At 52.0% G+C, this 141,965-nt stretch overlaps 1 protein-coding gene across 2 annotated transcripts; it reads left to right on the top strand.

Annotated features, from left to right (window-relative positions):
• The first annotated feature begins 23,769 nt into the window (after nt 1-23,769).
• Nucleotides 23,770-138,385, top strand: PHF21B (PHD finger protein 21B). Of its 2 annotated transcripts, XM_012449481.3 has the most exons (13): nt 23,770-24,271; nt 25,158-25,223; nt 101,322-101,414; nt 105,674-106,024; nt 108,937-109,077; nt 124,578-124,629; nt 127,358-127,434; nt 128,532-128,586; nt 129,979-130,001; nt 131,563-131,721; nt 133,418-133,493; nt 133,829-133,932; nt 136,242-138,385. In XM_012449481.3, exons 1-13 carry the CDS (start codon nt 24,218-24,220, stop codon nt 136,458-136,460), a joined length of 1,470 nt encoding a protein of 489 aa, XP_012304904.1. In that variant the 5' UTR covers nt 23,770-24,217; the 3' UTR covers nt 136,461-138,385. The 2 variants fall into 2 exon arrangements, with proteins under 2 accessions (XP_012304904.1, XP_012304903.1); XM_012449480.3 differs by lacking the exon at nt 136,242-138,385 and having other exon boundaries at nt 24,194-24,271; nt 133,418-133,916.
• Nucleotides 138,386-141,965: the final 3,580 nt, after the last annotated feature.

Genomic DNA, 141,965 nt, shown 5'->3' with positions numbered 1-141,965 from the left:
GGCGTGGTGACTCACGCCTGTAATCTCAGCACTTTGGGAGGCCAAGGTGAGCGGATCACCTGAGGTTAGGAGTTCAAAACCAGCCTGGCCAACATGGCAAAACCCCATCTCTACTAAAAATTCAAAAAATTGGCCAGGCGCGGTGATGGGTGTTGGTAATCCCAGCTGCTCGGGAGGCTGAGGCTTGAGAACTGCTTGAACCTGAATAAATAATTGAATAAATAAATCCCCATCCTTGCTGCATATCTTTAGCCGAGCAGACTTTAGGCATTTTTATTAGAATTTGAGAGGCGAGGGCTGGTGGTGAGCATCCTTTTGGCGCTCTCTTCAACAGGACAGGTTCCTGGGTTGCTTCTGGGTTTAGCTGGGGTAAATGGTCTGCAAGTCAGTAAGTAAAAGCTTAAGCAAAGTAGTGGTGAGGACAGACCTATGATAACACAGCTGTCCCCTCCCCTCCCCTCCCCTCCCCTCTTTTGAGACAGTCTCACTCTGTTGCCCAGGCTGGAGTGCAGTGGCACGATCTCGGCTCACTGTAAGCAATTCTCCTGTCTCAGCCCCCTGAGTAGCTGGTATTACAGGCACATGCCACCATGCCTGGCTAATTTTTTGTATTTTTTTTTTTTTTTTTTTTTTTTTTTTTTTTTTTGAGACGGAGTTTCGCTCTTGTTACCCAGGCTGGAGTGCAATGGCGCGATCTCGGCTCACCGCAACCTCCGCCTCCTGGGTTCAAGCAATTCTCCTGCTTCAGCCTCCTGAGTAGCTGGGATTACAGGCATGCACCACCATGCCCAGCTAATTTTTTGTATCTTTAGTAGAGACGGGGTTTCACCATGTTGACCAGGATGGTCTCGATCTCTTGACCTCGTGATCCACCCGCCTCGGCCTCCCAAAGTGCTGGGATTACAGGCGTGAGCCACCGCGCCCGGCCTAATTTTTTGTATTTTTACTAGAGACGGGGTTTCACCATGTTGACCAGGCTGATCTTGAACTCCTGACCTCAGGTGATCCGCCTGCCTTGGCCTCCCAAAGTGTTGGGATTACAGGTGTGAGCCACCGTGCCCAGCCTCTTTTCTTTTCTTTTGAGACTGGGTCTTGCTCTGTTGCCCAAGCTAGAGTGCAGTGGTGCAATCAAGGCTCACTGCAACCTGTGCCTCCCAGGCTCAAGCGATCATCCTGCGTCAGCCCCCCAGTAGCTGGGACTATAGGCTTGCGCCACCACATCTGGATAATTTTTACATTTTTTTGGTAGAGACGGGGTTTTGCCATGTTGCCCGGGATAGTGTCAAACTCAGAGGCTCGATTGGCCCGCCCACCTCAGCCTCCTGAAGTGCTGGGATTACAGGTGTGAGCCATCACACCTGGCATGTATTAAAATCTTTAACTGAAAAAAGAACTAGAATGTAATGGAATTGAATCTTTTTTTAAGTGGGTAAATAGTGAGCCTGGAATAACTATGACATATACAGGTTAAACTTTTAAAAATCTACAAATAAATTGTCTCATCCAAAACTTCTGTTCTTTGGCCAAGTGTGGTGGCTCTCAGCACTTTGGGAGGCCAAATGGGTTGATCACCTGAGGTCAAGAGTTCAAGACCAGCCTGGCCAACATGGTAAAACCCTGTCTCTACTAAAAATACAAAAATTAGCCAGGCATGGTGGCGTGTGCCTGTAGTCCCAGCTACTTTGGAGGCTAAGGCACAAGAATCGCTTGAACCCAGGAGGCAGAGGTTACAGTGAACCAAGATTGTGCCACTGCACTCCAGCCTCAGTGACAGAGCAAGACTCTGTCTTAAAAAAAAAAAAGAAAAAGAAAAAAACATGGCCAGGAGTGGTGGCTCACACCTGTAATCCCAGCACTTTGGGAGACCAAGGTGGGAGGATCACAAAGTTAGGAGTTCAAGAGCAGCCTGGCCAACATGGTGAAACCCCATCTCTACTAAAAATACAAAAATTAGCCAGGCATGGTGGCACGCGCCTGTAGTCCCAGCTACTCTGGAGGCTGAGGCAGAATTGCTTGAACCTGGGAGGCAGAGGTTGCAGTGAACTGAGATCATGCCACTGCACCCCAGCCTGGGCGACAGAGCGAGATTCCGTCTCAAACAAGCAAACTTCTGTTTATTTAAGAAAGAAGCTTTTTGTTTGAAATGGTGTAGAATCAAGGAGCAAAGGAAAGGGCAATAGACAATTCTCCAGGTCAATAAATTAATGAGAAAGGGCTCTTCCTTAACTCTTTAGATTTGAATAAATTACCTGGAAAAGGAGGCACTCTGAAATATCTGAGTTTCTAACTGTCGCTTCCTCCTCTGGAAATGATTGCCAAACTGAGAGAGCGTCTCCAGGCAGGTCTCCTGAGAATGGTGTGTGGGAAGCACATGTCGGATGAACTCTGTGTCTGAAGCAGCAGTTAATGCCGTCAGGGGAAAATAACTCAGTTGTGCCAATAAAATGACGGCTCTGAGCTATCAGTTATGATTCAATAAAGAGTCAGGAATAACACATCTAGAATTAGGGAATTCTGGGACTGGAAGAACCATGATGATGGTTGGATTTGATCCCTTATTTATTTTTTGTTTTGTTGTGGTTTTGAGACAGGGTCTTGTTCTGCTGCCCAGGCTGGAGGGCAGTGGTGCAATCTTGACTCACTGCAACCTCTACCTCCCAGGTTCAAGAGATTTTCCTGCCTCAGCCCTGCCAATGCCTCAAAACCAGCCTAGGCAACATGGCAAAACCATGTCTCTACCAAAAATACAAAAATTAGCCATGTGTGGTGGCATGAACCTGAGTCCTAGCTACTTGAGAGGCTGAGGTGGGAGGATCACTTGAGCCTGGGAGGCAGAGGCTACAGTGAGCTGAGATCATGCCACTGCACTCCAGCCTGGGTGACAGAGTGAGATCCTGTCTCAAAATAGAATTATCTTTTATTTTATTTTATTTTATTTGAGATGGAGTTTTGCTCTTGTTGCCCAGGCTGGAGTACCACAGTGCAATCTTGGCTCACTGCAACCTCTGCCTCCTGGGTTCAAGCGATTCTCCTGCCTCAGCCTCCCGAGTAGCCAGGATTACAGACATGTGCCACCACACCCAGCTAATAATTGTACTTTTAGTAGAGACGGTGTTTCACCATGTCGTCCAGGCGAGTCTCAAACTCCTGACCTCAGGTGATCCACCTGCCTCAGCCTCCCTAAGTGCTGGGATAACAGGCATGAGCCACCACGCCCAGACCCAAAATAAAATTTAAAATCTCAAGGATCTTAATGTGGGGAGATTGTCCCAGCACTTTGTGAGGCTGAGACAGGTGGATGGCTTGAGCCCAGGAGTTCAAGACCAGCCTGGGCAACACAGCAAAACCCTGTCTCCACAAAAAATACAAAAATTAGCTGGGCGTGGTCATAGAGGAGCCTGTTCCATGGTCAATGGAGATCCCTCTGCCTCGTGATTGATTGAGTGGAGTTAGAGGACAAGAACACAAGAGCCCAAACCAGGAAATGTTTTCCACACTTGCAACCCAGCAGGCAGCTCCTCAAGACCCTCAGGAAAGGCCCTGGAGGGTGTCTGGAACCCTCCTGGGGGAAGGGAAGCTTCGGAATTGAAGGGGCTTTTTAGTTTGCAAAGACAAAGGCTGGTAGTGAAGGTGTGAGGGGCCGCCTGAGTGAACCCTGGGAACCAGGCGGAGCCTGCACAGCCTGGGTCCAGCCCTGACTCAGAACTTGGGGTCCTCTTGTGTATTCGTTCTCTATGGCAGCTGTAAAAAGTTACCTCTAATGCAGTGGATTAGAACAGTAGACCTCTATTCACTTACAGCTCTGGAGGTCAGAAGTCTGAAATCAGTTTCTCTGGATCAAGTCAAGGTGTCAGAATGCTGTCACTCTCTCATGGAACACTTTCATCCACCAATGGAGCAGTGTTGCCCATCAATGGAATGCTGTCACAGTGGAACTCGTACACAAAGGAAAGAGACTGTTTTTGGATGTGCCGTTCTTTAGGTCCCTCTGGACATCCCAGCAGAGACAAAAAGGTGGCCTGTGATTGCAGGTAGCTGGTGCAAGACTGACCCTTAAAGCCTTGGCTGAGCTGTGATACCCTAGAGAGAGGGTGTAGGGTAAAAGGTCCCAGGCCCAAGTATTCAGGGCCCTGAGAAGGAGCAACAGAATGTGGGAGGGAGAGTGCTGTCCCTGGGTCCCCACTGAGAGCTCAGGGTAGGCAGGCCTGACATGTGAATGGAGACCACTGGTGACTCCTCAAGAGGAAGTGGGGGAGCGCTAGGGGGTGGCGGACACTATAACCAGGAGTGCCTGCCCCACAGTGCCCCAGAGTGCCGCCTGTGAGTCATGTCTCTGCCTACAGTGCCTGACTTCGATCTGGTAGAAACGCGCTTCCTCTCTCCTCATATTACAGTCTCAGAGAAGGAAGGGAGCAGGTCCAAGGTCATCCAGCAAGGTGGGTGCAGAGACAGAAGAGTGCCCGGCTTGGGGGGTCAGTCCCGCTGCCTTAATGGGCCTTGAATTGGTAGACTCGGGGTGGTTCCAAGCTGCACCTCGTACCTGCCAGGACCTGTGGCACATTCTTTTCACCTCCTTGAGCCTGGTGTACTTACTCGAAAAGCAAGGACCACAGGACCCTCCGCTCTGTCTCCTTCATCAGGTCCATGTGAGGCTCAAACCCAGTGAGGCACCTGGGCTGTCTCTATGAACTAAAACCCATGCAGAGCACACCCTGGGGGCCAGCTTTGGACACTGGCCTGCCTGGTCAGGGCACAGGGGCCAGCCACTTCCTCTGCTAGAAGTGACGGCATGAAAGAGAAGGGGGTGCAGGGTGGCTGTGCACACCTGTTCCCAAGGGAAACGGGTCTCCCTGCGGATTGGAGCCTTCACTTCTTTCCAAACCGCACCAGGTCACGGAGACCAAGGAGGCACTGCCAGGCAACTCGCTGGTGTGACGAGCATCTGCGGCCAGAGAGGAAAAAAGCATCTCGGTGTTGCCCAAGATCAAGGCTACTCACGGGTGGGCCTTGGATGGCGGCCAGCGTGCACCCACTGGGAACCATTCTTCTAAGCAGCCTCAGATTCCACAAAAGCTGCAGGGTGCGGCTGGAGGGGACTGCGTGTGATTGCAGTGTTCTGACTTCCATTTGGGAGGTTTGCAGAATGTGGACAGGAGACTGACTTTCTAGAACAAATGCCTTTTCTTCTTTGGGCTGAGCCTGAAAGAGTGCTGGGCTTGGTGCCCGACGAAGGGGGTTTCTTCCCTCGTTGCTGTGTAGCTCTGAGCAGGTGTGGGCCTTGGCTACTGTTGGAAATAGATGCTCGGTGCCACAAAGAAAAATCAGCACTGAGACAAAGGATGTTTCAGCAACACAGTTTTTACTTCCTGGACTGCAGGAAGGGTACTCCCAGTAGCCCTTGTGCCACGAGAGTACAATGAACAAAGGGAAACACACAAATTTATCCCTTACGCATTTGGGGTCGTCCTTACTGCTGTGTCTGATCTCAGTTGGCTGGAGCCAGACCTCACAATCTAAACTAAAACCCAATTGGCTAACAACTTAAAACTTTTCTAAACAGGTAAAAGCAATGGAGAGCTGGGACATGCCTGTGAGCACGTCCAGCACAGATATCTTGGTTAAAGTACAAGGACATAGAATGTACTACATGCCTGTAAGCATGGCATGTCTAACAGATACATGGGATAGGGCTTAACAAGGTTATTAGCACACTTCTTCTTTAACAAGAAAGGAAACTTTAAAAAGGAACTTTTCTACTTCCCACAGCTACCCAAGTGCCAAGTGAGAAGCAATGTGAGGTCCCATGGGGCTGATCAGGATACAGTCCTTCCGTATGCCCGTGAACACAGAGCCTTTCTTAGGGCACTGTGGCCTTAAGCTGACCAGGTTCCAGCTCTTGGCTCTGTTTCCTTCCCCTTCCAGAGCATCCAGGAGGGGATTCCCGGTCTGCTTGAGATTTCTGGCTGCGATGGGCTTCAGTGGTCCTTTCCCAAAAAGGGAAATGGAGCTAGCGTTTGAAGGAGTCCTGTGGGTACCGTGGCTTGTTCAGTTCAGTTTTGCAGACATGGACTTTGGGGCTGGGAGGGTGAAGTCACTGGCCCAGTTTGCCCACCTCATTGCGGTAGGAGCCAGTGGGTGGGCCCAGGTCTGGACCTCAGGCCCTGTCCCACCATCAGCCCACAGTGAAGATGTCTCGACGTCATGGGGCCTCTGTGCCCTCGCCTGAAGAAGGAAATGAAGATTCCAGCCTCCCTGCCTCATAGCAGTACTGGGGGCTTCAGCTAAAAATGAGGTCGCTGCTGTCTAAGGACTTCTTGGTGTCCAAAGTTCTGTCTGACTTCAGTACTCGGTGTCATCTGTGGGTGGGAAGGGGCAGGCATTATCACCCACCCCACTTCAGAGGCAAGGGTGGTCAGGAAGAAGCCAGCCAGCCAATCAGCTAGCCAGTGTGGAGACCAGTCCCGGTAGGGGCCGGTTATGGGGTCCACATGACCCTCCAGGCACATTGCTCCCAGGCCCCTGCTCCTGGCAGGGCTTTGCCTCTGAGGGCAGTGCCTCGTCTCCACCCCACGCCACCCCCAAGGAGTACAGACCCTGGCACCACAGCATGCTGCTGTGTGACCTTGGCCAAAGACATCTTTGAGCCTCTGTTTCATTATTTACAAAGTAAGGATAAGACTGCCGACCTGAGGGCGGGGGCTGTAAGGAGAGAATGAAGCAAAACCCAGGCCCAGTGCCTTGGTTGGACCAGCCTGGACCACATGGCAAAACCCCCATCTCTGTTGGCAAAGGCAATGCCCCATGTGCATGCTGCAGGCCAGCAGCATCCCGACTACTTGAAGGCTGTCTGTGACCTCGTACACACCCTGCCTCCCTCCTTTCTCACTTCGTCCCTGTTTCTGCCTCTCTCCTTCCTCCCTCCCTTTCTTCCTGCTTTCATGCATGTATTTGGAATTATACCTTGCCAAGTTGTAAAAGTCAAGGTGGCCTTTAGTAAAACAAACATAACATAACCACTAACGTCGGGGGAAGGGCTGGGTGCGTCACTCACACCTGTAATCCCAGCACTTTGGAGGCTGAGTCGGGAGGATCACTTGAGCCCAGGAGTTTAAGACCAGCCTGGGCAACATGATGAAACCCCAACTCTGTAAAAAAAATTTAAAAACTAGCCAGACATGGTGTTGTGCACCTGTAGTCCCAGCTACTCAGGAGGCTGAGGTGGGAGGATCACTTGAGCCAAAGAGGTTGAGGCTGCAGTGAACCATGATGGTGCCATCACACTCCAACCTGGGCGATAGATTGAGATCCCCATCTCAAACAAAACAAAAAAAATAAAGGGAAGGAAAACAGTCAGAGATCAAGGGAGAGGGTCAGTGAGTGAGTGATATTGTCTTCACTTAGTAGTATTATTTTGAGATGAAGTCTCACTCAGCCACCCAGGCTGGAATGCAATGGCACATTCTTGGCTCACCACAACCTCTGCCTCTTAGGTTCAAGAGATTCTCCAGCCTCCGAGTAGCTGGGATTACAGGTGCATACCACAATGTCCAGCTAATTTTTTTTGTATTTTTAGTAGAGACGGGGTTTCACCATATCGGCCAGGCTGGTCTCAAACTTCTGACCTCAGGTGATCTGCCCATCTCGACCTCCCAAAGTGCTGGGATTACAGGCATGAGCCACCACGCCTGGCCCATCTTCACTTATGAAGGACCACATGAGGCATTAGAGCACACGCCCTTTCCATGTAAAGTCTTTGAATGCAGTGCCTGGTTGCCCATGTCTTCCACTGGTGGAGCCAAGGTTTTCAGAAGATCTGCTCAGTCTGGAGTTCTAGAGCTGGGAAGACTTTTCAGGATCCTTAAGATCATCCCATCGTCCCTTTTATTTACAGATGGGGAAACTGAGTCTTAAAGTCAAGTCATGGCATAGCAGGAATAAAAACGAAAGCTTTGAGTCATCTGATCTGTGAGATGTGTAAGGCATATCTGCCTCAGTGAGGCTGGGAGAGACGTCGTGATAGGTTAAGAAAAGTTTATTTCTGTGTGATGTTTTGTCTGCAGGGAATCTGTTTTGGTGAGATTTAACGTTTGAACGTCTAGAGAACATGAGGCAGCGGTGTTCAGCTGACCGCTAGTGAGGGATTTGCTGCTTTTGAGCACTCTTGGGACTGGAATTCATGCCTAACCCACATGCTACCTCCTACCATCACCCATTTAGAATAAGACTTTGGGTAAATCACACTTAATTTGAATCTCAGTGGGTTTTTTTTTTTTTCCAGTAAAATATCAATAATAACACTTCCCATCTCCTCATAGGACGTTTTTGTGAGCTAACAAGAAAGAAGTTAAAGTACTTCTTTTTTTAAATGCAGTTTTTAAAATTATAAGAGATGGGGTCTCACTATGTGGGCCAGGATGGTCTCAAACTCCTGGGCTCAAGCAGTCCACCTGCCTTGGCCTCCCAAATTGCTGGGATTACACGCTTAAGCCACCTCACCCAGTCTTAAAGTATTCATACTTCTTAAAGCATAAAAGTGCCACCCAAGGGTGAGGTGTGACCAGGCTCAGTCACCTGGTACCAGAAGCTGCCTGTGGATCTGAGGGCTCCTTCTCTGTGATCCATGAGGGGTGAGAACACCTTCAGGTCTGGCTTCCCCTGGCAGCCCTTCATCCTTGAGGTTGGTCTCATGATTCTTCCATCCCAGGTTTCCTCTTAGACATCTTCATGATGTGCCTCTCCTGGGAAGCCCGTCAACACCTCATCTGGCTTATTAACTCCTCAACACCAGCTGCTCCTCAAGGTTAAGGGGAAAGTATCCTGATTTCCACATTGTGATTTCTCTCCTCTCTGACTGTGTATCGCATATCCTAATACCATACAGGGAACATTAAGCTGAAGCTAGGGCTTTAAATAAGAACTGCCAAACATCTTTGCTCTCATTTCTTTTAATAAGCAAAAGTTATTTCCTCTCTACTGAATATAGCGCAGAGAATATATCCCTTCCTGTTCATCTTGAGTAAGGAAAAAAAAAAAAACAAAAACCCAACAACCCTGTAATATGATTCTTCTTTTAAAATGTTCTGTTGGCCGGGCACAATGATTCCTATAATCCCAGCACTTTGGGAAATCAAGGTGGGAGGATTGGTTGAACCCAGGTTCAAGACCAGCCTGGACCACGTGGCAAAACTCCATCTCTGCAAAAAATAATAATAATAAATTGGCCAGGTGTGGTGACACATGCCTGTAGTCCCAGCTACCTGGTGGGAGGATCTCTTGAGCCAGGGAGATGGAGGCTGCTGTGAGCCAAGATCACGTCACTGCACTCCAGCCTGAGCTACAGAGTGAGACCCTGTCTCAAGAAAAAAAAAAAATAGGTTCTATTTTGTGCTTCAGGGTTACTCCTCAAATATTGAGCATGAGTCTCAGAGTTTGTTGCTAATGTCAGCTTTAGCACTCGTTGCCCACATGGTGGGAACCTAGGGTTATAAACCCCCATCCTCCCGAAAGAGACCTGCCCCACCTGCAGCCTGTCAGAAAGACCTGGAGAGGAAGTGGGTGGGTGGGACGTTCGGGCTTCCAGTCCTGGCTGTGCAGCACTAGCTTTTGGCCTTCGGCAAGTTAACACTTGTGTACTGTCAGGGTAACAGTTGTACCTGCTGGGCCTTGTTGGTGTCATCATCAGAGATATCTTTAGTGTTAATCCTTAATACAGCACCTGGCCCATGACAGGAGTACAATAAATGAGATTCCCATTATGATACCTGAATTGTATTAGAATACCTGAAGTCTGTTAGACCACCTGAATCCATTAGAATACCTGAATTGTATTGAAATACCTGAATTCTATTAGAATACCTGAATCCATTAGAATACCTGAATTCTATTAGAATAACTGAATCCATTAGAATAACTGAATTCTATTGAAATAACTAAATTCTATTTGACTACCTGAATCCATTAGAATACCTGAAGTCTATTAGAATACCCAAATTCTAGAATACCTGAATTCCATTAGAATGCTTGAATTCCATGACAATACCTGAATCCATGAAAATACCTGAATCTATTAGAATACCTGAATTCCATTAAAGTGCCTGAACTCCATTAGAATACCCGAATTCTATTGAAGTACCTGAATTCTATTAGAATATATGAATTCCATGAGAATGTGTGAATTCCTTTAGAATACTTGAATTCCTTTAGAATATCAGAATTTCTTTAGAATATCTGAATCCAGTAGAATACCTGAATTCCATGACAATACTTGAAGCCATTAGAATACCTAAACCATTAGAATTCCTGAATTCCACTAGAATGCCTGAATCCATTAGAATACCTGAATTCCATTAGAATGACTGAATTCCATCAGAATGCCTGAATCTATTAGAATACCTGAATCCATTAGAATTCCTGAATTCCATTAGAATGCCTGAATTCCACTAGAATACCAGAATTCCATGACAATGCCTGAATCCATTGGAATACCTGAATTCCACTAGAATGCCTGAATCTATTAGAATACCTGAATCCGTTAGAACACCTGAATTCCACTAGAATGCCTGAATCTATTAGAATACTTGAATCCGTTAGAACACCTGAATTCCATGACTATCTGAACTTCTGCTTTGTGTGTGTACTAGTTTCCTGGGGCTGCCAGACTTGGTGGCTAACACAGCAGAAACATATTCTTGCACAGTTCCATAGGCCAGAAGTCTGGCCCATTCAACCTAATGCAGGTGCCACATCCCAATCTCCTTCTGTCGACTGTGTCTTATCAGGTGCTCACCTCCCCTCCTTAGGCCTCAGTCTCCCAGGTATAAAATAAGGGAAGTCTCCAAGAGCTTCAAGTCTCTGACACTCTGACTTCAAGTAGTCCCAGCTTAGCCCTTGGATCCCTAACCTAAGATCATTGACCAATCGTTGTTCCTCAGTGCCTCAGTTTACCCATTGTGAAATTAAGAAGCTAGATGAGGCCAGGCATGGTGGCTCACATCTGTAATCCCAGCATTTTGGGAGGCCAGGGCGGGTGGATTATCTGAGGTCAGGAGTTCAAGACCAGCCTGGCCAACATGGTGAAACTCCATCTCTACTAAAAATATAAAAATTAGCCAGGTGTGGTGGTACACACCTGTAATCCCAGCTACATGGGAGGCTGAGGCAGGAGAATTGCTTGGAGGCAGAGTTGCAGTGAGCCAAGATTACACCTTTGTACTCCAGCCTGGGCAACAGAGCAAAACTCCATCTCAAAAAACAAACAAAAAAGAAGCTGGATGAGATAAGTGATTCTCAATTACAAGTTGAAGGTGAGAATTACTTGGGATGGTTTCTAAGTCTAAATGGCCATGCCCTGCCCTGGGTCTCATGAATAATATCTTATGGGGAGTGTTGAGTCCCTGCACCAGCTGGCACTTCGGGTCTACCCAGTATTAATGCTCCCTGGGCTTTACTGACTTTGTTTACCTACTGCGGAGGCACCACAGCAGTCAGCTACTCCCCGGTTACACTGGTTACTTCTGCACCATCCCTTGTTTTATCAGGGAAGGAAATGGGAGAGTTTTATGGAAAGAGAAGTCCAGGAATATAAAACACCAGAGATGTGAGCGACCATTGAGAGCTAGCTGTGGTTTTTCACACCACCGATTTCACATGGGTTGAAAAAATTGATTTCATGTGTGGGGTGTGAAATCAGTTTGGTGGTTGAGATCAGTGTATAAAAGATAGAATAGAAACTATCACAATGCATAGCTATTTTTTCCATGAAATTCACTGGAATTTCATACAGGTGTGGGTCTTGGGCTTCTACGTACAATTTGTTTCTTACTGTGGGTCCAGGTCAAACAGTGTGAGAGCCACTGCTCTCTAAAAACAAAACACCTTCAAAGAGAGGAGATGGAGTCCCAGAACTGTCCCCTTGCTTATGGCAGAGGACCCTCCAGGTGGTTTATCTCCCAAGTCTCCAACGTTGTGCTGAACCCAAGGGCTCTCTGGCTATGACTGGCATTGCAGACACTCAGTACCCAAGGGGCAGTACGTGCTCGGGGGACAGCTAGGAAGGTGCGGGGGGAGGTGGTCCAATCCAAGTTGATCAGTTGGTAGTGGCTGCCTGGAAAGCTGTGTTGATAAGGATTTGTGGACGACATCCAGGCTCAGCCAGGAGGACAGCCATGATTGATTATTCATGTCTGCCTTGGGAGCGGGAGAAGCAGCGTGTTGGGTGCTGTCTCTGTCTTGGGAAAGGAGAGGGAGGTTGAAGTTAAAATCCCCCTCCTGCCTCTGACTTGAGATGTAATTGAAGTTCTCTGAATCAACCTTTCTTCATCTATAAACTGAGGGAATGAGCAAGATGACTTTGGCTATCGCTTCTACCTTTGGGAGTTTAATTGGATGACATTGGAGGGTCTGTCTCCACTCGAGTCAGGGTGTGTGTGTGGAGAGAGAGCGATCGAGCAGGGGGCAGGACACAGAGAGGAGTCCCTGCTGCTGCTCTGGACACACTGGATGGCTTTCTTTGGCTTAAACGTGGGAAGCTTTGTCAGAGCCAAGGACTCAGAGAACCGGGTGGGGGTGATGAAGGCCAGTGACATGCACCTGAGGTGGGCTCCAGTCTCCCTCGTCTCTATGTATCCCAATAGAGTTCTGCACTAAGTCAACCATGGACCAGCACATATTGAATGCCTACTGTATACCGAGGACACCTCTTAGTACACACCCACAAAGTAATTTACAAACCAGCCCTGGAAGATCCATTAAGCAGAGGTCCAGAGGGGGTGTAGGGTGTGGCTGGGGGCCTGGAGCATAGGGCAGGTGGTTCCACTTAAATTTGGCTCATGCTTCTGGGTGGCTGAGTGCCATAGCCCAGTTTGGTCATCCTTGGTCACCTTGACAAGGGAAGATAAACTGTTTGTATTTTATCTGCCTCATGTTCTTCTCAGAGGTATTTTTATCCCTCAGCCTCTATTTATAAAAGCCAGATGCTAGTTCCACACTCAGCACTGCAAGTGTGCCCACACCTAGGACTCCTCCCCGGCCTCCACTTCACTCAGGCCAGTCCTACGGGGTTCAGAGGGTGGCCCACAGCAGGGTCTGGGGCTTAACTCTATGGGACACAGATGTGGATAGGATGCTGTCCTTAACCCCAGGGAGCTTTCCTGGGTGAAAGACAGACAACAGACCCAGATGACGGTGGCACAAGGTAGAGGGAGCAAAACCAGCTGTGCTAGACCTAGAGGAGGGCAGAGCTCACTACTCAGGGAAATGATTAGTCCAGCAAGCATCGATCGAATATGGTGTCAAGACAGTTACAGAGAGACCACAGTGGGTGGCTCCAGGTGGCAGGGGAGACAGAACCATAACCAACACCTAGAGCCAGGACCGGGAACACAGTTCCAAGGGGCAGAAGGGTGGGGTGGCCTGCGGAGAACCATGAAGGCCTGAGATCTTTTCACTTAGCTGTTTTCTCTTATTCTCCAGTGATATGAGCAGGCAGGAGCCTTGGAGCCAGCTGCCTGGAGCTGAAGCCTGGTTCCACAGGCTACTGAGTGCCCATGGATGAGTTACCCACCAGCTCTGTGCCTCAGTTTCCTCATCTGAAAATGAGATGTATTTGTCTGCGAGAGCTGCCGTAACAAAATCCTACAGGCTTTGCAGCTTGAACAGAAGTTCATTTTCTCACAGTTCTGGAAGGTGGAAGTCCAAGGTCAAGGTGTCATCAGGATTGGTCTGTGGTGAGGCCGTCTTTCTGGCTTGCAGACAGTTCCCTGTCTCACTGTGTCCTCACATGGCCTTTCCTCTGTGAGTGCCAAGAGTGAGCGAGCATGAGTGAGCACGTGAATAAATTACAAGAGAGAAAAGAGAAAGAGAGAGGCTGGGTTTCTCTTTCTCTCTTTTTTTTTTAAATTTATTGAGACGGAGTCTTGCTCTGTTGCCCAGGCTGGAGTGCAGTGGTGTGATCTCAGCTCACTGCAAGCTCCGCCTCTCAGGTTCAAGTGATTCTCCTGCCTCAGCCTCCCAAGTAGCTGGGATTACAGGTGGGCGCCACCATGTCCAGCTAATTTTGTATTTTTAGTAGAAATAGATTTCACCATATTGGCCAGGCTGGTCTCCGAATGCTGACCTCAAGTGATCCACCCGCTTCAGCCTCTCAAAGTGCTGGGACTACAGGCATGAGCCACCTCGCCCAGGCTCTTCTCTTCTTACAAGGACATCAGCCATATTGGATTAAGGCCCTACTCCTGCAACCTCATTTAACCTGAATTCCCTCCTTAAAGGCTCTGCCTCCAAAAACAGTCACACTGGGGGTTAGGACTTCAACATAGAGATTTTGGAAGGATGCAATACAGTCTATAACATGCCATCCTCTGGCCCATCAAAACGCACACTCCTAACACATAAAAAATACCTTTACTTCATCAGCGGGCATGCTTGTGTCCCAGCTACTTGGGAGACTGAGGTAGGAAGATCACATGAAGCCAGGAGTTTGAGACCAGCCTGCAGCATAGCAAGATCCCTGTCTCTACAAAAATAATAATTTAAAAATTACCATGTGTGGTGGGCGTGTGCCTGTAATCCCAGCTAGAAGGGAGGCTGAGGTGGGAGGATTGCTTGAGCTCAGCAGTTCAAGGCCACAGTGAGCTAGGATCATGCTGAACTCCAGACTGGGCAACAGAGTCAGACCTTGTGTCCAAAAACACACACACACAACAAAACGAAAACCCTTCACCCCATCCCAACAGCCCCGAGAGTCTTAACTCAGCATCAACTCTGAAGCCCAAGGTCTCATCTAAATATCATTAAATCAGGTAAGGGTGAGACTCAAGGTATAATTGATTCTGGGGAAAATTCCTCTCTAGCTGTAAACCCATGAAACCAGACATATGTGCTTCCAAACACAATGTGGGGACAGGCACAGGACACGTTCTCATTCTAAGAGAGAAAACCAGGAAGAAAGGGGTGATGGGTCCCAAGCAAGGACAAAATCTAGCAAGGCAAAATCCTACTGAGAATCAGCTTGGCCATAGAGACCCCCACCCAGGCAGCGCTGAAGGAACTGACAGGCACACATTCAGATAGAACAGCAAAGTGGGTCTATCAGGGGGCCGACAGCCTTCCGAGTTGAGAGCCTCAGGGGCCGACAGCATTCCAGGCTGAAGGCCCCAAGCAGAAGCTGATCCACATAGTCATTCTCTCTCAACAGGTGAGTATTATTAGCAAACAGGTGTTCGGTGTTTTCTCAAAACACAAAAATATACCAAGTAGGCAGCTGGTGCCTGCTTACCACTGATTACAGACAAGCTAAAAGGTATTCTCCATGAGGGAGCCACGGGGGCAAGGTCAGATTGCTTAATTGTTTTAACTGGTACGTGAGATTTACACATTGTCCTGCTACTTTGGAATGCCCCAAGTAGTCTTCTACTTGGCGGTGGGGATGGCCAGGTTTTCCTTGCCGTCGTTCTTCCTAGCAAACAATATATTCTGTCATACACTTAGCATTTCTCAATATTCATAAACATTTCTCAATAAAATCCTTTGGATTTTAGGCTCAAAAATAATTCCTTGGCTGGACACTTTGGGCCTTCTGGACTTGCAGGGGCAGCTGTCCCCTCCCTACCCCATGGCCCTGGGTAGTGACCCTGCCCAGGTGTCTCTCTGTGGCAGCCCCACTCTGGGGGCTGTGTGCTGGCTGTGCCCCTCTGCCACTAGGCAGGTGCTGTCTGGGCTACTGGAACCCAGGGGTGGAAGCTGCATCTTCCGGGAATGAAGAGGAAACAGCCTTGCTCCCTGGGTCTATGGTGGGAGTGGTAGTCCCCTGTTCTGGGCACTGGGCTAGCAGCAGCAGCAGCAGCAGGGAGGGACGAGGCCCTCTGGTCTGTCCTGGGGTTTGGTTGTGTTGGAAGCTTGCTGTCTAAATTGCTACCTTTTTTGCCTGGATAGATTGATCCTAGGGTCAGGCTGTCTTGGGTTGTTTTTGTGGGGTTGGCTTTCAGGGGCTCTGAGATTTCAGCAGCTGTCCCAGGAAGGGCATGCTTGGGGAAGCAATTGTTTTCAAATTCTTCTCTGACTGCTCTCAGACATTCTCAATCTTCAACTGCACACATTTTCTCATGTACTTGTCTAACACATTCCTTCCTAATGTGCAAACCTTAAACCATTTTCTAACTCCCTAATAAATTAGTAATTATTGCAATTAGCACCTCTTCATGGCACCTTTCATAATTATAACAATGAGCTTCATTTGAAAAATGATAAATGTTATTAATAACTCATAACTCGCCAATGACTGCCACATGGCAGTTGAAAGATTTTTTTTACTTATGGTCCTCCCTAGAGGGTGATAAAAGCAGAGCTACAAGCCCAGCCTCCATTCTCCTCATGTGTGATGTCCACAGGCCACAGCAGGCAGCCCCTTGGTCCGTGTTTGTTAGGCGTCTTTGGCGAGCCCAGCACCACTTCCGTGTAAAAGGTAGCACAGCAGGCGTGGTCCTGAGTTAGACTCAGGGTCAGAAACAACTGCTTACCAGCTGTGCTCTCTCTCTTTTTTTTTTTTTTTTTTTTTGAGACGGAGTTTTGCTCTTGTTACCCAGGCTGGAGTGCAATGGCGCGATCTCGGCTCACCGCAACCTCCGCCTCCTGGATTCAGGCAATTCTCCTGCCTCAGCCTCCTGAGTAGCTGGGATTACAGGCACGCGCCACCATGCCCAGCTAATTTTTTGTATTAGTAGAGACGGGGTTTCACCATGTTGCCAGGATGGTCTCGATCTCTTGACCTCGTGATCCACCCGCCTCGGCCTCCCAAAGTGCTAGGATTACAGGCTTGAGCCACCGCGCCCGGCCCTGTGCTCTCTTAGATAAGTCACCCGGTGTATGTTGGCCTCAGTTTCCTCATCTATACAGTGGGGTTCATAAGACCTACCTTCTAGGGTTTTGTGTAGGATTAAGATGAGAGAACATGAAAAGCCCTCAGCGCAATGCCTGTAGTTGAATTCTACAAACATCAGCCTGGCCCTGCCGCTGCTGCTGACGGTGATAACTTCAAATGACCACCGTGGTGTCTGACGCCTGGTGGATACCTAATGCTCTTTCATCTGGAAGCTGCATGCCCAGACGAAGCAGGGAGGTGGGGGCAGGTGAAATCGGAACCAGACACCCTTCTGCCGCTTCGGCATCCTGGCCAACCAAAACGAGAATAAAGGGATTTTTTTCCAAAGTCCTTGCAAGGTTTCAATGAACTCTTAGGAAAAAGTAGGTGCCAATTATGTAAATAAATAATTAAACTTGACTGTGCTTGCAAACACAGGCCACAGAAGGAAAACTAACAGGATCTGAGAACAAGGAGCCCCAAGGTTGAAGACTGCATCTCCCATCATCAGGACCAAAGGGAGACATTCGACCCAAGCTGCCGGAGCGGAGGGTGAGCACTCATGATGGCCTGGGTCTGTGGCCTGCTGGCAGTGGAAGGGAAAGGGTAATGCTAATTAAACAGAAGAGTCTGGTGCCACCCGCATTGTCCCTCAAGTAAAGAGACTCAAGACTTTGATCACCGTGGTTTGGAAAAGGAGATGGAGTCCACAAATAAGATGAGGCTTGGCCGGGCGAGGTGGCTCACACCTATAATCCCGGCACTTGGGGAGGCCAAGGCAGGTAGATTACCTGAGGTCAGGAGTTCAAGACCAGCCTGACCAACATGGTAAAACCCTGTCTCTACTAAAAATACAAAATTAGCCTGGCATAGTGGTGGTCGCCTGTAATCCCAGCTACTTGGGAGGCTAAGGCAGGAGAATTTCTTGAACCCAGGAGGCAGAGATAGCAGCAAGCTGAAATCACGCCATTGCACTCCAGCCTGGGTGACAAGAGTGAAACTCTATCTCAAAAACAAAAAAGATGAGGTTTGGCTGAGGAAGAAGAAGAAAAGGAGCCTATTAGTTTCCCAGGGCCGCCGTAACAAAGTACCATAAATTCGGCAACTTTAAACAACAGAAATGTATTCCCTCGCAGCTCTGGAGGCTGGAAGTCAGAAATGAAGCTGTCATTCTGACTGACATGAGATGGTATCTCACTGTAGTTTCAATTTGCATTTTTCTTTTTTTTTTTTTTGAGACGGAGTTTCATTCTTGTTACCCAGGCTGGAGTGCAATGGCGCGATCTCGGCTCACCGCAACCTCCGCCTGCTGGGTTCAGGCAATTCTCCTGCCTCAGCCTCCCGAGTAGCTGGGATTACAGGCATGCGCCACCATGCCCAGCTAATTTTTGTATTTTTAGTAGAAATGGGGTTTCACCATGTTGACCAGGATAGTCTCGATCTCTTGATCTCATGATCTACCCGCCTCGGCCTCCCAAAGTGCTGGGATTACAGGCTTGAGCCACCGCACCCGGCCTCAATTTGCATTTTTCTAATGATTAGTGATGTTGAGCTTTTTATCATATGTTTCTTGGCCGCATGAATGTCTTCAAGTCAAGAAATGACACATGTGGCCAGGCACAGTGACCCACGCCTGTAATCTCAGCACTTTGGGAAGCCGAGGTGGGCGGATCACCTGAGGTCAGGAGTTCAAGACCAGCCTGACCAACATGGTGAAACCCCATCTCTACTAAAAATACAAAACTAGCTGGGCATGGTGGCACATGCCTGTAATCCCAGCTACTTGGGAGGTGGAGGCAGGAGAATTGCTTGAACCCAGGAGGCGGAGGTTGCAGTGAGCCGAGATCACACCATTGCACTCTAGCCTGGGCAGTAAGAGCGAAACTCTGTCTCAAAACAAACAAACAAACAAATAGATGCTGGTGCGGTTGTGGAGAAATGGGAATGCTTTTACACCATTGGTGGGAACGTAAATTAGTTCAACTGTTGTGGAAGATGGCATGGAGGTTCCTCAAAGATCTAGAACCAGAAATACCATTTGACCCAGCAATCCCATTACTGGGTACATACCCAAAGGAATATAAATCATTCTGTTATAGGAGAAAAGTCGCAGACGTTGTACTCAGGCTCGCTCTAGTTCACAGTCAGGATTGAAGCAGGAGCCTATATGAGTACAAAGACCTGGGACAAATTATTATCTTCTCTGGGCCTTTTGTTGATTTTTACTTTATTGAGGCAGGGTTGTCTCACTCTGTCTCCTAGGCTGGAGTGCAGTGGTGCAATCACAGCTCACTGCAGCCTTGAACTCCTGGGCTTAAGCGATCCTCCTGCTTCAGCTTCCTAAGTAGCAGGGACTACAGGTGTGTACCTCTCTGGCTTTAAAAAAGCCCTTTAGCAGTGGCTCATGCTTGTAATCCCAGCACTCTGCGAAGCCAAGGCAGGTGGATCACCTGAGGTCAGGAGTTTGAGACCAGCCTGGCCAACATGGTGAAACCTCTTCTCCACTAAAAATGCAAAAACGTCCTTTAGCTAAAGAGAGTACCATGGGTCCTCCATATCTGCAGCTTCTGCATCCACAGATTCGACCAAGCCGGGATCGAAAATCTCTGAGAGAAAAAAAGAATAAAAACCATCAAAAATAATACAAATAAAAATACAGTCATAAAGCAATTCGATAGCATTAACATTGTGTCAGGGATTACAAGTAATCTAGAGGTGATTTGAAGTACATGGGAGGATGTGAATAGGTTCTATGCACATACTACGTCATTTTATAGCAGGGACTTGAGCATACATGAGCTCGGCTACTGTCACAGACCAAGGGCACAGTGCCCGTGTAAGGCAGAGTGGAGAATTGGGAAGAGAGGAGGCTCTGTACTCAGGCAGAGTGGAAGGGGAATTCTGCCTCCATTCCCTGCGCCAGGCTGACCATAGACTTCATCCAAGCTGGGACCCCTTTGAGAGTGAAAGAAGGGCTGGGTGTGGTGGTTCACACCTTTAATCCCAGCACTTTGGGAAGCCGAGGTGAGAGGATCACCTGAGGTCAGGAGTTCGAGACCAGCCTGGTCAACATGATGAAACCCCGTCTCTACTAAAAATATAAAAATTAGCCAGATGCCATGGTGGGTGCCTGTAATTCCAGCTACTCAGGAGACTGAGGCAGGAGAATCACTTGAACCTGGGAAGTGGAGGTTGCAGTGAGCCAAGACCACGCCATTGCACTCCAGCCTGGGCAACAAAATCCATGAGACCATAGGAGTGGACCTGGGTGCTGGAGCCAATGCAAACCCCCAACTGAAGGCATGCTGCAGAGACTGGGCTGAAGGCTGGCCCTCGCCTTCAGACAGGCCAAGCCACCGATGGACGGTGATCGAAGCTCTCCACTGAGCAGGTGGTCAAGGTCCGGGGCAGGAGGAGCCGAGTGGATCTGGGAGTAATTATAGTTATTTTGATACATTCCCACCCTGACATCCAAGAAAGGAAGGCTAGGAGAGCTTGAGTAACCTGCCCTAGGTCATGAGGCTGTTAAGGGTGGACTCAAGTCTTAAACCCAGACCTTCAGGATCTATCCCCTCCACCCTATCCACTTAACCACCAGGTAGGTGAGGATAAATGTGGATGTTGAGATTAATGCAGACACTGCTCATTTCTGTGCTTATTACCAACAGCCCACCTTCCCCCAAATGGAAGAGATCTCTCCGTATTCACTCATTCATGCATTCATTCATTCACTGCCTCACTCACGTATGTATGTATTCATTCATTCATTCATTCATTCACTGCCTTACTCACTTATTCATCCAGTAAGAACCTACTCAGCTCCAGGCACTCCAGGGCTTCCTTTAGCATGGAAACACTGTGCTGTGTCCACAGGAGTTGGCTCTGGCTCCACAGGGGAAGAAAATAGTTGCCTTCATTAGGGGACAGAATGCCCCTTATGTTAAGGGAGTTCTTCATTTTCACTCACCGTCATTGCTGTAGGCCTCCTGGAGGAGGGATAAAGAACTTATGCATAGTAAACAGGGGAATTTTCCCAGAAAAGGCACTTGGAGTGACTCTTGGAGGATGCAACAGATTTTTAAAAGGTGGGTTATGAGAAAGGGCATCCAAGACAGAGGGCACAGCACGGGCGAAGGGAGATCTGGTGTGCAAGATGCATTCAGGAAAATGCATGCCTGCAGCGGGAGTATAGGACTCCTGGGCTGGTTCACAGAACTTCCTCTTTGGCTGTGCATGGTGGCTCACGCCTGTAATCCCAGCACTTTGGGAGGCCAAGGCAGGAGGATTGGTTGAGCCCAGGAGTTTGAGAGCAACCTGGACAACATGGTGAGACCTCATTTCTTAAAAAAAAAAATGGCCGTGTGCAGTGGTTCACGCATGTAATCCCAGCACTTTGGGAGGCTGAGGCAGTTGGATCATGAGGTCAGGAGTTCAAGACCAGCCTGATCAAAATGGTTAAACCCTACCTCTACTAAATATAGAAAAAAATTAGCTGGGCATGGTGGTGAGCACCTGTAATCCCAGCTACTCGGGAGGCTGAGGCAGGAGGATCACTTGAACCTAGGAGGCGGAGGTTACAGTGAACCAAGATCATGCCATTGCACTCCAGCCTAGGCAAGACTGTCTCAAAAAAAAAAAAAAAAAAAAAAAAAAAAATTAGCTGGGCCTGGTGGTGTGCCTGTGGTCCCAGCTACTCAGGAGGCTGAAGTGGGAGGATTGCTTGAGCATGGGAGGTAGAGGCTGTGGTGAGCTATGATTGAGCCACTGCGAAACAGTCTGTGCAACAAAGACTCACTCAGGAAGTGAGTAACTGTGCAGAAAACAGAGGGGTATGTAGATGATCCTTACTGTCACTCAAATTAGTTAACAGAAACTTGCAAACAGTGCTTTAAGACTCCACAGTCGGAGCCACTATCCTCCGGCCAGCATCAGCCTGAGTCTGTGTAGGCCGAAGACCACCTGAATATCCTCTGTTGATTTAATTACCCTACGTGGCTGATAAAATCACTCTGAATTTTTACCAAGAAGCCAGTGGGGTTTACAGAGATCACAGTAGGAATCCTCTTTCTGCACGCTTTCTCTCTGGCTCTCCAAGCACCAGTCTCCAGGGCAGTCCACTTTCCTGGGCTGATGTTCGGCCCAGCAAAAGCACTAAGGAGGGAGGCCACCACCCTGACCTGGGCTAAACCCACAGGTGGGAGGAGTGGATACCTCTTGGGTTATCCTAAGTCAGCCTCTTTGTTTTGCATTTGAGGAACCCTGCTTCTCCCTGCTTGGGGCAAAACCAAAGGGATCACAACCACTTCAAACACGGGCCAGTTCTGCATCCACATTAACTGGTGATGTCTTATGGTGTGCCTGTGGTCCCAGCTAGTCGGGAGGATTGCTTGAATATGGGAGGTGGAGGCTGTGGTGAGCTATGACTGAGCCACTACACACCAGCCTCTCAGGTCCAAGCAATTCTCCTGCCCCAGCCTCCTAAGTGGCTGGGGTTACAGGCTCGTGCCACCACGCCTGTTTTTTTTGTATTTTTAGTAGAGACGGGGTTTTACTATGTTGGCCAGGTAGGTCTCTAACTCCTGACCTCATGATCCACCCACCTCGGCCTCCCGAAATGCTGGGATTACAGGCATGAGCCACCGTGCCAGGTCGGCCTCCTGTGGAGTCTTAAAGCAAGTGCTGTTTGCAAGTTTCTGTTAAGTAATTTGGGTTCTGGTAAGGATCATCTACATGTCCCTCTGTTTCTTGCGTTCTGAGTGAGACTCATTCTGTCGTGCTCTTGAGGCGAGGTGCTGGGTTATGGGATGAGGGGCCATTTGTGTTTAGTGGTCTCAAGCAAGTAACTCATTTATGGCAAATGCCCTAACAGAGAGCAGAACAACACTGGGGGCCTCACTTGAAAAAGAAAAAAAGAAAAGGGTGAATTCCAGTAACTTCTGCCAACAAAAGATATGTGTGACCTGTTGGCGTTAAGTTGAAAGGGACATTTGTGGATGATGGTTGCTTGGGTATCTTTTGTGCCACCGGAGAGGAATCTAAAGTTATAACGACTTAAGAGTTTAAACGTTTACTTTGACATATGATGGCACCCTTTCTCCCCAGGGTGTTTCAAACGTGCCAGTTTGCAGCCAACAGGGCACACAGCACTCCGACCTGAATGGATGAAGATGGCAGCCCCGCGGTGGTGACTGTGACTCCGGGACATTGACCTCCTGGTTGTGGGGCTGGGGGTTCTGAAACGTGATCTCCACAGCTATAGTTATAATTGTTTTAGTTCGCATTGACCGGGTCCGTTTACGATTTTTAACAAGTCTTAAAAAGTCCAGTGACATCTGTTGAGAGTTTAATTGTGAATGTAAAAAAAAAAAAAAAAAATCATTAAATGAAGAACCAAGAGATCAAATTTCTTGCTGTTTAAACAACACGGAGGCCTTCAGGTGGCGGGGGAATGTGGCGACGCGACTAATTTAAATCTCCCAAGTCGCGACGCTGGTGTAGACAGGAGGGGACGGAAAAATTTAAATAAAATAGCAGAGGGAGGGCGGAGGAGGGGGAAGGAGGGAGCCCGGAGCCCAGAGCCCAGAGCCCAGAGCCCAGGAGAGGAGACCTGGAAACACGGGCTCGCACCCTCCCAGCGGAAAGTGTCCCGAACCCGGCGTTACACGGCGCCGGGTTCCCCGGGCCGGGCCTGGGGGAGGAGAGGAGGACCCCGTGGTCGCCCCTCTCTCCGAGGGCCCGGTCCGAGCTGTACCCGGGCCGGCAAGCGGGCACTCCCGCGCGCCGCCACTTTTGTTCTCCGCTCCAGGCGCCGGGCCGCGGCGGGGCGGCAGTGCGCAGGCGCGGGCGGGGCGGGGGCGGGGCGGGCGGAGGGTCCCGGCCCCGCCCCCCGTCGACCCGGCCCGCTCCATCCGGGCACTGCCGAATTAGCATCGAGCCGAGGCACAACTTTGCCGAGGCCCAGCGAGATCCAGGCGCGCGCGCTGGAGGAAATATAGTCCCTGCCGGCGGGCGGCTCGCGCGGGAGGCGGCGGCGGCGGGGCAGGCGCGCGCGGGGCAGCGCGGGGCTCCCGGCGCCGGGGGGCCATGCGCCGGGCCGCGCCGGCAGCCCGGGGACCCCGCGCAACTTGCCGGGCAGCCTGAGGAGAGTTGGGGCGGCCGCGGGCTCGGCACCGCGGGTCCCGGAAGCCTTTCTTCCCCCCTCGCCAGCCCCCTTCCCTTTCGGCCGTGGGGGAGGGGGCTCGTGTCCCCCCACCCCGTCCCGGAGGCCGGGTCCGCCCGCGCCCGCTTTGGCCCCCGCGGTGCCGCGCAACTTCCCGGGAGCCCGGGCCAAAGTAAGCGCAAAGTGCTGTCCAAGTTGCCGGGATGGAGCTGCAGAGCCGGCCCGAGGCGCTCGCCGTGGAACTCGCGCGTCACCAGGTAGGTGTCCGGGGGCCGGGCCCGGGGCGGGGGGAGCGTATTGCGGGTGGGGGTCTGGGGACCCGATTCCAGCGCCCTCTCTTCTCGTTCTCGGGGTCTTCCTGGCTGGAGTCTGCCCCGGGGCGGGGGGCGAGCGAGTGAGCACAGGCGCGAAACCCCCTTGGGGCTCCCCTCCGCGCGCCCCCGGCGCTGTCCTGCACAGTTTGGGGGAATCGAGGGCGCACGGGACCCGAGCCTGGCGTCTCCTCTTAAGCGATGTAGGGTCTGCATGACTGGGGGTGCCTGGAGGGGGGCCCCCTTCGTGAGCCGGCCCCGGGGAGGGGAGTGCGAACCGGCCCCCTTGCGGCCTTCCCTCGGGCCCCCCGCACCCCAGGCGCACCTGCCTGGTGGGCAGAAGTAGTTTTGGCGATCGCTGCTGGCGAGCGGCGGCGTGGCGGCCGGAGCCCGAGCGGGGCTCGGCGTGCGCGTGTGTGTGTTGGGGAGATTAGGACGCGACTTGAATATTTATGAGCTTTGCTCGACACGGACTCGCCGTGTTTACTTGGCTCTTTGTTCCTCCCCCCTCCCCCGGCACACACTCACACTCTCACTCATTCGCACACGCACCCCGGCCTGCAAACTTGCACGGCTCGGGGCGCGCCGCCGGGTGGCCTAGGCCCCCGCCCCGCCCCGCGAGCTGCCCCGATGAGGCGGCAGCCACAGGTAAGCGGCCCCGCGCGGCACTGCCCGGCCGCCGTGCGTGCGGGACGCGGCCCGGGAAACTTGGGGCGCGCTGCGGCCCACCCTGCCCTCGGGGCTCCGGGTTGGGGGCTGCCGCGGCCCGCCGGACTGGGGCGCGCCTGACCCCGAGCGGCCTGCCTGAGCCTGCTCCTCCCTGTTTCCGCAGAACGGCGACCTCAAGAAGCAGCTCCACGAAAGGCAGCCGCGGATCGCCACGCTCAGCGACAAACAAGTAAGCGAGGGGATCGCGCCCCCACCCGGGATGGGGCCGGAGGGTGGCCGGGCACTTTGGCGGCGCCCTAAAAAGTGCCAGCCTGGGCACCGCGCGCTCAGATTCCCAGAGGGGTCCGTCTGCAGTTCTCAAAGTTCCCCACCCCTCCCCTTTCCTGGAAAGAAAGAGCCGGGTTCTTGGAGGTGGCGGGGAGAGCCGGGCCCGGCGGGGGCCGAAGAGAGGAGCTCACTTAAAAGGCGGCGCGCGGCCCGGCGTCCATTTTGAGGTGGAGGATATGTTTTTGGAACCTGGCGATTTCTCCCGGCTCGGAGTCCCCCTCTTCGCGCTGAGGTGGCCGTTGGGGCGGAGGGAGGCGGCCGTGGGGGCCTGGACACCAAACTCCTTGGAAGCGATTTCTGGGTTCCGTGGCAAACCTCGTTTTGAAATCGTTCCTCGAGGCCCCCCCTTCCACTTCCCCAGCTTCACTTTTTATTCTTGGAACCTGACGCCAGCTCCCGGGGAACAAAAGAAAGGCGCCCCCCGGACTCCCCAGTTCTGCCCCAACTTTGGGCTCCGGGCGTTAGGTGTAGTTGGGGACACCCGAGAAGCTCCCCGCGATGGGGGCGCGGCCGCCCACCCCCTCCCGGTCCCCTCGGGGGAGGAAAAGTTGTCCATTGTGACTTAGTTGCGCTGAGCTCAGCGCTAGGGGTTTCAGCACCACGAACAGATGCCGCCGCCGGAGCCCGGCCGGCCGCGCGCCCCCGCCCCCTGGCTCCCGCCCCTCCCCCGTCCCTCCCCCGCCGCGCCCCCTCTCCGCACTCGCGCGCCCGCCCCTTCCCCGCGCCGCCCGGAGCCGAGAACTTTGAGTGGCGCAGCCAATGGTGCGCTGGGGCCTCCGCGCTGGCGGGGACGGGGGCGGCAGCGCCTCTCCCTCCCTCCGCTGCCCCCTCCCTCCATCTCTCCTTCCTTCCCTCTGCGCGCCCCGCCCCCGCCCGCACCGCACCCCCGGCCCTAGATCGCGCTTCCTTTGGAATGCAGGCAGCCGCCGCCAGCGCCAAACTTGGATAGCTCCGGGCCCGCCCCCGCGCGCCCCTGCCCGGGCCGGCCCCCGCGCCCCCACCCCAGCCCGGGCCTCCAGATCGGACGCCCCCTCCCCCCGAGGGATTTTCTGGTGTAGGGGAGAGATGTGAACGAGGTTGGAGTGGCTGCCGGCGACCCTGTCGAGGGAGAATTCGGAGATCGGGCGTTCTTGTCGAGTCTTTAAAGTTAAAAAGTGATGGGAGGGGGCGTGCGAGAGCGGGGTTGGGGGGGTGGGGAACCCGGGCTTGCTGAAAGGAAGATGGCAGTGGCGCAGGCCCGCGTCTGGTCGGGGCCGCCGGGCTGGACAGGAGGCTTGGGACGAATGCACTAACCCCTTTCTGTCAGTGCCGCGGCCCCCCGGCCCCGGGCCGCGCGCCCCCGTCGGGGAATGGAAGCTTCCATTCCCGCCGGAGGGGGGCCCCGGCGCGCGGCCCCGGCGAAGTCGGGGAGTTGGCGAGGGGGAGGGGACCCAGGCCGGGCATTACCATTTTGATTGCTTTGATGCCATTTTTGGAGGGGGAGGGGTCGGAAGACCCTTTTCCGCAGAGCACAAAGCTGTTTAATCACTGTGTAGAATCAAATCAGATACTTTCTTTAAAAAAAAAAAAAAAAAATCCGCCACCAGATCTGGTCCAGTGAGATAGCTGAGGGTTACTAAGCCCTTATTTCACTGGGTGAAACGGCAAGTTGTTGACTCTTACGCTGCGTGTAGAAGATTAAAAAGAGAGTAGTGTGTGTTGGGGGGGGAGGGGGATCCAGTAACCCAAGGAGCTTTTATTGGAACAATGTCTCTTTATGTTTGTGCGTGGCAGTAGTTTTACTATTTGGAGTGACTCTTCCGAGCTTGGGTTTGATCATTTCTTCTGTATTGTAGCAACTATTTCAAGGCTGTTTAAATTTTTATGATGATAGTAAATGAGTCGCTATTTATTATCTGTCATGCCGGAATTTAGATAAGCCGAAAGAAACATTTGAAAATCCCGTTTGAAGGTTGCAGCAGCTTCGGGAAGGAGCTCTACGACTCCGGGCTGCCTTTGCCTTTAAATTTGAACTGGGGGAAGGAGGCTTGCTTGCGAATGAACGGACCTCCATCTTTTTGTGTGTGTGAGTGTGTGTTTAAAAAGAAAGAAAACAAGAAAAACTTTAGTTCTCCGGCCTTTTAGAAACGTTTCCCTGTTAAATGACTAAAAATAACATCTGGTAAGCAGCCAGGGTTTGGCCTGGCTATTGGAACTTGTGTTCGGAACTGCCAGGGTGTTGTTTTTCCATTTCCCTTTGTGGCATTTTATATAACAAGGGCTCATAAAAGAGGGAGGGGAGGGGGCTGCGGCCGTGGTTCAGCATGCTAATAAAGCCGCCTTGTCTTTCCCAGGCTCTGCGTTGAAATCTTTCAGAGGTCACCCATGAAATGAGTTGGGTAGACTGAACATTTACTCTCCTCTCCCTCTCCTTGGGAGAGTTTGGTGATGATTGGCAGCTGAGCTGGGGAAAGGTTGATGAAAAGCGCTTTGGAGGTGACTCTGGGCTGAACTAGGGTTTTGAAGAGGCTCTGCTTGGTCACCCCAGAACCTTCCCAGAAAGAGCTGAAATGGGGGAGTGGGGATGAAAAGGCAAGTGTGTCACAGTTTGTTTTTAACTCAGCAGAGAGTCAAACGTAGAATTCTTTTGGAGTTGCTTAGGGAAAAGCTCCTACCATCTCCACATTTAGAGATGTTTTCTGTGCTGGAATATCAAATATAAAGGTTAAGTTTCAATTAAAAGTGCACATGTGGATGATGAACTAGATAGTAAAATGAACAGACCCCATTATCCGGGTCTGTTAGTACACCAGCAGCTGAATCGCGTCTTTCAGGGCGCAACCATCCATTTCCCATGAATGCCCTTAGCACTGCGTTTTTCTCAGTTACTTTAAGAAACATGGACAAGCGTGTAAAGGTGTTTAAAGGACTCCTAGTGGTAGATAGCTTATTGGTCAGAGTAGATAAACATTTTCTGTGTAACTGTCCAGTTTTTGTCCTACCATTGGGGGACTAGGGAATAAACAGGAAGCAAGTTTACATAGGACCTTGCTATTTGAAAATGAAGTTCATATGTTCCACTAAAAAAAAAAAATGAGGCATAGGATGGTTGGTCAGAGCTGAGTGGTGGCCCTGCCCAGGCAAGCTAAGCGGCCTTCCCAGGTGTGGCCGCACCTCGCTGCTGGGCTGTGATTCCAGTAGAGGAGGGCCCTCTTCTTTAACAAGATACGATGTGTGAAGACTCCATTAGCTGCTCCAGTGGTTTACACCATGAGTTTGCAGCACATGCAGAGAGGCAGTAACATTTCTATCTAAACTGTCAAGCAACAAGCACTTCTGTGTAAATAACAGACCCAGCATAAATACTGGGTAGGTGGGGGTCCCCTCTTTGGAGTTCCCAGCACAGCATTTAGATGCCATGTGTGAGCTGGCATCTCCAGACTTCATGAAAGTTCAGCTTTACAGTCGGGTTGGGAAGAGCCTTCTGTTTGAACCTCAGTCCATGCTGCTGTGGTCCCAAGAGAAAGACCCTGGAGGTGAGCTTCGGACCTTGTGCACTGCCCCAAGAGTCCATGGAGTTGATGAACTCTGGGTTCTGAGGGGCTGTCCCCAAGTGCAGTGGTAAAAATATGTTGTCTTGATAGGTGTTGTGTGTGCGCCCGGCGCTGAGTCCTGTCTTCACCATGACTCACCAGCTGTGTCCAGCACTGGGGGAGTCCACTTGGAAGCAGCCACCAATGAAGCTGTGGGGGGGGGGGTGGTAATCCACAACCCCGCCCCCCACTGTTTGGAGTCCTTGGGTACAAGGACTTTCTGTTTTCCAAGCTCTTCTCCCAAGCCTACTCTCCTCCAGAAAGGTACATTTTAATCTTACAGATTTAAAGTGCTAGTTCTCATTATTGAAACAGTATCATTATACATTACAGAAAAAGTCAGTGCAAATACAGAAGCTCCACACTTAATGCTGCTTAGGGAAGATGGTGGGAATGGGACACCTGGGCCCAGACTGGTTAGCTTGGCTGCCACCTGTGTGGCCTTCATCCCCCACCCTTCACCCCCCCACCCCAGCCAACACAGCTGGAGTTTCCTGAACCCCTCCATCCCTTCACTCTGGGCCCACCCACCACCATCTCTTACCTGGAAGATTGTGATAGCCCCTTCACTGCATCCACTTAACAACAACAAAACAACTTTATTGAGATATAATTTACATACACTATTCACCCATTTAAAGCATTCCATTCAGTGGTTTTAGTATTTTCACAGATCTGTACGGCTTTCACTACCATCTATTTTAGAACACTTTTATCACTTATAAAAGAAACCCTGGCTGAGCGCGGTGGCTCATGCCTGTAATCTCTGCACTTTGGGAGGCTGAGGTGGGCAGATGACCTGAGGTCAGAAGTTCAACACCAGCCTGACTAGCATGGTGAAACCCCTTCTCTACTAAAAATACAAAAATTAGCTGGGTGTAGTGGTGGGTGCCTGTAATCTCAGCTACTTGGGAGGCTGAAACAGGAGAATTACTTGAACCTGGGAGGCAGAGGTTGCAGTGAGCCGAGATTGTACCATTGCACTCCAGCCTGGGTGACAGAGCAAGACTCCCATCTCAAAGAAAAAAAAAAAGAAAGAAACCTTTTGTCTGTCACTTGCCCTCTCCCCTTTCCTCCTTCTCCAGCTTTAAGCAGCCACTAATGTACTCTCTGTCTCTAGAGTTGCCTATTCTGGGCTTTTGTATGAATGGAATCATACTATATATGTGTATATACATGTATGTATGTGTGTGTGTATAAGATGACCATATAGTATGATGATGCTGTGTATATAGTATGATTCCGTTTATATGAAATACATATATTTCTATGCTTTTGTGACTGGCCTGTTGTGCTTAATAATTCAGGCTTCATGCAAGTCGTAGCACATATCAGCTTCACTTGCTTTTATGTCAGGATGTCTTGCTGTGTAGAGAGAACTCATTCTGTCCAACCATTCATCAATGAGTGGACGTTTGGCTTGTTTCTGCCTTTTGCCTGTCATAAGTGGCATGCTGCATCTACTCTGGCCCCTTCTAGTACGTTCTTCCCCAGAGTCAGTGTCTTAGAATGTGAATGAAGTCATGGTGCTCCCTGGCTCACAACCTTCCAATGGCTTCCCCTTGCTCTTGGAGTGAAACCCCGGGACCTGCAGAGCCACAGGGATGGCCCTGCCCACCTGCTTTCCCTCTGCCCCAGGAACTCCACCTTGCCCCAGCGTGGCAGCTGTGGACACCTGGAGTGGTGTCCTGCCTCTGGGACCATGAACTAGGAGGGGAGAGAGGGCAGAGAAGGCCAACTGGGGCCAGAGTAAGGAAGGTGTCACATGCTGAGATGGCTGGCCTGGAGTTGTTACTGTGGGCTCTTGCGTGCCCAAGGGCTACTAGAGCATGAGGCAGGAAGCATATGCAGGGGTGCTCAGGGCAGGTCAGAAGGGAGGAATGTGAAGGAGGCCTGGGCTCCTCAAGCATGCAGGAGCTACTTAGGTGTTTGTCAGCTTCGTGGGGAGCCTCTTGACAGACCCCATCGTGTGGGGAGTGCAAGGCTGGGAAGCTGCTGAACCCAGAACCCTAGGTGACCCATACATAAACCAGGCTGTGAGGGTGGGGGTTCCCGGTGACCATCCCCCAGCTTTCACCAGAGGTTCTTAGAGCCAAAGAATTAGTGGGGGACACCTCTGGAAGCCCCAGAAGGCAACTGAGTGGGTAACTCTGCTCAGTTGAAGAAGAAAAGTTTGTGTGGTGTGTGTGTATGTACATACATGCAATTTATAGTTACATGTTTAGTAGTTACATTTTTATTTCTATTGATTTAATTTTCTTGGCCACATGTAATATATAGAATGACAAATATTTATATTTTGATATGTCACTACAACAGGATACATGTAAAGCCCATGTAATGTGAACAAGATAGTTACTATTTTGTCTGTTACTAAAATGAGAGGAAGGATTTATTTTAGAAGTGCTTGTGTAGATCTTCCTAGATCAGCTCCTCTACTAGACTGTAAGCTCCCTGAGGGGTGCCTGCTGGGCTCCCCTCTGCCTATTCCCAGGGCAGTGATGGTGTGAAGATTAGCAATGATTCATTAACTGTCCTAGGGGAGTCCCTAGTGTTTTTGAAGTCAGGAAAATGATTACCATTCTGTGGAAGTAAATTTTACTAAGGAAGGTTGTGATGAGCATTCTATCAGAATAACTCTACTTTTTAAAGGCTTTTGTTAGAAAAGCAACATGTGCTCCTCGGGAAAATGGCAGTACAAGTTTGACTGTCGTAACATGCAGGTCTGGCTTCTTCCTGCCCCACTGTATCCTTGGGTGACCTTGAGGTGTGCTTAGCAGAGGTGTCTGCAGATGCGTCTATGATATTGGGCAGACACCTTCTCACGCAAGTCCATGCACCCGACATTACTGTTCCCAGACCTGCTTTTCACACTTGCATGGTGTTGTGGACATCTCTTGGGAACAACTCAGGTTAATTCCACGAATACTAAAGGAGTTCCCGCCAGAAATTACTGGGGATATGGAAGTGGCCGGGGAGCCATATGCCGTGAGTAACAGTGACATCTCGCTTTCTGAGGCTTTATACTTGCGGAGGGCTTCACCTGGTCTCTGCTCACAGCCATTTTCACATGCCATTCGGGCAGCAGGTGTATCCACAGTCACCTATCTGTTGAGACCCAGTGAGGGACCTGTGTGGGATGTCTGGCTGCCAGGCTCACCCAGGCAGCAGATGGGACGATATGATGTGCTGGGGGGTATGGGGACAGCTCCAGGGAGGTGACATTTGCACCAGTACAGAAAGTAGAGGCAGATCGCACTCACTGCCGTCTGCAGTACTCTCTTCAATGTGCTTCCTCCGTCCTCCTTGATAGGCGTCTTTTTATTTGATCGTCAGGATAACCCTGGTACTTGGGTCTGACTGGGCTGGTGAATCTTCAGGACGGATCAGAGGACGGCAGCTTCCCAAGGTTGAGCAGCTTGGAAACCACCACGAATGGAATTGCCAACCCTGCCCCCTGGCCCGGGGTGCCTCTGTGTTAGCTCCTCTCCAGTTGGTCTCCCATGGCATAGGGTCCAAGGTGATGTAGCCAGAAGAGCAAGGGCCCCAAAGTCAACACACTGGGGTTCACGGCCCAGCTTCCTGCGTCTCTGCTGAACAACCTTGGGCAAGCCATTCTGCCTGTCTGAGCGAGCTTCGTTTCCTGCCTCTGAAGTAGAGATGGGAATAAGACCCACTCACCCGGTGATTGAGATGAAATCAGCAGATACAAAAGTGCATCTAGACTGTAACGTGAAGGTGTTGAATGTGGGTCTGTTACTACGAGATGAGGGTTGATTTGAACCACAGGAACCGCCCCCCCGCCCTCCCGGGGCTCTGACCTGGGCACCTTTGCCTTGTTGCTTGTCCCCGTTACCATCTTTCCGTGCGAGGGTGTCATGTTGCTTGTTGCCCCCGTAAAGGTTGATGACCACTATGGTGGCTATGTCGCCTGCGTCAGCCACTCCAAAGAGGTCGCTTTGATATCTTAGAATCTTAAAACACCTGCTGTCGGAACTGTACGTTTGATTTCAATTAACTTTGAATTTTTTCAATGAGATGACTCTGATAATAACTTTGGTAATCCCATGATGCCTCATTAGAGCTGCTGGCTATGCTGATTAGCCTTGTGATTTAGCAAGTTTTTCCTCCAACGCCTTTATCTCTTTAGAAACTGAATCATGGGCTGTGTCTTTTATCACTTCTGTGAGCAGTGAAGCAGTGAACACATGAGGCTGCTGCCCGCCCTGTCTGCGGACACACCGCTGGTCCTGAGGGCGCCACGCTCCTCCTTCAGCAGTCCCTCTTGATGTAGGGCGGTGTCTCCAGGATGCTCTGCTCACCTCAAGGGGGTTAAGGAGCTTTAAGGGTGTTCGGTAGCCAGCCTTGGAGGCCCTGGCCCCGGATGTCCCTCTCAAGTGCTATTTAGAAGGCTTTTAACTTTGTCTCCAAGAGGCACGTGACAAAGCGCTTTACAGTGCAGGCTTTAAAACTGGATAGACTGGAGTTCCAAGCCTGGCTCCATTCTTTGCCGGCTCTTCTGCCTGGGGCCGGCTTTGCCGCTTTGGAGGCTCTGGTTCCATAGTTATAAAAGGTTAGTAATAGTGCATGGCCAGCCAGGTAGCAGAGTGCCTGGCACTCTGTGAGCACTCAAGAAACAATGTTCAAGAGGCCACAGGATTAGTGAGTGAAGTTCTGGGCCCACAGGAAGCTCTCACCCAGTGGGACCGACCACGTGTTCTGATGCATCCTGTTGTTCCCATGGGGCGCTGGCTCTGAGCAGGTGCCTTCTGGTTTCTCTCTGTGGACTGGCTCAGCCCAGAGAGGTTGAGTGTCTGTCTTGTTGAGTTCACACAGCAGGTGAGTAGAGGAGCTGTGGTCCAGTTCTGTACCATCGGGTGCCCAGCTTCGTGACCTTAACCCCAACACTGGCACATGTAAGGGGAGAAGTGACAGCATTTAACAGCACCAGTATGAAAAGTGAGGTGTGGACTGTTACTCCAGGGCACACGGTCAGAAAAAAATAAGTGGAGTTACAATGTTGGAGACGATCCCCAGCAAGTCAGTTAACCATCCTGGTGACCTTGAGTGGGACTTCCGCTCTGAAGTAGAAGTCATGGAAGTTTCCTGGGGTCTGGGTCTGGTCTCTGCATCTCCTGGGATCGTGGCTGTCAGCTTAGCACGTGGAAGCGTGTGGCCGGCCGGGGACTGGGGGTTGCGGAGAGGAGTCTGCACCGCGGAAGCCGAGAGCCCTCCAGAGCTGGGGGTTTCCTCCCCATCCCTCTCGCAGCCCTGCTTGCTGCTCTCCTTTTAATTATTGTTACTCATGCTGCTATTTTATACTTGAAGGTGAAGATGTCTCTATTCTCTGAAGGAATAAATGTGCTTCCTGAAGATGGTTCTGTGTTGTTTTTGGTGGGGACTTCCTGTTGGGTAGCAGCAGCCCCAGTGTGGGGAGAAATTGCTGACACAGCTTCGCTCTGGTTACAGTCCCTGACTGCCAAGAGCGGGCATCCCTTCGAGGCTCCGACAGGCCATACTATATGGTTTTTTACTTTGGCTTGGCACTTGTGCTGATCGTCTTAAAATACGTCAGTAAGGGAGCCGGGCGCGGTGGCTCACGCTTGTAATCCCAACGTTTTGGGAGGCCGAGGTGGGTGGATCACGAGGTCAGGAGTTTGAGACCAGTCTGGCCAACATAGTGAAACCGTGTCTCTACTAAAAATACAAAAAATTAGCCGGTGTGGTTGTGGGCGCCTGTAATCCCAGCTACTTGGGAGGCTGAGGCAAGAGAATCGAGTGAACCTGGGAGGTGGAGGTTGCAGTGAGCCAGGATCACACCACTGCACTCCAGCCTGGGTAACAGTGTGAGACTCTGTCTCAAAAAAAAAAAAAAAAAAAAAAAAGGAATGTATCCATGAGGTATTTTGATTTTTTTTGCCCGGGGTTGAGTCAAACCCTCATCCTGAAGAGGGATGGGAGGGGTGGTCCTGGCTGGATCTTGGTCTCAAAGTCGGGGTGGCACAGCCCCTCTGGCAGTGATGTCTGGGGAGGAATAGGGGCGAGCATTGTATGCACCGGGAGTGATTCTGGAGGTGCAGCCAGCAGCTGATTAGAGAGAGCTGTTGTCAGTACTATTTTATTAACAATAATACAAGAAACAGAAAGCCAGCAGGACCCCAAAGACATTATTGCTGTAGAAAAGCAGGAGGCATCTTTGGCTTTTTGTTGATACGGAAACCTCTGAGTTGCTTTTGGTCTCTGGACAGGTGTGCCCAGAGCTGGGATTCGGCCCCTGACTTGGGAGTCTGTGGAAATTGAGGGGACATCCCCCCACCACCGCCTCGGCCTGATGGCTTATGGCTGAAGCTAAAAGCATAGGATGTGAAAACCAAGGGGAGCACCTTGGCCAACCCCTCATCTTACCTGAGGGAAACTGACGACCCGGTGGGGGTTGGAGATTGCACCAAGAACCTGATGGAACCTCTGTGACTCCAGGTCTTCAGGTCTTCTGATCACCGCGCTTCGCCCATGCGAGAAGCCTGTTCAGTGTTTGTTTCCACAATTAGATTAACTTCACCAGAGTTTTCTTTCTGAAGCTGCTGACCCCAGAGGGCAGCCTGCGCATGAGAGTCGCTAGGTCCTGCACGGGATGACCTCGTGTGTGGACAACAGGACTGCCAAGAAAGGATCCTCGGGACACCCGGGTGTTTTGAGGACAGTTGCTAGACTCCCCAAGTAGCTGACTTCTGAATTGCACAAGTAAGAGACAGGCAGCTTTGGCAGGACACAGCGTGTTCCAGAATGGTCCATGTGATGAAACTTACTAAATCAGATTGGCTGCAGATCTCCAGGTGTGGGTAAGTTTCTCCTGATTCCTGGAGAATCAGGAGAACCTGCAGCCATCACCTAGCCCAAGTGCGCACATTTCTGTTTTCAGAGTCTACACTTGAGGGTAGGGGCCAGCTGGGGGCTTGTTAGGGAAGAGTTATCCCCCCAAAACAGGAAAGGAGCTGAGAGACGGTGATTTGGAAGTGGAGTCAGCAGTTATGCGAAGCCAAGCGGCAGCAAGAGGGGTCTTTTGGTATATCCTTGGGGTGACATCCACAGGCTGCCCCTGGGTAAAGCTGCAGTCAATTTGGGGAGAGGCTTTTTACCCCAGGAAAAAGAAAAGGGCTGCAATGAGGCAGGAGAGGAGGGGAAGGGAGAGAAAGAGAGGGAGAAGTGTTTCTCTTTGATGTCATTCAGGTGGAAAGCCAATCTGCATATGTAAATGATCTTGAAAATGTGATTAAAAATATATACATATTAGAGACTATGATCCAGAATTGAATGTGAGATGCAGCTCACAAAGTGACAGGTAGCATTTCCCACAATCAGCAATACCGACTCTGTCTGATTAATGCGTCTCAGTGGTAATAAATGCACCACAGATAAATGCCGGAATTATTTGTTAAACTCCAGGTTGACAGCCCCACTGAATGTAAAGCTCTGTTTGCCCACATTGCCCATGTCCACCTCCGTGCTGCCATTGCAAGAAGGTCCCCCCAAGAGCTTGGAAGGAGAAGTGACAGAACAGTTAACTGGGGCCATTGTGGACTGAGGCCAGAGCCCTCGAGGTCATTCCAGTCATGGGTGCAGGGAAGTGGCGGAAGTGGGCGTGTCACAGGGAAGTTGCCAGGAACGACCTGTGGCTGCTGTCACCAAGCAGGAGCTGGGACTCAGTGGCCCAGGACCTTCAGCGTAAGGGACTGGAGGCTATGAGGGTCGTGGAGCTCTCTCTGTTTGAAGCCCTTTCGCATATTCTCCAGCGTGTGACCAGACCAGGATGCTCAGCAGGGAGGGCCCCGCACCAGGCTCATGAGTAGTGAGCAGAATAGGCCCTTGTGCTCACAGACTCAGGTGGGAGACAGGTGATTGATGAGAAGCATAATGCATGACGTGGAGTGGGTCGGAAGGTGGCAAGTGCTCTGATGAAAAGTAGAGCAGGGGAAGGTGTGTGTGCTTGTGTGTGCACGCACATGCATGTGTATATATGTGCACGTGTGTGTATGCATGTGTGCATGTGTGTGAGCATGTGTGCATGTGTGTGAGCTTGTGCATGTCCGTTTGCATGTGTGTGCACATGTGTATATATGCTTGTGTGCCTGCATGTATACGTGTGTATGTGTGAGTGTGTGTGCATGCGCATGTATCCATGTGTGCATGTGGGTGTCTGCATGTGTGTGCATGATTGTGTGTATGCATGTGTGCATGTGTAGGACAGGCAGAAGCTTTAGAGGGAGGTCTAGAGGGGATCAGAGAGTCAAATGGTGTAGGGGCCCTTTCTCTCAGTGTGACTGACCCCAGCCTTTAAAGCACCACCTGGCCTGAGTGTTTGAGAGGGAGCAGCCCTTTCTTGGGGCAGAACGTTGACCACAGGTTGGAAGTTAGGTGATTTCAGCCCCCAGTCTGGAGGAATTCCCTGATAGTGAGAGCTGTTTGGGCTAGAACTGGTTGTTTAAGGCCTTCATCTGCTAAACCACCTCTCAGTCAGTGAAGGAGAAGCAGCCCCAACCAGCAGTTGGATGGGGAAGCCTGGCTGGTGCTCCCTGATGCTGAGATTCTGTTATTCAGAAATCTCGAGACTCATCAGGGACTCTGGCTGTGTAATCACAACCTGAAGCTCCCAACCTCAGCAGGGATGGCAGACTCCAAAGCTGTGGGCCAGCGAGTGGTCCTGCCGAGGGCTGAGCGCTGGAGAGACGGAGCCCCTCAGCTGGGGTCAGCATGGCCCTGTGCCCCCCTGTTGTCATGTCACATGGGCCCTGTGCCACCTCCTCCTTGGATTTTTCAAGAGAAGCCAGTAACGAAGTCTGATGTTTGGATGTGGGCAGTGAATTACAGCCTTTCCACACATCCCTGGCCAGAAGGGACGCTCCTGCAGGTCGAGGTGACTGTCCTCTCAGTGACCATCTTTGAGCCCCTTGCCACATCCTCTCTGCTGTGCCCTCAACACTGGCTCCTTCCTCTGCATCGTCCAGGGCCCAGCGGAGGTGGGCAGTCCCCCTGACCTCAGGGACAGAGTCTGTCTTTTCCCTGGATAACTCCATCACGTGTTGGAGGTGGGTCATCTAGTAATTTCCTCCCTCCCTCTTCTCTGTCTCCACTCAACATCGAGGTGCCGACATACCGAGTGCTAAATGCAATGACTGAGTCAGACTTGCCGCAATAAGATTCTAGAATCTTAGCATCCTAAGATGGGAAGAGTCTGTGATGGCGAGTCCTGAGATTCAGGACCTTGGTTCTACAATGATCCAAGCCTCCAGGGTTTAGCGATTCTGCGGTCCCAGAGTGAGACCCAAACTCCTGGAAAGGGAGGAGCCGATCTTACCACCAGAGTGCCTCGGGACTCTTCAAGGGTGTTTATTTCTCATTTAGATAAGTAAGTGGAACACAAATGTATTTCTGTAAATAGAATCGGCCCCCAGCCCCCGACATGCTCCAGCCCCAGCCACTGCATCGTTGGAGTTATTTTATTAATGTGTTCTGCTGAGTGGACTTGAATGGGGAACGCAGCCTCTCATATTGTGGATCTAATTATAAGCACAAGGGACGGTACCAAAGAAGTGGCTTTGAAGGGAGAAGAGTCTGGCAGCTTGGCTGAAAGTGTCCTTTAATGAACTTCTGTGGCACCTGTATCTTAGCAACACATTTTATTGCATCCTGGTGCAGCTGGACTTGCTGTACAGTAATTCATCCCCCCCAGCCCACCCCCCACCTTGGTGACTGGAGGGAAGACTGTACCTACCCACTTCCCCAAGGCAGTGTTTGCACCTCTTCTGCTTTGTTTAGTTGATGAAAAAGGCAAACACAGCTGAGAGCCGGAATACTCGGGATACTCACTGGGCTGGAGGGGTGGGTGGCCTCTCGGCCTGAGCTGCTTCGAGTTCAGATGCTGCCACTGCCAGCTGCCTTGAAGGTCTGCTGATTCTTGCCCTGGCACTACCCACATTTGGGTATTTTTATCTGGACTTCTTTCCCATAATGACACTAATTTGGATACTGCGGAAGTGGGGACATTGGCACATCTTTCATCGTAATCAGCAGCCTGTGTGTAAGTGGGGGTGGGGAAGTGTTGCTGAGATGAAGTAGGCGCCAGGGAAGGAAAGTGGGCCCAGGCTGCCCAGTCCAGCTGGGCTCAGCTGTGCGTGAGCCTAGGGGTTGTGGCCTGTTACTTTTCTCTATGAACCTTAGCTTTCTTCTCTGCTGCGTGAGTGTCTGGTCAGGTATGCCCAGAGCTGGGATTCGGCCATTACTGATCTCCACGAACTGGGCAGCGTGAAACAACAGAATCCATTCTCTCATGGTTCCGCGGGCCAGAGGTCTGAAATGAAGGCGTTGGCAGGGCCGTGCTCCCTCCAGAGGCTCGAGGGGAGGCCCTCTCTTGCTTCTGCAGCTCCTGGTGGCTCCCGGCAGTGCTTGGCTTGAAGACGCAGCCCTGCAGTCTCTGCCTCCGTCTACACCTGGCCATCTTACGTCGGGGCCTGTCTAGGAGACTTTTCTCCTCTTCTTAAAAGCTCACCAGTCATGGGATTCAGGGTTCACCCTAAGCCACAATGACCTCAGCTAACTAATCACATCTGTAATCACCCTCTTTCCAAATAAGGTCATGTTCCAAGGTTCCGGAAGGATATTAATTTTGGTGGGACTCTGCAACCCAGTACCTCTGCCAGCTGAAGCTAGTCCTGCCTACCTTGGATTCCGGTTGTGGGGATGCCCCGGGCTGACCCAGCATCAGGTGCCTTTGGGTCTGCTCCCTGCCCCTCTCTCACAGCCAGGAGCCTAGATGGACAAACTGAGAACCCGTGCTCCGTCCTGAGCAGTGCGATGGTGGGATCTTCTGAAACTGACCTGGCAGGTGGTTTGAATATCTGAAATCAGGACCATCTCAGAAAAGCTGGGCTACCTCATCTACTATAGTTTGTGGCTCTTCATAGGCAGAGAGTTTGACATTAGGTAGTGTATGTAGTTTTGAAAACCTGCCAGCTGAGAGTTTCACCCTGATTTGTTCTCATCCAGCGGGGAGGAAAGGATGCTTTAGAAGCACCATGGTCCTGAATGGGAATGTGCATTCTCCTGGGTGCTCACACAGCTTCCTTGTTGCTGTTTGGCCTGCAAATGTAGCCCAGTTGTGGTGGCTTGTATAGACTTTATATTATTATAGTGACTTGTTTTCTTTTTTCTCTCTATGATTAGTCAGCAAGGGACCGATTCTTTTGTTTCTCATTCATTTACAACAACTAACATTTGTGTAGCAGCATCTTGGGGTACTGGGCATTGCCACTTACGTTAGCTCATTGGATTCATGTTTCATGGGTTTAAAAAGCGAGGTTTGAGGGCTGGTGGGCCTTTTCCAGGGCGCCCACACATCAAACCCAGCATTTTCTTAGGAGGAGGCCAAGCCGAGATTGGAGGCAGCTTCCTAGAGCCCTTCTCACCACTCGCACACCACTGCCACTTCCAACTTGTTCCTTGAGTCCGGGGTTTAAGGGACGTTTGTGTTGAGAGTTCCCTGAGGTCTCCCAACCAGGCTTCTTTATCTATGACCCTTCAGATCACAGTCCTGTGATCTGTCAGCCGGCCCTGGGCCACAGAGAGGTATGTAGTCACGGTCTGAACACTGTGTCTTCCCCAAAGTGCATTCCTTAAAACCTCAGCCCCAAGGCGATGGTATTAGGAGGTGGGGCCTTGGGAGGTGATTAGGTTCCAAAGGTTGCACCCTCATAGATGAGATTAGTGCCCTTATAGAAGGGGCTGAAGGTATCTGTCTGCCTTCATGAGGGCACAGCAGCAAGGCACTCTCCCAGTTATGAAGTAGAGAGCAGCCCTCACCGGACACTGCGTCTGCTGGTGCCCTCCTTATGGGTTTCCCGGCCTCCAGACCTGTGAGCAGTAGATTCCTGTTGTTTGTAAATTATGCAGTCTAATCTTTTGGTATAACAGCCCCAAATTGACTACAGCATATGCCATTGCTAAACTTCCACAATACTCTTTTCTCGATTTGCAGGAAAAAAGACACACTCCGTAGACCTTTCTCAATTAAACTTTTTTTCCCTGGCATGAATAATTCCTAAACCTTTGGTTCTCGGGTAACCTCCGCCTCCCGGGTTCAAGCGATTCTCCTGCTTCAGCCTCTCAAGTAGGTGGGATTACAGGTGCCCACCACCATGCCCAGCTAATTTTGTATTTTTAGTGAAAATGAAGTTTCACCATGTTGGCCAGGCTGTTCTCAGACTCCTGACCTCAAGTGATCCTTCTGCCTCGGCCTCTCAAAGTGCTGGGATTACAGGCATGAGCCACCATGCCCAGCCCTTTGCATACATCTTGATCCAAATCAGAGTCTGTCTCGGGGAATGTCATTTCATAATCCTGCTGGCTTTGAACTTGTCACAGTTGAGATATCTTCCCTCTTCTGGCTCCTCCTAATAGCCCCAGGTGCCTCCTTCCTGACAGAGCCTACTGCTCCCATAATACACACTCACCCATAATGAGCTACTTAAAAGTAATCAATGATTTCCAGATAAAAATCACCATTAATTTTAAATTCCCTCTGTAAACCTTGTTACAAATAATTGCCAGAAACACACAAAGTCCAAAATTAATTAAAATTGACAGCCTCATTTGACGTGGGTTGAGCTTCTGGTTTCTTGGTTATGTGTGTGTCTTGCTAGGGGAGAAGCAGTGGCCGCGGGCGGTTTGCTGAGGACCTGCTGAGTACCTGGGCCTGTGGAGGAGCTGGGAGGACCCGGGCTTGGAGTCCTGCAGACCTGCCTGGCTGCCCTGTGCCCTCTTAGAGTAATTGAATGACCTTCCGAGCCCCAGGTTTTTAATCTGTGGAAGGATTTGGTAGTGCCAGCCGCTGCCCAGGGTTGCACGCAGGTGATGGCGAGGGTGCGTCTATCCCAAGTTGATGCTCAGCCATGATTCTTGTCTTCTTTCTTCTTCTCTCTTCCTGTCCCAGGTCAGCCTTGGCAAGGTAGTCATGCTGGGTCACTCACTCACTCACTCACTCCTGCAGTGAGATAAACAGAAAGCTGACAGGAAGCAGGGACGGCAGGGACACTGGGTTCTTCTCATCTGAAAAAACACTGAGGCTGAGAATGGAGAAGTGAGTTAGTCTAGGCCAGTCCTGGCAGAACCAGGAGAGACCCTGCGTGCCATGACCCCCAGCCCAGCGCTGTTTCCACCGCCACACCCCTGTTCCCTCGGGGCTGATGGGAGTTGGGGAACCTGCATCTGCCAAGGCAATGGGAGCCAACCAAGAGCTGGGGCTGGGAAGTCCTGCGACCCCTGGCCCCTAGGGTGGCACGATCCCCTTTCTCAGCAGTGGAGTACATGTGCAGGGACCAGCCAGTTCTTCACCGGGGTTGCCATAGTAACTGGATGCACCTCTGTTACCTTCCATTCATGGTCAACCTTTTGTCAGTTTCCATTTCAGAACTCTCAGAATCACCGCAGTGCGTCCTTGAGCAGAACACCTGCGTGCTGCTGTGGCTTGTTACATTTCTTTGTCGGTCCCCGTGCAGCTATTGTTAAGGGGCACAGAGAAGCCAATGCCCCCTCCCTCCCCTCCTTTCTGAGAGATCACAGGTGCAGGGCTTGTCCAGCCAGGAACTCATTTTCAGGTCTACTCTTCACTGATGCACAGATGCTAGGCAATCACTTAGCATCTCTGAGTCTTGGTTTCCTCATCTGCAGAATCAGGAAAATCACATTTCCCTGATCATTAGCCTGTTCAGTGAGTCAGGGCTTCCTGAGCACCTGCTGCCTGCAGACCTTGGGTGAGGTGCTGGGTTCATGACAGCACAGGGTCCCTGCTTTCAACAAGTCCATAGCCATGTCTGGAAATAGATCAGTGCACCCCAACTTGGTGAGTGAAGTGGGGAGTGCAGAGGTCTGAGGGGGTTGTGAGAAGGAGCTACCAGCCCAGCCAGGGGCTGCTGGAGACGGTATCTGAGGAGGGTGGAGGTGACACAGAGAAAGTGTTGAACAGATCTAGGCCAGTTTCTTGCCTCCTCCTCCCTCTCCCTCCCAGTCTCAAGCTTTCTTCTCCCCTCCCCTCCATCTCCCTCTTTCTCCAACCTAATAGGAAACTTTGGATAAAAAAGGCCTTTTCCTCGTCAGACTTCTATGCCTTTGGAGACAGACGACAACCCCCACGCCCTACCCCAAGTCTCTGCAGACAGCAACTCCAGAGACGAGAACAAAGCTTTGGGACTTATTTATTTCTTGTTTTGTAGAAATGTTTATTTGAAAGCAACACAGAAAGGTGGAATGGTTTGATTTGATTAGCAAGTCTAAATGTATTAGCAGCAAGACAGAACGATATTACAATTAGCAGTAATTAGCTGTGTGATGACTCTGGGTGGCAGTGCCGGGTGACAGATGCTGCTTCCTGGTCCCGGGTTAGATTGAGAGGCCATGTTACCCTTGTGAAGGGGCTCGGTTCCCTGGAGTGGGCGGAGGACCCTGGCCTCGTTGTTGTCCAGGCTGAGTGACAGCTAATTGTCCTTGAAAGAGACACAGGTGTCAGCACCCACTTGTGTGGAAAGTGACTTTGCAGTGTTGGGGGAGGCAGTGGCCCGGAGATTCGGCAGGCGTTGTATAAGAGGAAAAAAGCGTGGTCAGTTAACATGTAGGAGGATGTTTTACCAGAATCAGAGAAATGCCAATAAAAGCCACAGGGAGGGGCCGGGCGCAGTGGCTCACACCTGTAATCCCAGCACTTTGGGAGGCTGAGGCAGGCGGATCACCTGAGGTCAGGAGTTCAAGACCAGCCTGGCCAACGTGGTGAAACTCTGTCTTTAAAAAAAAACAAAAAACAAAAAACAGGGAGACCAGGCATGGTGGCTCACGCCTGTAATCCCAGCACTTTGGGAGATTGAGACAAGTGGATCACTTGAGGTCAGGAGTTCGAGACCAGCCTGACCAACATGGAGAAACCTGTCTCTACAAAAACTAGCCAGGTGTGGTGGCGCACGCCTATAGTCCCAGCTACTCGGGAGGTTGAAGCAGGAGAATCACTTGAACCCAGGAAGCAGAGGTTGCAGTGAGCCGAGATCACACCACTGCACTCCAGCCTGGGCATCACAGGGAGACTCCATCTCAAAAGAAGAAGAAGAAAAGAAAAACACAGGATGAGTTCATTTTATTCCTCCAGATGAACACTGAAGGAGAATGATGACTGTGTCTGGGGCTCCTGGGTGTGAGGAGTGCTGATGGGTGGGAAGTTGAGGAATTTGGAAAACAATTCAGAATCATCTAGTAAAGGTGAAGGGAGATGTGCAGTTCCTGCAAATCAGAGATCCCACTACCCAGGTATTTCCCTTAGAGAAATTACTACACCAGCATCCTGGGAGATCTGAATGTTCCTAGCAGCCAAGATGAAATAAAACAGAATGTGGCTGCCACTGATGGGTAATGGATAAATACGCACATGTATGTGCTGTGTCTACGGCAAGGAAAAGGAACGAGCGAGCCCACGTGCAATAACAGTGACTCCTGAGAGCTGATAGTTGAAGTTTTCTTCAAAAAGATGCAGAAGAAAACGTCATATGATTTCATTTAAGTAAAGTTCAAAACATGCAGGCCAGGTGCAGTGGCTCACACTTGTAATCCCAGCACTTTGGGAGGCCATGGTAGGAGGATTGCTTGAGGCCAGGAGTTCGAGATCAGCATGGGCAACATGGTGAACCCACGTCTCTACAAAAAAACAAAAGCCAATACGCTTTTTGATATACATATGTGGTAAACTATTAAAAAAAGTCAGGGGATGATAAATACAAAATAGTAGTAATTACCCGTAGTGAGTGAGGGATTTCAAAGTTAGTATTCATTTTATTTTTTCCTTCCTTTTTTTTTTTCTTTTTGAGACAGAGTGCCATTCTGTCATCCAGGCTGGAGTGCAGTGACATAATCACAGCGCACTGTAGCCTTACCCTCTCAGGCTCAGGTGATCCTCCCACCTCAGCCTCCACAGTATTAATAGCTGGGACTACAGATGTGTGCCACTTTTTTTGTATTTTTTGTAGGCACAAGGTTTTACCATGTTGCCCAGGCTGGTCTTGAACTCCTGGGCTCTAGTGATCCTCCCACCTGGGCCTCCTGAAGTTCTGGGACTGCAGGCATGAGCCACCGCCTGGCCCTGGCCATTTTCTTAAGCTGAGTGCTATGTACATAGGTGCTGCTGATGGTGTTATTCTTCAAATGTTACACGTTTTAGAACATTTAATCTCTCTTCAGTACTTTATAAACCACCTGTATGTTTTTAAGTGGGCCTGTGGGTGTGGGCTTCCTGCCTCAAATGTGAGATTCTGTGCTTCAGGGCAGGCAGATGGGTCTGGGCTGTCCTTGGCCACATAACCTCCAGGGACAGGACACCTCCAGCTCCTCAGAGGCTGAAACTTGTATAACTTTCAGAAACAGAACGGTCAAAAGTGCATGAAACCAGCTGTGTAAATTGTGAAATGTGAGTTGTAATTTTGCTTTTTTCCTTCTAAAATGGCATGAAGTCCACATTTTAAAAGTTTGGATAGGGAGACATCGGTCAGTTGATGTGAAGTTACAGTTAGGAGGGAGGAAGAGTTCTGGTGTTGGATTGCACAGCAGGGTCACCATGGCACTAATTATGTATCTTAAAACAGCGTGAAGAGAGGATTGGTATGCTAAATACCTTGATTTGATTATTACACAATACATATATGCATCAAAATATCCTACTGTACCCCATGTATATGTACAGTTATGTGTCAATTAAAAACAATTTTTCTTGCCCAGGCTAGAGTGCAGTGGTGCAATCACAACTTGCTGCAGCCTCAGCCTCCTAGACTCAGGTGATCGTCCCACCCCAGCCTCCTGAGTAGCTGGGACTACAGGTGTGTACCACCATGCCCGGCCAATTTTTTTTGTATTTTTTTTTTATAGAGATGGAGTTTCGCCATGTTGCCCAGGCTGGTCTCGAATGCTTGGCCTCAAGCAGTCCTTCCGCCTCAGCCTCCCGAAATGCTGGGATCACAGGCGTGAGCCACTGTGCCCGACCAAAATTTTAAAAGTAGGTTTTCTTTTTAACCAAGATAAATTCTGAAAACGAAGCAGAACTGACCAGCGCCCTCTCCTGGGTGAGGCGGAAGTGGAGCCTGGGTGGAAGGACCCGCTGGCCCCAAGAGCCCCGCTGGTTCAGCACCACGGACAGCACTCAGAGCAGCCTCTTTCCCACTTTGCCACCTGACTTCCTCACTGAGTTGGCCCTCGGCCGCAGCTTTGGGGAAGAAGGTGGCAGGAGCCTGGGTTCCCTCCTGCCTTTTTCATAGGGTGAGATGAGCTGGAGGAAGCTCACGCCACAGTGCCCAGCATAGATTGGTGTTCTGTAAATGCTTAGAAAATCCTCTCTGCTGTCAGGGCAGGAGGGTGCTCAGTGATGAGTCCAGCTTGCAACTCATGAGGGGACCCCATGAGCAGTGACCAATGTCACCACGCCAGAAGGGACAGGGGCCTCTGTGACTCTGTGAGGCACCCACCCAAAGGCATTTCCTGCTCCAGACCAGTGTCACGGTGGCCAGAGGGGGAGTCTGAGGCCACGCAGGTGCTGGTCACACCTTGGGCTCATCCCAGGGGTGGGGCTGGCGGAGGGAGGTGAAGTGTCTCAACCAGGAGCTTAGACCCTTGATTCTGCTTCCCTGGAGAAAAGGTGGGTTTGATACAGAAGGGGTGAGAGGAGGATAGTGATGGGGGCTTCAGGAAGATTCTGTGCTCTCTTCCCTCAGCCAAGGGTGCAGACTGGGGAGCAGGTGGAGGGAGATAAGGTGGGAGTCAGTGTTTAGGACAGGCCGTGGCTCTGTGCTGGAGGTGAGACAGAGGCTGACAGGAGGATCTCCAAGGATTGTCTCGCCTTTAAATTCTAGGATGTTTGTTTCTCATCACAACACCCGTATGTTAATTCACATTTCATTTTGATTTGCTTGTTCAATGATTGGGTACTGAGCAGTATTATATGATTGGAATTTTCAGTAACAGAGAGAACATTACACTATTCATTGAAACAAATTGGTTGGCATCTATATCTCCGTATACCACCCTGGTCTTATTAAATCGAAATCATATTCATGCTCAGCAGCCCTGATTTGAACTGTAAAGCCAGCATGGGAGGCAGGATACCTGCCGTCTGAAGAGCTCTCTCTCTCCCCTCCAATTTCTGGTCTGATTGGACACACACCGTACAGCACTAGGCTGCATTTATGAGCAGGTCAGTGGTGACTAGGGCCCCCAAGTGACCCTCTGTGGTCACAGTGCATTTGCCTAGTGTGAAAACCCAATGTAAGCTGCACAGATGTAGGACTTTGTGCAGCGTGGTACCAACACGTGGGCATGTAGGCTGCTGGGGTGAAAATGTGAGCATGTGTCACGTCAGGGTGTGTTTGTGCTGACCTCTGTGTCCTTAGGCATATATATATATTTTTTTGAGACAGAGTCTTGCTCTGTCACCCAGGCTGGAGTGCAGTGATGCGATCTCAGCTTGTTGCAACCTCCGCCTCCAGGTTCGAGCGATTCTCCTGTGTCAGCCTCCTCAGTAGCTGGGATTACAGGTGTGTACTACCACACCTGGCTAATTTTTGTATTATTAGTAGAGATGGGGTTTCACGGTGTTGGCCAGGCTGTTCTCGAACTCCTGACTTCAGACGATCCACCTGCCTCGGCTTCCCAAAGTGCTGGGATTACAGGCCTGAGCCACCGTGGGTTTTTTTGTTTTTTGTTTTTGAGACAGAGTCTCGCTTTGTTGCCCAGGCTGAAGTGCAGTGGTACAATCATGGCTCACTGCAGTCTCAACCTCCTGGCCTCAAGTGACTCTCCTGCCTCAGCCTCCTGACTAGCTGGGATTACAGGCACCTGCCACCACATCTGGCTAATTTTTGTATTTTTAGTAGAGACAGAGTTTCGCCATGTTGGCCAGGTTTGTCTCGAACTCCTGACCTCAAGCAATCCACCCGCTTCGGCCTCCCAAAGTGCTGGGATTACAGGCGTGAGCCACCACACCTGGCTGCATATCCATGTTTACAGAATCACACTCAAACACTCCAGGCAGAGAATGGGACTGATAGTCACACCTGTCTGCTGTAGCCTCAGCCCAAAGCTTTTAGTGCTTCTGAGCAAAGAGTGTCAGCCTGGCCAGGGTGTCTCACTGGTGTCCAAAAACTATGCGCCCAGTCTTGTTTCTGCTAATTCTGCCTACATTGTCCTTACCTGCCTCCTCTCCTGGCTTATTCCTGCTAATATATTAAGAACTGACTTGGCACCACCTCCTCCAAGAAGTCTTCCCTGACTTCACCATGCTGGGCTAGGTCTTGTTCAACTGGTTGCATAGCTTCTGGGGGCAAGAGCCACACTTTCCTCTCCCATGAAAACCTCACCCTTACACTACCTGGAGAAAGCTGGGAACACAGTGGACACTCTGTATATGTTAGTTGAGTTTCAGAATGGTTCCCTTTCCCCTCACCCCGGGCAAGCACCATGGGATTTTTCTCCAGTATTCACTTTGAGACCCTGGTGGGGTTTCTGAAGGTAAACCCCACAAAAGTATGCGCCCCCCACCCCATGCTGGGCCCCTAGGTTTTAATTTTCAAGGTAGCCCACACTCAGCTCCATCCAGCAGTTTACTGAAGTTGCCTTTTGTTCCTCTCAGTTCCTGGCTCCAGCAGCCTCTCCTCATGGTGAGCTGTGGTTCTCTGTCTCCGCCTGTCTCTCTCTTTTTTTTTTTTTTTTTTGAGATGGAGTCTCGCTCTGTTGCCAGGCTGGAGTTCACTGCAATCTCTGCCTCCTGGGTTCAAGCCATTCTCCTGCCTCCTAAGTACCTGGGATTATAGGCACATACCACCACACTCAGCTAATTTTTAAATTTTTAGTAGAGATGGGGTTTCACCGTTTTGGCCAGGATGGTCTCAATCTCCTGACCCGTGGTCCACCCGCCTCAGCCTCCCAAAGTGCTGGGATTACAGGCATGAGTCACCACATCAGGCCAGCCTGTCTCTTTAGTTTTGGGGTTGGCTGTATGTCCTGTAACCTCTATTCTCTGAGGATTCTAAGAAAAGTCACTGATTTTCAGTTTGCTGGGATTACAGGCATACCCCTGGTTTCAGAGGTGGGAGCTGACACCTACCAGTCTGGAAGTTGATGTGCGTAGGTTGAGTGCACTTGAGTGCTCTTTGGAGGGCCCAGGGACAGGGAGGGGACAGGATGGAGACCAGAAGACCCCGTTTTTTTCTGGCTGAGGCCTGAGGACCTGAAGGGGGTGCAGCCCCTTGGGGACTTCCGTATTAAATACAGACACACAGACTCTACCGGCCTGTGATGACTGGGGTGGGGAGTCAGCCATAGTGTTTGCACTTGATTCTGAAACAAAGCTGAGGGTCATTAGAGCCCAGAGTGGGAGTTTGTTAAAGTGACAGTCACTCGGTGTCATTCTCACAGCTGAGGACCGCCTGCATAGCAGGGATGGTGTGCCTCCTGCTATTCTCAGAGTGCCCTGCCTGCCAATTCCCCTTCTGCTGCCCCTATCTCCCTTGACCCACTGGGCGCCAGGTCTGTGCCAGGGCTCAAGTTGTCTGGCAGCAAAGACACGGTCCCTGCCTGTAGGGGGATGGACACACAGCTCCTGTGCACACAGCTTTGGGGGAAGGACAGGGGCAGAATCCTGTTTGTCCAAGCAGAAACTCAGCTCCCCTAGGGAAGGTTGTGTAGGAGGTACTCAGTGTTTGCTGGCTGAGTGAGGGCTTTCGAGCGCCCACATGATGCTTGCTTCTGTCCAGAGCGCTAGCCACATACGTGAGGAGTCTGCACTCACAGCATGGGCCTGGAGAGCCAGCAGCAGCTTCCTCCTTCCACTGAGCAGCTGTGTCCGCTAAGATTCGGTTTCAGGCGTCTTTGGTTTTTCGGGTTTTTTCCCCTCTTAACAAGATGATGAAAATGTACAACAGGCCAAAATGCCCAAATCCATAACTTACACATTTTACCAAAGTGAAAAGAAAAAAAAGTCCTCCTTCATCACCTTTCATATTTGCATTAGCAACATCAAAGCGATTAGGTCTGGAAAAGCCCATCTGAGTCATCGTCTCTGGTAATAAGTTGATGAAGAATGCAAAGGAATTTGAATATCAAGCCAAAGCCTTTATCTCTCATTAATGTTTTCTGCTGTGAGGGCTCCCCCAAAACCCAGCCGTGAAAAAAAAAAAAAAAAAAAAACCAAAAACCCAGCCATGTCATTCATTAGGGGAGGGCCCGTAGGTCTGAACAGACAGTGTTGCCCATCCTATAGCATTCATTGCAGCTGGTTTGAGTGACCCTGTCCTGAGCCCAACAGAGCCCTGAACTCTCCCCACCAACTGTAACCTGGAGATAGGAGTTGCTTAACTTCCCTGAGCCTGTTTTTTTATGTGTTTGTTAGCAGCTGTGGGGTACCCACTTCATGCCTTTGTGCTGGACCAGGTGGGGTGCAAGGAAAGACAGGCACGTTGGTAAAGAGCTTGATGCTGAGCTTGGGAGACAGACCCAGCAAGTTTGGGAGGGGTCAGCGCAAAGCCACGTTGGGGCATGCAGTGACTCAGAGGAGAGATTGACTCTACTGGGCCCACCCAGCAGGGCTACCTGGAGGTGGAGGCATGGTGTGTCTTGATGGATTGTGGGAGGGCTGAGTTTTCTGGGGAAGGGAGAGACAGAGCCATCCAAGGACCAGGCCCTGTTGTCTCACCTGCCCCGAGGCACTAGAAGCCTTGGAGTGGATGGTAGCTGCGTGTTGGGGAATTCAGACTTCTGCGGGTACCTGGGAGTGCAAAGGGTGGACACAGTGTAAACTGGCCCCAAGTCACCCAAAGTCCAAGAGTGGAAAGTTCAGTCCCCTTCTCAGCATCTGCCCTCTGCATGGTACGGGTGGTCTCTGCATGGTACAAGTGGTCTCGGGTACACCCCTTCTGCCAGCCCCGAATGGCCCTGGGTAGGGCTGTTTACCAGGCACCAATGCTTTATCATCTGAAAAACAAATGGCAGAAAGAATTCAGGGGAGGACAGAGAAAACCCGAGGATGCCTCGTCAGGTGAGAGAAGGGCTTCAGAGCCACCCACGCCAAACAGGCTTCATAGCGACACCGGGGCTGGTGATGGTGACTTACAGGGTCCAGCTGCAAGTGAGGAGCCTTGTGGCTGAAAGACACAGGGTGGGTGGATTAGAACTCCTTCCAAAACACAGGTTATTGAGCCTTTCCTCTCAGGGTTTTGGATTTAACCGCTCTCGGGTGGGCCTGAGAATTTGCATTTTGAGATGAGTCCCCATGCTCTGCTGGTGCTGCTGGTCTGACCACCACACCTTGGGCACGGCTGGGTTGGAGGAGGAGTGCTGACTCTGTGAGTGCTTGCTAGGCTGATTCTCATCCTTGCCAGACCTTCGGTGGTGAGTGCATGCTAAACTGATGTCATCCTTGCCAGACCGTAGGAGGTGAGTGGTTTCATTTTAAAGGTGGAGAAATGGAGGCAAAATAGATAAAAGAGCCACGCCCCACTTTCTGCTAGTCAGAAGGTGATCAGCATGCTGATCAAAGGAAGTCTTGTGTTTATATCTCTCACCACTTATCCCCCCAATCTTTCTTGGCTGTATAGTCTCCAAAGAGCTTAGAGTTAAATTTGGGGCCAAGAGGGAACCCTGGGAGGTGAGGCTGGAGGAGGCAGAACCATGGCTGTCTGTGGCTGGACTGGACGAAGTGCTAGAGCAGTTCGGGGAGCTTTGATCACACAGACCCACCTTGACCCTGAGCCCAGGTTTCTAGGCAGGGCCGAGAAATGGCCTGGGAATCGCTGCTGTTGAAGGCAGGCACATGTGGGTAGGGTCATGCTGGTCTTGGTGCTACTGCTGAGGTGGTTAAGGGGAGACTGCGGGGAGCCACTGATGGCTCTGTAGCAGCGACCTAGAGGGGTGGGCATGGGGCTGCTGCCTGGCACACCCAACCCTGCCAGGCCCCACCCTCCCCTGACACAGGCCCTGCCTTTGGTGCAGCTCTGCTTGGCCAGCAGAAGGAACTAGGAATTCCTGGAGTCTCGAGCCTGAAAAAATAGTGTGCAGAAAAGATTCCCCCTCTGCCTTTCTGCACAGAGCAGGTTACCTGGCATGGCCAGCCCGGCTTCAAGGGATAGGGAAATATCCCTCCCTTCAGGACCCTTTTAATCTTTCTTCCTAGTGGAAAGTGTCCTCTCCTGGGATGGAGGCAGGAATGTCATGTATCTCTCCAATAAGCCAGCTCTGTGGCCTTGGGCTGGCAGCACAGCCTCCCTGGGCTGTGGCTTCCCCGAGTATCACCAAGGACACCCAAAGCCAGCCTAACCAATACAGTGAAAGCTGGCGGACAGACCCACACTTGCTGGGTCTGTCTGCTAAGCTCAGCCTCAAGCTCCGTACAGACGTGTCTGTCTTTCCTTGCACCCCACCTGGCCCAGCACAAAGTCAGTAGGGTGGAGCCGTGGTCTTGGTTGGCCACCTGTGGTTTCATGAGTTGGCTGCACTGCTGGAGGATGTGATGATACAGTCATGAGCTTGAAGTTTGTCCAGAGCACATGGAAAAACAAGACAGTGTTCAAATCTCAGCCCTTAGTAGCTGGATGTCCTTGGGCCAGTTACTTAACCTCTCTGTTCCTCCATTTCCTCATCTGCAAAATGGGATAATATAGGCCCTTATAGAATTGTGGCAAGGATCAGGTGAGGAGCAGAAAGTTACCACTCAGCCATGCCTATTATATGCTGAGCCAGCTGGGCCCCCAGGCTTTCACACATCTGATGTGCAATCCTCAAATGGCTCCATTTTTCTTTTTCTTTCTTTCTTTCTTTTTTTGAGGCTGAGCCTTGTTCTGTCACTCAGGCTGGAGTGCAGTGATGTGATCTTGGCTCACTGCAACCTCTGCCTCCCGGGTTCAAGCGATTCTCGTGCCTCAGCCTCCCAAGTAGATGCCTGACAGTTGCCCCTCAGTCAGGTGACCAAGGTCAGCACCAGCAATGACAAGCTAGGTTGACAGGATGCACCCTTGATACGTGATGGAAATGGCGCCACACACCTTTTTACAGTCTTCCTCCTCAAAGCCCTAACCCCAGCCCAATCATGAGAGAAACAGACACATCTCGCTAAGAGGACATCCTGCAAAATTCCTGACCCATCGTCCTCAGACCGTCCAGGTCATCAATAACAAGGAAAGTCAGAAATTCTCCCAGCCCAGGGCAGCCTGGGGAGAGTGACGACGAATTGTCACTTGGGATCCTCGTTGGGATTCTGGGATAGAAAAGGACATTGGGAAAAACGAAGGAAACCTGAATACAGTGTGGACCTGAGTTAGCGATATGTATGTGACGCTGGTTCCCTGGTGGCGCAGACGCATCAGGCCAGTGTCAGGTGTTAACAGTCGGGGAAACAGCACGGACTACATGGGAATGCTCTGTGCTATATCTTTATAACTTTTCTCTAACCAAAAACTATTCTAGAATTACAAGTTTATTTTTTATTGTTTTTTTAGATGGAATCTTTCCGTGTCGTCTAGACTGCAGTGCAGTGGTGCCATCTCGGCTCACTGCAACCTCCGCTTTCCGAATTCAAGTGATTCTTCTGCTTCAGCCTCCCGAGTAGCTGGGATTATAGGCACACACCCCCATGCCTGGCTTATTTTTGTATTTTAGTAGAGATGGAGTTTCACCATATTGGCCAGGCTGGTCTTGAACTGCTGACCTCGTGATCTGCCCACCTCAGCTTCCCAAAGTGTTGGGATTACAGGTGTGAGCCACCGCGCCCGACCTAAAAAGTTTATTTTAAAAAAGTAAAAGAACTCTTCTGTCGTGGGCTGGGCACAGTGGCTCACACCTGTAATCCCAGCACTTTGGGAGGCTGAGGTGGGAGGATCATGAAATCAAGAGATTGAGACCATCCTGGCCAACATGGTAAAACCCCATCTCTACTAAAAACACAAAAACTAGCTGGGCATGGTGGCGCATACCTTTAATCCCAGCTACTCAGGAGGCTGAGGCAGGAGAATCTCTTGAACCCGAGAAGTGGAGTTTGCAGTGAGCCAAGATTGCACCACTGGACTCCAGCCTGGTCGACAGAGGGAGATTCCATCTCAAAAAAAAAAAAAAAATAGAAAGTAAAAAGAACTCTTCTGTCATGGCAGCCCCTGTCCCCCTGGTCTCTGTGCAGGGTGCATTGGTGCCCCCCACCCCACCCCGAGCGAGAGGACCTCCAACTCCCACCTCAGGGCACTCAGTGGTTGGAGAAAGTTCCTGATTCAGCTCCAGTGGCTCTCCATGGGGAAGCAGAAAGAGAGTTGTGTTTTCTTGCAATGGTATTGAGTTGTGGTCACCTTTATCTGTGTTTTTTTCTCAACCTGCACACAGGGGACCTGGCCAGTGGGCTCTCGGGGAGATTGCAAGTTGAATGGAGAGGCTGGGCAGGTGGGAGAGAAAGATAACTTAAGCCTTCCAAAGTCTGTCGAGAAAGTCTATTTATCTGTATAACGCACCAGCTCGAGCGTGGGCGCTGTTCTGGGAGCCTCTGCAGCGATGCCACCTTCCCATCTTGGACTGACCTCCGGTTTCAAAGCCATCACCCATCATGATTTTTCTAGGTCTTGATGGCTTTGCTGGAGGTTACTGCGGGGGCCACCGCTGCCCCGTGCTGGGGCCTTGGTGCGTATGGCAGCTGGCAGGGTTGGCCTGGCCCCCACCTGTGACGGATGGATGGAGGATCCAGGGTCAGAGGGGAGGACTCCTCCTGGTTTCTTTCACCGCACCTGCCTGGCCTTGACCTGTGGTCTCCCTGCCTGCCCAGGGACTCCCTGGGGACAGTGGCTAGGTCTCTCATCTCCAGTGCTGGAGTCTGTCCTCAAAGGGATGCTGCAGTGTCCCCAGAGCTCCCAGTGGACACTGGCCTGCCCAAGAGTTGTGTGGCAAGAGCTGGGCTTGGGGCCCCAGCTTTTCTGCTTGTCTTCCCTTGACCTTCACGCAGATTGTGTGACCTTGGGCAAGTGCCTGCACGCAACAAGGCTCAGGCCTCGCTCTAAAAGGGGCTGGAGACTCCGGGTTTTCTGAGGCTCAGTGAGCAGCAGGGCTTCCCTTGTGGTTTGGGCCGTCCCTGGCTCTGCCTCTCCCTTTATGCTGGAAAACTGGAGCGGGGCCCTGGGGCCCGTCTAGGAGGCCCAGGCAGCACAGAAGTGAGGGACTAGAGGGATGCAGGGAGTGCCCAGGATGTGAGAGGGCATCTGGCAGGCTCTGGAGGGACGGCTAGAGAAATACCTGTCTCCAGAGCAAGACACGGCCCTACCTTGGGTGCCCGGTGGGTGAGCAGGCTTGTGGGAACTGGGCCTTTGGAAGTGGGATTTCTGGACGGGGCTCACCTCCTTTGGGGAGTAAGTGGTAGAGCAGGGGGTGTGCAGGTTTGGGCTGGTGGTTGGGGTAGGGGGTGTCCTGACCCCCTATGCCTAGGAGTCCCTGCTCAGGGCCCCTGTGGATATGTGGCTGGCACTCACCCTAGGCTGCTGGGATGGCCCTGCCCACCCCATTGCCTGGCATCTGGTGGTGGCTCCAGTCTGGCCGTCTGACTTCCCAGCTAGTGGGCAGTGTGACCCTGCTCCGCTCTTCCCAGGTCAGGCACCAGCCTCTCAGCTCTGGTCTGGAGGCTGAAGGAGACAGACAGTCGAGACAGCCAGGACAGCTGCGGGGCCAAGGGGACCATCTCAGCCCAGGGCACTGGGAAAGAAGTCAGGGAGGAGAGGCTGCATCTGGGATAACAGAGGGAATCCCCTCAGCCAAACACTGGGAAAATGGTGAGAACCTAGACCGAGCAGGAGGACCAGGGCCATGCAGGACAGAAAAGGTTGGAAGTGGCATGTGGGGAGGGTGAGGCAGGGTGGCTGAATTCTGGCTGGACAGATGGTGAGCTCTGCTGGATGCAGGTGGCTAGTGTGGTGATGGGACAGGGGGGATAGGTACAGACCCCAAAGGACCCACATCTGGGGGCTGTGCAGAGGGGAAGAGGCTGGGAGGGGTTTCAAGGAGGACGTGCATGGCCATCCACATACAAGCAGCTGTGCAGCCGAGTTTGACCAAAGGCTGCTATGCTTAGAGGTCAGGAAGCCTGGCCTGGCAGCTGTCCCGGACAGGTGTCCCGGGGGGAACATCCAGCAAAGCCAGTCTTCGGGCTGCTGTTTAAGCCAGGTGGAGTCCCAGGCTGGGACTTAGAGTAGCTGCAGTGTTCATGCCACATTGCAGGTGCCCTGCTGGGAGCCCCGCCACACCACAGGGGAGGGAAATGACAGGACCTCCTGAGTTGCTCCTGCCCTGGGCACTGTATGTGCATGGTTTTTCCAGACACCTCTTCTCCAGTGTATGGACAGAAGCTGAGGATCAGGGATTAGTGCTGCCCAGCCTCACCCTGCAGAAGGCAAACAGAGCAGGTTTGGGCCACACCTGCTGTGCTGAGGGCTGGCCTGAAAGGCTGCTTCAGGCCCAGGTTACTGTGAGCCTCCAGGTGGCCAGGAGACTTGGGCCTGAGACTGGGGAGAAAACGAGGCATTTAAAATCCCTCGTAGAAAATAAGTGAATGAATGAACAGAATAGACCCCTGCTTGTCTAAGTCACAAGAGAATTTGTGCTGCAGGCAGAAAAACTTTTCCCCAAAGACCTCACCCTGGGAGGCAGCTCCCTTTAAAATGTAGTTATTAATCACTGCAGCTGGAATTAGCATAATCGGGTCATTTAAATGCTGAGCCGCAGTGAGTAAAATCTTCGCCCACCGAGTTGGGGGCTGTTGTTTCACTGCTGAAGATCGGAGGTTTGGGAGTGGTGCTCTGCACCTCTGGGGTTGCCAAATGGCCAGGCCTGAGCTGCTCAGTGGGGAACCCCAGGTTCAGGGGTGAGAGAGTTAGTGCAGGGGTGCCGGGGTGCACCATGGAAGTCCCATCCTCTCTCGGGCTGAGGCTGTTGGCAGGAAGAGTGGCCTAACTGTTGAGTGTGTCTCTGGGTGGGTCTGTGTTGAGGGAAGATAATGGTTAACAGGAAAGACAGAAGGTTGAGGCCTCAGTGAATATTAGTATTAATGAGTATGTTGAACCGTCTGTGTTTGTCACTGTCTAGTGGCTGCACATACGTACAGATATTTGTGTGTTTCATCTTCCCTGCAGCCCCAGGAAACACATGCTCTTGCTCGTGTTGGGTCCGCTCCAGTGAGGAGGAAGCCGAGGCTTCCAGAAGCCCTCCCGACATACAGCTGCACAGGGTGGGACACAGCCAGCTGGCCCTGGAGCCAATGCCCTTCCAAAGGTGACCCTTAGTGCCCTCTGTGTACCAGGCTTTGATCCATTACCAGGAAGTCAATGATGGGAGTCAAAGGCAGGTGACACGTGTGTCCACAAACAGGAAATATCTTGTGTGGCTGGCCCTTGGGGTCCCCCACATGGAGAGAGAAGCTTTGAGCAGAGGCTCAGGGTGGGCCTGCTTCTCCCAACTCTGGTGGTGTTTGTCCTTGCAGATGTCACCTGACTGCTGTGGACCAGGTTCAGGGTGCTGGACCTGGCGTGGGCCTCAGCTCTACATTGCCCCAGGGAGTGTATAGCCAGGGAAGGCCTCGGGTTCTCCTAAAGTCTTCGGTAAGCGCCTGGACGCTGCCTTGCTGTTTACAAAGCACCTTCGTGTCTGTTCTCCTCTGTCATCCTTGAGCCCCACTTCTTGCTGGGTATGGTGATGACGACGATGACCATGAAGAGAGTTGCCGAGAAAGGCTTTGAGAAACCATGGGTCGCGCCATCTTGGGGCTCTCAGACCCTGCTTCATAGAAGTGAGGGCTCCATAGAAGTCACTTTCTTTCTAGGTTAAACAAAAATCCTTTGGCACTAGAACAGCGAGGGCCGATCCACCCTCAGTACCCTCGAAACACAGTTGAGCGTGGTGGGTCGCCCTCCCTCACCAGCGTGCTGTCTTGCTCTCTGGGCCACTGCTGTGGTGTGAGCGTGGCTTCCAGGCCAGGCCTCCCATGAGAGGTTTCCCCTCTGTTCCCAGAAGAAGGGAGAGCAGGGAGTCCATGTCACAGCTGCAGAGTGTCCTTGTGGAGAAGCTGAGACCTCGATTCTGTTATGAGAAGGGATCTGAGGGGAGCCCCTGAGCCCCCAGAGAACTCAGCCTCCTCATTTCCAGATGGCAGTGTCTGCCCAGGGTTGTTGAAAGAACCGGACGAGTGGGGGTGAGCCAGTACCTTGCAAACCACGGAAGAATGCACAGGTGGAAGGAGCCGTGATCTGTTTTGCCATCATGATGCTTGGAAGAGAAATCTATTCCGTGCGGCTCTCTGCCTGGTGCTATGAGGTGTTCTTGTAGGGCCTCTAAAGACATCGGGGGTGAGTTCTCTGGCCACATCACAAGTAGAGTACGCCCCCAGCCCGCCCCAGCCTCCGCACTGTTCCAGAGGCACCTCCAGGCATGCGCCCATCCAGCACCCAGCATTCCCTCTGAGCAAGGCACTGGGTTACATGAGACCCAGTAAGCTGTTACATGACAGCTTGTATTTGTCAGAGTTCCCTGGAGAAACATGGCCAGTAGGTTGTATGGTGTATAGATGGTCTCTGACAGATGATGGTTTCACTTTTGTGACGCTTTTGTGACTCTGTGATGGTGCAAAAGCAATACATGTTCAGTAGAAACCATACTTTTAATTTTGATCTTTTCCCAGGCTAGCGACACTCCGTGTGATACTCCCTTGCAATGGGGGGCAGTGAATGTGAGCCGCAGCTCCCATCAGCCACACTAATGTGAGGTGTTTGAGCACATTGAGGTAGGCTGGGCTAGGCTGCGATGTTCAGTAAGCCAGGGTTATCAAATGTGTTTTCAACTTACAGTGACTTTATCGGGATGTAACTTCATTGTAAGTTGAGGCACATCTACAGATCATTAAAAAGTTATGTGAGGCTGCAGAGAAAAGGGAATGCTTATACACTGTTGGTGGGAATGTAAATGAGTTCAGTCACTGTGGAAGGCAGTTTGGAGATTTCTCAAAGAACTTGAAACAGAGCTACCATTCAACCCAGCAATCCCATTACCGGATGTATATCCAAAAGAAAATACATTCTTCTATCCAAAAGACACATGCACTTGTGGGTACATCTCAGCACTACTCACAATAGCAAAGACATGTAATCAACCTAAGTACTCGTCAATAGAATTGAATAAAGAAAATGTGGTACATAATACATCATGGAATACTATGCAGCCATAAAAAAGAATAAAATAATGACCTTTGCCACAACACAAATGTAGCTGGAGGCCATTATCATCTTTTTTTTTTTTTTTGAAATGGAGTCTCACTCTGTTGCCGAGGCTGTAGTACAGTGGCACAATCTCAGCTCTGCAACCTCTGCCTCCTGGGTTCAAGCGATTATCCTGCCTTAGCCTCCCGAGTAGCTGGGATTACAGGCATGCACCACCACACTTGGCTTATTTTTGTATTTTTAATAGAGACAGGTTTCACCATGTTGGCCAGGCTGGTCTTAAAGTCCTGAGCTCGGGTGATCCGCCTGCCTTGGCTTCCCAAAGTTCTGGTATTACAGGTGTGAGCCATTGCACCCGGCCTGGAAGCTATTACCCTAAGCAAATTAGTGCAGGAACAGAAAACCAAGTACTACCTGTTTTCACTTGGAATTAAGAGCTGAACATTGGATTCACAGGGACCTAAAGATGGCGTCAGTAGACACTAGGGACTCCTAGAGCAGAGAGAGAAGGAGGGAAGCAAGGATTGAAAACCTCTTGGGTCCTCTGCTCACTACCTGAGGGACAGGATCAGTTGTACCCCAAATCAGGGCATCATGAAGTATACCCATGTAATACTCCTGCACCTGTACCCCCCGGCTCTAAAATAAAAGTTGAAATTGTATGAAACATCATCTCGTGTGATTATGAAGGGACAGATCCTCAGGTCTGGTGGGCAAGCTGGAGACCCCGGAGAGTCGATGATGTGAATTCCAGTCCACAAGGAGGCTGGAGACCTGAGAAAGGCTGACTCTTCAGTTTGCATCTGAAGGGAAGAAAATCCTCGTGTCCAAGCTCAGTGCAGGCAGACAGCAGGAATTCTCTTACTCAGACCGTGTGCTCTGTTCAGGCCTCCAGCTGGTTGGATGAGACCCTCAGGCACTGGTGAGGGCTACCTGCTTTACTCAGGCCACCAGTTCCGATGTGAATCTCGTCCAGAAACATCCTCGCAGACACACCAGAGACACGCTTGCCCAGATGTCTGTGCACCCCGTGGTCCAGTCCAGTTGACACTGTCAGCACCATCACACAGCTCTTGGGGACAACAGACATGGGAAAAGCCAGCAGCCCAGGTTGCCCATGGCCCATTAATACAGGTGCAGTGAGCAGTGACTTCCAGCCAGTGGAGAATTGGGGGAAGATTTGGGAAGCAGGTGACTGTGGTCGTTGAGGGGCAAGAATGGGGGGCTTTGCCTGGTGCTACCAGACTGCAGTGTCAAGCCCAAATTTTCCCTTTTATTTTTTATTTATATTTTGAGATGGAGTCTTGCTCTGTCACCCAGACTGGAGTGCAATGGCATGATCTTGGCTCACTGCAGCCTCTACCTCCTGGTTCAAGTGGTTCTCCTGATTCAGCCTTCCAAGCAGCTGGGACTACAGGCGTGTGCCACCAGGCCCGGCTAATTTTTATATTTTCAGTAGAGACAAGATTTCACCATAGTGGCCAGGCTGGTCTCAAACTCCTGACCTTGTGATCTGCCTGCCTCAGCCTGCCAAAGAGCTGGGATTACAGGCATGAACCACCATGCCCAGACTGAATTTTCTCATTTTTAAGGCAGTGAAGGAAAAAAGGGATAGTTGTCTGGATGTCATCTCTTAAAGCTGGCATCTGGCACTGAACTCAGGTAGCTATGGAGGGAAGAGGGTGTCTCTGCAGGGCCAGGACAACCGGAGATGGGCAGGAAATGGAAAAGTGGATCCAGCAGTGGGTCCCATGGATTGTGGAGGACCTGACGTCCAGGGGTTTCGTGGGAAGGTTGTCTTTTCAGGTGGATGTTTACTTAGCATCTCTTGTGTGCCAGGCCTTGTGTGAGCATTGGGTGTGCAGTGAGGAATGCTCAGGTTTCAGCGACTAGAGAGGGTTACAGGACCAGAGACACGTCCGGTGCCAAGGGCACACAGCGGAGGGCCCGTTCTCTGGGGTGCAGACCAGCCTTGCCCACAGCCATTCCTGGAGGCGCTGCCCCAACTTCCCCTGAGCTGCGGAGCTCACTTCGGCTGCCTCTCATTTGGCTTAGCCCCTGCTCTTGCTGTCGCTCCGGCCGGGCCCTGTGTTTGCATCTCCTCAACTCCTGGGCTGCTTTCATACCTCTGGTCCCAACGGAAGCCATTTCATCTCCTGGGATATCTTCCCTCCTGTTTACCTGTTGGTCATCTCTTTACTTTTCATTTATTAGCTCCTCCATAAGACTGCTTCCTTGTGTAGCACTGGCTCACTGTCATAGATGCTTCTGCTCAGACATCCCCTGCAGCACCTGGGCCGCCTGGCACCCTCTTGAATGACCTGCCCATCTTCCCCATCACTGGCTTCCTCTCCATGTAGGAGCAGAGACGGACTGGTCTCCAGGTCAGAGCCAGAGGCAGCAGGTGTGAGTGAAACCTGCTGAGCACATGAACACCTTTCCTGGGGTCTTGGGAGAGCACCTGCTGGGACTGGTGTCTACCATTCACCTGGACCAGTTAGAGAGGAGCAGGAAGGACCAGGCAGGGCACAGTCAGCAGGAGTAAAGGCCCACACAAGAGCAAGGCACAAAGGGGCCCAGAAATGGGAGAAGTCCAGCAGTTAAGACGTGAAGCACAAAGTGGAGAGCGTGAGAAGATGGGTCGGGGCAGAATGTCATCGTTCTCTAGAAGATGTTTGTTACTCAGCGTCACCAGTACACCGGGCCCTCCAGAAGGCCTGAGAGCCTCATCCTGAGACAGGAGCAGATCGTCAGTGGTCTCAGGACATGCTAGGGGAGCTTCCAACAAGGAAGAGACCAACACAGATAGAAACCGACCTGAGAGGGAGGGGAGGCCATTTAGGAAGCAGAAGGCTTCCAAAACTCTCTCATCCTCCGAGAAATCGGGCAGTAGACTTCATCTGGGAACCAGAACAGGCACTCCAGTGGGCACCAGCCCTGGAACCAGCAGGAGACATTAGAAGTAAAATGTAGATCACACAGTGAAATAATCAAAGGAGGGGCTGGGCGTGGTGGCTCACCCCTGTCATCCCAGCACTTCAGGAGGCTGAGGTGGGCAGATCACCTGAGGTCAGGAGTTCGAGACCAGCCTGGCCAACATGGCGAAGCCCTGTCTCTACTAAAAATACAAAAATTAGCCAAGTGTGGTGGTGGGCACCTGTAATCCCAGCTACTCAGGAGACGGAGGCAGGAGAATCGCTTGAATGCCGGAGGTGGAAGTTGCGGTGAGCCAAAATCGCGCCTCTGTACTCCAGTCTGGGCGACAGAGTAAGACTCTGTCTCAAAAAACAAACAAACAAACAAAAAAATCAAAGGAGGGCTGGAAGATGAAGCTGAGGAGATCTCTCAAAAAGTCGAATAGGCAGGAGGCTGAGGTAGGAGAATTGCCTGAACCCAGGAGGCGGAGGTTGCGGTGAGCCGAGATCACGCCATTGCACTCCAGCCTGGGTAACAAGAGCAAAACTCCTTCTCAAAAAAAAAAAAAAAAAAAAAAAAAAAAAAAATTCGAATAGGTTGCTAATGGAAGGCGACTAGGTGAGAGAAGTCGAGAAAATTGGAAAATCCCTATCTAACTAAGGAGTTTCAGATAAAACAGGGGCATTGGTACAAAGAACCAGACCACTGGAATGTGTACGTTCCTGACTGAAGGACACAGGCCTCTGGGTTGAGAAAGCTCTCGGAGTTCTTAGCACGACTAACAGGAAAAGGTCCACACTACAGTGCACCATGAAATTCCACAGCACGGCATTTGAGCAAACCCTCACCGTGTGGGGAAAGGGGCAGTCCGGCACCATGAAATTCCACAGCACGGGATTTGAGCAAAGCCTCACCGTGTGGGGAGATGGGCAGTCCGGCCAGTCACAGAGGAGTCAGGGAGGCAGCAGACCTAGAGGCCAGAAGCCGGCAGAGCTGTGCCCTCAGAATGCCCAGGGGTGAGCAGGTCCAGCCTAGAGTCCTGTTTTCAGACTTGCAAGGCCTGAACGGGTTTAGAACATTGTCTCACGCGTCACCTTTCTCAGAAAGCTACCGGGTGAGGCATTCTGCTGAAATAAAGGAATTAAGCCCAGAAAACCAGCGGATCTAAATTCAGGAGAGGGGGCCCCAGCAGCCTGGAGAGAAACCCATTTAGGTTAGCGACGGGGAACTGGTGCCTGGTGTGTTTGCACAGGAAAGGGTTTTGTGATTCTATCAGGGAACTTAGGAAAAATTAGCAGGAGGAACACAGAACACCAAACAAATGGGAACTCAAGGCAGGGGGAAAAAGCAGTGACAGAAGAAAGACAGGGCTGACTATTGATTCCATGCGTACATTATTTAAATACAAATAAAATGAATTTGAAAACTCCCTCTGGAGGCAGCATGAGGCCCGGCCGTGGTGAGGCCCAGATGAAGGCTGTGAGTGCCTGCACACCGGCCCTGCGTGTCACCCCGGGTCTCTCTCACTCCTTCTACAGTGAGTTTGGGAACGTGCTTTTGCACTTTCAGAGGGTTTTTCGTGCAAAGGATCAGAGAAAAACCCAAACAACTTTTTCCAGAAATGCTGATTGTTGTAAAGTGCACCGTCCGGGTGCCTGACCCTCCAAGGCTGGGTAAGCACTGTGCAGGCGTGTACTCGGCGTGGCCTTCAGATACTGCGGTCCCCTGTGGAGGCTGTGGGCCCACAGCAGTGGCCGAGGAGTGGACACGCGGGGCCAGGGAGGCCACAGGCACAGAAGGATACGCAGGATGAGGCAGCTGTGAGCTCAGAGGGAGGAGGGAGGGGGCCATGCTGAGGAGGGGGTGGCCGTCAGACCGCCGTGTGGGAAGTGGCCTCTGGGTACAGCTCCCACCACCAGCAGGAGAGCTGGGATGAGGACGGAGCCCAGGACTGAGGTGTGACGGCTGCCTCTTTCCCTGTGGTTGGTGAGTGTGTGGAACCGGGGGTGGACATGGCCATCGTCTCTTCACTCGATCGGCTCCTGAGTGGTGCAGGGCCAGCCATGATCATCTGGGATGCAGCTCCCAGGAGAAGGGAAGGAGGTGGGAGGAGGAGGAGAGCCCACTGCTTGGAGGGGACTTCTGTCCTTTAGCCCTAAGTTTCCTATGTCCAAAGTGGATTTCAGAAATGGAAAGCACTGCCTTGGGTGGACCCAGTGAGATGCCCCCGGGTCTGTCTGGTGGTCCGGCCTCATGGTCCAGCTGGCCTTGGGCTTCGGACCTCCTAGGGCAGCTTGTGGAGGGTCCCTCGAGGTCTCCCTGTGCAGCGGCTGCCTCGTGAAGGAAGCTCGGCAGCTCTGCTGTCCCATAACGTGTGATAAATCCCAGTTTTCCTGCCATTAAACGATACTGTCACAAGGGCTAAATTGCCACCTGCAATGAGCAAATTAAATATTGACAATTTCATTGACTGTTAGATTTAATTTGGAGCCATCTTGCTGGGGCGGTAATGGGCCTGCAGATGACTTACTGTTTAATCCCGGCTGTCACCCCTTTAAGTGTTGAGTAATGAGGAAAAGATACACTCTTCAGGGTAAGAAGGTACTGACTCTTGGGCCCCTGGGTCTGGCCTCCGCCTCATAGATTGGGTGCCCTAGGGTGGGAGCTGCTCTCCAAACAGCCTTCCTCTTCATGCCCAGCTTCTTCTCCCCCCAGCAGGACCCCCTCCCCGAGAGCCTTCTCCCTTGGTTCCCCTGTATCTCCGACCCATCGAGGCCAGCCTGCTGGAATGTTGCTTGTGCGCAACAGAACGCACAGAGCATCTCCCCTGGGCTCCCACTGCTGTGTCAACAAGCTGGAGTGCTCAGCCCCCTTCCTCTCAGGCTGATGCCTGGACGCCGTGAGGTGGGAGGGGACGGAGCTGTGCCTAGGACGATGCCTCCCTGTCACGCGCCAGGGTTCATATAGAGTCACTAAGGAAGTGTGTGCACTCAGCCACCCCACGCATCTCTCTTCACATCTGTAATGTGAAGGAAGCAACTCAGCGCCGACCATGGCCTGGCTCAATTCTAAGCACCCGTGTCATTAGGGCTCGCCGGAGAGCAGAACCAATGGGATACAGGTGGAGGCATATGGCGATTGATCAGGGGAACTGGCCCCTGCAGTTGTGGAGGCCAAGTAGTCCGGTGATCCGCCACCTGGAAGCTGGAGACTCCAGAACGCTGGTGCTGTCATTCAGTCTGAATCTGAGGCCTGAGGGCCTGGGGAGTAAGGTAAGTCCCAGAGTCTGAAGGCCTGGGGACCAGGAGCTCTGAGGCCTGAGAACAGGAGAAGGAGAAGGAGGATGTCCCAGCTCAGGAAGAGAGAAGCCACCCTCCCCCGCCTTTTTGTTCTGTCTGGACCCTCAGTGGATTGGAATTGGTGGCACAGATTCTCTTTCCTGGATCTCCCTACTCACATGCTGATCTCTTTCAGAAATGTCCTCACAGAGACACCCGGAAAGCATATTTACCAGCTGTCTGGCACCCCTTAGTTGGGTCAGGCAGCCATGTGAAATTAAAAGTCACAGGACTGTGAGTTTATCCTCTCACTCTGAGGTCCCAGCACCCCTGTGAGCACAGGTGGTATTTACCCAGATGAGGAGGCTAAAGCCTGCTGAGGCTCAGGGAGCTTCCCGAGGTCACACAGCTGCGGAGTGGCGCTGTTGCTCCTCCAGGGTGCTGTGCTGGCTCTTGTCTGCAGGTGGGGCTGGTGGTGTTGCTCTGGAGCCTCCTGTGAGCTGGGACTTCGGACGTCTGGGAGACACTCAGGGCATGGCCTCTGACTTCTTTATTGGACATTCCCACCCTCTGCCCACTCAGGCTGGATGCAGCTGCACCGCTGGACAGCGGTCCCTAGTGTGGTCACTCTGGGCTTTGCTTGATCATGGCTGCTGGGCTGGAAGCTCCACCCCATCTGCCACCCGAACGTGCTGTTGTCCCCGCTTGCTCCCAACATCACCTGGCCTGCCTTCTCTCTCCCATTCCTTCTCCCCGGAGGACTGCCCCCCATGCCACCTGGCAAGATCTGCCCCTCCATCAAAGCCCGACTCCAGAGCTCTGCCCAGAGCCTGTCTTCCAGTGGGGCTGGACTGCTCCTTGGTTAATGACCTGGGAGCGTGGGGCGGGAGGGACTCAGGTGCATCAAGCCTGATCTGGGCAAACACGGTACACTTGGTGCCTGGAGATGGGCGTGGGTGCCTTTGGTTAAAGGATGGTTTTGTGATGTGAGTCATTACTCTTGGTGAATCTCTAGATCTGAATTGCTCAAGAGAGGCCAGATGATTTTGTAGAGAAACAGGTAAAATGGGACAGACAGTGGCAAAATGGAAGCAGGGCTTCATGCAGAAACACCGTGTGTGGCTCACACTGACTCGGTCGGTGCGGGTGGCTCCACGCCACAGAAACCTGCCAGGTGGGGCAGCTGGACCGTCAGTGCCAGCCGTTTCTTCATTCACTGTAGCTGGTTATTGGATGACTTCCTCGGATGTGGAATTGGGCACCAGGGAGGGAGAGAGGAGTCTGGCAAGACCCAAGATAAGCGTGAGAGGGCCTGCAGGAAGGGCGCCCTGTGTGTGCTGAGCTGCATCCCGAAGAGGGAGGGAGTGATGTGTCCCAATGACCACAGATTCTTTCAGAAGGCTAGAAAGTACTGGATAAGCACTGGGTGCTTGCAAAAGTATTTTCCAAGGGGATTTTTTTTTTTAAACAACAAGAAAGAAACTAAACGTACAATGCTTTAATGAGAAAAGGACCTTGGCAGTGCCATTTCCTATAGCTGTGTCAGCTGGTGACTTTCCTTCCCTGTAAACCTGGATCCTCGGCCGGGCGCAGTGGTGCACACCTGTAATCCCAGCACTTTGGGAGGCCGAGGCGGGTGGATCATGAGGTCAGGAGTTTGAGACCAGCCTGACCAACATTGTGAAACCCCATTTCTATTAAAAATACAAAAAAAAAAAAAAAAATTAGCTGGGTATGGTGGCACGCACCTGTAATCTCAGCTACTGAGGAGGTTGAGGCAGGAGAATTGCTTGAACCTGGGAGGTGGAGGTTGCAGTGAGCCAAGATTGCACACTGCATTCCAGCCTGGGTTACAAAGTGAAACTCCATCACACACACACAAAAAAACGTGGATCCTCTCAGGGCCGGAGGAGTCATGGTGGGCCACACCCCACTGGAATTCTGCTCTGAGCCCAGAGAGGCTCCTTAAGAAGAGCTGGGCGGGGTGACAGTTCAGGCCAAGGGCACTGAGCTGCCTTCCAGGGCCAAGCCTGGCTCCACCTCTCCTGGCGGGGTGGGCTTGGGCAGCAGGCTTCACTGTTCTGTGCCTCAGTTGGCACAACTGTTGGATGGGCGTGATCATGATCATACCTTTCCATAGAGTTGTTCTGAGGATTAATTAATGCTTAAAATAGTATTTAGTGCCTAAAAATCTATGCGATGTTAGGTATTATTAGCCATGCTTGCTTGTAATACTAATAGGTGCACTTGGGTCTAACAAAGTCCAATGCATTCCTCAAAATTCTGCTCACTCACACACCTGGAAGCTGCAGGTCTCAGGAAGGAAGGCTGGGGCCTCCCCTGGGGAGTCTCCGTTTTAGCAGGAAACCCCCGCTCTACTCCCCCACTGAGACACACTAGCAGAGAAAACATTCAGAGGTGTTCACAGTATTGAAAGTTCCACTCTGGCTGAGCAGGTGTTGCATGCAGAGAGGCTAATTAGTAAATTAAAGCAAGAAAAATAAAGTAAAAGGGAATGTGGAAAATTAGAGGTGATCACACCACAAAAGCCCAAGGAAGCTGTGACCGGTTGGTGTGCATGAGACTTGCAGGGTGGTTAGGGAGGGACACTTATGGGAGCTTCAAAGACAGGAATTGCTGCGAGTTCTAATTTCCAGCATGATGCATCAAATTGGTTGAGTTTCTGCTTAAAACAAGCTGGGAAATTGTACCCCAACTAGCTAGTGCCCCCTGCCCAGGGCTTGGGAATCAGACCTGTGAGAGCCATTTATGCCCCAGCTGGAGGCCTCAGTGTCTGAGAGAAACGTCTTGTAGGTACCTTCTCTTTCTGGCTCTGTGCACATGGGCACCCTGGGCCTCAGAGGGAGGAAGGGGCTGCTCAGGGCTGAAGCCAGCCTAGCAGTTAGGCTCCTTTTGCCTGACCCACTCCAGCCCACTTCCTACCTCCTCCCACCCCCAGGCTGCTATAGAAGAGACCCAAGGGTCTGCGGAATGGGGAGGAGCTGGGTCAGCAGGCCCCAGCACACAGGGCTCAGCGTTCCTAATGCCAGCTGAACGGCTGGAAGGTGCTCAGTGCAGGGGCTGAGCCCTGCCTTTTGCTCTGAGAGCTCCTTGTGTCACTGAGAATCTGCGCCCAGCACCCCATTCACGTCACTGAGGACTGCCAAGGTCTCTGAACCTCTGGGGTTATTCAGAGGAGGCTCATACTTATAATTTCTTTAAAAATCATAGAATCTTGGAATCAGACTCTTATACTTTTCCTTTTTTTCAACTATAAACATGTCATAGGAGATATGGAAAGTACAGAAAAGGAGAAAGAAATAGAAAAACAAATTTACAGTTTCATCCATGAGAGGCAGTCACTATTAGTGATTAGATGTAATTCCCATAAGTTAAAAGCCCAAAAACTCTAGGCATTGTTGAGTCCACTGGGAACTTGGCTTTTTTCTCAGTTCTATTTCCCTGTGCTACCTCCACCCCCAGGGTAGACAAGAACCTTTTCCTCTGTCAAAACTGTTTTCAGTGACCATACGCCGTTTTGTTGTGGAAGCACGCCACAGTGCAATGAACAGTTTCTCTAATGTTGCATACATGTTGTTTCTATTTTCTTTTCTTTTTTGAGATGAAGTTTCACTCTTATTTACCCAGGCTGGAGTGCAATGGCATGATCTCAGCTCACTGCAACCTCCACCTTTTGGGTTCAAGCGATTCTCCTGCCTCAGCCTCCCAAGTAGCTGGGATTATAGGCACCCACCACCATACCTGGCTAATGTTTGTATTTTTAGTAGAGACGGGGTTTCACCATGTTGACCAGGCTGGTCTTGAACTCCTGACGTCAGGTGATCTGCCCGCCTCAGCCTCCCAAGGTGCTGGGATCACAAGTGTGAGCCACCACACCCAGCCAGTTCTGTTTTCTTAATTGTATACATAACATGCAGTGAGCACGATCACAAAGAAGTTTAACCATACATCTGAGAATCATGGAATCATTTCATCATAACCACTATTACTCAGAATCTTTATTTCACTCTTGTTCACCACCTCTTTCTAAAAGGAATTTGAAGTAATAAAGGACAAAAGGCAAGGAAAAGTGAGATGGGAAATGCACAAAGCTAGCAACCCACCAAAACTAACCCTGTACCTATCCCGTGATCTGGGAGTTCCACTCCTGTGTGCAGACCCAACAAAAATGAGTGCCTGGCCCACCAAAAGAAAGGTGTTCAAAGCAACATTAGCCGTTTTTTATGATAATCCAAACTGGGAACAACCCAAATGCCAGTCAGCAGTACACTGGAGATGTAGACTGTGGTCCATTCACAGAGTGGGATACTATGCAGCAGCGAAAAAGGACATCTTCTGGATATAACAGCTTTTTTTTCTTTAGACAGAGTCTCGCTGTGTTGCCAGGCTGGAAGTGGTGCGATCTTGGCTCACTGCAACCTCTTCCTCCCAGGTTCAAACGATTCTCTTGCCTCAGCCTCCCCAGTAGCTGGGACTACAGGCGCCTGCCACCACACCCAGCTAATTTTTTAATTTTTGGTAGAGATGGGTTTTCACCATGTTGGCCAGGATTATCTCGATCTCCTGACCTCGTGATCTGCCGCCCTCGACCTCCCAAAGTGCTGGGATTACAGACATGAGCAACTGCGCCCGGCCTGAATACGACAGCTTTTGTGCATCTCACAGGTATTGATGTTGAACGAATGCATCAAGACCCAAAGAGTGCAAACTGTGTGATCCCTTTTATGTAAAGCAGGAATTCCTGTCCCCCGGGCCATGGACTGGTACTGGTCTGTGGCCTGTTAGGAACTGGGCCGTTGCACTCCAGCAGGAGATGAGCAGTGGGTGAGTGAGCAAAGCTTCATCTGTATTTACAGCCGCTCCCATTGCTCGTATTACCGGGAGTTCCATGTCCTGTCGGATTAGCAACAGCGTTCGATTTTCATAGGAACATGAACCCTACTGTGAACTGTGCATGCGAGGGATTTAGGCTGCGCACTCATGAGAATCTGATGCCTGATGATCTGCAGTGGAGCTGAGGTGGTGATGCTGGCACTGGAACGCAGCTGCAAACACAGATGAGCATTAGCAGAGAGGTTTGACTGCACAGAGACCATAGTAAGTCATTTGCTTGCAGACTCCTGTCAAAGCCGTATCTGTGAGTGGCAAGTGGCGAAGCTGCATCGGGCGGCAGGCTTTAAGTCAGAAACCGACACTTGTTTGAGTCTGTGTGTGGTGTAAGGTTTAAATGCAGCAAGCGAGGTTCGAATGAGGCAACTGAGGCCAGTTATTGAAATAAAGAAATTTAATCGGCTCCTGGGCGAGGTTCTGCGGTCCGACAGGAGGGGCAGGAGAAGTCGCACTTGACTCCTCTTGGGCGTGGGGTTTTATAGGGAGTGGAGGCGTTTTGATTGGTTGTGGGGAAGCAGGACATGGGCAGGGGCAAGCTGCCATTGGCAGGTAGGCGGGATTTCCAGTGAGCGGGCTGCCCAGGGGTAGTGGGACCTGGACGGGGCAAAATGCTATTGGGCAGGTTCTGGCGGGGCTTCTTTTAAATTTTGGCGGGGTTTTTCAACCAACGGTTGGCTAGGTGCTGAGTGCAGAGGCTAGTGCTGAGTGCAAAAGTGGGCGTGGAGTGGTGACGTGGTTTCTAGGCGGGGAGGGGGGTGGGCGTGTCCGAGCTCCTGGCGAGGCGACCGGCCTTACATGTGGCCCTCCGTGACGTTAGTTACCACTTCTGTCCGTGTCTCTTTCCCGCACTCAGCGCTTGCCTCAGTCACAGTTTTGGTAAATCCACCAGCTAACCCTAGCCAAAATGAGTAAAAAAATCAAACGTCACTGAAGAGCTGCTTTGAAAAGGGGGAAAGGCAATGATGAAACAGCAGAAGACTCAAAGAATGCTTCATTTAAAAGGAAATACCAAGAGTCCTGCTTCAATTATGGGTTCATTGCAACAAGTGATTCACAGTCCCCAAGCCCGCTTTCTGTAATGTGTGATGACCAGCTAGCCAGTGAAGCCATAAAGCCTTCAAAACTGCTTTGCCACGTGGAGACCAAGCACCCTGCATTGAAAGACAGGCCTTTAGAGTTTTTCAAAAGAACACGAATACGAAGAACAGCAGCAATGATTGAAGGCCACCACTTAGTCAACTGTGTCTGCACTGAGAGCGTCATTCTTAGTGTCTAACTGCATTGCTCAAGCTAAGAAGCCCTTTACTGTTGGTGAGGAGTTGATCCTGCCTGCTACTGCTAGGGATATTTGTCGTGAACTCTTTTTTTTTTTTTTTTTTTTGAGATGGAGTCTTGCTCTGTCGCCAGGCTGGAGTGCAGTGGTGCAATCTTGGCTCACTGCAACCTCTGGCTCCCAGGTTTAAGCGATTCTTTTGCCTCAGGCTCCCGAGTAGCTGAGGCTACAGGCAGGCACCACCACACCTGGTTAATTTTTGTATTTTACTAGAGACAGGGTTTCACCATGTTGGCCTGGATGGTGTCGATCTCCTGACCTCATGATCCACCCACTTCAGCCTCCCGAAGGGCTGGGATTACAGGTGTGAGTCACCGCGCCCGGCTGTCATGAACTTTTAAGAGAGACTGCAGTTGAAAAGGTGGCACGTGTTTCTCTTTCAGCCAGCACTATAACTAGATGAATAGCAGAGGATATTGAGGCACAATTGTTTGGGAGGATTCATGAGTCACCGTGGTATGCAGCCCGGGGTTGACGAGTCTACAGATGTTGAAAACAAGGCAACAGTGCTTGTTTTTGTGCAACATGTTTTTCAGGAGGTTGTGCACGAGGATGTGTAATGTGCGCTTTTGTTGCTGACCAATACCACAGCTGCTGTTCAAGTCTTTGGTTACATATCAGGAAAGCTGGATTGGTCACTTTATGTTGGTACGTGCACAGACGGAGCGGCTGCCGTGACTGGACGGCTCTCTGGTTTCACTACTCAGGTCAAAGAGGTCACTTCTGAATGTGAGTCCACACACGGTGTCATCCATGGAGAAATGCTGGCTAGCCAAAAACTGTCACCTGAACTTCACACTGTTTTGCAGAATGTGATTGAAATTATCGATCATATTGAAGTACATGCCCTTAACTCACGTCTGTTCTTACCACTGTGCCAAAATGTGTCACCTGAACTTACCAGCGTTTTGCAGGATGTGTTTAAAATTATCAGCCACATTAAAGTGCATGAGGTCTGTTCTTGCAGCTCTGTGTGAAGATGGACGCAGAGCACACACGTCTTCTCTGATACGCAGAAGTGAGATGCTTTCTAAAGGTACATCACCGGCCAGAGTTTCTGAGTTATGAGAGCTGCTCCAGAGATTTCTTTTAGAAAAATAGTCACCACTGGCAGTACATTTCAGTGACACAGGATGGGTCACGAAACTTGCTTACTTGTGTGACATATTCAGCCTGCTCAACAAACTCAATCTGTCACTTCAGGGAAGAAGGACAACTGTGTTCAAGTCAGCAGATAAAGCGGCTGCATTCAAAGCCAAACTGGAATTATGGGGGGTGGACAGTGAACACTGGGATTTTTGACATGTTTCAAACATCAGCAGAGATTTTGAAAGAGACGGAGCCAGGGCCTTCTTTCCCCCAGCTTGTATATGATCACCTACCTCAGCTTTCAAAAGAGCTGACTGTTACTTCCCAACCACAAAGGAACCCCAAACCAGAAAGGAATGTATCCACGACCCATTTGTGGATGAACCACGTGAATCAACTTTGCCTGTAGTAGAAGAGGATGAACTGCTTGAGACTGCAGATGACAGTGGCCTTAAAAGTGTGCTTAAGACAACCTCAAATTTCCATACATTCTGGATTAAAGTCAAGGCAGAATGTCCTGAGATTACCACAAAAGCATTGACAAGCCTGCTTCCATGTCCAACATCCTGTCTTTGTGAAGCAAGGTTTTCTTTTTGTAAGACAGAGTCTCCCTCTGTCATCCAGACTGGAGTGCAGTAGTGCAGTCTTGGCTCACTGCAACCCCTGCCTCCCGGGTTCGAGTGATTCTCATGCCTCAGCCTCCCGAGTAGCTGTGACTACAGGTGTGCACCACCACACCTGGCTAAATTTTGTTTTGTATTTTTAATAGAGACAGGTTTCACCATGTTGGCCAGGCTGGTCTCAAACCCCTGACCTCATATGATCTGCCTGCTTCGGCCTCCCAGAGTGCTGGGATTACAGGCATGAGCCACTGCTCTCAGCCTGAAGCAGAGTTTTCTGCAGTGATGGCACCAAAACGAGAGTATGGAGTAGACTGAACATGAGCAACACACTTAGGGCGTCACTGTCTCCATCGCCCCCAGGTGGGTCTGTCTAGTTGCAGGAAAACAAGCTCAGGTCTCCCACTGATTCTGCGGTGTGGTGCGTTGTATGATTATTTCGTTATACATTACAGTGTTATAACAGAAAGTACACAATCAATGTAATGTGCCTGAATCATCCTGAAAACAGCTCCCTCCCTGGTCCATGGAAAAGCTGTCTTCCACGAAACTGGTCCCTGGTGCCAAAAAGGTTGGGAATCGCTGATGTAAAGTACAAAACGGGCGGCGTAGCATGACTTCCAAACGGGGCAACAGCAGGGAGGAGGCCCCGGCGCCCTGTGCTCTGCGTGCTGAACTCAGCGGTCACTGTCTGGGTGTGGATGTTAGGAAGAGTTCCTCCAGCTGTGCTCTTAAGACCTGCACACTTCGCTGTGTGTAAGTTCTATCTGGATAAGTAAAAAAGAAAGGGAAACACACCAAGCAAAGCCAAAAGTGACAAACTGAAACAGATCTGAGCTTCCAGGAGCCGGTGCCACATGCTGGTCATCAGCCCTGTGCTTGGAGACCCGTATTCCACCTGACCCCTGTCCTCAGGCCTTTCATGGACAGCAGTGGCAGCAGCAGATGTAAAGGCAGAATTTATGCTCCGGTCCCCACAGGGTCCGACGTGGAAGGTGTGACATGACAGGGAGGCAGAATTTGGTAACTGTTGCCGAGTGGGGCTGCAGTGAGTGCTCTGGGTCCAGCCTGTCCCAGAAGAAGCACCCAGAACATCTGAAGGGCCCAGAGCCCTTCCCTCAGCTAGGCCATTCATGGGAGCTGCTTGGCTGAGAGGCTTTGCTGGGCAGGGGACTGGGCCCTGGCACTGGCCAGGATTTGAGGCCCGGTGGGCACTTCCTAGCTTAGCATCCATGGCTGTCTGTCACCTGCCCATGCATCAGTCTGCTTAAAAACAAAGGCAGCAGAGCCCTGCCTTGCGAGATCATTTTAAATGAGATCATGAACGTGAACAGAATGCTTGGTGCTGAGTAGGTGCTCAGAATGGTAACAGACTGGAGGCAGCCGTTCCGGAAGCACTGAGAATCAGCAGGGCCAAAGGTGGGAGCAGGGATCTTGCTTGGGGCTACGACAGCTCAGCCTGCAATGCCAAGCTTCCCATGGGGAAGGGCTCCACCACCCACACAGTGTGCGACCTTGGGCCACTCACTTAACTCCAGTGTGCCTTGGTTTCCTCACGTTTAACAGGGGATGAATAATGGGACCTCCCTGTGGCAGTTTCATTGGGCTCTAGAGATGTCCTGCAGAGCACACGCTTACACTAGCGGCTGGCACATGAATGCACTTGACCACAGGCTGCGGTGGCCGCAGCCCCTTTAAATGGAGCATCTGCTTGGCCAGCCTCTACCCTGTGCCCCATTTCCAGGTTCTGCAGTCATCAGAGGCTTCTGCCACCCTCCCTCCTGTGGGGGGTAGCTGAGCTGGGGGGGCCTCCACAATGTCACCAAAGTTTTTCCAGCTGCAAGCTTCTGTCTCCCATGCTGTGTTTATGGCCTTGGGCTGGCGTGGGGAGTGTGGTGCACAGCCCCTGCAGCCTGGAATATTTTCAGCCCCTGGAATCCTGAGCATCCCCCCGAGATGGAGCATGAGGTAGGGGAGTCTTTTGCAGGAAGGTGGAATTGATTGTACCCGCCCACCATCTGTCCACCCTTCCGTCCATCCATCCACCCGTCCATCCACCCACTGTCCATCCATGATCAGGCCCTCCTGGAGCTGCTCCTTACCCTGTGGCCCAGATGCAGGGGACCTGAGCAGTGTGGGGATTTGGGGCTGGGGCCAGGGAAACAAGCCCCAGCTGTGTGAGCACTGTGCTGGGAAACAGGCCCCAGGCACTCAAGGCACAGGTGATTCTGCAAAGCACAAAACCATGTACTCTCTGTTCCCATCCAAGGATGCGAGGGTCTCCGATTTCTGGGGGCAGCTCATTGGGAAGCACAGACAGGTGCCTTCCATGCTTCATGTCATTTGGCCGGATTTAAATCACCCTATTCACAGGGCACTGGGGGAGCCTGGGCCAGACCTCTGCTGCTCTGCCCAGAGTGAGGCTGTCTGTTCCCACTGGGGAAAGCCAGGTGCCCACGGGCCTCCCGACACAAAAGAGATAGATGGTAACACACTCACACCTGAGCCAGGTCTTCAGGAAACCCAGGGTTTCTGCAGCTTTTCACGTGCACCGAGGGTTTTCCTGCCATGGTAACCTGAGAAGCTAACCTTGTTTTCACCAGTGATTTAGAGGGCAGGAAATTAATACAGGAGACAGGCAGGGAGCAAGTGGCCCGTTGCAAGCGCCTTCGAGGTGCAGGTACAGCCCCGTATGCAAGAATCTCATGTGCTCCTAAGAAGCATCGCTGTAATTCACACAGGAGGAAACGAAGCCTCAGGACTGCAGCAGGAAAGAGGGAGAGAGTCGAGGCCCTGCTCTGCCTGGCTGTGCAGTCGGATGCTTTCCTTCCCCAAGTTCTTCCTTCTGGGCCTCTGACTTCATTCGAGCTTCAGAACATTGCCATGCAGTGGGCTGGGCAAAAGGTTTATTCCTCCATTCATTCATTCATTCATCCATCCATCTATCCATCCATCCATTTATCCATCTATCCATCAAAGGGTTTGTTCCTCCATTCATCCATCTATCCTTCCATCCATCCATCCATCCATCAAAGGGTTTGTTCATCTATCCACCATCCATCCATCCATCCATCCATTTATCCATCCATCCATCAAAGGGTTTGTTCATCCATCCTCCATCCATTTATCCATCTATCCAACAAAGGGTTTGTTCCTCCATTCATCCATCCATCTATCCATCCATCCATCCATTTATCCATCCATCCATCCGTCCAACGGTTTGTTCCTCCATCCATCCACCCATTTATCCATCCATCCATACATCCATCCATTTATCCATCCATCCATCCACCCACACACCCACTTGTCAGGAGCCTGATCAGCTCCTTTTTTCCTGGCTCCGAGGACGTTCTTCTTGCAGCAGCCATTCCCATTCAAAAGCCAGGACCCCACCATCCACATCCAGCGGGTGGAGGAACCAGGATGGGCTAGCCTGGCCCTGTGACGTGTCATTTGCTGGTGGGCAGGCTCAGTTAGGAGTGGACAGGAGCTGGGCTTGGCCTAGCATCTTAAGGAAATTCCCTAACTCTGCAGATGCCTCCTGTTGAGTCCCTAATTTGTGCAGATACCAAGGCAGTGATACAAACGTGTTATCACTTCTCAACCCATCAACCGTGTTATTGACGGCAGGGCCTCCAGGTGGCCCTCATTAAGTCTTGATAGTTCCCAGAATCCAGAGGGTGCTGCAGATGGCCAGAGAGGAAGAACGGATGACAACAGACATAGAGGTGAGTGTAACATGGTGCCCCTCCAAGCACAGGCATCCAGCCCCTAGCACCTTGAAGCCCCAGAAGATAAGATGCACATGGAAAGGAACCTTATTTCCTCCCCAAATGCCCTTGAAAGGACATGGTTTTCAGCTTCTGCTCAGGGTACCTTCGCTGTCAGGGTTCTCAGAGCCTGACAACACACGCCATAGATGGACACCACCGGGTGCTGGGGGAGGATCATGCTGGGCACACAGTCCTTCACTGTCTACAGAACAACGACAGCCTTTACAGAGGGAGAAACTGAGGCTCAAGAGGCTCAGCATCTTACCGAAGGTGGAGCAGCAGGAGGGTGGAGGAAGGAGCTGGACTGAAGTCAGGTTTTCTGACTCCGAGCCCAGTGCTGCTCCTTCTTTTAGGGTCCAAGTGTGCTGTTGAGTCCAAAGGACTGAAGACATTTTACTGAGCAGTTAGTTACTTTGCGCCAGGCCCAGGTTTTCATCTGCATGAGACCCCGTTGCTAGGAGGATCTTGGACTCCAGGCCTGGAATGCTGCAGGTGGCTTCCCCCAGTGCCCCAGGAGCCTGCATGGTGCCAGGGTTGCCACAGGGCTGGACACGGGCTGCTGCCACTTTTTTAACCAAAACTGGTAGAGACTAAGGTGAGAGCTGAGGGTGAGCTTCACTCATGTGCCCGGCCACTGAGTGTGGACCCTGTTGGCCCCAGACCTGTCTGTCAAAATCTAAACCTCTGGTTTACAAAGAAAGGGGGTGGGAAGCAGCTCCAGCTGCTCCTAGGGCAGCCTGGAGCACACATGGGCTCTGCGGTCAGCTGCCTGGGCTGGATCCGGCTTCCTCCCCCTCCCAGCGTTGGCAGGCCACATTTCCCTGTGCGTTCAGTGGGATGGTAATAGTGCATTTCCAAGGGGCTTGGGGATGAAGTCTGGGGCTAGCCTAGGGTGGGGTCAGTCAAGAGTTGGTGAGATCCCTTCAGGGCCCATCCTCTGCCCTACAGATGGTGCCTGGGGCACAGCAGTCAAGGATCCCTGTGTGAGCCAGCTCCAGACAGGGCCACGGATTCCTGAGCCACAGCAGGACCCTGGGGGCACCCTCAGCCCCAGGACCCTGGAACACACAGCCTGGGGGCAAGAGAATAACTGCAGGGATCTCACCAATTCCTGACCGACCCCACCCGAGGCCAGTCCCATCCCAGACTTCATCCCCCAGCCCTGTGAAAAGGCACTATTACCATCCCACTAAACAGGCAGGGAAATGTGGCCTGCTCCAGACAGGGCCGCGGGGCCTGGAGGAAGCTCGAGCTACCCATGTCCCCAGGAGGAGCCAGAGATGAAGCCAAGCCTGCTGGAAAGCCGGGCCCCCCAACACTAGCAGGGCCTTTCCTGGACCCTCCACACGCTCGTCATTCCCAAATATTCCCTGATACATCCCTGGGATCCAGCTCAGATGGGGCTCTGCTCAAAACAAAAGCATGGGCTTGGATTTTTCTGTCCCCACCCTGAGCCCCAGGCCAGCAGCTCTGTCTTAGGGATTTCAACCCTGCTGGTGTAATCAGCCCCCTGTGCTTCTGTGTATCCGAGCCCCTGGCTGTGCTCCTGGGGACAAGCCTGGGGACCGTGTGCAAGTCTTTTCTCCAGGCTTCTGGTGGAGGGGATGCTGGCTCGAAGGCCTCAGGCAGGCAACCCCGGAGTGTGCTGGGGAAGAAGTGGAGGGCATCGTAGGCATGAGGGACAGACTGGGGGGCAGAGGCAGTGCCTAGCAGGACTCCATCCAGATCTTCCATCTACCTTGTGTCCTCTTGGCTTTGGCGTGTCAGCCCTTCTGAGGATGGAGGGTCACTCTCCGTTGGGGATCCGCCTGGGGTCCCTGCCTCAGGCTTGTTTCTTAAGCTCTGATATCCCTCCTCCTTCACTGAGTCACACGCTTCACCCCGGCCCCCAGGGATCAGCCACTCTCCAGCCCACCCCATCATACACATGGGGAAACTGAGGTCCCGCCAGGGCAAGGGTTTGCTGCTGAACCAACTCCTGCAGCCCCACTCCCGGTGTCCTCCTAGGACTGCCACTCCCCGGGAAGCCTGGGTGGTCCTGCCCTCCACGAGCCTCCCCGACAGGTCCTACACTGGGTCTCAGGTGAGGGGCCAGGCTGTGGGCCAGCAGCGGGCACCCTCCTCTGACCTTGTCCTCAAAGCCACACACCTCGGTGCCCTGTGTGGGGCAGCTGCTCCTAGGGCAGCTTGGAGCACACATGGGCTCTGCAGTTAGCTGCCTGGGCTGGACCCGGCTTCCTCCACCTCCCAGAGTTGGCAGGCCACATTTCCCCGTGTGTTCAGTGGGATGGTAATAGTGCATTTCCAAGGGGCTTGGGGATGAAGTCTGGGGCTGCCCTAGGGTGGGGTCAGTCAAGAGTTGATGAGATCCCTGCTGTTACTCTCTTGCCCCTGGGCTGTGTTCCAGGGTCCTGGGGCTGAGGGTGCCCCTAGGGTCCTGCTGTGGCTCAGGAATCCAGCAGGGCCCATCCTCTGCCCTCCAGATGGTGCCTGGCACTCGTTGTCCGGGTGGCCTGGCTGTGTCCCAGGCCCCCACACCAAGTGAGAGATGTTGTAGGCCCTGGATTTTCTGCCCCTGTCCCGAGTCTGGCTGGGAAAAGGGAAGACCCTTTGGTGGTGCTGGGACAAGGGCAGATCCTGAGCCCGGCATCCCAGGCCCTTCTGGCCCCAGACTTGCTGTCCCATGTCAGGTTGTTCCGAGTCCCCAGGGCCGCACCCTCCCCATTGGGCCTCTGACCATGTTGTGGCCTTTTCTTTCAGGGTCCTACTGACTGTCACCTCCTCTGGGAAGTGGCATCTCTGTGCTCCCACAGATGGGGTAGGGGATGGGTCTGTGCCCACTGAAGGGGGAGTCCCTGGGAGATGGGGCTGCTTCTGACTCAGTGCTGTGTGTCCTTCTGACTCAGAACCCTGGGTGGGTGCTGCGTTAGCGAATGAATCGATGACAGGTGGCCCCTGAGCCTGTGCCCCCGCCGCCCTCACCTTGGCTCTTCACCATCTGTTTCCTGACCAGAATGAAGGCCCTGCTCAGCACCTAGTGGGTCCTCCCGAGCCCACATCAAGGCAGAGGCTTAGAGTGACAGTGGCCGCCGTCCACCCCTGCCCCATTTCCGCTGCTAGCGTGAGAAGTGGAGTCGGTGGCATCTCACAGTTTTGCCTTGTGTCTTCCGCAAAGTCAGAGAAACAAGGCCATCCAGCTGGGTTGGGATCTGTGGTTTTCAGGTCTTTTTGCCTCACCTCCTCCGCCCGCTGTTATTCTAAGCAGTGGGGATGAAAACCAGAGCTGAAGGGGCCTCGGGAGAAGGAGACTGAGCCTCCTCCTGAGTGTAGGATTGAGAGGCTGAGTCACAGAGGGACAGACTGGCCTGACCCACTCCTGGGCACACAGCCCTGGAAAGTGCACAGCGGCTGAAGTTCCCGCTGAGAGCTGGTGGCACGGCTTGCAGGAGGTAGCGCTGCTGGGATCCTGGAGGTCTCTGGAACCTGGGTGTTGCCAGCTGGTAGCTGGGTGGTCTTGGCAGGTCATTCAGCCTCTGATCCTCCATTTCCTCAGGTGTAAAGGGAATGGTCATCATGAGTGTGCACAGGATTCCTGAAAGAGTCGATCACATCAGGACTGCGTAGCACCGCAGGGCTTCTCTGGATTCGGTTGTTATTGTTCACGAATCCCACTGCTCCTGCAGCCAACATTTGTTGAGCCTTTAAAAATTGCAGTGAGTTAGAATGTTTAGAAGTTGATCTATTAATGGAAATTAAAATTATATCCCATGCAATGACAGCCCTCCACTCCCCAGCCCCGACCTAAGCTTTGGGTGCCTTTACATGAGGAAAGGGGCATCAGTGCCCCTCCCCTGTGCCCATCTCACCCACTCCTGCCCACATGGGCCAAGAGTTGGCCTCTAGTCCCTGAGCCTTGTCCAGCTGACCGGGACTCTGGAAGGTCCCAGCTGCTAGAGCTAACTGCCTCTTCCTTCGGCCCCTTCGCCTTCTAGGTGGGGAGCTGGTGCCTCACAGAAGTCCCTCCCTCCCAGTTATTTTTGTTTATCTACCAAAGTCTGAGAGCAGCTTTCTCCCATCCTTTCCCCGTCCTTCCTCACCTTCCACTGTTTCCCAGGGGTGGGACCAATCGGGCAGCCTCTCAGGTGGTCTCCTTCAGCCCCCGGAATTGTCCCTGACCCCTCCCACTTGTGCCTTATAACTTGAGACCCAAAAATCTGAAATTAAAATCCTCCTCCATCCTGTTGGGTCCCACTGTGCAGTGAGGCCTCATTATTCCGGCTTATTATCTGGAGGACAGCATGGACAAGGGGTGCCTGTGATGGCGCTCGCAGCATGGGGACAGGCAGGAGATTAGCAATGCTAATGCTGGTAATTAGGGACATGGCATGGGGGGGGTGCTGGATGCAGACTTGCTGGTGAATGTAAGGGCCAGGTTTCCTGTTAGGAGTGTGGGAATAATTGAGGTGGCTGGAGGGTGTAGACAGGCCTTGCCAATAGGAGGCGCGGAGAACCGGTGATCTAAGCCCGCGGCGCCTGCCCTGGTGGAGGTGCGGCATCTCAAGCACTTCTGCATTTTACATTGATTGCTTCCTTTTACAGATGGGGAAACTGAGGCTCAGGGCGGCAGCAGCTTGCCTGAGTCCCCACCCCACTGGCCCCTAGCCATATTTTGAGGATGGAGACTTTATCGTTGTCCCCACCCCGCTAATCCTGGGCTCTCTGAGTTTTTCATAGTTACATCACTCTCCTGCTTAAAGCCCAGAGCCTGACCACGTCTCATCTTCGTCTCCCTGGGCCTCTGCAGCCTCCTCCCGGCCTCCCTGCCTCCCTGGACAGCCTCTTCTCCATCTCACATCACTGGGCAGCTCCTGGACTGCTGGGCTCTCACCTCTACCCAACTCCCTCTTCCTCAGACCCACCCTCCTGCAGGTGGCCTTTGCTGCCTTTGGCCCCGCCCCTTCACCCCTCCCTAGCCCTGCTCCCACCATCTCCTGTGGCCATAACTTCTCCTGGTCTTGCTGATGCCAGGACAGGCTGGGTGTCCCCTGGTACCCTCACCCCTTGTCTAGGAATCCTGCTTACCCTCCAAGACAGCTCCAGCATCTCCTTCACCCCTTCCTGGGCCCCAGTGTGCTCACAGATGTGTTGAGCCCCTTCTGTGGCCACCATGTGGGGAGCTTGTGGGAGGTCCAGTGGGAGAACCTTGGTGAGAACCTGGTGTTTGCTCGGTGCATGGTGCTTCGTGCATCTCATTGAAACTTCACAGCAACCTTGCAAGGTAACAGGTGAGGCCTCAGGTGGCAACGCCAGTCACATATGGCAGTCCTCGGGCACGGCCCAGGCCTCTCTCCTTCTCCACTTACCTCACTGCACCCTGGAGCTGTGGAGTCTCCCCAGTCGTGGGTGAAGGAGCGTCATCTGCTTCTGTGGGCATGCAGCGTCCCCCATCCCTGGCTCATCACAGCAGCCTGCTTTTGGCTCAGCAGGAGTCTCCCTTTTCCCCAGCCCTGTCTGAGCCAAGCTTGAGTTTTCTTTTCTTTCTTTTTGTTTTTTGAGACAGTCTCACTCTGTCACCCAGACTGGAGTGCAGTGGTGCGATCTCGGCTCACTGCAACTTCCGCCTCCCAGGTTCGAGCGATTCTGCTGCCTCAGCCTCCCAAGTAGCTGGGATTACAGGTGCATGCCACCACGCCCAGCTAATTTTTTGTACTTCTAGTAGAAATGGAGTTTCACCATGTTGGTCAGACTGGTTTTGAACTCCTGACCTCATGATCCGCCCGCCTCGGCTTCCCAAAGTGCTGGGATTACAGGCATGAACCACCACCTCTCGTGGCCCGAGTTTGAGTTTTCTCCGGGAGGCTCCTAAGAGGCCTTGGCAGAAGGCAGGAAGGGCTTGGCTTGTGCAGGTGCTGCAATGGTCAGCACTGGCTCTGAGCTCACGCACTGAAGGCGCATGTGCGTGCCGCCCAGCAGCGTGGGAGGTTTTGTGAAGCTCCTGGTCCTTCTCAGTCCTCAGCCCACTCCCATTTCTCCTCAGGTCCAGCTGTTTTCAGTTCATAGCAGAGACTCGAGATACACGTCCTTCCTTAATGTCTTCCTGATCATCAGTGAGGCCAGGGTGCATTAATTTCCATAATGCCACATGCAGATTTCCTGCTTCATATTCAGTGCCACCCAGAACCTGTTCCTGATCCTGGTCCTGCGTCCTGGGTCACCTCGTAGAGATGGCACCTTATTTTTCAGACCCTCATTGACATAAATATGAATATCGATTCCATTCCAAATGAAGTGACTTAGCCATTCAGCTGCCAAAATGAGGGGCTATCAGTGCTGCCCGTGAGAGGGCACAGGTCTGGGCACCAGCCGGGCTCCTCCAGCCACACCCTTGACCCTGCCTTTCTATGAGGGTTGGAGCTGTAGCTGTTGTCCTTTATAAAATATATAGATTTTTTTGGCCAGGTGCAGTGGCTCACCTGACCCCAATACTTCGGGAGGCCAAGGCAGGCGGACCACTTGAGGTCAGGAGTTCCAGACCAGCCTGGCCAACATGGTGAAACCCCATCTCCACTAAAAATACAAAATATTAGCCAGGCATGGTGGTGGGTGCTTGTAATCCCAGCTACTTGGGAGGCTGAGGCAGGAGAATCACTTGAACCTGGGAGGTGGAGGTTGCAGTGAGCAGAGACTGCGCCATTGCACTCCAGCCTGGGCAACAGAGCAGAACTCCACCTCTAAAAGAAAAAAAAATCCACCGGGTATGGTGGCTAGCACCTGTAATCCCAGCTACTCTGGAGGCTGAGGTACCAAATGGCTTGAACCTGGGAGGCAGAGATTGCAGTGAGCCGAGATTAATCTGCTGCACTCCATCCTGGGTGACAGAGCAAGACTCTTGCTCAGAAATAAAATAGATAGATATTAAAATTTGGGAAAAAATTGCATGCATTGAAATTCACAGATTTTAATTCTACTGTTCGATAAGTTTTGATGGTTGTGTGCACCCAAGTAACTTATACTCCAAAATAGAGCATTTGCATCACCTCAGAAAATTCTCTCCTGCACCTGCCTGATCCGTCCCCCAGAGCACCCACTGTTCAGATTTCATCGTCGTAGATTAGTTTTGCTGGTTCTTGAGCCTCATGTCAAGGGAGTCCTGCAGCCTTTTTGAGGGTTCCCTTCATTCCACACAGTGCCGTGGGGCTCCTCCGTGCTGTTGAGGGTATTCGTCATTCTTTCCCCGTGCCTTGCTCAGTGGCATCCCGTGGCATGCGGGTCCCACCATAGGTTTGTCCGCTCACTGGTTGATGGACATTTGAGTTGTTTTCACTTTTGGGGAGTTATGAATAAAGCTGCTCTGGATTTTCATGCACATGACATTTTGGGGACAGGTTTTCATTTCTCTTGTGTAAACACCTAGGAGTGGAATTGCTGGGTCAGAGAGCACAGGCGTGTGTTTAATTTTGTAAGAAATGACCCAACTGTTTTTTCAAGTGTTTGTACCACCTCTCACTCCTGCAGTAGTTTGTGAGAGACCTGGCTACTCCCTGATGGCCCAGCTCAGCCCACCTGGGTCTCCGTCCTTGGCAGCCTGCGCCTATGCTCAGTGTGGACCTGTGTTCACACCTGGTGGCCACCTGGCTGTGATGTCTTCCTCTTTGCCTGGCCTTTGAGGCTTCTTTCTCCGTGGAACTTGGTCCTTCAAGGCATTCTCATATTCACTGCTCTTGGTGATGGATAGGAGATATATATTTATTTATTTGAGATGGAGTCTCGCTTTGTTGTTAGGCTGGAGTGCAGTGGCACGATCTTGACTCAGTGTAACCTCCGCCTCCTGGGTTCAAGCGATTCTCCTGCCTCAGCCTCCCGAGTAGCTGGGATTACAGGCTTGCACCATCACGCCTAGCTAATTTTTGTATTTTTAATAGAAACGGGGTTTCACCATGTTGGCCAGGATGGTCTCGATCTCTTAACTTTGTGATCTGCCCACCTCAGCCTCTCAAAGTGCTGAGATTACAGGCATGAGCCACCTCACCTGGCCAGTGATGGATAGGATTTTTATTTTGTTTGGGTGTGTCTTGATGTCACTATGGAGTTAAAATTTTCTCATCATTCCACTTCCTTATCAGAAGTGGATGTTCAGCTGGGTGCTGTGACTCATGCCTATAATCCCAGGACTTTGGGAGGCCGAGGCAGGTGGATCACCTGAGGTCAGGAGTTCAAGACCAGCCTGGCCAACATGGTGAAACCCCATCTCTACTAAAAATACAAAAAAGTAGTCAGGCATGGTGGTGGGCACCTGTAATCCTAGCTACTTGGGAGGCTGAGGCAGGAGAATCCCAGGAGGTGGAGGTTCCAGTGAGCCGATATTGTGCCATTGCACTATAGCCTGGGCAACAGGAGTGAAACTCTGTCTCAGAAAAAAGAAAAAAGTGGATGTCCACAACTTTTGTCTTAAATTGTAAGTTTCCTGTAGAACAACATTGTCTAATAAAAGCATAGTGGGAGCTACTTGTGTAAGTTTAAATCTTCTGGTAAGCCACAATTTTAAAAAAAGTAAAAAGAAACAGGTGAAATTAACTTGGGGGGTGAAAATCATTTTAATAAATATTTTATGTGACCCTTTTATGTATGAGATATTATTTCAGCTTGTACTTAAGTTTTACAATACTAATGAGATGCTTTAATCTTTTTTCAGAAGTCTTTGAGGTCCCACATGTAGAGTCCACTTAAAGCACATCTCAGTTCAGGGTGGTCACTTGCAAGGGCTCACCAGTAACGCATGGCAGGAGGCCGTCCTGTCTGGAGGGGGCAGTGAGGCATCCAGGTGGGATGTCACACGCAGAACTGGAGCTCAAATGAGGGGCTGGGGGCAGGAGGCGACGGGGCTGTGGTAGGACAGGGAGAGATGAGGGCCATAGGCCAGGAATGGGCATTTCTGCCGGGCCAGAGAGACAGTTGGCCTGAGGCTGAGGCCTCTCTACAGGGAGCTGCCTTCAGAACCAGGCAGGACCCACAGCCTCCCCTGTGCTGTCCCTGCCAGACACTGCTGGGGAGGAGCACTCCAAGGACTCATGCGGATGGCAAGGTGGACCCCAGAGCTGTGTTGCATAGCCCTCCCGGGAGGGGGCTTAGCCCATTCATCCCAGGAGTGAAGACAGCAGCCGGGTTCTTCAGAATCCTCCAGAGAGATGTTCTCCACAGTATTTGGAGGACAAGGAATGTTCCCCCTGTCCTAGTACATTTAAGTCAAAACCTAAAACTTCTTTTCAACATGTTATTTGCACAGTTAGAAGTGCTGTTCCTTCTAAAAATGCCCCAGTGGAGAGGACAGTACGTTGTGCGTCTCCTGGGCAGCGCGGCGTGGTGCCGGGCTCAGCTCTGGGCCCCAGCTCAGAGTGGGTTCACGCGAGGTCTGGGCTTCCCCGAGGAGCGCAGACACAGGACAGAGCTGAACACTTTTCTAGTCTCACTAACTCTGCTCCCCCTGTGAAGCTGGCATCAACATCTCCATCTTACAGATGAGGAAACCGAGGCTCAGGAGGTTAAACAGCTTGAGGTCACGGCGGCAGAAGGCCGTGTTGCCCTCTCCCATGAGACCTGCCGTGTCTTGGGGCCTCCAAGGTGCCAGGTGTGTGCCATGCGCTTCAGTTTTAACTGCCAGGGCAAACCTATGTGAATGTTGGTTCTTCTTGTGTACAGAGGAGGGAAACTGAGGCTCAGGGAGTTTGAGTAACTTGTGCGGGGCCTCCTAGCCCTAGGTGCAGGACTGGGGTTTGCTGTCAGATCTCTGGGCTATGTTCCTGAAGCTTCCAGCTAGGCACAGGTCAGAGGGAGTATGTCGGGGACAGGGATGACCGCTGGACTGATTGCCGTGATGCTTTTTCCCTTAATGAGAGGGGAGGAAGCAGAGGTCAAGAAGGTCCCCTGTGGTCTTGTGGTGACACGTGCCATGTACTTTCTGGTTCGTTTTCACCAGGAAGTCCCTCCAACTGCGTGGAAATATTTATTTATACTGCATGGGTGTGTGTGTTTAACCAGCTATGGAGATGTCAGAGGCTCAGGAACTTCCTCAGGAGCCGAGCAGGGACTGTTGTCCTCTCCAAAGCCTAGCGCATGCTCCTGGCAGGTCTCCGTGAGGTCTTGGACACTTCCCAGGGTGGCCTGGTGGGGCCTGCCGAGCTTACGGTGGGTCTGGCGTTAAGTAGCCAGATAAGGAAAGAGTGAGGACCAGACCGGGGCGGGGGACATCCCAGACACTGCAGAAATGGGGCAGTGGGGGCTTTGGACGAATCAGAAGCTTCTGGCTGAGGGGGCCTTCGGTTCTTCTAACCCCAGGCTCAGGGGGCTCCAGGACTCCTGCACCCTCCAGTTATGGGCCCACGTGGTGCTCCCCTTGGCTTGGAAACTCCCTGGAACCCCAGTGCCTACCTGCAGAGTCCAGACAGCTTAGACTGATGGGTGTGGCCTGTCCATGTGCTGATGCCTGGCTGTTTCCAGATGAACCCAACGCCCTGGCAGGTAGGACTTCATTCCTGACCACGCTGTCCCGGTATGCCTCTAGGCTGTCCCTCTCTGCCTGGATGATGCTGTCCCTTCTTGGCCTGAAAATACTCCTGCTCATAGAAGTCCCTTCCGTCGGATGTGGATGTCTGTAAGGAGTTTCATTCATGTTTGTTGTGATGATGTCATTATGATGTCATCAGTCCTCCATGTGCCTGTTTTAGGTCACGTGCGGTGATGAGTGACTGAGTACCAGGCTGTTCTAATGTCCTCATCACTACCCTCGAGGACAGGGGAAACAGGCGGACGAGGTGCAGGTGAGGGCTGGCAGCACCTGGGAGTCAGGAGGAAGTGGCTGATGGCACTCAGCCCCCGTGCAAAGGGCCCTGCCTGGTAGCAGCCACCAGGACCACCCTCCGGGTCAGCAGTCCTCAAAAGGGGAGCGGCTGCCATGCCCACCTCAGAGGGGAGGAAGCAGAGGTCAAGAAGGTTCCCTGTGGTCTTGTGGTGGCACATGCCATGTACTTTCTGGTTCGTTTTCACCAGGAAGTCCCTCCAACTGCATGGAAATGCGGTGACGTTGCTGAGCGCGGCAGGATCTCAGTAAACAGAGGCGCTTCATGAGCCCATGGCCTGTCTCCCAGGGAATGCCAGCACGTTCCCTGTGATTGTGTAAATCATTTGTATTCCGTTACTGTGCCCAGAAAACCCTTGGCTCGCGTTGCAGGGAACACACAGATTCATTCCTTACTTGCTTGGGGTAATCACGTCTGTCTCTCTCTCTCTCTCTCTCTCTCTCTCTCTCTCTCTCTCTCTCTCTCTCTCTCTGTCTCTCTCTCTCTCTCTCTCCCCCCCTTCCCTCCCTCCCTCCCTCTCTCCCCCCACCACCAATCTGTGCGGCTCCAGATACTCATCTCCCAAAATGGAGATGAACTGGGCACGAAGGTGCGTGACCACCTCAAACTGCTCCCCATTGCCCCTTTCGTGTACGCGAGACCATCCCATGCACTTCCCTTGAGTCTCGGGCAGTGCCTTCTGATGCTCACTTCTGGTCTGTTTCCCCAGACGGCAGGCAGAGCCTCACATCTGTGTACAAGGGGCCCAGCAGAGAGTAGGTGTGCAGTGAACACTTGCTGAGTTGAATCGGTGCCAATGGCTTAAGGAAATAGAAGAGAGACCTGATGCTGTGTTCCCAGCAGGGCAGTAGCATTTGCCAATCCAACCAAAAGCCTGTCCCCGAGGACAGGACCTGCTGTCCTTGGCGAGTGCCCTGTTAGAATTCATACTCCCTTTGAGGGGCTGGCGGGCACCTCTGGGGTGCTGGAATGTTCTGTATCTTGATCTGCATGGGCTTGCGGGCACCTCTGGGGTGCTGGAATGTTCTGTATCTTGGTCTGCATGGTGGTTACTTGGGTGTAGATATTTGTCAAATCCAGTGAGCTGTGGCCTCCACGCTGTGCCATTCACTGGAAGTAAAATGGGCCCTTCCTCTGGATATCCAGGGGTTGTGGATGGGGGTGACCGGGGTCCACCCACCCTCGCATCCCTGCCCATACCGAGGCTTGCTCTGGGAGGCCTCTGCAGAGAGAAGAGCGCCTGCTAGGCTGTGTCAGCTCTCCGTGGTGCGGGTGGAGAAGTGCCCCCTCAGATTCCAAGGTGTCGGAGGTGGGGATGATGAGACTGAGGCCAGCAGGAGTTTGTGTGAGCCCATGTTACATGGAAATTAGATCTTCTCAGTGATGGTCTATTTTACAGAGATCTGGAGGTCTTTAGGGACAGGCAGTTTTAAGAGGCACTACTGTTGATTGGATTTTGCTGCTACTGTGAACTGTTTGGAAGATGTGTGCCTGGTGGTGGTGGTCACTTCAGACCCAAGGGCCCAGGTAGGGGCCTGAGGACCCCCTGCCTAGGAGGAAATAAAGATACTCAAAAGGGGGTGATCAGTCTCTGGGGGACACAGAGTCCAGTAAGTACCAACCACTTGTGTTTTTCCTCTTACCCCAGGCTCAAGGGAGGCAGCCCTTCTCCTCTCTGGGGTGGAGCATTTCCCACCCGCTATCTGCCCTCTCCTGGCAGCCCCTTTTCGACAAGCCCACGGCCCCTCTTCAAGATCAGATTTTGCTGCATCTTTAGGAAACAGATGGGCAGAGGGAAAACTAACCTCAGGGTCTTGCCATTGGAGGTTCAAGGCCTCCAGCCTCTGCCCCGGGTCCTCTGTGCAGTGACATGGCCTTACCCGCCCTCTCCAAGGCCTCAAGGCTGCGTCTTTCCCTGTGCCCTGCCTTCCTTCCTTGGGGGATGCGGCTTAGAGATGACCCCTCCTGTTCAGCTCCTCCCTGGGTTTTGGTCATTCCCAGCAGGCTGCTGGCTATGCCAGTCCTTCTCCAAGAGCAGGGCCCACAGTGGGAGGGGTTGCACAGGAGGCTCCTAGCGTGCTCCTGGGCACCCGGAGTCCAGGTCTCTTCCAGATGGTATGTTTTCCTGTTGAGTAGATGCAGACATGGCCATTGTAGCTGGTCTCATGGACACCCTCCATGGCAGAACTGGCGTGGCCTCAGAGGCTCCCACTTAAGTGCAGAAGTTTCCAGAATACATCTCTACACATGAACCTATGGTTGCTGAGGACCTCGTAGCCATTTTTTTGCACACCCCCCCTCCACAAGATCACAACCCCCAATCCATAGCTCATGATGCCATTCAGAGTGTGTGTTTCCTGCTAAGTAGCGTAAAATTACATCCTTTCAGCGTAATCAAACTGCTCTGCACCACCAAGGGCTGCTGAACGGGTGTTTTAAATGTCAGCATACGGTAGTCACTTGTGTTTTCTGGCACTTTTTGATTAAGAGCAGCTCCCCGTAAAGCCCTCTGTGATTGGTTAAGTGGCCCTGGGCAGCCTGCCTCGGCCGGCCTGGCTTTAGTCAGGGTCACCGAGACCGAGCCGGGCAGGAGCCGCCTGCACCTGGCAGCCAGTTCCCGTGTCATTGTTCCCGTGGTGCGCTCAGTAAACAATATTGCCTTGGAAGGAGACATAGGCAGCATTCTGGAGTCAGAACTTTAGAAAATAACTCTTTGGTTGGTCATGGTGGCTCATGCCCATAATTCTAGCACCTTGGGAGGCCAGGGCGGGTGACTCACTTGAGCTCAGGAGTTCAAGGCTATAGTGAGCTATGATTGTGCCACTGCACTCCAGCTGGGGCAACAGAGTGAGACATGGTCTCTGAAAAGAAAAAGAGAAAATGACTCCTTGTGGGGCTTGCTGAAGCTGGCTTTGCAAGAGGGTTCCTGTTTTAAAGCCCGGCATTGAGGTCTCCTAAGAGTCCCCTGAGCGTCGCTCACCTCTCTGGAGCTGCTGGGTATTGGGGGCTGTCCCTAGCACCCTGGGAGAGAGCAGGATGCAGGGTGGGGAAGGACTGCAGGCCCTGGATGGCTGGTCCTGGCAGGAGAAGATACCCAAGGTCCAAACAGGCCTCTGCACCTCGGGGTTGGGGGGTGCTGCCCTTGCACTCTGCCCTTTCAGGGGACTGGCCAGCAACCCATCATGACGGAAGAGGTGAGAGCCCTTCCAGTGCCTGCCCCAGAGCACTCTGCCTGACTGACACTCGGCTCCTGGACATGGCATTCAAGGCCCCTGGTGACAGGGCCTCTGCCTGAACCTCCTCTCATCTTTCACTGCCCACCTTTGGGAGCTTTCACTGCTCAAAGCTGCTGCTTTGAGCCCTTTGGCACCCCTGCTGCTGGTGCCTCTACCCCTCCCACCACCGTCCTATCCCACCTCCTGACTCCTGTGCACTTTCCTGACTGCCCACTGGTAACATTCCGGTCCAATTTTCAAGGTCCCACTCAGACACTCCCTCCTCCAGGGAGCCTTCCAGCGTCCAGCTCTAGACAGAGCTCCCTCTGCCTCCTTTATGCATATTTATTTATTATAAAACATGCAGAGGGCCCTGTAATAAGCCTCCACATGTTCTCCACCCAAATGGGTGAATGGGGAGGTTGGGCAGTTTGCTTCTGATCACTTTCTTTTTTTTTTTTTTTTTTTGAGATGGAGTTTCACTCTTGTTGCCCAGGCTGGAGTGCAGGTGGCGCGATCTCGGCTCACCACAACTTCTGCCTCCTGGGTTCAAGCGATTATCCTGCCTCAGCTTCCCGAGTAACTGGGATTACAGGCATGCACCACCACACCTGGCTAATTTTGTATTTTTAGTAGAGACAGGGTTTCTCCATGTTGGTCAGGCTGCTCTTGAACTCCCAACCTCAGGTGATCCACCCACCTCGGCCTCCCAAAGTTCTGGGATTACAGGAGTGGGGTCAGGCTGTGCACAGACACATGCTCTCATACTGTTCACCCTGAGGGATGTCTTCCACACTCTTGGTGACCCAGGCAAGTCTGGTTGCTTCCCTCTGGCTGCTGGGAAGTTTTTCATTGTACAAGAATGTTCTGGTTCATCCTTTCCCTCCTAGTTACAGTGGGCAGTTCCTGGCTTTCCTGGTTGCAGGTACTGCAGGGGCCATCCTGTGCTCAGTAGAGTTGTCCCGGGTGGAACTGCAGGCCCGGGTCGCTGCCTCACCTCATCGGGCGACCCGTCGCCTCCCCTCCCTCCAGCTAGCGGACCCTTGCATCTCCGTGGGTACCTCAGGCCTGTCGCCTGATGCTGCACTCCTGTGGGTGCGCGTTGGCCAACAGAGGATCCCAGGACCGAGAGGCAGCGGCGCCATTGGAACCACTCAAGTGCCAGTGCCACCGGCTGCTGCTAGAGCACCTGAGGCCTGGCGCCTCCTGGCACAGGGACCCCCACTCTGGTCCTTGTAACAGGGACAGCGGTTCTTGCTCCCTTGCTTTGGAGATTCAGGGAGCAATGCGTCTGGCATGATCAGGGCCAGTCCAGGAGTGATTCAAATGCAGGCGGTTTGGCCTCCCTGCAGTGGCCTTCCCTGTAGGTGTGCCGGATGTGGTTGTAAACACACGCGGCCTGGAGGAGGTACGGGGCAGCCAGCTGAGACGGGGCAAGCGGGGATTTCCCTGGGTTTTTACATGCACTGCCCTTGGCCCTTGCTGTTTCCTCCTGGATGAGCTTTGGGGTTCCTGAAGGTGGGATGTCTGAATGAGAGTGGGGGACACCAAATGGGGACATAAAGGTCAGGCCTAACGACGCAGCGGCCCGTGGAACCAGCTCAATCATTCCTGACAGTGATAAAGGCGGCAGTTGGATTTCATCTGTGAGTAATGAACTGGTTTCACATGACAGTAAAAGTGGTGCTTATGTTATATTAATATTTATTAGCGGTTATTGATGTTGGAACTGACTTGTTATCTTTGCCACACATCACAGCAGTTCTATAAAGATGCAAGGAAAATTGCAACTTAAGAAAGCAATTAAATCTCTGTGCTCTGTGGCTGTGCGCATGGTGGCCGGGCCATGTGGAGAGGAGGAGAGTGAGGCTGCCTTCCATGGGGGCTCTGGGAGGCCTGGGCTGCCTCCCCACTCACCTTCCCAGCCTGGTGAAGCCTGGGCCTGCTCGAGTGTCTGGAGGCCTGCAGGGTCCTCAGCCCTGGCGGTGGGGCCTCAGCGGTGGGGGATGCAGGGTTGGGGGGTGCTCTGCAGCCCCAGGGCCTCTGTGTTGGTGAACACTCTGGAGAGCCTTGTCTACTCTTGTTCAGCGAGGGTCTCCATGGGAAACACAGCACACTGCAAGGAAGCAGCCACAGAAACCCAGTGCCTTCTGTCAAATATTGTCCTGGTTTCTTTAAAAAGTTCCTTTCGGCCATGTGTGTTGGCTCACGCCTGTAATCCCAGCACTTTGGGAGGCCAAGGTGGGCGGATCACTTGAGGTTAGGAGTTTGAGATCAACCCGGCCAACATGGTGAAAACCCGTCTCTACTAAAAATACAAAAATTAGCCGGGCGTGGTGGTGTACGCCTATAATTCCAGCTACTTGGAAGGCTGAGGCAGGAGAATCGCTTGAACCTGGGAGACAGAGGTTGCAGTGAGCTGAGATCATGCCATTGCACTCCAGCCTGGGCAATAGAGTGAGACTCTGTCTCAAAAAGAAAAAGTTTCTTTCATGGGTAGAAGGGGTGCTGTGGGGCTGTTCTCAATGGAAAGAGGCAGAAGAGACCATAAGTGACAGGGCTTGTCCTGGACTGGGTCCTGCTTCTAGACAACAGGACAGTCAGGAAGTTAGACTGTGGCCTGGCAGATTGAGGACTGCGGGCGTGAAGCTGGTGCTGCTGTGCGGGGTGGGTCCTGGTGGTGCGTGCTGAAGTGGGTGTGGGCAGAGCTGAGGGGTCCCGCACAGCCGACACAGCCAGTGGTGGAGCCCCTCTGCCCTGCCACGCCACAGCTCCAGACCCAAGTGCCCAGAGCGCTCAGAAGCATTTATTAAAGACACATTTTTCCAGAGCCACGTGTGGCTTCTGCCCTGGAAGGTGGTAGGGTCTGCACCGACACCTGTCTCCTCCCCACTGTCTCCCTGTGTCTGAGCTTCCCGGAGGTTTCCCCAGCTGCCCCCGACTCAGCCGAGGCAGGAAGAATTTGAAGTTGTCTTTGACTTTTATGGCCTTTTTTTCCCCCCTATTAAAATGCTTGGAGCTGTTAAGGTAGTCACAAGCTCATTGATCTTGAAGGAAGTGCAGCTGTAAACTACCTGGTGCTGGTGAAATCGCCTCTGAGATGATTGTTTCTACGGGTGTCTATAAATTCCAACTTGGAGCAGAAAGGTCAGCCCTTGCCAGATAAAATGTCTTTCAGCTAGCTAATTAAAGGTTTGTTGGGAAGTGGAAGAACGCACTCGGGTGGGCTTGGAGTGAAGGCAGCATATAGAGATTGGAGAGCCCAAAGCCAGCTTAGTGGCGGCGGAGAATGGACTGTTGGTGGAAGGGGAGCAGCAGTGTTGGGGAAGGAACCACTGTCCCCGGGGGGTGAAGAGGGGGGGCCCGGCTTGGCAGCCCTGTTTGCAGCAAGGTCTTCCCCAGATTGTGGGGACGTTAGGCTTTGACTCAGAATCGTCTCTCCTTCGGTGTGGGGGGCTGTGGGGCTGTGAGTGCAGAGCCCACTCTTTCTGCCGACCGAGCTCGGGGTGCTGGGTGCTTGAGGGCACCCCATACTTGGTGCTCCCTGAAGAGCTTCAGGGCACCCCTAGTCCCAGGTAGGGGCACACACGCTGCCCTTAGGTTGGTTTGGAGTTTTGGGGGAAGCACACAGCCAGGCGTTGTTTGTTCTGCCAGCCTCCTGCGAGTGTGGATGTTTCCCCAGGGTGGGTCATGTCCCGTTCTTGGTAACTGACTAGGGTGGATCATGCGGAAACAGAGCTCTCCCCGTCATCTTCTCCCCACCCCCGTCTCGGGGCTCTTCCTCTCCGCCGCCTCTGCCCATCCCTTCCCTTCGGGTCTCCCCTCCTTTTCCTGCTCCCAGATGTGAATTCCTAAAGTAGGGGGACAGGAGTTGCCAAGGTCCCAAGTCAGGAGGGACGGTCGAACCTTGACCAATTATGAAGGCTCAGAAACATGGACACAGAGCCAAAGATGCTCCAGAGAAGAACTCGTGTGGAAACACAGAGCCGTGCATGTCTGAGTGGGTATCGGAGAAAGCAACAGCCACTGCTGAGCAGCACCCGGACATGGGCACACAGCCACCACTGCCACGTACGACAACACCTGGACACAGCCACACCCGGCCCACACGGCAACACCCAGAGACAGCCATACTCAGCCCACATGGTAACACCTGGACACGGGCACACAGCCACCACTGCCATGCACGGCAACACCCAGACACGGGCACACAGCCACCACTGCCACGTATGGCAACACCTGGGCACGGCCACACCCGGCCCACACGGCAACACCTGGAGACAGGGACACACAGCCACCCCCAGCCCACATGGCCACATCCAGACATGGGCCCCCCCGGCTCACGTGGCAACACCTGAACACAGACAGCCACCCCCAGCCCACACAGCCACACCTGGACACAGATAAACGGACACCCCCGGCCCACACGACAACACCCGGACACAGACACGGCCACCCCCAGCCCACACGACAACACCCAGACACGGACGCATTGCCACCCCGGTCCACAATGCAACACAGAAAACACACACAGCTGTCCTTGGCCTACGCAGAGCCACCTCCTGAAGCAACTTGACACAGCAACCCTAGAGGACTCACAGAGACACATGTGGGCTTAGAAAACATGACAGCCCACACCCGCCTTGCCTGGAGGGTAACCCCACACCACCTCACGGGCTGGACCACGCTTGGAGGCTTTATATGGGGCATCTGAGTGAGGACAGAAGCCCCAGCAAAGCAGGTGCCTATTCTCTGGCCCCATCAGATCTGCTGGCCAGCCCCATCCATGTGGCAATTTCTCCTCCCAGGAGCCCCATGGCCTGGCTCTCATGCACCCACTAATGGAGAACCTGCCTCAGGAATCCACTCATGGACATGCTGCCTGGGCCTTCCCACCATAGAACCTGCTTCCCCCGGAACCCACGTGCCATTTGGGCCTTCATGCCACAGCTTGCACTTCTCCAGGAATTCATTGCAGGGACCTGCCTCATGGGCCTTCCTGCCACAGAACCCACTTCCCTGGGAATCCACCACAGGGACAAGCCACGTGGACCTTCCCACCACAGAACCCGCTTCCCCAGGAACCCACTACAGAGACACATGGTCCTTCCCACTACCGAATGCACTTCCCCAGGAATCCACTGCAGGGATGTGGCGCGTGAGCCCTCCCGCCCCAGAACCTGCTTCTCCGGGAACCCACCTTAGGGACATGCCGAGTGGGCCCTCCCGCCACAGGACCTGCTTCCTCTGGGCCTGCGGCCCCCAGGTAGGTGGAATCACCTGGAAGCTGGCTCATCAAATGGCTGCCGCTGCTGGCCTCCCACCCCCATGGTCTGGGCTGGCCTGGGGCCCCGACTGTTGACCAGCTGCGTAAGTGTCACTGACTGGCAGACCGGGGCAGGGAGATCAGAGCCTTCCACACACCTTGCTTTGTGGAAGCTGGGGGGACGCTGGTGGTGGCGTTGGAGGTAACAAGGAGGACAGTCCCCATAACCGCCCACCCTGTCTTTGAGACATGCATTTGGAGAGGCGGGTGTTGGGTGGCACTTGAGGTGGTATTAGTGCTGCTCGCCAGGCTGTGCTGGCCAAGAGCAACGGGCAGTGTTGTGGATTGAGAGCTGCCTCATCAAGTGGCCGAGGCTGTTTGTCACATGCTCTGCATTGCATAGAAAGCTTCGTTTCAACAAATGTCCAGAGTGAATGTCCAGGGGAAATGTGGGTCATTTGGTTACCTACAAAGAGGCAGACAGCTGGCTCGGAGGACGTGAGCCTCTCAGAGTCTGACTCCATGGGGCAGGTGGCAAAGAGGAGGCAGGAACTGTCCCAACATAATCAGAGAAGCAGCTCTGTGCATGGGACCTGAGACCCTCTGCCGTGTCATTTGGGGATGGATAATACTCATTCTAGGGGTGGAGAGATGTGAGATAAGGCAACAAGTGGGAAGGGAATTTTTAACAGCTTTGTGGAGGTATGACTGATGGACAATAAGCTGCACGTATTTAGAATATACAATGTAAGTTTGACAAATGTGAACCCCTTGCCACAGTCAAGATCGTGAACACATCTTTCTCCCTGAAAATATCCTGGTATCCTTTTGTAATCCCTTCCTTTCATCCCTACACCATCTCCACAAAACCTGGGATCTGTTTTCTATCACGTTGTTTGCATTTTTCAGAATTCCATGTAACTAGCATCATACAGTGTGGATTTTTTTTCTCGGAGTCTGGGTTTTTTTGGCAGTGTTATTTTGTGATTCATCCATATTGTGTGTGTCAGCAGTTTGTTCCTTTTTATTGCTGAGTAATACTCTGTCGTGTGAAGACACCACAGCCTGCTCATCCACATACTTGTTGGTGAGCGTTTGGGTTGCTTCCAGTTTGGGCTGTGATGCCTAGAGCTGCTGTGAACATTCACATACAAGTCTCTGTATGAACGTGTGCCTCCCCTTCTCTTGGAGAATGCTTAGGAGTAGAATGGCTGCCTCATATGGTAACTGTCTTAGTCTGCCCAGGCTGCCGTAACAAAAATACCATGGACTGGTGTTGGCTGAAGCAACAGCAATCAATTTCTTAGGGTTCTAGAGGCTGGGAAGTCCAAGATCAAGGTGCCAGCAGACACAGTTCCTGATGAGGGCTCTATTTCTGGCCACCTTCTTGCTGTATTTGCCCACAGCAGAGAGAGAAAGGGGATGAGAGAGAAGACACAAGCTCCCTCGTGTGTCTTCTTATAAGAGCACCAACTGAGGGCTCCACCCTCATGACCGGATCACCTCCCAGAGGCCCCGTCTCCTCCAAATACCGTCACATTGAGGGTTAGGATTTACACATTTGGATCTGGGAGGGGACACATACATTCTGTTCATTGCCATACGTATGTTTAACGTTTTCACTGCCAAACTGTCTTTCAAAGTGATTGTATCATCTTACGTTCCCAGCAGCAGAGATTGAGAGTTCTAGTTGCTCTACATCCTCACCAGCACTTGATTTGGTCCATCTTTTTACTTTTAGCCGTCTGAATAGGCTTGTAGCAGTATCTTATTGTGGTTTTAATTTGCGTTTCCCTAATAACTAATTATGTGTAGTATTTTTATTTGCTTAATTGCCATCAGCAGTTGTTTCTGTTGTTCTTCCCCCTCCTTCCCTCCCTCCTTCCTTCCTCCCCTTCCTTCCTCTCCCCTCCTCTCTCCCTCCCTTCCCTCCCTCCCTCTTCCTCTTCCTCTTCTTCCTCCTCTTCCTCTTCTTCCTTCATTTTTCTTCTTCATCTTTCTTCTTATTCTTGGATCTCACTTTGTCACCCAGGTTGATGTGCAGTGGTGCAGTCATGGCTCACTGCAGCCTCAACCTCCTGGCCTCAAGTGACCCTCCTGCCTCAGCCTCCCAAGTAGCTGGGACTACAGGCACATGCTACCATGCTCAACTAATTTTTAATTATTATTATTTTTCTTAGAGACTATATTGCATAGACTGGCCTTGAACTCCTGGCCTCAAGCGATCGGCCTGCCTCAGCCTCCCAAAGTTCTGGGATTACAAGCATGAGACACTGTGCCTGGCCCAGTTTATCTTCTTTAGTGGAGTATCTGTTCAAATATTTTGTTCATTTTTAATTGAGTTGTTTGTTTTCAGATGACTGAGTTTTGAGAGTTCTTTCATATATTACGGATACAAGGCTTTCATCAGATAGGTGATTTGTATGTGTTTTTTCCAGCCAGTGGCCACATTTTGCATTTTGCTAACATTGTCTTTCCAACTTTGGGAGTTTCTTATTTTGTTGAAATTAAATTATTATTTTGCTCTTATATCAATTATGTTTTTGGTATTGTATCTAAGATTCTTTTCCTGACCTAACATCCCAAAGATTTCTCTTACATGTTGTTCAAGCAGTTTTATAGTTTTGGTTCCTACATTTATATCTCTCTGATCCATTTGTTCTTTTTTTTTTTTTTTTTAACATGGTATGTGGTATGGCCTAAAGTTCTTTTCTGTTTGATTTTAGTGTGTGAATCTCTCATTGTTCTAATACCATTTTGAAATATTCTCTTTTTCATACTAAATTAGTTACGTTTTTGGGCTTTGCTGAAAATCAATGGGCCATATATGTGTAAGTCTACTTTGGACTCTATTCTGTCCCATTGATCTGTTTGCATCTTAACACCAGTGCCACACTGTTTTGATTACTGTAGCTTTACAACAGGTCTTGGAGTCAGATAACGTTAAGTCTTTCCCTTTGTTTGTTTCATGGTTGTTTTGGCTCTTCTAGGTCCCTTATAATTTCATATGCATTCTAAAATCATCTTGTGAATTTCTATTAAAAAAAAAGACCGGCTGAGATTTTGATTTGAGGTTGTGTTGAATCTGTAGATCAATTAGGGAAGAATTGAAATCTTAACAGTATTGAGGCTTCTGATTCACGTTTATGGGTTTATCTCTTAAGTCTTTAAACATTTCTCTCAGCAGTGTGCTGAAGTTTCTAGTATACAGGTCTTATATAGCTATGTCAGGTTCATCCCGATTTCTCATTTTTATGTCTTGATGCTATTGCAAATAGCATTTAAAATTTTTTGAATTTGTAAATGTTGGTGACTAGTGTGTAGAAATACAACTGATTTTTACATATTGTTCTATCCTGCAACCTTGCTAAATTCATTTATTAGTCCTTATAGCTTTTTGAAAAAGCTATTGAGGCTGGCATATGGTTTTTCTTCTTACATGTGTGATTTTAGCAAATTACACAGACTGACTTTCAAATGGCAAATCAGCCTTGCATTCCTGGGGTAAATACAACTTGTTCATTATGTCTTATCCTTTTCATTTTTGCTAGAATGGATTTGTTGGCATTCTGTTATGAATTTCTGCATCTGAGTTCAAGAGAGAAACTCACTGGTCCCTGGCCACTGATGGTTTGGCTGGATCTGAGTGAGGGGTCCCTCTCTCCCCATCAGGCACCAGGCTCATGGGGTGCAAACATGGCCACGTAGAACTGCTCCGTCAGGGCTGGGCATGGTGGCCCACATCTATAATCCCACCACGTTGGGAGGCTGAGGTGGGCAGATCGCCTGAGATCAGAAGTTCGAGACCAGCCTGACCAACATAATGAAACCCTGTCTCTACTAAAAATACAAAAATTAACCAGGCATGGTGGCGCATGCCTGTAATCTCGTAATCTCAGCTACTTGGGAGGCTGAGGCAGGAGAATCACTTGAACCCAGGAGGTGGAGGTTGCAGTGAGCCGAGATCACGCCACTACATTCCAACCTGGGTGAGAGAGCAAGACTCTATGTCAAAAAAAAATAATAATAACTGCTCCATCAGGGGCTGTGGGTAGTGGTAGTTCCCATAAAAGGAGACTTTAGACAAGGCACCCCAAAACCCATCTCCTATACGTGTGTGGCCCTGAAATTCCTGGGAGGGTGTCGTTTTTCTTCTCCCTACCATAAATGTGCACCCTGCTAATGTGCTGCCATCCCATCATGTGTTGGAGAGACCCCCATTTTGGGGGACTGGGATTTGAGGGGCTTATCGGGGCATACCCAGGTCATTCCCCCCCCTCGAGGTACTCAGTGCAGATATGCACAAAGGGCCTAAGAAGTATTCCTGCATTTTGACCCATGAATCCCTGTTTTCGGACTCTCCTACAGAAATACTCTGTGATGTGGAAATGGATTTATCCACAAAGATGTTCACTGCAGCATTGTTTACTAACTGGAAAAAGATGGGGCTAGAACCCAAATTTCCAAGAGGAGGGGACTGGCTGAGGAAATACCATTATGTGTGCTGAATGGAAGACCCCGTAGCCATTAAAGGAGTGATTTATGAAGATTGCAGCGACATCACACCTTGTCCTTAAATGAAAGTAGAAAAATAGGTTACAAAAATTCTATATATAGCTGTGTAAAAAATTCACTTAGAAAAGGAAGCCAATGTGTAACAAAGGGTAATTGGTTTCTGGGCGGTGCTCTCTTTTCCTTTCTCTAGTTTCCAAACTTTCTTGAAGGAATATCAATGACTATTGTGATTTTTTAAAAATCGTAATTAAGAAAGGGAAGAGCAGAAGTTGCTGTCTCCAAGGCAGCTGCCCCCTGCTTGGCGAGGCTGGGGCGACGTGTTCACCCTGGGCTGCATGTTCGTCCGCCCCAACACTGCCCTCCTCTCTCTTTCAGGCTTTGGGAGCGATCACTGCAGTGCCTGTCACGGGTCCTCAGGTCAGCTCCTTGCAGAGGTTGGCCGGGCAAGGAGCGGCAGTGCTACCTCAGGTAAGCAGCCCTCGTGCGGGCCCTGGGGCGTTCGTCTGTCTGTCCCCGCAGTCTCTGTTCCTAACCTGTCAGCACTGAGGTTTCTGGTGAGCACTGGGACAGGCGGAACCCGTGCCCTCTCAGCCAAACCTTCCTCTCTTACCTCCTGCACCCATTCTTCAATGGCAACATTTGGACCAGATAAGTTTTCTCAGCAAGGAATTGGGAAATCAATTTAGTGGGTCGTGACCAGAATTTTTAAAAATGGAATAAATTAGGCCAGACTGAAATAGAATGGAAATATCACGATGCATCCTATGCATTATTTCTTGAACAATTTTTTTTCAGACTGGGTGACTACATAACGTGTATTTTTGACTATGGGTTATGGTCAGGAAGTTTGAGACACTCTGGATGAGGGAATTCATTTCAGGGACAGCACAGACTCCAGGCCAGGTGCCCTGGCTTCTAGTCCAGGGCCCCCTGATTGGACTCCACCCTTTCCCCCAGTCACCTGGCCTCTCACCCTTCCTGGGGTGAGGCTTCTCACCTGCAGAGGGACTGGCGCAGGTGCTGGCTCCCTCCATCGGTGGCCGTGAGGGTTGTCAGGGGACAAAGCATTTGTAACCATGCCTGGTACAGAGCAAATGCCGGGTAATTATTAACCAATTCCCTTAATACCACGAGCTTAGCTTTGTTGAGCACCTGCTGAATACAGCATACTAGGCCAGGGGCTGCCAGTGGTAAAGACCAAGATGGCCCCTGCCTATCCTGGGGCTTCAGGGCTGTACAGATTGCCCCAGCTCGAGGATGGTGAGAGGTGGCTGCCCTGGGCGTCTCATCCATGTGGCAGTTTTCCCCAAGTGCCCACTTGAGCTGAATCAGAGTCTAGAACAGCGGTGTCCAATCTTTTCGTTTCCGTGGGCCACATTGGAAGAAGAATTGTCTTGGGCCACATATAAAATACACCAACAGTAACAGTAGCTGATGAGAGAAAGGGAAAGCAATTGCAAACATAATCTCATAATGTTTTAAGAAAGTTTGCATTTGTGTTGGACCACATTCAAAGCCGTCCTGGGCTGCATGTGGCCTGTGGGTGGGACAGGCTTGGTCTAGAGGGAGGACAGACAAGGAAAAACAGATACTGTGAGTCCAGGGTGATTGGGCCATGCCAGAAGGAGACACAGGGGTGGCGGGAGCCCTTAAGAAGCTTGCTGCACACCTGGGCATCAAGAAAGGCTTCCTGGAGGAGGCAGTGCTTGAGCTAGGCCTCAGGATGAGAGGACATTGCAGGCTGAGGCGGAGTTAGGCCTCAGAGGGAGAACCCCCCAGGAGGAGGGTGCAGCATGAGAAATAGAGGCAGAGGCGGTAGGGAGAGACCCGAGTCCAATCACTGAGGGAGTCATGGAGGCGGAGAGGCCACCGGGGGCCCCTGGGGACCTTAGAGTCAGGCTTCCCCTGTTGGTGACCTGTGGGCAGCAGGGAGCTATATGAGGCTTCAGAGCAAGGGAGGCTCCAGGGAGAGGCTGCCAATCAAGGCCAGTGCTATTTTCCTCCACCCTTCCTCCTCTCTCCCTTCTGCCTCCTGGACCTCTGTCTCCATGTTTTATCCCTGCTGTCCCCACCCCACAAACGTCTGCACCTGCCATTGGCCTGCTGGCCTCCAGGATGGTCAGCTCGGGCCAGAAGGTGTCTGGTGCATGCCGGGTCCAGCTGCCGGCTGCTGCTGTCCCAGGAGGCTCTCAGGGATCAGAGTAGGCAGGCTGTGATGGAGCCAGCCTGGCGGGGTGACCACAGACCCAGAGAAAGGAGAGAGGGTGAGGACAGGGTGGCCCCAGGGCTTTCTGGCCTGAGGCTGCACACAGGCTGGGGGGACACAGGCTGAAAGGCTGTAAGCTCCAGGGTCCTCCGTAGGTGTTCTCCCTGGGGTGGCTCGGGCCAGATCCTCAGCTCCCAGCTGAGCTTAGTTTCTGTGTCTGGCATCTGATTCACACTGGCTCACTGATGTCCAGAGTCTACTTACATAGGGCGGGTGGCCAGGGGCAACCGGAACATGTGGGCAAACCCCAGATACCAGGGAGGTGCCAACAGAACACAGAACGGCCACTGCCACAGCTGAGGTCCTCGCTGACCACCACTGGGGCATCCATCCACCCCCATGCTGGTCCTCTTCAGAGGTGGAGAGCAGCAGTTTCCCAACGGGTGAGTGTCTGCAGCTGAGGGCTGGCAGGACCAAGAAGAAGACTTCTTTCTGAAGTTTTCTGCCTTTGACATTGGAGTTTCTGTTGGGCCGTAAGCCTGGCACCAGGGGCCAAGGGCCCTGACCGCTGGTGCCGAAGGCAGAGTGGCAGGAACCCAGGCTGGTCACATCGCCTGCCCGTGGTGTGGCCAGGGCCCTGATGTGGGAGGCCAGGCTCATTTTGCTGAGGATTCAGCACGGCAGGAGACACAGAGATCACTAGACTCAAGGGCCATTTCTGTGTCAGGCACTGGTGGGGAGCTCACAGACGTGATGTCACCCGACCGAAGAGCCCGCTGTGCCCTGGTGACCTCCCCAAGACCACAGGGCCCTGTAAGAGCCACCCTGGAGCACTCCTTCCACATGCACCACTGGACACAGGGTGGGAGGAGATGGGTGGGGCAGCACAGCCTCTGTGCCCTCACTGATGCCAGACAGGCTTGCAGAAGTCCTGGCTCAAGCCCCGCTGCCCTGATGGTAACGACTGTAGCGTCATATTCCCGGTGAGTCTCCACTGCACGCCTCAGTTTGCTCATCTGTAGAATAGGACAGGATGCCCACTCTGCAGTGCGGGTGCAGCGGGGCTCAGATGAGAAGGCAGGTCATGGCCCTTCTCCTCCTCTACCAAGTACCAGCTCGGCCAGAGAGACCCCCCACCCAGGCGGCGCTGAAGGAAATGAGAGGCAGACACCCAGATAGAACAGCAAAGTGGGTCTATCCTGGGGGGCCAACAGCCTACAGAACTGAGAGCCTCAGGCTGACAGCATTCCAGGCTGAAGCCTCGAGCAGATGCTCATCCATGTAGTTAGCCTCTCTGAACAGGTGACTATTATTAACAAACAGGTGTTCGGTATTTTCTCATAACACCAAACACACGCCCAGCAGGCAGCTGGTGCCTGCTTACCACTGATTACAGACAAGCTAAAAGGTATTCTCCACGAGGGAACCACGGGGGCACGGTCAGATAGCTTAATTGTTTTAACCGGTGCGTGATATTTACGCATTGTCCTGCCGCTTTGGAATGCCCCAAGTAGTTTTGCACTTGGGGTGGAGGGCTAGGTTTTCCTTGCCATCATTCTTCCTGGCAAATAGTATATTCTATCACACACCCAGCGTTCATCAACATTCATAAATGAACATCTCTCAACACCCGTCCCCTTGTCTCTAGGGACGTGATATTGGCATGGACCTCCCAGGGTTGGCGTGTCCTCCTCTGGGGCATGTGGTGCTCCTGGTTCCGTGCACGGGGTCAGTGGTGGTAGCTCTGATGGTGGGCATTCTACCCATTGTCAGGAACACTGCTGGGTGCGGGGTGGGGGGCACTCAGTCAAGTACACCCAGCACTTCCTGTGTGTTTTCTTTCTTCCAACCCCTGGTAAGTCTCATCGCCCCATGCACATGAGGGATCTGGCCTAGTTCAGGTGTGTCACCAGGACCCCAGAGGAGCCAGGATTGGCCCCAAACAGTCTGTCCAGAGCCCTGGCCTGAACCCGGCTGCCCGTGGCTGCCCTCTGCACACCTTCACTGTTGTTGGAGAGTGCCACAGCAGTCACTCGTGCACAGCTCTGTGGTTTTCATGGGAGCACAGCAGCAGCCCCCACCCAGATCTAGAAGCAGAACTGGGCAGGGCCCAGGAGCCCTCGCAGCCCCTCCCAGTCCTGGCCGAGGGGCAGCACTTTCCAGACTTCCAAGGCCAAAGGGGGCTTTGCTGCTTGGGACTTGATCTGCAGGGCATCCTACTGCACAGACTGTCCCCTCGTGTCCATCCTCCCCGCTGCTTTTCACCGTCTTCTCTGAGTGCAGCTGGGAGGGTCTGCGGTCCAGAGCAGCCCTTCCTGAGCCCTGTGGCCAGTCGGTGCAAGCCCAGGAGGAGGGAGGCATTGGGGTCAAGGTCTCACCCACTGTGAGGCTGTGACGGGCTCTGCTCTTTCCAATGCTACACCCGCCCCTTGAATATAGGAAGTCTCGGAGCCAGGGCGGCCCCTCCCCTGCGCTCCTGTGTGTCCACCTGCCTGACCACACACCTATCCCTTCTTCCCAGGTTAGGCCAAAGACTCTGATTCCAGACAGCCTCCCCGTTGCCCCGGGCCGGGACCGACCACCCAAGCAGCCCCCAACGTTCCAGAAGGCCACCGTGGTCAGCGTCAAGAACCCCAGCCCAGCCCTCCCCACTGCCAATAACACTGTCAGCCATGTGCCAGCGCCCGGCAGCCAGCCTCAGGCCCTCGCCGAGCCCTCCGCCCTCACCTCTCCGCTGACCAGTGCCGGGGTGGCCTACGCCATCATCTCCACCTCCCCCAGCAATGCCACCGCCATGGCCCCCAGCACCACTGTGTCTGTGGTCAGTGACAGCATCAAAGTTCAGCCCCTCCTCATCAGTGCTGACAACAAGGTGAGTGCCCACAGCAGGCTCCAGAAAGGGCGTGCAGCCACATACGGGAGGCTGAGGGCAATCATACAGCAAGGGCCAAATGAACACGCCTAGGCAGAATGAATGACCAGGAGGCAGAATGATCAAGTGGCCAAATGAATGAATGGGACAGAAACAGAGGAGAGAATGAATGAATGGAGATGAATGGAGTGTGAACACATGATTAAGGGAGTGAATCAGTGAACGAATGAATGAACATGTGATCCAAAGATAGTGTGGCTGAAGGAATTAATACCAGTGGAAAAGGAGTGATTGGTCAATGAATGAATTCATTCAAATGATTAACCAATTAATGACGTGTGGCTGAATGAGTGACTAGAAGAGATATTGATTCTCTGTCTCTGCTGGTGGAGTCGGACAGTCAAGGGCTTTTTTTTTTTTTTTTTTTTTTTTTTTTTTGAGCTAGAGTCTCGCTCTGTTGCCGAGGCTGGAGTGCAGTGGCACGATCTCGGCTCACTGCAACCTCTGCCTCCCAGGTTCAAGTGATTCTCCTGCCTCAGCCTCCAGAGTAGGTGGGATTCCAGGCGAGTGCCACCATGCCCAGCTAATTTTTGTATTTTTTTTTTTTTTTTTTTTTTTTTTGAGACGGAGTTTCGCTCGTTACCCAGGCTGGAGTGCAATGGCGCAATCTCGGCTCACCGCAACCTCCGCCTCCTGGGTTCAGGCAATTCTCCTGCCTCAGCCTCCTGAGTAGCTGGGATTACAGGCACGCGCCACCATGCCCAGCTAATTTTTTGTATTTTTAGTAGAGACGGGGTTTCACCATGTTGACCGGGATGGTCTCGATCTCTTGACCTCGTGATCCACCCGCCTCGGCCTCCCAAAGTGCTAGGATTACAGGCTTGAGCCACCGCGCCCGGCCACAATTTTTGTATTTTTAATAAAGATGGGGTTTCACCATATTGGTCAAGCTGGTCTCAAGCTCCTGACCTCATGATCCTCCTGCCTTGGCCTCCCAAAGTGCTGGGATTACAGGTGTGAGCCACTGCACCTGGCCAAGGCTGTTTTTATCCCACTGCCCAAGTGCACAGTCTCCCATAATTTCTTTGCCAAGATTTAAAACTAAAACTAAGGTCCTCCCGCTGCTCCCTCTGAGCTCCTGGTGGTTATTTATGCTGTTTGAGGTCTTAGGGGCTGCCTCATCCCTGCCACCTCCTGTCTATGGCCTCTTTCTCTCTGTGCCTCATTTGGGGTCTGCCAGGCCACCCCTCTCTTGCTTATGGCTGGGGTGCCTTCTGCCTCCCCAGCCTGGATGTTGACGGCTGATCCTCATGTGACCTGGTGCTGTGGCACCCAGTGCCTTCCCTGGAGTCGTGCACTTGCAGGCCCTCCCGCCCACTCTCAAAGAATTCGCAGTCTAAGGAGTTGTCATGGGCCATGGCAGGATGGCAGGTGTATCCCAGGAAGGCGCCTGATCCAGGCTAGGTGCTTAGCAGATGTTGCAAGGAGTGTGTCTCTTTCACTGCAACTGCACCAGCATTTCATGTTGGCCATTTAAATACTTTTTTTGCTCATTTACTAGGCACATACAGATGCCTCGTTGTTAAAAGTTGAATTCCCTTGGTTGCTGTTAAGCTTGAATGTTTTTCTTAGACTTCTTAAGAATTCAGTCTTCTCATGTGGGACTTGAGAATATTCTCTGCCCTTTTTTTCTATTGGAGATCTTGAATGTTTTTCTTCCCGTGAATATAAAGAGGGACATTTTTTTCCATACAGAGATTATGAGGTTTTAAAAATGTGATAGAAAGAGGAGGACAGAGCTTCCCTTAAGCCAGCAGAAAAATGGGACATGTTTTCTCTTTGTGACCAAAAGCCTCAAAATCATAAGACAGTCACCACCTGTGCTTAGGGGAAAACAGAAAAACACCGAAAAGTTCAAATAATTCCTAGTTTGAGCCAGACTGTGGCTGATGGATCCCAGAGAATTCCTCTTCCTCAGAGCCATGAAATCCAACAGTTGTTTCCCAGTTTCCTGTCCAAAGAAATAAAATGGTAGAGCTAGAGATGGAGTGGATCCTGGCCCCGGGAGAGGCTGGCTGGATGGGTGCATTTCAGGCAGATTTTCAGCATCACACCCTTTCATCAAACCAGAGCATCCCCTGAGCCCCAAGGAAGGCTGGCTAATTGATGGGGGCGGGGGAGGGTGCCGCAGGGTGGCATTCAGAGACCCCTGTCCCCTCCCCCATCCACCATATGAGGGGCCTCATGGAAGTAAAAAAATAGAACATTATTCCCACCTGTGCCCCTAAGCCAGGCTTGAGTGTCTCAGACCCTGTGGCGTGGGGAGGGAGAAGTGCGGCCAGACTGAGCTGGGGGGCTTCCCAGGGCCTCTGCCTCCTGACCGGATGGCAAGGAGCAAGTCTGAGCTCTCGTGGCCTCAGTTTACCTGCCTCTGGGCTGGGGATGAGAAGTCCTTGCTGCCTGAATGTGCACAGCCTCCCTGGGGAGAGGCATGGCCAGTTTCACTGATGACCAACCTGACTCTCAGAAGCAGTGACTTCCCTGAGGCCACACAGCTGGGAAACGGTGGGGCAGGACTGGAACCCAGGACTTCCAGATTCTTAAACCAGGCTGGGTTCTTGTGCAGACCCTCCCCATGGTGGAAAAGGTGTGTCAGGAGGGGCAGGTGCTGGACACACAGTGGTGCAAACCACCTGGTTCCCGGGGATCTGCCCTCCCAGGATAGCCCAGCCCAGGCTCTGTACTCCCCAACCCCTGCCCTGTGCCCTACCAGCTACCTCCCCAGCCCCCTCACTCTTCCCTTCCTCCCCGTGCCCCTCCCCCTCCCTCTCAGCCCCCTCCACCCGTCCTCTCTTCCTCTCACCCCTCCCTCCCCATCACTGTCCCCTTCACCCCTCCACGGCATCTTCCAGGTCATCATCATTCAGCCACAAGTGCAGGCGCAGCCCGAGAGCACGGCAGAGTCACGGCCACCCACGGAGGAGCCATCTCAGGGAGCTCAGGCCACCAAAAAGAAGAAGGAAGACCAACCCCCGACCCAGGAGAACCCCGAGGTAGGATGGCCTTCTCCGGAGGGCCCAAGCCCTGCTCAGCCCGTGGGTGCCATCTGAGGCCGCTGTGCGTAGTGGGGATAGCTTCACTGTGGGATGGTCCTGCCAAGCCACAGGCAGAGCTGCTCTGTGCGGTGGGTGCCCAGGTGGGGCCTCGCCCAGCAAGCCCAGGTCTTGGCTGTTCTATCTCAGGGAGATGTTGGCTGAACAGCAGTGCGGGGCTGTGGTTAGCACAGATTCTAGAACCATTCTTCCTGGGTCCTGCACCACCCGTTTCCAGCGGTGTGACCGTGGGCAGTTCATGTCTGTTTGCTCATCTGTAAGGTGGGAATGGCAGGGCCTCCTTCCTCCCAGGGCTGCTGGGAGGATTCCAGGAGTTCATTCTGAGCCCCCTCGACAGCACCTGGCAAGGACTTTTGGCCTTTACACGCCATCCCAGGGTCCCCGACTGTGGGCCCCTCCATCCTGAGTCCAGGAGGGGAAGGGGCTCCCAGCCCCGAAGCAGCCCCTGCTTCTTCTCTGCCATGACCAGTCCTGGCTGTGTAGAGGTGACCAGAGCCGGACCCTGGGCACTGTAGAAGTAGCTGTGCCCCTGCCTGGCATGAGAGGTACAGATGTCTCCTGAAGCTTCCTGGAGAACTTGCCAGAAATTGCCCGTAACTCCACGTCCCCTACACACCCTCTGAAGGAGGCCAGATAAATAAGCTCATATTGAACCATCCAGATACGTAGTGGACCCACAGCCTCTGCACTGATGGGGACAGCAGCTGACTCAGGGCCATCCTTTGCTGAATCGGTGGTGGCAGCAGGTGTGCTGGAGCCTGGTCCTCGGCACCCTAGGCCAACACCAGCCCCGCACCCTCCTCTCTGGGTCTTTTCCATTCAAGCTTCCCACGTGGTTTCCATTTCTTTTTTTTTCTTTATTCCTTTTTTTTTTTTCTTTTGAGATAGAGTCTCGCTCTTTGACCCTTGCTGGAGTGCAATGGCACCATCATAGCTCGCTGCAACCTCAGCCTCCCAGGCTGAAGCAATCCTCCCACCTCAGCCTCCGAAGTAGCTGGGACCACAGGTGCACGCCACCACTCCTGGCTAATTTTTTAATGTTTTGTAGAGACAGGGTGTAGTAGTCGGTTTTCACGCTGCTGATAAAGACATACCCAAGACTGGGAAATTTACAAAGGAAAGAGGTTTAATGGAGAACTCAACAGTTCCACACGGCTGGGGAAGCCTCACAATCATGGCAGAATGCAAGGAGGAGCCAGTCACATCTCACATGGATGGTGGCAGGCAAAGAGAGAGCTTGTGCAGGGAAACTCCCATTTTTAGATCCATCAGATCTCGTGAGATTTACTCACTCTCATGAGAGCAGCATGGGAAAGACCTGCCCCATGATTCAGTTACTTCCCAGCAGGTCCCTCCCACAACACATAGGAATTCAAGATAAGATTTGGATGAGAACACAGCCAAACAATGTCTCAGGGTCTCTCCATGTTGCTCAGGCTTGTCTCCAGTTCCTGGCCTCAAGCCTCAAGTGATCCTCTGGCCTCGGCCTCCCAAAGTTCTGAGATTACAAGTGTGACCCACCAAGCTCAGATTCAGTTTCCTTTTCCCTCCCTGCTGTGCCCTTCATTTCACAAGACTGAGTTGGGACATGTTGCCCCCCAGCAGTGGTTTCTAACCACCCTGTCCCCAACAGCAGCACCCCACCTCGGACCCCCGGGCCCCTGCAACTCCCAACGATTCTTCCCATCAATGTACTGTCATTACCAAAGGAAACCTGTCATCCATCCCTTCACTCTTTCCTTTAGTTGTTTAGCATGACTTCGAGTTTGCTCCCTGCCGGGCTCTGTGCCAAGGGATGGGGACGTCAGGATGCAGGCAGCCATGATCCTTGCCCTCGGGAAACTCACTTCCATGGATAGAGACAGAGATGGCTACAAAGTACTCTAACGGGTTCAAAAATGTCATTGTCGTGAGAATTCTAAATGAAGGGCTGCAGGAAGTGAGGACAGAGCGGGAGAGCTCTTTTCTCCTGGAAGGACTGAGGAAGGCTTTGGAGGGAAGGGGCATGGTCTGCAGGGGTAGAGAAGTTGCCAGGATCCAGCAGAGAACAGGAGGCAGAGGGGAGCTCACCAGCCAGAGGGTACTGCATGGGCAGTGGCGTGGGTGTGGGAAAGGACTCCACACACCCAGAGCAGTCAGCTGGGCTTTTGGACTGCAGTAGGGGGTGAAGACAGACGTCGGAGTCTCGTCCTGGAGGGCCTGAAGGCAGACTGCCAAAGTGGAGCTTCATTCTTAGATAATGGGGAGCTATGGAATATCTTTGAGCAGAAGAATGACTTGATTATTGTCCTTCATGTCCAAAAACCAATGAAGTCAAAGAGCTGCTAAGTGAGGCTGCGGTGTGAACCAAGTCTCCTCTATGGCCCTGCACCGAATCACCTCAAGAAAGTCGGTTCCAGCTGGGCGCGGTGGCTCACACCTGTAATCCCAGCACTTTGGGAGGCCAAGGCAAGTGGATCACCAGAGTTCGGGAGTTCGAGACCAGCCGGACCAACATGGAGAAACCCTGTCTCTACTACAAAAATAAAATTAGCCAGGAATGGTGGTGTGTGCCTATAATCCCAGCTACTTGGGAGGCTGAGGCAGGAGAACTGCTTGAATCCAGGAGACGGAGGTTGCAGTGAGCCGAGATCGTGCCATTGCACTCCAGCCTGGGCAACAAGAGTGAAACTCCATCTCAAAAAAAAAAAAATGTCCATTCCATTCTGTGGCACCGTCTGAGCACCTGCGTGTGCACGGTGAGGCCTGGCCCCGCTTGCAGCCCAAGGCTCCCATGATGACCCTTCTGTCCTCTCTGGGGGTTCAGCTGCATCCTTAATATTTGGGAAGGCATTCCGGGTGGATTCTCTTTGTTCTCTCAAAGTATTTAATATATCTTAGTCAATTATTGTGCATTTATACAATTAGTATAATTACATCTAATTACCTAATTAGTATAAACATATGCGATGACTTAAATAGATAGAACTTGCAATTACAGCACATCCTGGGATAAAAATCCTTATTAAAGTTTATTTTAAAAGAAGACCAAGGCTGGGCGTGGTGACTCACACCTATAATCCCGGCTCTTTCGGAGGCCAAGGCAGGCAGATCACCTGAGGTCAGGATGGCTACAGAGTACTCTAACGGGTTCAAAAACGTCATGTGTCATGAGAGAATTCTAAATGAAGGGCTGCAGGAAATCAGGGCAGAGGGAGAGAGCGTTTTCTTCTGGAAGGACAGAGGAAGGCTTCAAGACCAGCCTAGCCAACATGGTGAAACCCTGTCTCTACAAAAATACACAAAATTAGCCAGGCGTGGTGGCACACGCCTGTAATCCCAGCTACTTGGGAGGCTGAGGTGGGCGAATTGCTTGAACCCGTGAGGCAGAGGTTGCAGTGAGCGGAGATCCCACCATTGCACTCCAGCCTGGTGACAGTGCGAGTCTCCATCTCAAATAAATACATAAATAAATACCAAGAAGAGCTGTGCTGCACAGACTGCTGGACCTTGAACCTGTCAGTGAAGTGTCTGTTAGATCCTAGAAGCCCAACAACAGCAGCTGCCCCCAGACACGTCACAGGATGAACCAGTCAGGAGCCCAGGGTCAGCCGGTAGGGGTGTGGATTTTTGTGAAGAAACGTGATTGGTGACTTTGCCATCAATGCGGCTCCCCAGGAAGTGGCACTCGCCCTCAGCAGGGCACGTGCGGGACGGCCAGCCCAGGAGGTGCTTGGAGCCATGCTAAATGGCAACAGGGGCTGCGGCAGAAGGGGACGTCGAGTCCAGCAGTGTCCCAGAGTGACTCATTCACCATGGAAGGAATATTTCAGTAGCTCTGAAACCCCACGAGGCCCATGCGGGGAACTGCAGAATGAGATAGGACCGCCTAGGAGAGCGCTAGCTGCCACCTGTTCCTGCTCAGCATTTGTCAGTTTCAGGCCTCACAGGAAGCAGCCCCTGCATCAGGGACTGTTGTTAGCCCGTGGTACAGATGGGGACGCTGGGGCCCAGAAGCACTGATCCTCAGAGGTGGGAGCCATACCCAGGTGTCTGGCCTCAGAGTCTGTGCCGTAAAACCTCGCTATTGGAGATGCTGCCTCTGCCTTTGGTCAGGCTGAGTGGAGGTCAGATTTGGGGTGAGAATCGACTGCTTGGGACCCGAACCACTCAGTCTTGAAGAGGCTGCCCGATACTTTGAGTTCTCATCCTTCCCTGATTTTCCTGGGCTTCTGGCTCCTGACCCAAGGTGCTCTCTGCTCCCTCCTGTCCAAGCCCCATAGCCTTCCTTAAGGCAGAGCTGCAGCCCTCTCTGTGGCCACCCATTATGCTGGCGGCAGCCAGCATCTGAATGAGTCTGGCTGCCCTCAGATCAGCACATGCTCTGCATGGGGCAGTCAGAGCTAGGTCCCAGCCCCACACTAGCCCGGACTGCAGCCCAGCCCTGCACCTCTGTGGACAAGCCCTGTTCACACATGTTTCGTCCCTGTGCCCAGCCCTCCTTCCTGTCTCATATCTACCCAGGCTGCTGCAGTGGACGTCAGCTGGCCTCCCTGCCCCTGGATGGGTTCTGCCCTGTCTGTTCACCCTGCAAATGATCTTCCCAAAATTCAGATATAACTAAGTCACTCCCTCTCTTAAAATCCATCCAAGCACCCAGTGCATCAGGAAGGCTCTGGGTTCTCACGTGAATGGACCCCTGTGTTTCAAACCCACAGCAACCACAGATACAGTGGAGAGACAGAGAGACGTGATAATGATGGAGCTGAATGTTGCTGTGTCCCTAAAACACGGCAGCCAGGGACCAGCATCCTCAGCCATCGGGCTCCAGGTTCAGAATGGAGCAAGGATGACCCTGAAAGTGGGCAGCTCACACAGGGCAGTGGGTTCCAAGAATTCCTTGGGCAGGAGACAAGTGGACCAGGCTCCTCTGCTGGTCCGGGCCACCGCCGGACCTGGGGAGGTGGCCACCACTGAGGCAACTGCAAACTTGCTGAAAGGGAAGGTAAGTGTGAGGGAGAGCAAAGGAAAATTGTGCCCACATGAGTCTCAACAGAATTCCAACATACACGAGATCGTACGCCAAGGGCATCAATCAATGAGATCAACATTTAGAACATGAATTTATTCCAGATGAAGTCAGTTGTGCCAAATAGCAACAGCTTTTAAACAAGTGTTCAGGGTGCTCAAAGAAAGGAGTAATATCTAAAATGAATAAAAAGTAAGCACAGAAATCAGGGAAATAAGATCAGATAAACATACAAATTTGAAAATCTGATAATGAAAAACATGGTGATTGGATGCAATTTGAAAAGCTTACTAGACAGCACGAACAAAGATAATAAGTGCCTTGGAATAGGACACCATGCATGTGACATAGAAATGCAAACGTGTAACAGAAAAACCCGGGGCTGGCCATGGTGGCTCACGCCTGTCATCCCAGCACTTTGGGAGGCTGAGGCAGGCGGATCACCTGAGGTCGGGAGTTCGAGACCAGCCTGACCAACATGGAGAAACCCGTCTCTACTAAAAATACAAAACTAGCAGGGCATGGTGGCGCACGCCTGTAATCCCAGCTACTTGGGAGGCTGAGGCAGGAGAATTGCTTGAACACAGGAGGCAAAGGTTGCAGTGAGCCAAGATCATGCCACTGCACTCCAGCCTGGGCAACAAGAGCAAAACTCCAAAAAAAAAAAAAAAAAAGAGAGAGAGAGAAAGCAAGAGAAAAACCTAGGAGCAGGTAGGGACAGAAAGCAAGTGAGGAAACCTCACTTTCATCTCATGGGGATTTCAGCAGGAGGGAGTGGGTGTGGGGTGATGGGGCAGGTGGAGACGCAAAGCTGAAGAATGTCCCAGGATTGAAGAGCGCCAGTTTGGAGTTTTTAAATCAAAAGTAGACTCTGTCTCTTAGGCAGGACTAATAAAAGCAAATCCAGGAAGCTAGAAATTGATGTCAAAGATAAAGAGAAAAAATCATAAAAACTACCAGGGCAAAAACAGCAGAATAACAGATGTGCTGGGGGCCTCCAGCAGCCTCAGCCCGACGACCACAGAGCAGTAAATATCTGCAGACTGCAGAGGGAAGGTCGCTGCCAAGTCAGTATTTTATGCCCAGTTAAGTTGTTTTTCAAGAGCAACGACGAAAGACATTTTGAACATAGGAAGACTAAGGGTTTTATCACCCACAGACCATCCTTAAAAGAACTGCTTTAGCCAGAAGATGGTGAAGCCGGAGACAGCCAGTGAGTATAAGAAACAACGGTGCGTGTATAGACTGCTAAATTACAGGTAGATGTATTTAAGTGTAGACTGCAAAAGAATAAAAAAACAGTTTTGTTTTACAAAGCAGATAAAAGGAACATTTTAGGCAACAATAACAAATTGGTTGGAGGTGATGTTGTAGAGGGAGTTAAAACATGCCAGCCGGGCGCGGTGGCTCACGCCTGTAATCCCAGCACTTTGAGAGCCCGAGGCGGGCGGATCACTTGAGGTCAGGAATTCGAGACTGTCCTGACCAACATGGAGAAATCTCATATCTACTAAAAATACAAAAATTAGCTGGGCGTGGTGGCACGTGCCTGTAGTCCCAGCTACTCAGGAGGCTGAGGCAGGAGAATCGCTTGAACACAGGAGGCAGAGATTGCAGTGAGCCAAGCTCGCACCACTGCACACTCCAGCCTGGGTGACAGAGTAAGGCTCCGTCTCAAAAAAAAAAGAACATGCCAAGACCAGTGTAGTTTAGGGAAGAAGAATAGAAATATTAAATAACCCCAGACTTCATTAGAAAAGTGTATAGTTAGAAACATGTGCTCAAAACATTTAGGCTAATCATTGAAAAAAATGTAATGCCACCTATAATTCCTAAATCAGCAGAGGGGACAAAAGTGAGTATCGAGCTTTTTGTCCCCTAGAAGATAGGAAATGAAAAAATAAAAAATACATTGAAAATACAAAATAAAGTGGAAGAAATAAGTCCAAATAACTCAGTATCCATAATAAATGCGAATGAAATCTTCCTACTTACAGAGAAGTGGAGACAGGCTTAAAAACAACACAGTTCGGTTGTATGCTGTTTGTCTGAGGCATACCTAAATAAAAAACACAAGACAGGTTGAAAGGAATGAAACAGACATATTAACGTCAATACTAAAGGTGCGTCCATCAAGATTATTTAACAGTCACAAACTCATGTGCGCCATAGCAACATCCCAGTGATGCGTAAGGCAAATTGGACAAATCCACAGAAAATGGTTGTGAACACATGTCTATCAGAATGAAGCCAGTCAATCCCACAGGGCAAAAAGACTCAGCTGAGCTTCTATTAGGAACAGGGCAGCTGCTTAGAACTGAGACTCCCCCTGAATCCCCTATAAACTAATAGCAACAAGAAATTTTTCTGCGTTTTATGGATTTCAGACATGAGCAGAGCATCGGCAGACCGGGCAAGAAGTGTTAGTGTCGTCAGGGGCAGCAGAGCCCAGGGTTGTGCAGGAAGCCCATGGTGAGTGAGCAGTGGCCAGGAGTGGTGTGAAGGACTCCAGAGAGAACCAAGGAGCTACAGGCTGCAGAAAAAGTCAGTGGCATGCCCTCCCTGAAGATCAGAAGTCCATCTCGAAGCACAGAAGGAAAGGGAGTGTCTGTGAGCCGGCATTGGCTTCAGGCCGGGTCAGGTGAAAGCTGGGCCTGAGAGTGTACAGAGAGAATGTTCAGGAGGAGGAATCGCTTGGTGTTGTCAGGTCTTAGAAAGTGCCAGACAAAATGTTTCTCCTGGAGGGGTTGCACCTGCAGTCTGTAAGGCATCCAGGAACAGGGAAGGTGGCAGAAACACTCTTTGACCATGGGGGAGAGGCAAAGGAGGCATGGTTAATCAGAGAATCTGAGGCATGAAAAATGAAGTCAATTGCCTTGGCAGGAGAGGCGGAGCCTTTGAGTTGCTTCTAGAAGGCTAATATAACCCCTTTCCCCACCAGCTACAAATTGCTGGTATAGGAAAATTCAGCTCATTTAGTTATGTTTAACAACAAAACATCAATATGAAACTGCTATAAACAAAAATACAGGAAAGAGAAGCTGTTTTCACCATAAGATAAAGAATACTCACCAGGAAAAAAATCTGATATCCTACTGTGAATTTTTTTTAAAAAAGAAACTTAATGAAACAATCAGCACTGAGAAGGAAGCTTCAAAGCTAAAATACAACACCGATTTACAGAAGAGATGGCTAAGTGGCTAACGTACTGGAGAGAATGAACTATGAGCTGGAATTATTCAGGAAAAAATAATAAAACCATCCCAGAAATGGATGCATAGCTGAATGAACACGAGGGGACTATGGATACAGCAGAAGACATGGGACGAGACACCAGAGGCAGGAGGGGGAAAAGTGTACAAAATTCAAAAAATAGTTATTTTATTTTTATATATTATTAGGTTCTTCTTAAGAAACTTAGAACACCAGTTTGTGAGGATAAATTCACTCATCAGAGCAAACAGATCTCAGGTAGCCCTGGAGCTGAGGCATAGCTTTGATACTCGGTAAAATTCGTGAGTCCACAGCTTTTTGATGATCAGCATTGCACTGCTCTGTAATCTTATACTTCCCTGTTTCTGTGTCAAAGAGCTCACCTTCCTGGTGTCTGGGATTCTGCAATTGCTCCTGCTTGAAGTAGGCATCAGTAAGATGTGTTGGGATTTTCACATTGCTGATACCAATTTTGGTTGAGGTGGCAATGGCAAATTTCTGTTGTGTCCTCAGTTGAGGACCAGAGATTCAGATACAAGTAACGGCCACTGCCCAGCTCTTCAGGAAAACCACCCTCTTGCTTCTGTGGCTCCCAGTGAGGATGATCAGAAGGTCCCAGGGGTGATGCTCGCTTGTGGTTTTCTCCCATGCTGCCTGAAGGGGTTTTCCCCATGGCTTAATAGCTTCCAAGGCACATCTTCAGTAAGATAATACCTAGGCATTGTGGGAAGTTGAACCACCTGGGTACCACCACTCTTGTTACCACCAACTATTTGTAACAGTTGCAAGAACCTTCTCCTCCTTTTTATTTTCAACCTTGGATTTAGTGGCTGAGTACTTCCTTTTGTACATGGCCTTTCTGGAATGCACAGCAGATTGGGAATATCTGCCAATTCCTCTGACAAGGACGGGATTTCAGCTGCAGTGGGGCTTCCCCCTTCTTGGGCTTCTTAGCTTTGAGGTTTCCCCTTTTCACCTTGCCACCAGCATCAGCCTTCTTGGCTTCAAGTTTCTTCTCCTTAGTATCCAACTTCTCAGCATCTTGCAAGATGGGAAAGAGAACTCAATAATGAGGTTTAAAGTTTTGGAGTAAGTGAAACCTACAGGAGGCAAGCAAAGAAGATACAACAGAAGGAAACCAGAATGACAAAAACATTTCCATAATTTCCTACTGATGTCAACGTGGCTGTCCTGTGGTTGGCACTGGCTCCTGTTTCCTGTTCATAACCTGTCCTCAAATGAGTGTGGGTGAAGGGGGACTCAGGGAGGGGCAGATGGTGTGAGAAAGCAGAGACATTCCCAGTGTTTTCCCAGCCCAGCCTTCCCAGGTCAGCCCAGTGAAACAGCTACCAGCAGCTCAGGACATCCTAGAGTCCCTGCCACTGTCCAGTTAGTTAGGCACAGGGCCCAGATGTGATACTTCAACCAGGTGGCACCAGACTGCTGCCAGACTGGTATTGATTGGCCGAGCCTCAGGATGGCCCCAGAATTCCCAGTCGGGCAGCTGTGTAGCCGCCTCAGCCGCTCCACTGATCTTCCATCCATGTGAGTGCACATCTCACAGGATTGAATTTTACAGACCCCACTTTTCATGGTACAGTGATGCTTCACTTTTCAAAATATAATTCAAGGAAAATGTCCTGGTATTTTAGAAAGACTTTAATCTGCATCTTGACACGATGGGTCTCAGGGAAAGCTGATGTGTGCTCTCGGGGAAAATGTGCAATGCCAAGACACACCCAGTGAAGTTTCTGACTATCTGTGGAAATGAAAGAATCCTGTAGACGTCCAGGACAAAAAAAAAAAAAAAAATCAAAGTCACTTTAAAGGGAAAGCAGTTAAGCTGGTGTCAACTTTTCCACAGCTGCATTCAATTCCAGGATACACTAGAGTAACATCTGCAAGATAATAAAGGAAAGAGAATGAGCCAAGGATTTCTTACCCAGCCAAGCTGCCCTTCAGGTTTAAAGGCTGCAGATAAAAAGTTGTAAATCTAGCCAGGCACAGTGGCTCATTCCTGTAATCCCAGTACTTTGGGAGACCGAGACAGGCGAACCTACTTGAGTAGGTTTCACTTACTCACTAGCCTAGCCAACATGTTGAAACCCCATCTCTACTAAAAGTACAAAAATTAGCTGGGCGCGGTGGCACGCACCTGTAATCCCAGCTACTCAGGAGGTTGCAGTGAGCCGAGATCGCGCCATTGCACTCCAGCCTGGGTGACAGAGTGAGACTCTGTCTCAAAAAAAAAAAACAAAAACAAAAGCAAACAAACAAACAAACAAACAAACAAAACAGAAAATTAGCAGGGCATGGTGATGCGTGCCTGTAATCTCAGCTACTATTGAGGCTGAGGCAGGAGAATCACTTTAGCCCAGGAGGTGGAGGTTGCAGTGAGCCAAGATGGTGCCACTACACTCCAGCCTAGGTGACACAAAAAAGTTGTAAATCTTTGGAGAACTCAGGAAATGTTGTTCCATGAGCCATTTATGAGAAACTGCTAGAGGCCCAAGCAACCAAGAGACATGGGGGAAATGTTGGTACCAGCATTGGGATGAGCATCGAATGTATTTATGGGTGAGGATGTCAGTATAGAATTTAAACATTATGTGCTCTAATAATATGTAAAAGATTCATTTAAGTAAAATTGAGAGGAGGAGGGAAAGAAGGTAGGTAGTGGAAAGAGTTCTCAGATTATCTTATCTGTAGCAGCTGGGACTTTAAATGAATCAGAAATTACTATTTAAAGCTGAAAAATTAAAGAGAACTATTTTTAACAGCATAGAAGTAAAAATCGGAAAGGAGTAAACTATTTGAGATGATCTGGAAAACCCAAGAGAATTACTGAAGAAGCTGCAGACAATAAGAGAATTTGGCATCACAGCAGGGTGTAAAATAAATGTAAAACTCTCTCTCATCTTCATAGCAACACACAGCGACCTGTTAGAAGCTTTACACACAATCTCATTTACAACTGCAGCAAAAAGATTAAATGCCAAAAATAAACATAGCAAGAATATTCAATGTCTATTTGAGGAAACATTTTAAAATCCCTTAAGACAGAAGAAAAGGAAGGAGAGGAGGTGGAGGAGGGAAAGAAGGAAGAAAAGAGAAGAGAAGGAAGAAGAGGCTGGGCACGGTGGCTCATACCTATAATCCCAGCACTTTGGGAGGCCGAGGTGGGCGGATCACCTGAGGTCAGGAGTTTGAGAGCAGTCTGTCTAACATGGCGAAGCCCTGTCTCTACTATAAAAATACAAAAGTTAGCTGGGCATGGTGGTGGACGGACATAATCCCAGCTACCTGGGGGGCTGACGCAGGAGAATCGCTTGAACCTGGGAGGCGGAGGTTACAGTGAGCCAAGATCGCTCCATTGCGCTTCAGCCTGGGTGACGAGAGTGAACCTCTGTCTCAAAAAAAAGAAGAACAGAGGGGGCATGTCATAGATTTAAGTTGGAAAACTTATAAAACTCATTATCCCCACAGTTAATTTATAATTTTAACATTCCAGTAAATCCACCAACTGATTCCCTCATTCTCAGAGCTCCCTAAGATGGTTTCTAAATTTCACGTGAAAAAATAAGAGCCAGGGAAACTGAAGAGGAAAAACAGTGAAGGGATATTCTAATCCTCCCGGATATTAAAATAGACCCTAAAGCCTTGAGAACTGAACGTGTGGCAGGAGCTCCTGGAGAGGCAGATTTAAGAAACAAAATAGAAGGCCCAGACATAGACCCAAATAGATCTATGATAATTTAGCATATGATTAAAGTGGCTCCTTAAGTCAGTGAGAAGTGGAAAGATGGAATTTTCAGTAAATGGTATTGGAACAAGTGGGTAGCCATACAGAAAGCAACGAGCCCCCACTTCCCACTGTGCACACCAGGGATCTGTTCCAAATGGACCAAAACTTTAAATGTAAAAAATGAAACTATAGGCCAGGTGCGGTGACTCACGCCTGTAATCCCAGCACTTTGGGAAGCCAAGGCGGGTGGATTGCCTGAGGCCAGGAGTTCGAGACCAGCCTGGCCAACATGGAGAAACCCCTGTCTCTACTAAAAATACAAAAAATTAGCCAGGTGTGGTGGTGGGTGCCTGTAATCCCATCTACTATGGAGGCCGAGGCAGGAGAATCGCTTGAACCCAGGAGGTGGAGGTTGCAGTGAGCCGAGATTGCACCATTACACTCCAGCCTGGGCAACAAGAGCAAAACTGTCTAAAAAATAAAAAAAAAAAAGTGAAACTACAGAGACAAAAACAAATTATTCTATAACCTCAGCACCTCTAGCCAGGACCCAAAAAATTAAAACACTGCAAAAGAAAATACTGATAAATTGTATTACAATTTAATTTTTTAAATTAAAAGTGGATACTTCTTTAAATTTTTACTGCAATTTAAAAATTGATAAATTTTTTTTTAAATGTAGATGCATGGCAACAAAATGAAAAAAGCCCAGCCTAAGTGGCCTGGTTCTCTCCGCTCCTTAAGTGTGAGCTCTGTGCCTGGTGACTTCTTCCCAAAGAGTACAGTATGGGGGCGGGGGGCCGTGGAAACAGTGGCCTCACCAAGTGGAGCTTGGCAGACACACCTCAGCCAGTGACCAAGGTCACCAGCAGCGATGAGTCAGTGGGTGGTCTGCACCTTTGCTGTGATGTGGTGAGAAGGTGCGTTACCTCTGTGGTCTTCTTCCCCAAAACCCACCACCCCAGTCCTCTCAGGAGGAAAATACCAGACAAATCCCAGTGGAGGGTTGTTCTGCAAAATACCAGACCGGTCCTCCTCCAGCTGTCCAGGTCATCCAAAAAAAAAAAAGGGAAAAAGTACAAGCTAAGAAACTCTCACAGCCCGGAAGAGTCTAAGGAGGCCTGATGACTAAATGTCATGAGGGATCCTGGGACAGAAAAAAGACATTGGCCAGGTGCGGTGGTTCACACCTGCAATCCCAGCACTTTGGGAGGCCAAGGCGGAGGATCACTTGAGGTCAGGAGATCAAGACTATCCTGACCAACATGGTGAAAGCTCATCTCTACTAAAATACAAAAAATTAGCTGGGCATGGTGGTGCGTGCCTGTAGTCCCAGCTACTTGGGAGGCTGAGGCAGGGGAATTGCTTGAACCTGGGAGGCAGAGGTTGCGGTGAGCCGAGATTGCACCACTACACTCCAGCCTTGTGACAGAGGGAGACTCCGTTTCAAAAAACAAAACCAAAAAAGACATTACCGAAAAACTAACGGCTAGGCACACTGGCTCACACCTGTAGTCTCAGAACTTCCAGAGGCAGAGGTGGGAGGATCGCTTGAGGCCAAGAGTTTGCGACTAGACTGGGCAACATAGCAAGATCTCGTCTCTACCAAAAATTTAAAAATTAACTGGGCATGGTGGCATGCATCTGTACTCTCAGCAACTTGGGAGGCTGAGGCAGGAGGATTCCTTGAGCCCGGGAGTTTGAGGCTACAGTGAGCTATGATTGTGCCACTGCACTCCAGCCTGGTTGACAGTGAGACCCTGTCTCTAAAAAACAAAAAGACTAAAGAAATCCAGAAAATATATGGGTTTTAGCTGATAATAATGTACTGAGGTTGATTCTTTAGTTGTGATGAACTGGGTGTTGGGTATCCAGGAACTCTCAGGAATGAGTCTTGCAACTTCTCTATAAATTGAAACTACTCTGCAGTAAATAAGCCAGCCCTGTATATAAAGCCAGAAGATAAACGAGGAAAATATATTGCAAGTCATATCACACACAAGGAAATATTTACTCACAGATTCATCTGATTCTCACGAGCACCTCCTCCATGGCCAGCCCTGAGTGAGGCTCCGGGGGTTAGTCCTCTTACAGAGTGGTGGCCACAGAACTCCTGGCAGGCTCTCTTTCGAGGCCAGCAAGAGAGCCTCACTCCAGTCACCTACAGGGGTCTTAGTTAACATAATATGTCACAGGAGTGGTTCCAGCACCCCTTTGTCCTGTGATGTTACCTAATCCCATGTATTTTCAATCCTGCCCATGCTCAAGACAGGGAATGACACCGGGTGGCTACACCACAGGGCAGGGGCTCGGGGGCCATTCTAGATTCCTGCCTTCTACCGCAGACAAATGTCAAATGAAAAAAAAAGTGCCATAGTGAGCTCTGCAGACGATACAAGACAATATAGTGTCATGGCTTTTCCACAAAAACAGGTAAGGGCTGGGCATGGTGGGCTCACGTCTCTAGTCCCAGCACTTTGGGAGGCTGGGGCAGGCTTGTGCCCAGGAGTTCAAGACCAGCCTGGGCAACATGGCAAAACCCCATTCCAAAAAAATACAAAAATTAGCTGGGCACAGTGGTGTGCACCTATGGCGCCAGCTCCTTGGGAGGCTGAGGTGGGAGGATTACTTGAGCCCCAGAGATTGAAGCTGCAGTGAGCTGTGGTTACACCAGTGCACTCCAGTCTGGGTGACAGAATGAGACCCTGTCTTAAAAAAAAAACCCAAGTAAAACTAAATGCCATCCCGTTTCGTAAGTGATAGAAGTATATGCACGTGTATACAAAGTCAAGGAAATGGTAATCACAAAACTGGATGAGGATTAGGATCACTAGAAAAGAGGGTGAAATGAATGAGAGAGGCAGAGGAACGCAGAACAGATGCAGCTTATGGGTCAAGTGTCAGGTTTTGAATTCATTAGTAGGTTCATGGTGTTCAGTTTATTATTAACAAAATGAAAGAGAGCCATGAAAGGACCAATGATGCAAATGTGTTACGAACCAGTGACAGTGATTCGCCCAGTTGTGTGCACCTTAGCTCTTTAAAGTATGTTAGAATACATGTGTCCAATATTTTCAAGGCGTGCCTCCAAATTGAGCTGTAGATGCTCACTTTGGGAATCCTATTTCCCCATGTTTCTTAGAAACTGACTGGGTGTCTGGAGTTGGGGCCTCAGCGGTTGGGGCACACATGAGGATTAGCCCAGCTGTGTGCACCTTAGCCCTTTAAAGTATGTTTGAATATGTGTATCCAGTGTTTTCAAGGAGCCCCTCCAAATTGAGCTGCAGATGTTCTTTTTGGGAATCCTATTTCCCCATGTTTCTTAGAAACTGACTTGGCATCTGGAGTTGGGGGCCTCCACGATTGGGGCATCCATGATGTGTCGCCCTGCATCTGCTGCAGCAGATGTTTTTTGAGTGCATAAATGAACATTGACAGTCATGTTAATGCTCCTTTGTCTCTTCTTTCCCTCAGAAAATCGCCTTCATGGTAGCGCTAGGCCTGGTTACCACGGAACACTTGGAAGGTAAGGAAGGATCCAGGTAGCGGCAGGTTGGGCTGGGACTGGCTGGAAGCCAGGGTGTTGGGGGCCAGGGATGATGGCAGGTGATCTGGGCTTCAGCAGCAGCCAGTGTGGTTGGAGTGTGGCCTCACACCACTGCAGTGGGTCTCAGGATGTCCCGGCTCAGATGACAGCGTTTGTAATGTGAACCACCTCCCAGGAGGTCTGCCCCATGTACCTGAGGCTGGGTGGTGACAGAGAAACTAGGACAGAGAAACCTTCCAGGCTCACCCTGGCTCCATGACTACACACAAAACGTACTGTGGCACTTCCTTGTTTCAGCGGAGGGACGCTGTGGGTTCCCTGCCCTCAAACTGGAGGCAACACAGGGAAATGACAAGAGGCAGACTGGCCGGGTGCGGTGGCTCCTGCTTGTAATCCCAGCACTTTGGGAGGACAAGGCAGGAAGATCACCTGGGGTCAGGAGTTCAAGACCAGCCTGACCAATGTGGAGAAACCCCGTCTCTACTAAAAATACAAAATTAGCCGGGTGTGGTGGTGCATGCCTGTAATCCCAGCTACTCAGGAGGCTGAGGCAGGAGAGTCGCTTGAACTCAGGAGGCGGAGGTTGCAGTGAGCCAAGATCACGCCATTGCACTCCAGCCTGGGCAACAAGAGTGAAAACCCATCTCAAAAAAAAAAAAAAAAGGCAGACTGCCTGGCTCCGCCACTTTCTCAAATGTGGGCGGGTTGCATCTGTGTGCCTCCGTCTCTTCATTTGTAAAATGGGTAATGGCTGAACCGTCCTTGGGGGATTGTTGGAAGCACTGCCCAGCACAGGTAGCCTGCAGACTTCATGTTTGCCACCAAATGTGTCCGTCAAAATTGGAACAGTAGTTTATTTGAGCAGACGGGGCTCTGTGACTCTACGAAGGGGCCGTGTGACCTTACAGATGGGGGCAGTTTCACATGGGCTGTGACATCATTGCAGAATGAGGAGGGCTATCTAAGGTGAGCCCTGAACATCATCATAGAATCTTAGGGCCTGGAAAGCCTCGAAACCAGCCCCCTTGGGGAAGCACCCATGGGGAAGCTGAGCCCAAGGAAGTTGATTCACTTGCCCGAGATTGATCTTAGAGCCAGTAGATTTCAGGCCCAGACTGGAATCCAGGGCTTCTGACTCCCAACCCCGCACGTCTCCCACTATACCCGCCTCACCTGCAAAGACGTTTGATAACATGAAAGCACGTGCCCTGGTAAACCTGGCTGCAGGGAGGTTTGCCTAACGTTCCTCTCCTTAAAAGCAAGAGGGAATGAAGTGAACCCCACAGTGCCCAAGGCACTAGAGGTCTTTAATCTAAGGTAGAGTTTCTCTCCATTACAACAAGTGAGAAGCCCAGGGGAGGGGTGGGAGCTGACCGAGGTCACACAGCTCATCCAGAGCAAGCGGGAGCAGAGCAAGCCTTCCCGAGCTCAGCAGAACCCAGCACTTGGGGACCCCAGCCTGCTATGCAGGCTCTGAGAAGAGAGCCCTCTCTCTGTGTCCCCTGGGTCCGACTTGCTCCCTGGCAGTAGCCAGGGTGGGGAGGGCCAGGGAAGAGGCCCATCCTTCCAGATCCCTGGGCAGGGAATTCCCCTGCAAGTAACCCTCGCCCCAGCCTTCCTCTCCTCTCTGCATGCATGGTTGGAAGGTGTTCTCTGAGCTCCCCGCCTGACGGTGTGAGCTTGAGTGTGATGAATCCCGCTGCCCTCTGCTTGCCTTTGGGAACGGTTTAATCTCCGACTGAAACCATGGAGCTACAGAGGCAGCGAGGGGCTGTGGGAACAGAAGTCTATGCTCAAGTCCTGCCTATGCACTGGCTGGGTGTCCCTGGGCAAGGTCCTTCCCCCACTGAACCTCGGTTTCCTCCTCTGCAACACAGGGAAAGCTGCGTCTGTAGACACTGGAGGGTTGGCGAGGGGACTGAGTGAAAAGTGCTTTCCTAATAGGTGTGTCATTATTGGTTTTATAAATAGTCCGCATTTATAAACCTCTCCCCGACCCCTGCTGTGATATCCTTAAGTATTTCTTTCTTTAGACCCTGTGTTATTCCACAGAAGGTCTGAGTGCCTTACAGAAAACAGGCTGAATAATATTAAGAAGATTTAAAAAGCAAAACTAGGTCCAGGAGGCAGAGGTTAGAAAATGACGCCAGCACAGCTGCACACGGAGAGGCAGTCATGGTCCCGCCTGGGGTCAAAGCCAAGAAAGATGAGAAGAAAACACAGTCAGTGTGGCCAGGCACCCTCTCACTCGCATGTGAAGGATTCCTGCTGGAGGCTGCACTGGGGCAAAGGCCACCTGGATAGAGGCTTACTCCTGGTCTCCTGGGAGCTGGGAGCCTCACCCTCCAGCTCGCTGGACCAGTGGTATCACCAGACCCATGGGTATCTGCCATCCTGTGGGTCCAAATTAATGGCCATGGGCCAGATAAAGACACAGGAGGACCCCATGCTGAGTGGGCACCTGGATTCTGGGAACCTGCCACCCCCCCACCAATCTGTCATTCAGCCTGAGGTCACCAGAACTGTCCTGCCATGGAGTGAGTGATTTCTGGAGGTCGTAACTTGCCCTGGGCCACTCTGTGGCATGGATGCTGGGCAGACAGGCTTCAGAGCAGGAGGGGATGGTGGTGCCCAGGGCTTGGCAAGGATGCATTTGGGGTTCCCAGGCAGGCAGGACCCAGTAACTGCTGTGTCTGTGCCTTTCCAGAAATCCAGAGCAAGCGACAGGAGCGGAAGAGAAGAAGCACTGCCAACCCAGCCTACAGCGGCCTCCTGGAGACCGAGGTGGGGACCCATAAGCCCTATGCTGCCAGGAGGGTGGGGCTTCCCCGGGCACAGCCTCCAGGAACAGTCCTGGGGCCTCCCTCATTCGCTTTCCTAATCCCTACTTTGTCCATCCCTTCTGGGAGTGGGACTTCAGGGTGACTGAATAATATCTCATTCATCACCTCCAAGTTCAGAATCAGATGATAGGAAGATACAGAAGAGGGGATGTCCATTTATTCCTAATAGAGGCTGCCCTGGGGAGCGTCACTGGCACCCGCCTCCTCACCCTGAATTAGCAGGCAAATACCTGGTCGCAGGCAGTGCTGGACACCCCGGCCTCCCTGGACCACCACATACCTCGTCTAGAGTCTGTGCAGTTGGTTCACGGCTGGGAGAGGCTGAGGATGTGCGCAGCCTGGAGCGGGCGGGCGCCACAGAGGGAGGCCCAGAAGGGGTGGGGTGTGTGTTACCAGTGCCTTTCCCTACTCCCAGTTGAAGCGTCTATCCCTAGGGACGGGGTGGGGAACCGAGAGCCTGCACCAAAATTGGTCCAGTGCAGCAGGGTTGGGATGCCGTACTGGAGCAGCGGGGCCTCGCCCATGACCATGTCCCCAGGGAGAAACCAGATCAGAAATGACACTTTCCTGCCCTTGTAAATGACAGTCCAAAATTCTTAGGTTAAAATCCTAAGGTCATCTCCCCAAAGCCAGCTCTGCAGGATCCGTCGGGACCTTTCGCTCAGAGGCTCAGGGCTTTCTTAGGGGCAAGATCTTGGAGTCTTTTTCTGGGATGGAAGCCGTTTCCTTAGCGCCCCGAAGTCCAGAGCTTGGGGCAGCTGTCCTGAGAGAAACGACGTCCCCTGAGGTCAGTGCCTAGTGTGTTCCAGACGCCAGCTCTGTGAGACCTGGAGGAGGGTGAGCAAAGTGCTGTCCCACCTCCCAGGATGTGAACTAGTCAGGGCCACTGTCCAGAACCCATGTCTTGGGAACCTGAGCTCAAGAGGGAGGGAGGCGTTTCGTGTGCAGCGGCAGTCCGTTCCAGGCCCTGCGGTTGCCCTGTCCATGGGGAGAGCCTCCAGACGATGGGGTGTGTTGTTTTGTTTTCTGTCCCTGCAGAGGAAACGGCTGGCCTCCAACTATCTCAACAACCCGCTGTTCCTCACAGCGAGAGGTAAGCACCAGCTTCAGACCTGCCAGAGCTGCTCAGGGCCTCGGAGAGTCATCCCCGGGTGGTCCTCCATGCCTGGGCCTGGGCGGGGCTCGGTCTGCCTCCCGCTGGGCTGACCTGGGCAGAGGAGGGCGAGGACGCTGTGCTGAGAGGACCTGGGCGGAGGAGGGTGAGGACACTGTGCTCCCACCTCCCCGCTTCTCCTGCAGCCTGTTCGTGAGCTTGGAGCTGTGGTCTAGGAGAGGTCCACAGCCTGGGCCACAGGTGTGAGTGTGGCAGTGTGGCCTCTGCTGGTGTGGGCCAGCCCAGGTGCTGCTGCTTCCAGACTCTGCTGGAGAGAACCTTTCTTCCCCACACGTGGGCAGCCTCTGATACCCCTGGGTTGGGCTGGTGCCTCTCAGCCCACACCTTGCCCACCCTCCTGTGCCTGCTCTGGGCATTGGGAGAGCACAGGCTAGGCTGGGGCAGGGATCTCAACCCAGTTCTGCCTCCGCCTCTGCTTCTGCCTCGCTGTGTGTGTTGCTCTGGGCCGAGGGCTCTTTCTGTACAAGGCATTGGGCCAGATCTTCAGGCTGGGACCTGGCCTAAAGCCTCCACCTGAGTCTGCAGGGCTCCTCCCTCCTCTGCCAGCCGTGCCCCAGTGCAAGACGTCAGGGAGCCACATCCTTGCATTCAGACAGCAGCAGGAAGCTGCCAGCTCACTCCAGTTAGAAAACCTCAAATAGTCCCAGGGGCAGGAAATGACGGCCGGCTTCCTGGGATTCTGTGTAGCTTTCGACAGGTCACCATCCCTCCCTGAGCCTTGGTTTAGTCATCTAGAAAGTGGGCCCATAGCTCCCTGCTTCTCAGAGCTGGGACAGTGACTTGAGGGGTGAGCATGACCGCACTTTGTGAGCTGTCGAGGGCTGTGCAGATGCCAGAACTGTTCTTCCCACTGAGTGGCATTATTTGCAGATGGATCTGATTCAGAACCTGAAAGATACCTGTGTTTGCGATCATTAAAATGTGTGGTTTGGCATCATTTACTAGAATGAGAGTGGGTTACAGCCAAAAAAGAGTTGAAAATTAGTAACTTTGAGGGATTCAGTGAGCTCCCTGGGCAGCTCCCTGCCAACATGGCCTTAGTGAGCACAGGGGCCACATGAGCCTGTTCCCAAGGGGCTCCTAGCTGTGACCAGGGCAGAGATCCTTACTCCCATCCTGCCTGGGAGTGAGACCTTGTGATACTCCCATCATGCCCTGGGGCAAGAGCCAAGGTGTCATGGGGGCCTTGTGATACTCCCATCATGCCCTGGGGTGAGAACCCCTGCCCCATGAGGCCTCATGGACTCCAGTCCTGATCTGTGCTCCTCCAACGGCCACTAACATGTTCTCCGCCCTTCTTCCCTGTGCTAGCCAATGAGGACCCCTGCTGGAAGGTACGTGTCCCCTCCCTCCATCTTCACACCTGGGGGGTGGAGAATGTTTTCAGTACAGTCCTGGTAGAGGGAAAGAGCCTGGAGTGGCGCAGAAGGCCTTTCGGTCTGCCCTTCATGCTGAGAACTTTGTACAACACCCAGCCAGCTTTCCAGCCTGCCAGGCAGCGTCGAGTCTAGCACTGCCATGGGGCTCCGCTCTCAGCTTCAAACAGGCTCTCTCCCTGCTCAGGACGGACTGAGGATGCAGAGACCCCAGAGGCCACCAAGGCTCAACTGGAAGCAGCCAGCCGGTGTCCGCTGGCCTCCACCCTGGCTCCACTGGCCTCAGTGTGACCTGGGCAGAGCTGGCCCTCCCTGGTTCTCTGTTGCCCGCCCCAAAAAGGGCTGGACTTGTTAATCCCCAGGGACTCACCCCACATGCCCACATTTCTGTGATCACATGGGACCCGACACCCACCCCCTACCCATACACACACCACATTCCTGCTTCCCAGGAGATTGGCTGCTCACGACCTCATTCATGGCATGGCCTCAGAATTCCTTCAGCCTTTTTCACCGAATTTCTGATTCTAAAAGAACGTTCTAGTCCCTGCATGCCTGTAGCGGTCAAGCCTCTAAGAAGTAGTAGGTGATGGTTTCAGTCAACCCCAGTTAGGCCGTGTCATTTTCCACAGTAACCCTGCAGTGGCACAGGTTGGTCCTGGGGCGCCTGGTAGTGTTTGTCTGCAGACACCTTGTGCTCATCAGGGTGGGCGTGGGGACAGGGGGTACCTGGAGCCTAAGCCCTGTCCCCACAGAGCCCACAGACTTGGAAAGGCCTCGGCTTTGAGGCAGGCCACCTGGATGCTGGTCCCGGCCCCACCTCCAGCTTGCTGTGTGACAACTGCCTCACCCTCCCTGGGCCTTTGCATGACACAAGGGGTGGAGGTGGGGATCTCTGAGGTCTCGGGACATCCAGTGTCCTTGTGGCATGGGCCATCCCAGAGGAGAGCTCTCTGGTCTTTTCCAGCTCTGAAGTTGGAGCATGCTGTTGCCACATAGATGGCAAACAGAGAGCCAAGGAGTACAGGGTCTTGGCTGGGGCCACACCGCCCTCCCTGTCAGTGCGCACATGAGCAGTGGAGGTGGGGAGGGAGTGCTGTACGCATTGCTGGCCCCACTCCCAGAACGTGGGCCTCTGGTGCAACACAGACCCTGACACCCTGCCCCGTTGCCCACACCTGGGGTCCAGGTCTTAGCACAGAAGAATTGGGTTATGGGAGTCACACCGGGCCCGACTCCAATGCTCAGTGCCCCAGCCCCTAGTCAACCTGGCCCTGTGAGTGCCCCCTGCCTCCTGGGGCCCAGGCGTGAGCCCACACTGTCACCCTCCAGGGTTTATCCCTCTCTGTCCATAGAGCTGCTGGGAAACTTTGGCAGAAGAATGGCCACATGTGGGTCAGACGCAGCTGCCTGGGCCCGGCCCGGGCTGACTCGGCCCCCACTGACCTGACTCTGGCTGACCCGGCCCCCGCTGACCCGGCTCTGGCTGACCTGCCTCCTGCTCTCCCTTCTCTTCCAGAATGAGATCACCCACGATGAGCACTGTGCTGCCTGCAAGCGAGGTGCCAACCTGCAGCCCTGCAGTGCCTGCCCGGGGGCCTACCACCTCAGCTGCCTGGACCCGCCCCTCAAGACGGCGCCCAAGGGTGTGTGGGTGTGCCCCAGGTGCCAGCAGAAGGTACGGGGTTTGTGTGGTCCCCTCACCCCAGACTGGCATGGAGGTCCCCACTGTAGGCAGAGACAGGGCAGAGGAGGGGAGAAAAGAGGGGCTTTGGTGTAGACAGGCTTTTTGAACCTCAGCACAACTGACGTTTGGGGGTGGATAATCCTTGGTTGTGGAACTCTGTCCTGTGTATTATGGGATATTTTTTTGTTTTTGAGACAGAGTCTCGCTCTGTCACCCAGGCTGGAGTGCAGTCGTGCGATCTCGGGTCATTGCAACCTCTGCCTTCTGGGTTCAAGTGATCCTCCTGCATCAGCCTCCCAAGTAGCTGGGATTACAGGTGCCTGCCACCATGCCTGGCTAATTGTCATATTTTTAGTAGAGATGAGGCTTCACCATCTTGGCCAGGCTAGTCTTGAACTCCTGACCTCATTTTCCACCCGCCTCAGCCTCCCAAAGAGCTTTTTTTGGAGAGGGAGTTTTGCCCTTGTTGCTTAAACTGGAGTGCAATGGCGCAATCTCAGCTCACTGCAACCTCCGCCTCCTTGGTTCAAGCAATTCTGCTGCCTCAGACTCCCGAGTAGCTGCGATTATAGGCAGCGCCACCATGCCTGGCTAAATTTTTTAAACTTTTAGGAGAAATGGGACTTCACCATGTTAGCCAGGCTGGTCTTGAACTCCTGATCTCAGGTGATCTGCCCACTTTGGCCTCCCAAAGTGCTAGGATTATAGGCGTGAGCCACTGCACCCAGCCTGGGAGTTATCTTTATTTCAAAAAGCATTAACTGTCATGAGTTCCCATCATCCCCAGTTCTGTGAGGATCAAGGGTGGTGGATATGGTGGGCGGGTGCTGCTGTGTGGCTGGTCCCTGTGGGAGCCACCTGCCCCTGCATTGTGACTGCCTGGGTGAGGGGGTCGCATCCTTTTATTTATTTATTTTTCTGTAGACAGGGTCTTGCCCTGTTGCATAGGCTAGAGTGCGGAAGCCCCAGCACAGCTCACTGCAGTCTTGACCTTCAGGGCTCAAACAGTCTTCCCGCCTCAGCCTCCTGAGGAGCTGGGACCACAGGTACACACCACCATGGCGAGCTAATTTTTTAATTTTTTGTAGAGGCGGGGTCTCACTTTGTTGCCCAGGCTGATCTCGAACTCCTGGGCTTAAGTGATCCTCCCGCCTTGGCCTCACAAACTGCTAGGATTTCAAGCATGAGCCACCATGCCCAGCCTTTTTGTTTGCTTGTGTTTCTTTTTCTTCCTTTTTTCTTATTTCTTCTTGATCACAACTCTTTGAGGGCATGTGGAGAGGGAACGAGATTCTGTTCCCCGCTTTAGCACAGTGTGGGGGCGCTGAGCCTCCCCGTTTGTCCCTGGCTGGCCTGGGCCGCCACTCTTAGGTCTTCTGGACATGGGAAGAAGACAAGTGATCATTCATTCATTCGTTTGAGAAGTATTTGAGCCTGCTGCCTGTCCGGGGCCCTGGCGATGAGCAGGGAGAGGGGCCCAGAATGTTCCTCCCTCGTGGGGCTGATCTTACTGTGCAGCCCTGTGAGCCGGGCCATGAGGCAGGTGTGGCCCCCATCCCCTGGTCACGGATGTAGACCCTGCGGCTCAGACAGGGCGTGCCTCCCCAGGATTACACAGCCAGGGCGTGGCCAGTCCCAGCAGGTCCCAGGGCCTGTCTACTTTTTCATTTCACCATCTGCTCCCCAGGCCTTAAAGAAAGACGAGGGTGTGCCCTGGACTGGGATGCTGGCCATCGTGCACTCCTATGTCACCCACAAGACAGGTGAGGCATCCTTGGGGAGCGGGACAGGGTACCTGCTCCCCCTCCCCTCCCCCACCCAGGCCTCTGGGTTCACCTTGCCCTGTGGGAGGACAGGCGGGTCCATGCCTTTCCAGGCCAGAGCACTGAAAAGTGGGACCCTGGGACTAGTCTTGTGTACAGGGCAGGTGCAGCCAGGGGCGAGCAGCTCCAGGTCCTGTACATCTGGCCACAGCCACCGGCTCCTTCAGGGGGATGGCCCAGGCCTTGGTTCCATCCCTTCTGCCTCTCCCATTTACTCTACAGCCCAGATGCTCCTTACCTGCCCCCCTCCGGGGGCTTGGCCTTCTCTTTTCTAGTCAAAGAAGAGGAGAAACAGAAGCTGCTGCAACGAGGCAGTGAGCTGCAGAATGAGCACCAGCAGCTGGAGGAGCAGGACCGGCAGCTGGCCTCAGCAGTGCAGGTGCAGCCCGGGGCCTGGGGGACAGACAGATGTGTCCTTAGAACCACAGGTGTAGATCCAGGCTGGTCTCAGCAGTGCAGGTGTGGCCCGGGGCCTGGGGGACAGACAGATGTGTCCTTAGAACCACAGGTGTAGATCCAGGCTGGTCTCAGCAGTGCAGGTGTGGCCTGGGGCCTGGGGGACAGACAGATGTGTCCTTAGAACCACAGTTGTAGATCCAGGCTGGTCTCAGCAGAACAGGTGTGGCTCGGGGCCTGGGGGACAGACAGATGTGTCCTTAGAACCACAGGTGTAGATCCAGGCTGGTCTCAGCAGTGCAGGTGTGACCCGGGGCCTGGGGGACAGAGAGATGTGTCCTTAGAACCACAGGTGTAGATCCAGGCTGGTCTCAGCAGTGCAGGTGCGGCCTGGGGCCTGGGGGACAGACAGATGTGTCCTTAGAACCACAGGTGTAGATCCAGAGCTTCACTGTTCATTTATAAGGCCCTGGAAGAAGACAGACTCATCAAGCATCCCCCAGCAAGCCAGTACGTGGAGAAGGCAGCGCTGTGACTCATTCAACAAATATTTATCTGGTGATTGATAGCACCCTGGCCGTGCCCCTGCTCAGCCCCCTTGGCAAGGCCCTGACTTCTAACTCTGTTTCATCTTGTGTAAAGTGAACATGATTCCTCTTCTGTAGGATGGTGATAGACAAGATAATGGAGATGATGGTTGTGGTGGTGGTGATGATGGTGATGGTAGTATTGGTGATGGTGATGATAGTGATGATGGGAATATAATAGTGATGGTGATGTGATGGTGATGGTAGTGATGATGAGGGTGGTGGTGGCGATGATGGTGATGTTAGTGATGAGGGTGCTGGTGGTGATGGTAATGATGGTGCTGATCACAATGATGGTGATAGTGGTGATGTGATGATGATGGTGGTGATTATATGATGGTCATGGTGGTAATGATGGTGATTGTGGTGATGGTGGTGGTGATGGTGCTGATCACAGTGATGGTGCTGGTGATGATGGTTATCATGGTGGTGATGATGATGATTGTAATGATGATGGTGGTGGTGATGGTGCTGATCCCAGAGATGGTGGTGGTGATGATGGTGATCATGGTGGTGATGGCGGTGATCATGGTGGTGATGCTCATGGTGATGGTGGTGGTGATAGTGCTGATCACAGAGATGGTGGTGGTGATGTTGGTGATCATGGTAGTGATGGTGGTGATCATGGTGGTGATGGTGGTGATGCTGATGGTGATTGTGGTGGTGATAGTGCTGATCACAGAGATGGTGGTGGTGATGATGGTGATCATGGTGGTGATGGTGGTGATGGTGGTGATGCTGATGATGATGGTGGTGGTGATGATGGTGATCATGGTGGTGATGGTGGTGATCATGGTGGTGATGGTGGTGATGCTGATGGTGGTGATAGTGCTGATCACAGAGATGGTGGTGGTGATGATGGTGATGGTGCTGATCACAGAGATGGTGGTAGTGATGATAATGGTGATCATGGCAGTGGTGATGGTGATGATGGTACTGATCACAGTGATGGTGGTGATGGTGGTGATCACAGTGATAGTGGTGATGGTGATGATGGTACTGATCATAGTGATGGTGGTGATGGTGGTGATGGTGGTAATGCTGATGGTGATGGTGATGATGGTACTGATCACAGTGATGGTGATGGTGAAGATGTGATGGAGGATGGTGATGGTAACAGGCCCTGGTGAAGCTCTTTAAATGCAGTGTCTCATTTAATCCTTTCAATAATGCTATGGAGAGGCTTTGTGGTTGTCCCTATAATTACTTGGAAACAGTCTCAGGGAAGTCGTTATTTTCCCAAGCAGTATTTGACCCAGAGCAGACTGATGTGGGACCCAAGGCGTCAATCCTTACTGCTTTTCCTTGTTGTCGTGGGACGTAGAGAGGCTGGAAAAGACCACACAGCACAGCAGGCAAGAGAAAGAGCAGAAAGGCGACTGGGAAGCCAAGGTCTCCGAGGCTGCTGCAGGGTGGCCTGCAGGAGGAGGAGGAGGAGGAGGAGGAGGAGGAGGAGGTCGCATCACAGCCATGGGGAGGACGTTCCCAGGCACAGGCACACTTTTTCTAGCCCTAAATTCCAAAACAAGTATCGTCTCCTGCTTTGTAATTGCATTTGCACTGCTGCCTGGTTTTTGTGAGGCCCTCAGCCTGGTTTTTTGCAGGCCACGGCAATGGAGGGGAGAGGGGCACAGGTGGTGGCTGCCCCAGGATGGCTGCAGAGCGGAATGCTAAGACCCTTTCCCCTGACCTTCTCTCCCAACAGAAATGCCTGGAGTTGAAGACAAGCCTGCTGGCCCGGCAGAGGGGCACCCAGTCATCCCTAGACCGCCTGCGGGCCCTCCTGAGACTGATACAGGGCGAGCAGCTGCTGCAGGTCACCATGACGACCACTAACCCCACCCCACTGCTGGCCGGGCCCTGGACCAAGCCCTCAGTGGCAGCCACACACCCCACCCTCCAGCACCCCCAGGGCCACAACTGACCCCGAGGGACCCGTCTTCACACCCACGGAAAGTTATTGGGACCCTGCTTACACAGCCTGGGGGTTCTGTCGGCCTTAATTCATAAACACTATGAATTTCAGATAAAAATTAACCAGACAGAGGAGAGGAGGTAGAAAGAGCTGGGCCAGAGGCCCAGAGCCAGGACCAGGTGCGGATGCGGCCCTGTGCCCTCCACATTTACAAGGGGCACCTAGGGGCCAGGTGGGGGTATGACAGGTCGGGGCACACAGTCAGCCCCACCCCCGGCCACCTCAGGGCCGCCTGAGCCTCCAGCTTCCAGGCCCTGCTCTCCACGGCCTCCCTCTGGCCTGTCGGAGGGGCAGGCTGAGGCTGTGGAGGGGACAAGCACACTGCCCAGCACACGGTCCCCACTGAGGGCACCGCCTCTTGGTGTCCTGTGGGAGGGGAGCTGAGAATGCACGGACATAGCTGAGTGGTAGAGGTAGTTGGGGCGAGAAGCGGGTAGCGGGTCTAGGTAGTTCCCTGATGCCCCACGCTCCTAGGAGGCCCACCTGGGGCCGGCGGGCCTAGGGCACCCCCTTGCCTTTGCAGAACCGCGCGGGCCCCTTTCTGTCAGTATTATTAGGGTTACGAATTGCAGCTGTTTCACTTGAAAGACATTGTCCGAGGCACGCGTGTCTGGGTGCCGGGATGCTACGTGGTCCCTGCCAGGGCCTCTGCCCTTCCTGCTCTGTCTTTGGGGCCCTCAAGGCTGGCTTCTTTCTTTTGCCAATCTCTTGGACTCCGTTCGCTATTGATCCGTTTTTCTCATGGAGTTTCTGGGCAGGGCGGGGGCACTGGGCAGGATTTCTCTTTGGGGTTGAATCGTTCAACTTACAACTGAAGCCTTTTCTTGCCTCCTTTGGAAGAGCCGATAAGTATTCCACTCCTCTTTCTTGCCAGTACAGACACTATGCCAAAAAATAACTTCACACTTTTGTATGGTATTTTTATTGTGAGATATTTAATGTGAACGGTGGGGAGGGGACTCGGGCTGACTTCCAGCAGTCTCTGCTTCAAGGTACAAATAGGAACACCTCCCCTCGGCAGCCTGGCCAAGCCGGAAGGCACAGCGGGTTTTTTAAGAACTGAGTGGAGGACGGGGGAGGGAAGGAAGGGCGGTGGCCTGGGGAGGTTCCGGCCTTCGGGGACCAGAGTCCCCTACTCCTGCTGCCAAGGGCTCCTGCATCCAGGGTGGGCAGTGCCAGCTTGTCACCCTCTCCCGATGCCCACGTCCCGGTCCTGGGGGACTTAGCACAACAGGATATGCATCCAGGAGCCACGGGCTCCCACTCCGAGCATATCACATGGTGCCGAATTGCACTGAACACGCGTGTGTGCATCGCACGCGGCCATGACCACAGACACGCATGCACACAGGCAGAGGTGCAGAGCGAGGAGGCCGGCACCCCCCACAGTCGCCACGGTCCCTCCTGTCATTCTCACGACTCCGGGAGAAACTGTGCTGTATGATACAGATCTATTTTAATACACTTCACACTGGGTGAACAAGATTTTTATATTCTTTTATGGATGAACAAAGTGAACCGTGTGACGCACACGTCTTCTGTGTTGGCCACGCTGTGCCAAGTATGCATCACCGCGTGGCTGGCGATGTCCATGTCTTCAGCTTCCTTTTCTGTTTGGTTTGGTTTTCTTCTCGGATGGATTGAGTTAAATGTTTTAACAGTGTAATGGGAGGATATGAAAGGTTGGACCCAGGAGGGGTAGCTGCCAACGTGTCTTGAGATTGTTAGGTTTTTTTTGGACCAAGGAGGACCGTCCAGTGGGTAGTGAGGATAGAGAAAAAGTGTTTGTCTTAAATATGCCAATGTAGTTTTTCCTTCTTTACGATGCATTAAAGTCGATCGATGATTTCAAAGCCCTGTGGTTTTGCTGTCCTTGCCTTGTGGAGAGGCCCCTGGGAGTGCCCAGGGCAGCCAGGTGGGTGTTGGAGAAGCTGGAAATGAGGGTCCTACCCCACCCCAAGGAGGGAGGGATGGAAGGAGAGAAGCAGGAGAGAGCTCAGTGCCCTTCACTCACTCCCATTCCCAGCCCTCAGAGGCAGCAGGTGACCCTTTAGGGCCAGGATTGAGGATGGAAAGTCTCAAAAACGCAGCAGACCCATCGCTGTGCAGAGCCCAAGGTGGTGTCCTCTGCTCCCTCGAGTGTTCCTGCCTCGGCCTGGCAACATCACCACCGTCTCTCTGCCCTGGCAGCGGGCACATGCGCTCCTGCAGCCATGCTGAGCTCTCGCCTTGCCTTACGGGAAGTTGGGGACCGGAGACCAGGGAATCCGCCCCGCTGCGTCCTAGCTCCTGGCATTGCACGGGGGACTCTGATTGGCCAAGTGGGTCACGGCTGACCCCTGGGCAGTCAGCTGTGGCCAGAGGCTGGGGTCTAATGCCAAAGTGGGGTTTGGTGCCCCAGGGGACAGAGAGGTGGGGGGCATGCAGGGCTGCCACATGATCCTGCTTCATGGCCAGCCCTGGGGAGCATAGTTTGCGGGGAAGGGAGCAGGTTTCAAGTCAGCTCTGCTTGAGTCCTCCTGGGGTCCACTCTAAAGACCACACTCAGCATCCACGGCTCACTGCTGTCCTCTCAGATCCTTTCCAGTCCGGCTCCCCACCCCTTTGCTCCTCGCCAGGTCAGTAGTGACCTTTCGTGGCCAGATCCCGGGGACAGTCCCCGTCATCACCCAGACGTCAGAACCACGGGACACACTGGCCACACCCCTGCCAAAGGAGGCTCCCGGGACCTCACTCCTGCCGGTCTGGCTGCTCCCTGGTCTCTGCTCCAGACTTGCTTCTCTTCTGCCTGATCACTGAAGGCCCAGGCCCAGGGCTGCGCTCTGACCTCCACAGCTGGCCTCACCTGCCCCTGGCTCTGTCTCCACCCCGAGGCCCACTGCATGGCTGTGGGTGTCTCACGCTCCACACAGTCTCCTCCAGGCCAGTCCCTCCCACCTCCCCATCTCAGAGGAGGTTCAGGCTGCTGGGGCCGGCACCTGGGAATCACCCTTGGCGCCTCTCTCCCACCCTCCACACCTGGTCCTTGGCAAATCCATCAGCTCTGCCCTCAGGACATAAACAGGATGGGACAAGTCTCACTGGCCACAACATCACCACCTTGGTCCCAGCTCCGTGATCTCCCCTGGATTCCTGCAGCCACCGCTCACCTGCTCTCTCCCACTGCACCCCCCTGCAGTCTCTTCTTAACCCAGCAACTGTTGTGAAAACCCTCCCATCTGGCCAGGCGCGGTGGCTCATGCCTGTAATCCCAGCACCTGGGGAGGCCGAAGCAGGTGGATCACCTGAGGTCAGGAGTTCGAGATCAGCCTGGCCAACATGGTGAAACCCCGCCTCTACCAAAAAAAAAATACAAAAAATAGCCGGGTGTGGTGGTGCAGACCTGTAGACCCAGCTACTCAGGAGGCTGAGGCAGGGGAATCGCTTGAACCTGGGAGGTGGAGGTTGCAGTGAGCCGAGATCGTGCCACTACCCTCGAACCTGGGTAACAGAGCAAGACTCCTTCTCAAAAAAAAAAAACAAAAAAAAACCCTGCCATCACCCTGCATCTCGCTCAGCAAAAGCTCAAGGCCTCACCCTACTCACCCTACTCACCCTACTCACCCCACTCACCTCACTCACCCCACTCACCCAACTTGTGCTTCCAGGCCCACAGGCCCCGCTTGCTCTGCCCTCTGGTTCGTGCCCTGCTCCTCTCCTACGTTCCTGCGTCCTTGCTCGCTCCTACCACAGGGCCTTGGTACATGCTGTGCCCTCTGCCCCCCAGCCATCTCCCTGACCCTGAGCACCGTCCCCTCTCAGTGCAGCCTTCCCAGCCCCTCACCAGGACCCTGGCATTGCCTGTCCTGCCTGCTGTTTGGTCCCTTGGACCTTCACAGCCTGCTGTGTGCATCTTTGCAGGTCTTTGTTTGCTCAGGAAGACAGGGAATTTGGTTGGTTTTCCTTCTGAACCCCAGCATCTAGAAGTACCTGGCAAACAGTTGGCACCCAGCATAGATTTTGGAGAGACAGAGCTGCCAGGCCTCGGGGCTGTGCTATCCTGGTATGGGGACCTCTTCTGGGGAGTCCCTTAGGCCACCCCAACTGCCAGGTGAGGCTGGTCGGGCAGCTGAGAAAGCAGAGGCCAGGAAAGCGATGGAGTTGCCTCGGGTCCTGCAGGTGCTGCGTGGATGTGCCTGGACTCCACTCGGTCCTTGTCCTCCAGTCCCATGCGGTTCCACCACAGCCTCACTCCCAAGAAGGTGCAGGGCTCAGGGGCAGCTGCTGTGACCTCCAGCTCCCGGATCATGCTGGGAATTCCCTCCAAAGCACCCCTCACTGCCCTGCCCCTCTACCCCACAATGGCAGCTCTCTCCTTCCCTCTTAGGGACAGTGCTGCCATTAGAAGGGGTCTCCTGTGATGTACAGACATCTGCCGACTGTAGCTAACACACCCCACCCCCTAGCACCCAGGGGACCCTGCCCTGGGACAACCCTAAGTTTAAGATAGTGGTCATTCAGCCGGGCGCGGTGGCTCACGCCTGTAATCCAAGCACTTTGGAGGCCAAGATGGGCGGATCACCTGAGGTTGGGAGTTCAGGGCCAGCCTGAACAACATGGTGAAACCCTGTCTTAAAAAATAATAAGCCGGGCACAGTGGCTCACACCTGTAATCCCAGCACTTTGGGAGGCCAAGACGGGTGGATCACGAGGTCAAGAGATCGAGACCATCCTGGTCAATATGGTGAAACCCTGTCTCTACTAAAAATACAAAAAATTAGCTGGGCATGGTGGTGCATGCTTGTAATCCCAGCTACTCAGGAGGCTGAGGCAGGAGAATTGCCTGAACCCAGGAGGCGGAGGTTGCAGTGAGCCGAGATCGCGCCATTGCACTCCAGCCTGGGTAACAACAGCGAAACTTCGTCTCAAAAAATAATAATAATAATAATAAATTAAAAAGAAAAAAAAAGACAGTGGTCACTCAAGGACCCCCACTCCCAGCTCCATCTGACACGGCCCCTGGAGAGCAGGGTCGCCAGCTCAGGGTGGGCTGGCAGTCCAGGGCAGGCCGTCAGCATGTAAGGAAGCTTCTCTTTGGCAGATTGGAACTGCCAGCATCCCTGCTCTGCTGCTCCGGGGCCATTGTTAAGTAGGGGATGAGGGTTGCTTAAACACAAACACAGGAACGCTGCGATGGTCGAGTTATCAACAAGACGGTGGCCAAGTGACTCATGAGCAGGGAGCTGGACAGAGGGACACTCCCTATCCAGGGCGGGACAGTGCTTATGAATTATTTCTGGAATTTTCCATTTAATATTTTTGGACTGTAGTTGACCATGAGTAACTGAAACTGCAGATAAGTGGGGATTAGTGCATAAGGGTCTTGGTCCTGGGGGTTGGGACCTCAACCCTGGGGCAAATGATTTAACTCTGCTATGGTTTAAACGTGTCCCCTCCAAAATTCAGGTGTTGCCC

The sequence above is a fragment of the Aotus nancymaae genome, unplaced genomic scaffold, assembly GCF_030222135.1.
Source record: "Aotus nancymaae isolate 86718 unplaced genomic scaffold, 86718_ANA_hifiasm-v0.15.2.pri h1tg000076l, whole genome shotgun sequence".
Lineage (NCBI taxonomy): Eukaryota > Metazoa > Chordata > Mammalia > Primates > Aotidae > Aotus > Aotus nancymaae.
The sequence above is the reverse complement of the archived record's forward strand: the minus strand, read 5'-3'. Positions and strand labels throughout refer to the sequence as shown.

Excerpts from the sequence above, each read along its gene's own strand:
- PHF21B (XM_012449480.3), top strand. The coding sequence starts at position 24,218 with ATGGAGCTGCAGAGCCGGCCCGAGGCGCTCGCCGTGGAACTCGCGCGT. Across the intron at positions 124,630-127,357 it reads TACCACGGAACACTTGGAAG|AAATCCAGAGCAAGCGACAG; the intron begins GTAAGGAAGGAT and ends GTGCCTTTCCAG. Across the intron at positions 127,435-128,531 it reads GCGGCCTCCTGGAGACCGAG|AGGAAACGGCTGGCCTCCAA; the intron begins GTGGGGACCCAT and ends CTGTCCCTGCAG.